The sequence below is a fragment of the Microcaecilia unicolor genome, chromosome 3, assembly GCF_901765095.1.
Source record: "Microcaecilia unicolor chromosome 3, aMicUni1.1, whole genome shotgun sequence".
NCBI lineage: Eukaryota > Metazoa > Chordata > Amphibia > Gymnophiona > Siphonopidae > Microcaecilia > Microcaecilia unicolor.
Window position 1 is genome coordinate 255,722,482 of NC_044033.1, and position 117,466 is coordinate 255,839,947.

Genomic DNA, 117,466 nt, shown 5'->3' on the forward strand with positions numbered 1-117,466 from the left:
CCCAGAAAGCTATTTATGCAATGCGGGGCCACAGTCCTAACAGTCCAGGAGTGCCAGAGAAGCCCCCGGTGTCCTCCGGTTGCTCGTTCTCTTCCCCTTTCTATCTTGCTTGGTACTCAGGGAAGTCGCTCTCTTTAAGTTACCAACTATCACTGCGCAACCAATTCTACGGATCAAGGCACCGACCTCCCAAGGCCCCGTCCGCCCAGCAATCATTTACCACCACTCCGGCCTTCAGTTCTTTACCCGCCCTGGGTGGATCCCGCTGTTCTTTGGATTGCTCTTCTCTTGTTCCTGCAAGTGCCCGGGACTTAACTCTTTCTCACTGCGCTGTATCTTCCTCTAAATGTTACCTTCTCCACTCTGCTTATTGTCGCCATGCAGCATGCGATTCCCGCCTCAAGCCGCCATTTTGTTTGGTGGGGCGCGCCTTCCGTTTATATTTTAAATTTCTCGCCGTTACCATCGATTCCGGACGCTGTCCCATGTACATTAATTATCCCCCGGCCTTCCGCCAGCTTGCAGTGGGTCATTAGAACGGGTCGGGTCCGTCAGCTCGGGGCTTCAAACTGCGGTGCGACGGAGCTCACGGCAGCGCTGCCATTTTGCCGCCCGGCTCCACCGGAAGTCCTCAAGGCAACTTTTTATTAGCTAGCTGTCACAGTACTAAGTTCAGACTCAGGATACTGCGCCCCGAGCGTCACCTGACACTCATTCTTATACAAATTAGTGGTCATGCGCATAAAACACACCATACAACACACATACACATGTGCGGTACATGCACATGCGCAATACAGTTAGTAGTTCTGTAGTTCTCACAGAGAAAAGATACGTCAGTTTCATAGCTTTAATAGAAATTGTTACTTTGCAAGAAATGTTACTTATTGCAGTGTTTCAGCACATTCACATAATACAGCCTCTATACATGGATCACGAGACTGCATGGGCAGAGCCAGCTGTCTCCCTTACAAACCTAAATTGCTGACTACTACAACTTGTTATCTAGCTGCTGGTTAACAAATAGATGTTACTAGTAAAAGTCCAAACTGCACAGTTTTAGGTTGGTTAGGCTCATCATAGCGGAGCTGAGGTTTTGGTACAATGCAAAGGTGCAAGTGTGAATGCAAATTCCAGTTAGAAAATCCTGCTAGTGCAAAAGTCCACAAAAGTCCAAATAACGTGAACAGGATATATGAATATGGAATGAAGGGAGTGTGGGCATATATGATCTATGGGGGTGTGAGGGCGTGTAGGAAGAGGGTGTATATCTAAGACAGAGGCTTATGTGTTTGTGAGGGAATGAGGTGTATGTGTGCATAAAAGGGGTTGTCTGAGGAGGATGTGTGACGGGGTGTGAGGGAGGGGTGTTTGTATAAACTAGACGAGTTGTGTGTTTCTCCCTGGACAGATTTCTCTTGCAGCCACACAAGTGAAGTGACTCCCCCATGACGTCACGGACCCGGACCTATAGCAAAGCTTAAAGCTTTAATTCAAACGTAGCTTAATACGCCTGCGTGCAGCTTCCCGCTGTATCCCCCCCATAACCCCCCGGTAGTCACCGCCCCTTTCCAGTTTTATTCTTCCCGCTCTGGCGGTCAGACCCGTTGACTAATCGTTAGTGCAGCTCTCGCGTTTATTTTTTTTTTTTTCTTTTGTTATTTTTATAATCTTTCTTTCTCTCAACAATTACCAACAAATTTAATTTAGCAGCCCTCCTCTTCCCGACCATGTCGGCGAAGAAACATGGTTTTAAACGCTGCTCACGGTGTACCAACAAAATGTCCCTCACAGACCCGCATGACCTGTGTGTCCACTGCCTAGGCACGACGCACTTAGACTCCAGTTGCGATAAATGTGCAGCCATGCTCCCTCGGACGAGACAGATAAGACACTTAAAAATGAAAGCAGTAGTGGAGGACTTACCTCAGCAGCCTGGTAAGAAAGCAAAGAATAAAAAGCGGCACTGTGAGGAACCCCCGGAGAGTGCCTTGCCTAGCAAAAGGCAACAGTCTCTGCCACCACAACTCCAACTAGTTGTCGGTGCTCAGACTCAACCCCAGCAAACACCATCTGCTGAGAAAAACCAGCATGGTCGTTCTGGGCACCGCAGCACCTCTTCCCCACTGCATCCTCGGCACCGGGAGAGTGCCTCCGATCAGATTCGGCACCGGGAGAGCCTTTCCCCTGCACATCGGCACCGAAGCAGCTCCTCCTCTGCTCATCGGCACCGTCAGGACTCCTCCCACTCGCATCATAAAGCTGGCTCCTCCCACTCATCGCATCACACAGCTGGCTCCGCCCACCCTGTGCATCACAGCCACAGCTCCTCCCCTGCTTCACTCCATCAGGGTTACTCCTCCCCTCCTGAGTTGCAGACTGCTACAAAGCATTTTTCTGACACCTCTCCTCCTGCTCTGGCTCAGGCAATGCCTCTCTCTCCACAGGACAAGCAGGTGATACTCTCTCCTCACCACCATTCAGGAGTTCGGGCAGCAGTCTCTCCTGCGGACTTCTCCTCTATGCCACTGTCCCAATCAAACCAGGATATTCTCCATCTGCTGCGTGCTTTTTTGGCTAATCAAAATCTCTCAGCTCAACAGCACCCCACGACCAGTCAGCAACCACCACGCCCGGCGGCGGCAGGGGTTTCGCCCCCGGATCGGCCAGCCCCTCGGCAGCGCTCACGCTCCGAGTCCTTTTCAGACTCTCTGGCTGCGGACAATTTTTCAGACTCTGGCTCTTCCCCGCCCCCATCTCAGGGATGCTCCAGATCTTCCTCTCCTGATGCCCACTTCGATCTCCTCGCGGGCTCTCCAGGTCTACCTTCTGACCCCTCTCCCCCGCTACCATCTAAATCATCTCAACCAGAGGATACTTCCTATCCAAAATTTCTCCTCAAATTGGCATCAGCCTTGGATATTCCCTCCTCTTCTCAACCGGATCCCCGATCCAAAAAATTACAGGCTCTGCGCTATGAGGCACCGAAAGACATCATTGCGTTGCCTTTGCACGAAGTGCTGGCGGACCAGCACAAGTTGGTGTGGTCTACCCCATTCACATCACTCCCTACCAAGAAGAGTTTGGATACAAAATACAAAGTCCAAGATACTTGGGGCTTCGGTAAACCACAACTATCTCACCACTCCATAGTGGTCCAGTCCGCCATGCGTAAACACAAAAGCTCACGAGACCATTCTAATTTTCCACCAACGAAAGACATGAAACTCATGGATCTCATGGGTAAGAAGATGTATCAAAGCTCCATGCTCAATGCCCGCATAGGGCTTCACATCTTCCATTATACCGACTACCAATTCACCATACTAGACAACTTCTCACGAGCACTGGATTCCCTCCCTGCAGCACTGCAACCTCAATTCCGGCCACTGCTTCAAAATCTGGAAGAATGCGCCACCAATTTAATCAGAGCCGCCCACGACTCATATGACACGTCGGTTCGAGGGGCCGCGGTAGGCCTTTCCACATGCCGGTTAGCATGGCTAAAAGCATCCGGCCTACGGGAGGATGTTCATAACAGAGTGGCTGATGCTCCCTGCACAGGGGATAATCTGTTTGGTGACGGAGTTAAGGACATCATCGACATCATCAAGCAAGATTGCACCACTCTGGACACCTTGGAAGAGGACAACATCAATCAGCCCAGGTCGTCCTTTCATCGCTCGTCCTATGGCACGCCTAAAAGGAGGTATCAACCTCGGCGACAGTACCCCTTCAATAAATACAACACAAACTACAGGTTTAACAACAAGCAACATAGACCTCAGCAGTCTAAGAAAACATATCGTGAGCGGCGGACATCCAAGCCAGCGCCCTCGACGGCGCCCAAACCCTTATCCTCTTTTTGACAAGCAGATGGCTATGCAGCTACCGGTGGGAGGTCGTCTTCAGTTTTTTGCCCCTCAGTGGCCCCCTATAACATCAGACAAGTGGGTCCTCTCCATTGTCAACCAGGGGTACCTTCTTCACTTTACGACCCCCCCACCTCTCCCCCGCATAGTCACTTCACAAGTTCCTTCGTCTCACATCCACCTACTTCACGACAAGATTTCCCGCCTCCTGCGCATCAGGGCAATCGAACCGGTACCAGAATGTTCCCAGAATACAGGATTTTATTCCAGATTCTTTCTTATTCAGAAGAAGAACGGTGGTTTGCGTTCTATTCTGGACTTACGCTCCCTGAACAAATTTCTAAAAAAAGAAAAGTTCCGCATGACGACTCTCCAAATGATTCTTCCACTGCTCGATCAGAACGCATGGCTCGTGTCCCTGGACCTGCAGGACGCATATCTCCACATCCCGATCCACCCAGCGTCCAGGAGTTACCTGCGGTTTCAAGTCCACTCTCACCACTATCAATTCCGAGTCCTTCCCTTCGGCCTCTCCTCAGCACCACGAGTGTTCACAAAATGTGTCATCACCATCATCGCTCACCTTCGCCAGCAAAGGGTCACAATCTTCCCTTACCTCGACGACTGGCTCATCGCGTCGCCAACTGCTCAGGAGGCCCTCCACTCTCTAGCAAAGGTCACCTCACTTCTCCAGACTCTGGGATTCCTCATCAACTTGGACAAATCTCAACTCATTCCCACGCAACACATCGAGTTTATAGGAGCTGTCCTCCATACCCCGCAGATGTTAGCGTTTTTGCCCCTCAACAGGGCCACACGGATTTCCATCCTCATTGCCCACCTCACCCAGGTCTCAGTCACCACTGCCCGAACGTTACTCGTGCTTCTGGGTCATATGGCGGCTACCATTCCAGTACTCCCGCTAGCCAGGCTCCATATGAGACCGCTACAATGGCACCTCCGGGACAAGTGGATCCAAGCTCTTCAGCCGCTATCTGCAAAGGTACCTCTCTCTCACAGACTGAAGACCTCGCTGCAATGGTGGGCCCACGCCCCCCATCTCCTCCAGGGTATGCCCTTCCGTCCGTTTATCTAACAACCGACGCCTCCAAGCAGGGGTGGGGAGCGCATCTGGGCTCCTACATGACTCAAGGACATTGGACGCCCAAAGAAATGACATACAGTATCAACCTGCTAGAGTTGCGAGCCATCAGATTAGCGCTTCAAGCCTTTCACCCACACCTCTCGCACCAGCGAATTCATGTGCAGACAGACAATCAGGTGGCCATGTACTATGTGAACAAGCAAGGCGGCACCGGCTCCCGACAGCTGTGCTGGGAAGCTCTGCATCTTTGGCAGGTGGTCCTGAAGCTCCAGTCCACCATCTCGGCCTCCTACCTGCCCGGAGTGCAGAATACCTTGGCAGACTCACTCAGCAGGAAGCTACAACCGCACGAGTGGTCACTCAAGACCACTGTTACGCAAGATCTGTTCGACAAGTGGGGTCACCCTCTCGTCGACCTATTCGCGTCCCCTCTCAACGCCAAGTGTCGCAGATTCTGCTCCAAGTTTCCCAGTCCGCGCAGACTGGCAGAAGATGCCTTTCACATTCCGTGGACAGAAGGCCTCCTCTACGCTTTTCCTCCAATCCCTCTCATCTCCAAGACAATCCAAAAGGCCAAATCAGACGGAGCATCTCTGTTGTTAATAGCTCCGTACTGGCCGAGACAAGCCTGGTTCACAGCTCTCCTGAACCTCACGACATGCCCTCCACTTCCGCTGCCGCTGGAACCAGACCTTCTTACACAGCAGCAGGGCAGTCTCCTGCACCCAAACCTCGCATCCCTCCGCCTCATGGCGTGGCGGATCAGCCCCACTCCAGCCTGATTTTCTCACATGGGGTGCTGAGGGTCCTCCTCGCATCCAGGAAGGACTCTACTCTCAAGTCTTACCATGCCAAATGGCAGCGCTTCTCCAGCTGGTGTTCCTGCCATCACCTCCGCCCTGCCAACGCTCCTCTATCCCGTGTCTTGGATTACCTCCTCCATCTTTCAGAATCACAGCTCTCTTACTCCTCCATCCAGCTCCATCTCTCAGCTCTCTCGGTGTTCCATGACCCGGTGGATGACTTAACCCTCATGCAACACCCTGTGGTGAAACGCTTTCTCAAAGGACTCATGCATCTCTATCCTCCCATTCGCCCTCCAACTCAGGCATGGGACCTTAACCTGGTACTCAATGCACTCACAGCCTCTCCATTTGAGCCACTTCATTCAACGGACCTCAAATATCTCACTTGGAAAACACTGTTCTTGGTCACGTTGACTTCGGCACGGCGCATCGGCGAAATCCAGGCTCTCGTCCACTATCCACCATATACTCAATTACTACACGATAAGGCTGTGCTCCGCACTCATCCGAAGTTTCTACCGAAGGTGGTCTCACCTTCCCATCTGAATCAAACCATCATGCTGCCCACCTTCTTTCCTCCTCCACATGTTTCCGAGGACCATAAGAGATTTCATACGCTGGATTGCCTGAGAGCCCTTACCATCTACTTGGATAGAACTAAATGCACCAATAGACCTTCTCAATTATTCCTTTCACTCCGCTCTCCTCACCGCCCAAGGCCAGTAACCAAGGGGACTCTATCCCAATGGATTGCGAACTGTATCACCTTATGCTACCAGCTCGCCGCAGCCACTCCCTCACAGATTCCGCATATTACAGCTCATAATCTGAGGGCCATGGCGGCCACGAAAGCTCATCTGCAACGAACTTCCCTGCAGGATATTTGCAGAGCAGCTACGTGGTCCACTGTGCACACATTTGTGAAACATTACTGCATGGATACCGCTTCAGCTACTGATACGGCGTTTGGCCAGGCGGTCCTTTCTTCTGTGTCCTGAGGCGACAACTACCACCTCCTCCTCTCACAGGTACCAGTTTTACCTTTTTTCTTCTGTTCCTTTTACAGTACCATGTGTGCCTGCAGGGGCGTCTTGTTCACCTGTTACCTGTGGAGCTGGGGAATCTTCACTTGTGTGGCTGCAAGAGAAATCTGTCCAGGGAGAAATAGAAGTTGCTTACCTGTAACGGTAGTTCTCCTTGGACAGATGATCTTGCAGCCACACAATCCCTCCCAACCCTCCCTTAAGTTGCCGCTAGCTTTTTTACCAACCTGGAAAGGGGCGGTGACTACCGGGGGGTTATGGGGGGGATACGGCGGGAAGCTGCAAGCAGGCGTATTAAGCTACGCTTTAAGCTTTGCTATAGGTCCGGGTCCGTGACGTCATGGGGGAGTCACTTCACTTGTGTGGCTGCAAGATCATCTGTCCAAGGAGAACTACCGTTACAGGTAAGCAACTTCTATTTGTGAGGGAGTGCGAGGAGGAGGGGCCTACGGTGGGCGTGTCGCCTTGCACGTCCGCGCCGCCATCATGTGAATAGCCGGGCGCCCCACCTTAATCATGGCTATTTTCCGATGGGGAGAAAAGACGCTACCGCCTACGGCTCGACCTCGTCTAATATTCCCGCCTTTTCAGATCCCGTCGCCTTCCGTTGCTCAAATCCAAGATAGGTAGCCGCTGAGCGGAGTTGGGATGTCACGTGATTGGGCGTTGATGTCACGTGATTGGGCGCTGATGCCACCACGACCTGTGCGTGCCGTGCGTGCGAGCGCTCTAATCGGAACTAAAGCCTGACTGCGTCACGCCGGCGCCGCTGGTACCACCGTGGCCGCCGGAGCAAGGAATTTGGGATCTCGCGGAGGAGCGGGTGAGTGTGGGAGCTTCTCCTTTTCTGTGACAATGAGCCCGGGAGGGAAGAATCGAGTCCGGGCAGCGCGTTGCATTGTGGGAATGCGTCCCAGTACTACAGGGACCAGAATGCAACGGGCCGGAGAGTATCTCCACACCCCTCCCCAAATTTCCCATAGATACTTCTTCCTTATACTCCCCCACCCCACAAACACTCTCTACTCAATAACACCCCCACTCCTACTTTTACCCCTACTAGTTTACATCACCTTAATCACAACTATTACCCCCATATATACCTCCCCCCCAAATTTCCCTTATGCTCCCTCAGCTCACAAATACCCCCACCCCCACTCAATAACATAGTAACATAGTAGATGACGGCAGAAAAAGACCTGCACGGTCCACCCAGTCTGCCCAACAAGATAAACTCACATGTGCCATTTTTTGTGTATACCTTACCTTGATTTGTTGTACCTGTCTTTTTCAGGACACACCCTAACACCCCCTAACCCCACTTCTCCCTTATACACCCCCAGCTCACCTCCACCCCCTACTCAATAAAATCTAACCCCAACTTCACCCCCATAAACAACTCCTACTCAATTATATCACCTTAATCACAACTATTACCCCCATAAATACCTCCTCCCCAAATTTCCCTTATGCTCCCCCAGCTCACAAACACCCCCACTCAGTAGCATCCCCTAACCCCACTTCTCCCTTATACACCCCCAGCTCACCTCCACCCCTACTCAATAACATCTGACCCCAACTATAACCCCCACCTTCACCCCTATAAACAACTACAATTATATCACCTTAATCACAACTATTACCCTCATATGCACCCCCTCCTCAAATTTCCCATAGACACTTCTCCCTTACACACCCCAGCTGACAAACACCCCTACCACCACTCAATAACAATCCCTAAACCCAACCATAACCCCCAAATGTCCCATAGACCTTTCTCTCGTATACATCCCTAGCTTACTAACAACCCCACACCCTACTCCTAACCCCCACCTTCACTCCTATAAACAAATCCTACTCAATTACATCACCTTAATCACACTTATATCCCCCATATACACCCCCAATTCATATATCCCCTTAACTCCAACTATCACCTCCATATATACCCCCTTAACAACCCCCCCCCCCCCCGAGTATTACCCCCATATGATTCAGGTAGATTAATTGGGGCATGACAATTTTGCATGTTAACAAAATAGTACATGTAGGGGTTCATTTTCAAATCAAAAACGTCCAAAAAGCGGCACAAAGTGGCAGATGGATGTTTTTCTTTGCAGATGGTTCATTCTTTGTGGAATTCTGTTCCTTGGGGTTTAAGAACCGACTCAAGAATAGAACATTTTAAAAATAAGGTTTGAAGACTTCTTTCTTTAGATTAACATTTCAGGGATTATAGGATCTATCCCTAGTAGTACAGACTCAACTAGTGAGTTAGGATAGTAAGATAGACTGTCAGGCATATTTTCAAAGCACTTAGCCTTCCAAAGTTCCATAGATTTCTATGGAACTTTGGAAGGCTAAGTGCTTTGAAAATATGCCTCTGTGTGTTTTGTTTCAGATTGCTGTGTGTGTGACTGATATTCAGCAGTATCTAACTGGCCAGATATGGCTACTGACCAGTTAAATTGTGTTCCGGCATCTAACTGTTAATATTCGACACAAGGTAACCAGTTATCCTGGCTGTGTATGGCTGGTTAATGCCGAAAAGATAACTGGCTATATCGCGCGAATGACGGCAATATTTATTGTTGATTGGCTAAGTTTAGCGGCCAAATCAGACCGCTTAAGTAGCAGTCCTGTCTTTGGCTGCTAGAAACTTAACCAACTAATGCTGAATGTTGACACAGCCAGTAAGTTTGAGCCTGCCAACAAAAACCCCAGTGCCTTTTACTGGAAATAGCCCAGCATTGAATATCTGGGTTCAATATCAGCCTCCGTGACTTTTGGACAGTACCTTCGTCTCTGACCAAGGAATACATAGTGTTAATTTACAAAGAGTTACAACTGTGTTTGAAAGTCCTTATCTTTGTCATTTCCAGGTTGAGCTGTAGGGCCCAGGATTTGTGTCTCTGGTAGGTTTAGATTTTCTCTGAGGTGGGAGACAGAGCGACCAGATCACCTGAATATAGCAGGCATTTGATTTTTGTGTCTCTTCGGTTCTAGTCCTGGACCTCAGGATCTCCAGGACCGTGAGATCGCTGCTGGTTTCATCCCTGCCTGACGCTCTGTATGTTGCTTATTTTCACCTTACACTGACTTAATCATATCATAGGGTTTCCCTCCCATTCTAGGTTGAGGCCATGGTGCCATATACAGTGGAAGGGTGGGTGTGAAAAGATGGTCTGCAAAGTCTGATCATCTGTATCCGTTCACTCCTCAGCAGCTGCAGAACCTCTTCCCCACCCCCGGCAGAGATGGTGGTTTCGGCGCTGGATGCAGCTGGCCAAGGCGGCAGCACCATGGTGGCAGACGTGGTCTTTGTGATAGAGGGCACAGCTAACCTGGGGGCTTACTTTGAGTCTCTGCGGAAATATTACCTGCTACCTGCCATCGAGTGAGTACAGACTGGAGGGAGGGATGAGGTCTTCTCACTGGATCTGGCTGCAGAAAACTCCTCTGATGGTCTAAGTGGGCCTGTTTTATAAAAGCTGTGTAATGTAAGCAGTGGGGGGAATAACGCTGATCCTGTATGAAATAGATTCTCAGATTTCCCCTGCAGTGCACACAAATTACACCTGCTCCGAGAGAGATGCAATTATGTGCATTCGAATGTGTGCGTTCATTGCCCTTGTACCCAGATGCCAGCCTGAAGAGCACATACAGGTGAACCACAGAAACGTATCCATGATATTCTCCTACGTGTGCAGTGTTTTACAAGTGAAAAATGGCACGTTCCAGATGTGCCGTGAAAAACTCCTGAATCTGGGGCTCCTCTTGTGTTACAAAGCCTCCTTCCTTCCCCCACTTAATCGTTCTTATTCTCTCCCCCTGGCAGCAGTAGTATCACTAAGAACAGCCTTTACATGTGCAGGCTTATGTCAAATAACTTTTATTATATTCCAATACAGATAGACTATTATCCTATATAATATATCCTATATAATAATTTGCACCTCCGTCTGGATGCCTGGGTTCGTAACACAGTTCCCATTGGTCCGCCCTGGGGATGACGTCACAGGGCAGACCAATGGGAAGTGAGAGGGAAGGGAACCCAGCAGCAGCCACCGGAGGTGAGTAAACAATCGCCCCCCTTGACCCCTTACCTCCCTCCTTCCACTCTCATCCGTCCCAGTTCCACAGGCCCATTTCAGTCCGACGGCCCCACTCCAGTTTGATGGCCCCACTCCCATCCGAGTTCCACGCCCCCCCCCATCCTCTGATTTCCACCGCCCAGCGCCTCCCTCCCTCTCTCTGGCCTCCGAGTGCAAGGAGGACGTGTGCGGGTGCCCCAGCCCTTCGTAAGTGCCAGCTGTTGTTTAAAACGGTTTACCTCCTGTTCCGCCCTCATTTCCTGTTTGCAGGACCAGAGGAACAGCTGAAACAGAAGTGAAAGCAAAGGCAGTGTGAAGCGGCGTCCGTGCGTGCTGGACTTCACTGTTGCCGGCGGAGCAGGAGGTAAAACGTTTTAAACAACAGCTGGCACTTACAAAGGCCTCGGGGCACCCACACGTCCTCCTTGCACTCGGAGGCCACAGAGAGAGAGGGAGGGAGGCGCTGGGAGGCGGAAATCGGAGGAGAGGGGGGGTGGAACTCGGCCGGGAATGGGGCCATCGGACTGGAGTGGGGAGGGGGTCCTGAGACGAGAGAGGGGGAGGGGGTTTAAGGGGGGAGGGGGAGGGGCGGGTCCTGGAACTCGAAGGGAAGGGGTGCCTGGAACTCGGAGGAGAGGGAGGCAGGCAGGTGGGGGGCGTGGAACTTGGAGGGAGGGAGGCAGGTAGGGGGCATGGAACTCGGAGGACGGAGGGAGGGAGGTTTGGGAGGGGGCCCTGGAACCTTGCTAGCGCCCGTTTCTGTTGGAAACGGGCCTCTTTTACTAGTTGACAATAATAGTGAGAAATAATCTCTAGAACAAAGAGCTTTATTACAATAATAGTGAAACATTGCTAGAACAAAGAACTATATTCACAATAATAGTGAGAAATAATCTCTAGAACAAAGCTCTATTCACAATAATAGTGTGAAATGATCTGTAGAACAAAGAGCTTTATTCACAATAGTAGTGAGACAACATCTCTAGAACAAATAAAATTGTCTAGAAAGAGAAATGTAATCGATTAACAAATCAACATGAAAAGAGGAATATCGGTGACAAAATATAATAAGCGAATGTGCGTCCCCTGTGTTAAGCAGGTTCCTGGGTGGGCTACACACTAACATTCTAACCTGCTCTAAATGCATTGTGCTTATAGAGGAAGTAACCAGTAATGCAAGTAATAGGAATGATGGTCCAAGTTTACTAATATGCTGTGGAACGCATTGCCACTGGACCTGAAAACAATATACGACCTATTCAACTTTCGTAAATCACTAAAGACTTATTTCTTCAACAAGGCATACCACAATGATCCATAATTAAAAACTGTATCACATCACCACTCACCTGTTCTATATGTTTTCTCTTATACCTGATTGTTTAATTCTATTATATCATCTATGGTTTTATGTATTACCAATTGTATCTTTTACTCTGGAATAGCAAATGCCATGATGGAGCATTGTAAGCCACATTGAGCCTGCAAATAGGTGAGAAAATGTGGGATACAAATGCAATAAATAAATAAATAATATGTTTTATGTTTAATTATATCTAGCTCAGCTTTATCCAAGATGGGTAACAAAGACAAATGCAGCAAGATAGAAATATTGATGAAACTCGAGCAGATCGTGATAGCTCATAAATTTGGTTCAACAATTAACTTTTTAGCATCCATTTAAAAGATGCAGTATTCCGTTGTGACGTCAGTGCTAAAGGCAACTTGTTTCATTCTGCAGTGCTAGCTACCGGGAAGGTGCCGGTCTAGTAATACGCAGACGCTTTAAATCCAGTATGATCAGGTCACACGCACTCAATGAACACGGCACATATCGTAAATAATATGCATCGTGACCATCTGCCAGTAAGATTGCACATAAGGACAATCCTTCACCTCAAATATATGGAACTGCTTTTGGAGAAACAGTCATTGGAAGAGTTCTGGGCATCAGTTTGGGAATCTAACATTACATGCTCGACGTCCTTCTGTTTGGTTACTTAACGTGCAGTTTTCCACCAGGGGGTGGGAGCTGTGTCTTTTGGTGTTTCTGAGGGGGCTGCTGTCTCTTTTTCCTCTGCAGGTACTTTAACGGAGGACCTCCTGCTGAGACGGACTTTGGAGGGGATGTGAGTGTCTCCCTTTCTTTGGATTCAGACACGTGGGGAAGGGTGAGGGAGTTTTCCTCTCTCTAACAGCCTGTGTCTTTGCTCCCTCCACGGTTTGAGCAGTATGGTGGCACCCAGTACAGCCTAGTGGTTTTCAATACGGTGGATTGCGCTCCAGAATCCTACGTGCAGTGCCATGCCCCCACCAGCAGCGCCTACGAGTTTGTGATGTGGCTGGACAGTATACAGTAAGTGTTGTACCCCTTCCCCATCCCTGAGCCACTGTTATCAGGAGGGAGGTTGGGGAGCCGGGCCTCTCTGCTGTAACCTTTCACCTTTAACTGCGTGTCAACCACTGTTCACTTATTAAGCTGGTGTTAGCGCTCCAGTGGAAAGAATGCAATATAGGTTTACTTGTGTTTAAGAGGAAGGAGCAGGGGGCATCTTTTGCTTTCTGGATTTTCTCACAGGAGGCATTCAGAGGGAGGAGGAGGTGGATTCAGATGGGGCTAGGTGGGAAGCATGGATAGCAGTCGTGTGGCTCAATGAGAGTTAAAATCTTGGGGTGGATAACGAGCAGAGAGTCAGGGTTATATACAGTAATGTGCTCAGATGATGTGCTGCAGGAAGAGAGGGTGGGAGGGATGAAATCTTTGAGGTCATGGCAGGGGAAAGGGGAATGCCCCTTCAGGCCCCAGTGCTCAGCAGTACCTCCTCTTGGTCGGTCATCTGTTTCGCCTTGCTCTGCAGGGGGGATTTGGTGCCCCCCTCTGGACAGTGAGCTGTGTGCACACATTATTCTGCTCTATGGGAGATCACTCACTCATTCCCCCTGCTGGTCAGTGACCCATGTCCACACGTCATTCTGCCCTGCAGGAGATACTCATTCCCCCCTCCCCCAACTGGTTATTGACCTGTGTCCTGTGTCTCATTCCCCTGTGTAGGTTTATGGGTGGTGGAGGGGAGAGTTGCAGCCTTATCGCAGAGGGGCTCAGCACTGCACTGCAGCTTTTTGATGACTTCAAAAAAATGAGGGAACAAATGTGAGTCTGAAACATACAATATGCATCCATCTCTTAGTGTGTCTTACTGTCTGTCTCCATTTACTGACTGTTTCTTGTCTGTCTGTGTGTCTACTGACTGTGCCTATCTCTCCCCATTTACTAATTATCCCCTGACAGGCTGTCTATCTGTCTCTACATTTACTGACTGTCTCATGTCAGCCTGCCTACCTGTCTGCATTTACTGACTGTGTCTTGTTGGCCTGCCTGCCTCTCTGCATTTACTGGCTGTCTCGTGTCGGCCTGCCTTCCTCTCTGCATTTACTGACTGTCTCGTGTCAGTCTCTCCTGCTTTGGTTTGTAGCTGCCATCACTCGCTTCTCAGTAGTTACTGGTAACTCTTGTCAGCATTTGTATTTCAGCGGACAGACGCACAAAGTGTGTATCCTGATATGTAACTCGCCTCCCTACCTTCTGCCAGCAGTGGAGAGCACTGCCTACTCTGGCTACACCACCGAAAACCTGGTACAGAAGATTGGGGAGGTGGGTGCCAAGTTGCTGCCTCTGTGGGCCGGGTATCTTGCCCTCTCTCGCTGTTCTTATAGTTGAGCCTTGGGAAGAGCTTTTAGTAATCCTTGTCCACTATTTCTGGGATAAGCAGTATAAAATGTTTTGTACATTTTTGGGATCTTGCCGGGTATTTGTGACTTGGATTGGCCACTGTTGGAAACAGGATGTTGGGCTCAATGAACCTTTGGTCTTTCCCAGTATGGCAATACTTATGTACTTATGAGGTGTTCGGAGCAGGGGCTTTTCCCGAGTTCCCTGACAACATCTCTCGTCTCCCTCTAGTCAGAAAGCTTTTCATCAGAAACGTACGGCCCTGGGTCCTGGTGTTTATAAATGGACAGGAGCAGAGCTGTGTTCTCTGTTTTCGGTGCTCTGGGTGTGAGGAGGAGCCAGGGGTCACCCCTTCCCGACAAGGTCATTACTTCCTCCCTGGGATTCTCAGCCATGATCGTGGGAGGGGGTAGGGTGATGCTTTTCCCTCACTTTCCTCTCTGTCTGTCTCTCTGCCAGCGTGGGATACACTTCTCCATCATCTCACCCCGTAAGCTGCCAGCCCTGCGGATGCTGTATGAGAAGGCTTCTCCGGGGAGCATGATGGAAGCACAGCCGAAAGACTTCAGCCAGGATCCACGGCACATGATCCTGGTTAGGGGCATGGTCCTTCCAGGTAAGGGGTTTCCCTCCCTCCCACCCCCATCCTATCAGCGCATTACCTGTGGTACAGATAGATACAAGGCTGAGCCAGGGGGATTGTGAGTCTGAGTGCTGGGGATGGGACTCGATTGAGTTTCCTATTTCTAGTCCAGTCTCAGCCCTGCTGCTCTCAGATGTTTGTACCGGAGCTTGTAACTCTGGATGTCCTTTTTCTCTTCTGTCCCAAACAGTGGGGGGAGTAGCATCAGGGCCCGGCACGGTACAGCCCAAGCAAACTCCTCAGCAAGCAATGCAGAGCACCCCGACGCAGATCCCTCCAGCCCCTCCCGTTTCGCAGTCCTACCAGGTAGGTCGGTGCTGCACCACTGCTCCCCCGAGGTCCATTTTCAGGCCGGTACGGGCTTAACCTGTTTGGACCGTCCTGACCAGTGTGTTCCAAGCCAGAGCTCAATCTATGACTTTCCAGTGTCTTTGATGTCCGTTTGTTAATGATTTTTCTTTATGGCCACTGAGGTTGTGGGTCATTGCCCGGCAGTTGCTCTGTTGTGGTTTTGGTGCATTTTGATAAATTGCAAGACCACCTGGTCCTGGGATTTTCTGCACCCTGCTACAGGAACCCACATGTGACTGATTTTCCCTGGAGGACGATCGCTGTTCCTCCTGCCCCTGCACAGGACGTGGCTCTCTGCTGATGCTTATGTTAAAACCCAGCTCTGAATGGATTTGAGTTAATTCACTGCTCAGTATGTCTCTTCCGCCCCCAAAGCTGCTATTGGGACGTTGGGGTGTGTGGGGAGATGAGCTCATATTCAGGCTCAAGAAGCTGGGCTTGCAGACCACTTTGTGCTGCTCTGCTGTGGCTCTAAATCTATTGGTTCTGGCTCACAGGGTGCCCCCTCCAGGGGTGTATCTGCCTGTGAGAGACTTTACTGCAGCTTTGCATTTGTAGACAGACATTTTGTCGATGTTGATGCTTGACAGATGACCAGTGTCTGCTGAGCACTACTGAGGGATGCAGCCTTCCCCCATCTTTGCGGTCCTGCAGAGCCATCTCTGTCTGCTCTGTCCCTGATGGAAACAGTGCTGGGCCGCCTTCCTTTATTAAGTGTCGGTGCTCATTCTTCCGTCCTGTCTTGTCCACAGGTGTCTCAGGGTAGCACTCTGAATGCGGCACAGGCGGCAGCCCAGTCCGCCGTGGAGGCTGCGAAGAACCAGAAAAGCAGTATGGGGAACCGCTGTAAGTGTTGCGCCAGGCCGCCTGCACCACATCTGCTTCTGCTGGCCATTTAATGCTCACTCGATCCACTTGTCTTTCCTTTGGCAGTCCCTAATGTGGTTTCACTACCCAGCGCCCCTGGAGTGGGTGCACCCTTCAGTCAGGCATCCACGCAGCCCATCTCAGCCAGCTCCGTGACTGCCATGCCCCCCAAGCTACCCTCCATGATGCCACCCGTGCAGCCCAGCTTGGTGTCCACAGTAACCACAGGGCCCGGCTTATTACCTCAGCAGCAGGGGCTGCCGCAGCCTGGACCCCCAAACATGGTAAGTACAGGGTCTGTCTTCTAAGCAAACCGTGCACAGAAAAGTGAAAAATGTTTCATGTCTAGCAAGCGCTCTCCCTTCCCCCCCCCTTCCAGAGAGGAAACCCAGACTGCCCTGGAGGATAAACCTACATTTTCTCTTCAAGCTGCAGTGCCGCAGACTGTCTGATCTCATGCTTTAACACTGTTGCTCTCCCTTCCCCACACTTCCAGTTTCCTTCTGTTCTCACTCCCTATTTCATTCCCCTGCAGCCAACAGGAGGCAGCGTTCCCCAACCTTCAGGCTCACAGCTCCCTGCAACACAGCAGTCAATCACTAACAAGGTGCTGGCTTGGAGTGGTGTCCTGGAGTGGCAGGAGGTGAGCATCGTGTGGTAGAGAGGAGGGGAGGAGGCAGAGTTTTCATGTCATTCAGTGCTCTGGCACCACATACATGGGATCTCAGCCACTGGAGGTCTTGTCCTTCTGCTGTTGCGTGAAGAGTTTGCTGAAGGTTCGAGATCCTGGAACAGGAGGCATATTCTGTGGGCTCAAATATAAAGAGTGTTTCAGGGGGAAGTGAGAGTCCCTGGTGTGGGAGCAGTTTCAAGGGGGACTTGTTGTGATGTCTTGCTATCTCACTGTCTCTCTTCTCTTTCTGGCCCTGTGGAAGAAACCCAAGCCGGCATCTGTGGATACAAATGCCAAACTGACTCGGTCCTTACCATGCCAGGTCTACGTCAACGCGGGAGAGAACCTGTGAGTGTCTGTCTTTCTGTCCTAGCTGCGTATTAGGAAGGGGGTTTGAATGCCTTACTACAGAGAGATTTCTGGTAAAGGGTTGCTGTGTGCCTGGGAGGAAGGGGTGTGTGAATTTGTCATCAGCACAATAGACCTTGCTGTCTGTGTTTGGTGTCCCATTCTGTTTCTTCATGTGCCCACATGGGAAGCGTATGTCCTTGTGTGTGTGTGTATATATGTTTGTGCAGTTATTGTGTGTGTACATGAGAAGTGTGCCATATATCATATGCATCATTCTGCATGTACTCTATGTATATGTTTTGAGGGGCAGTATAGTGTGTGTGGACATACAGGTAAGTTTGTTTTCATGTGTTGCTGTACATTCATGAATTGTGTGTAGACATGTTGACTTCCTAACAGTGGGTTCTGATTTTTAGGAAAGCTGACCAGTGGCCCCAGAAGCTGATAATGCAGCTCATTCCACAGCAGTTACTGGTAAAAGTTTCCGTACCACTATATTTGGCAGAACGGCAGGGATACAGGCTGCTCCTACATGTGCCTAGGGTGGGGTGGGAGGGGGAGGGCAAGCAGAGCAGTTGATCTGGGCCTCTAGCACTCACAGGGATCCCTTGGCAAAACTGAGTGATGTCTCTGGTCACCTGACACTGGCTGAACCTAGTCTGCCCAGTACAGACTATTTCCTCACATGTCATGTGTGGGAGGAGCAGAGAGTCGGGTACAGGCTTGGTCTCACGTTGCTCTCTCCTCCCATTGCAGACGGCGCTGGGTCACTTATTTCGAAATTCACGGATGGTTCAGTTCAGCTTCACCAACAAGGACCTGGAGTCTCTGAAGGGGCTGTACAGGATCATGGGCACAGGATTCGTAAGTAGAGCTGCTTCCCCCCCCCCCCCCCCCTCCCACCACCACTCCCTGCACTAGGAGACGGGCATGCAGTATACTAGATCTGGGGGAGGGGAATACTGAAACCTTTATTATTTCCCAGCCTGGGGGCAGGGAGGAGCAGCGACGGACCAGCTGATGGCTTAGTTTTAGATACAACAGCTGTGTGCATTGTTTCAGATGTGCAGAGAAAGTGGCATAATTTCTGGGAACAAGATGAAAAATCTAGGCCAGTGTTAGCGGTGATATACATTCCTGTGGAATTTGCACAGGGTGGGGGCAGTTTTCATATTTCCCCTCCCCCTTCTCTTTCCATCTACCTCATATCTCTGTACATGTAACCCCGGTTTCTTGCTTCTGCCATAGGCAGGCTGTGTCCACTTTCCCCACACGGCGCCCTGCGAGGTACGTGTGCTGATGCTCTTGTACTCTTCCAAGAAACGGATCTTCATGGGGCTCATTCCCTACGACCAGCCAGGCTTTGTGAATGCCATACGACAAGTCATCACCACTCATAAGCAGGTTCAGCAGCAGAAACTGGACCAGCAGCGCAGTGTAAGAACCAGCTCTGACCCATGACCTTTCACCCTGACCTTTGCTTTTTAGCCTTTTTTTTTAACTGTTTATTAATTTTAAGAACATCTAACTTTCTAGCCTTTCTGTCACTGTTAATCTGCCCCCCCCTGTAAGTTGTCCTTCCATTTCCACTCTATATAGCATGCTGCATATTTATCTTCCCCCTCCCCCCTCTGCAGAGCCAACCAGAGCTTAAACTTCTTTCTACACCCATGCAGCTGGGATCTTCTCAGCCCTTGGCCACGGGATCGGTACCCAACAGCCAGACGTTCATGCAGAAGCAACCGGGGGCCCTGCCGGTAACACAGGGGGGGCAACAGGTGAGTGGAAGAAACTCAGAGGTGCATAATGTGTATGCTGCCATGGCACTCTAGATTCCATCTCCAGCATGTGCGGTCAGGGCCTGGGGTCCTATCAGCATTTCGTTTCATAATGTACGTACCGTTGTATTTATTTCCCTTACACCTGATGAATTGCCTTGCCCTGAGAAGGGCTCAAAGTGATGTCCAATAAAATAAAACAAAACATTTAACAAAATTACACACCAGTGATTCAGATCTCTTTCAAAATGGCAAAATTAAACAAAATCAAAGTGTATGTAATACAGCAGAAGTCAAGACAATGAAGGAAAAGTCAGGACAAAAAAATATGGTGTCAAGAAGATCTCAAAATAGGTCTCCAGGTAAAGAGGTTTAGGAATAGCTGTGAACAGAATGGCAGCTACGCAGGGGGAGGCCTGGGCTCTTGTCCTGGGAGGCTTGTATTGCTAGATCTCAACTGACAAATAGGGGACTATTTAAATAATCTTCCGCTTACATAACCTGGACCCATCTCGTTTTCAATTTAGCTCAGTACTGGAGCTTTGGGACTAATGCCAGAGTTGGTTAGTTGATAGCTAGGTAGCCAATGTTTTCAGTAGATCCACTGTACATAGTGTTAAGGTAGACGTCCCTTGTTAGGGTAGCACTATAGGTTTATTCACATAAGACCTCAGGGGGAGAATGCAGGACAGGACTAATCTGCTGATCCTTGAGATTTCCATCCCATGTAGAGAGATTAAGAATCTCTGTTGTAGAAGGGCTGAGATGACTTCAGGACAGCTATTAATAGTTGCTATAGAAAATCCATTCTTTTCCTATATTGAATAGTTGTTATTCCTCACCTTTATGTGGGCTCTTATATTGTAAACCTCCTGCTGGGACTACTACGGTCTGTAAGTCATGAATTCGATTAGATCAGATTAGAATTGGCTAACTTGTTTTCCTTATCTTCCACCAGTCCAGGACAAATGGGTTCTCCGAGGACAAGCAGGCTGCTTGTTCTCACGACTGGGTTGACGTCCACGGCAGCCCCCACCAACCGGAACAAAGCTTTGCGGGCGGTCCCGCAGGCAGGGCACGCCCACCGCGCATGCGCGGCCGTCTTCCCGCCCGTGCGCGACCGTTCCCGCTCAGTCTTTTCTTTTCCGCGCTGGAGAGAGCCGCGTTCGTCTCTCTCTCTGTCAGCCCCGGAAACCGGATCGCGCTTTCGCCGCGAATTTTCTCTTTTTCGTTGATTCTCTGTTTTCTTTGTTAGTTTCTTTCAAAAAAAAAAAAAAAAAAAACGCTAACTTTGTTTTCCCTCGTCTCTTAGCGGGGGCGTCGCGTTGCGGCCTTGTGGCCACGCGGTCAATTTATTTTCGAGGTGTGATTTTTACCGCCACCATCGACGACTTTGACTTCGCCGACGCGATTTTTCCGTCGATGTCCTCGAAGGTCCCGAGTGGATTTAAAAAGTGTGGTCGGTGCGGCCGGCATATCTCGCAGACCGACACTCACGCTTGGTGCCTCCAGTGCCTCGGGCCGGAGCACGATACCAAGACGTGTACTTTGTGTCTCGGTCTTCGGAAACGGACACAGGTAGCGAGGCAAGTTCTTCGGGACCGTCTTTTTGGAACTTGCGCCGGCCCCTCGACGTTGACTTTGACGGCATCGGTATCGATGTCCACGAAATCGGCACCGACGGCATCGACCCCAGGAGCACAGGTCCCGTCGGCCCACCGGTCCTCCGGTGAAGGCAGGGGTAAGAGGCCGCGTGGGCAATCGGCCCCGGTCACTCCCTCTACCCAGGGCCCTCAGGACCGAACCCTGTCGGACCCGATCCCTCGAGGCCGAGGGGGATCGACTTCCTCCTCGTCGGTTCCACCGAGCGCCGATGACTAGCACCGTCATCGGTCGCCCACGACGCATCCGGCTCCTGACGCCAGGGATGAGTCGACGCCGAGGAAGCGGCAGCGTCGAGAGGACAGGTCCCCCTCTGTAGTAGAAGTACCACCACGTCAGGGTGCCAGCACTTCGGTGCAGTCTCCTGGACCCAAACAGCTTCCGGCACCGACGCCTCTACCGGGCCCCTCGCCTTTCCCGACAGCAGGCCTGGACGAGTGCCTCCGAGCCATCCTTCCGGGGATCCTGGAAGGGCTGATGCGCCAGACTGTGCCGGCGCTGGGGGTGCTTGCGCCCTCGGCGCCGCCATCGTGCTCTAGCTCGGTGCCGAGGCCTTCGACACCGACGCCGCTTGCGGCGCCGGTCTCGACCGCCACGCAGGTGGAGTCGACGTCAATGGAGGGAGCTTCATCCCCGCCGGCGCGGGAGTCCACCGCTCGACGACGCCACCGAGGCCTCGGTGCCTCGACGTCGAGCCGGGCCCGGTTGAGGACTGAGCTGCAGGAGCTCATGTCTGACACCGAGGAAGAGGCCTCGTGGGGGGAGGAGGAGTCTGTGGGCCTTCCCTCCGACCCCACTCCTTCACCAGAGAGAAAGCTCTCGCCACCTGAGAGCCTCTCCTTTGCCTCCTTCGTCAGGGATATGTCTATTTGCATTCCCTTTCCTGTGGTCTCTGTGGATGAGCCGAGGGCTGAGATGCTCGAGGTCCTCGACTATCCATCACCACCTAGAGAGTCCTCCACGGTGCCATTGCACAATGTCCTCAAAGAGACACTGCTTCGGAACTGGTTGAGACCATTATCTAATCCCACCATCCCCAAGAAAGCAGAGTCCCAATACAGAATCCACTCGGACCCAGAGTTAATGCGGCCCCAATTGCCTCATGACTCGGCGGTCGTGGACTCTGCTCTCAAGAGAGCACGGAGTTCGAGGGATACCGCTTCGGCGCCCCCGGGGCGGGAGTCTCGCACTCTGGACTCGTTTGGGAGGAAGGCCTACCAATCTTCCATGCTCGTGACCCGCATCCAGTCTTACCAGCTCTACACGAGCATCCACATGCGGAATAATGTGAAGCAACTGGCGGACCTGGTTGACAAGCTCCCACCGGAGCAGTCCAGGCCTTTTCAGGAGGTGGTCAGGCAGCTGAAGGCGTGCAGAAAGTTCCTGTCCAGGGGTATATATGACACCTGTGACGTGGCATCTCGTGCTGCGGCCCAAGGTATAGTGATGCGCAGGCTCTCATGGCTGCATGCCTCTGACCTGGACAACCGCACCCAGCAGAGACTGGCAGACGTCCCTTGCCGGGGGGATAATATTTTTGGTGAGAAGGTCGAGCAGCTAGAGGACCAACTGCATCAGCGGGAAACCGCCCTCGACAAGCTCTCCCACCGGGCGCCTTCAGCATCCACCTCAGCAGGTGGACGTTTTTCCCGGGCCAGGCAGGCTGCGCCCTACGCCTATAACAAGCGTAGGTACACCCAGCCAGCCCGAAGGCCTCGTCAGGTACCGGGACAGTCCCAGCGCGCTCGTTCACGTCAACAGCGTGCACCTAAGCAGCCCCCTGCGCCTCCACAGCAAAAGCCAGGGACGGGCTTTTGACTGGATCCATGGGAACATAGCCGCCATCAAAGTGTCCGTACCGGACGATCTGCCGGTCGGGGGGAGGTTAAAATTTTTTCACCAAAGGTGGCCTCTCATAACCTCCGACCAGTGGGTTCTCCAAATAGTGCGGTGTGAATACGCCCTGAATTTGGCCTCCCTTCCACCAAATTGTCCTCCGGGAGCTCAATCCTTCAGCTCCCATCACAAGCAGGTACTTGCAGAGGAACTCTCTGCCCTTCTCAGCGCCAATGCGGTCGAGCCCGTACCACCCGGGCAGGAAGGGCAGGGATTCTATTCCAGGTACTTCCTTGTGGAAAAGAAAACAGGGGGGATGCGCCCCATCCTAGACCTGAGAGGCCTGAACAAATTCCTGGTCAAAGAAAAGTTCAGGATGCTTTCCTTGGGCACCCTTCTGCCAATGATTCAGAAAAACGATTGGCTATGTTCCCTGGATTTAAAGGATGCATACACTCACATCCCGATACTGCCAGCTCACAGACAGTATCTCAGATTCCGTCTGGGCACACGGCATTTTCAGTATTGTGTGCTGCCCTTTGGGCTCGCCTCTGCCCCACAGCTGTTCACCAAGTGCCTCGTGGTGGTTGCGGCGTACCTACGCAAGCTGGGAGTGCACGTGTTCCCATATCTCGACGATTGGCTGGTCAAGAACACCTCGGAGGCAGGAGCTCTCCGGTCCATGCAGTGCACTGTTCACCTCCTGGAGCTGCTGGGGTTTGTGATAAATTACCCAAAGTCCCATCTCCAGCCAGCCCAGTCTCTGGAATTCATAGGAGCTCTGCTGAATACTCAGACGGCTCAGGCCTTCCTTCCCGAAGCGAGGGCCAACAACCTCCTGTCCCTGGCTTCCCGGACCAGAGCGTCTCAGCAGATCACAGCTCGGCAGATGTTGAGACTTCTGGGTCATATGGCCTCCACAGTTCATGTGACTCCCATGGCTCGTCTTCACATGAGATCTGCTCAGTGGACCCTAGCTTCCCAGTGGTTTCAAGCCACTGGGAATCTAGAAGATGTCATCCGCCTCTCCACCAGTTGCCGCACTTCACTGCACTGGTGGACCATTCGGACCAATTTGACCCTGGGACGTCCATTTCAAATTCCACAGCCCACGAAAGTGCTAACGACGGATGCATCTCGCCTGGGGTGGGGAGCTCATGTCGATGGGCTTCACACCCAGGGACTGTGGTCCCTCCAGGAAACGGATCTTCAGATCAACCTCCTGGAGCTCCGAGCGGTCTGGAACGCACTGAAGGCTTTCAGAGATCGGCTGTCCTGTCAAATTATCCAAATTCGGACAGACAATCAGGTTGCAATGTATTACATCAACAAGCAAGGGGGCACCGGATCTCGCCCCCTGTGTCAGGAAGCCGTCGGGAGGTGGCGTTGGGCGTGCCAGTTCGGCATGCTCCTCCAAGCCACATACCTGGCAGGCGTAAACAACAGTCTGGCCGACAGACTGAGCAGAGTCATGCAACCGCACGAGTGGTCGCTCCATTTCAGAGTGGTACGCAAGATCTTCCGAGAGTGGGGCACTCCCTCGGTGGATCTTTTCGCCTCTCAGACCAACCACAAGCTGCCTCTGTTCTGTTCCAGACTACAGGCACAGGGCAGACTAGCGTCGGATGCCTTTCTCCTCCATTGGGGGACCGGCCTCCTGTATGCTTATCCTCCCATACCTTTGGTGGGGAAGACCTTACTGAAGCTCAAGCAAGACCACGGCACCATGATTCTGATAGCGCCCTTTTGGCCCCACCAGATCTGGTTCCCTCTTCTTCTGGAGTTGTCCTCCGAAGAACCGTGGAGTTTGGACTGTTTTCCGACTCTCATTTCGCAGAACGACGGAGCGCTTCTGCACCCCAACCTTCAGTCTCTGGCTCTCACGGCCTGGATGTTGAGGGCGTAGACTTCGCTTCGTTGAGTCTGTCTGAGGGTGTCTCCCGTGTCTTGCTTGCCTCTAGGAAGGATTCCACTAAAAAGAGTTACTTTTTCAAGTGGAGGAGGTTTGTCGTTTGGTGTGAGAGCAAGGCCCTAGAACCTCGTTCTTGCCCTGCACAGAACCTGCTTGAATACCTTCTGCACTTATCAGAGTCTGGCCTCAAGACCAACTCCGTAAGGAATCACCTTAGTGCGATTAGTGCTTACCATTATCGTGTGGAGGGTAAAGCCATCTCTGGAGAGCCTTTAGTCGTTCGATTCATGAGAGACTTGCTTTTGTCAAAGCCCCCTGTCAAGCCTCCTGCAGTGTCATTGGATCTCAACGTCATCCTCACCCAGCTGATGAAACCTCCTTTTGAGCCACTGAATTCCTGCCATCTGAAGTACTTGACCTGGAAGGTCATTTTCTTGGTGGCAGTTACTTCAGCTCGTAGGGTCAGTGAGCTTCAAGCCCTGGTAGCTCATGCTCCGTACACTAAGTTTCATCATAACAGAGTAGTGCTCCGCACTCACCCTAAGTTCCTGCCGAAGGTGGTGTCAGAGTTCCATCTTAACCAGTCAATTGTCTTGCCAACATTCTTTCCCAGACCGCATACCCGCCCTGCTGAACGTCAGTTGCACACATTGGACTGCAAGAGAGCATTGGCCTTCTATCTGGAGCGGACACAGCCCCACAGACAGTCCGCCCAATTGTTTATTTCTTTTGACCCCAATAGGAAAGGGGTCGCTGTCGGGAAACGCACCATCTCCAATTGGCTAGCAGATTGCATTCCCTTCACTTACGCCCAGGCTGGGCTGACTCTTGAGGGTCATGTCACGGCTCATAGTGTCAGAGCCATGGCAGCGTCGGTGGCTCACTTGAAGTCAGCCACTATTGAAGAGATTTGCAAGGCTGCGACGTGGTCTTCTGTCCACACATTCACATCACATTACTGTCTCCAGCAGGATACCCGACGCGACAGTCGGTTCGGGCAGTCAGTGCTGCAGAATCTGTTTGGGGTTTAAATCCAACTCCACCCTCCAGGACCCGAATTTATTCTGGTCAGGCTGCACTCTGTTAGTTGTTCTTCATAGGTCAATTTCTGTTATACCCTCGCCGTTGCGAGGTTCAATTGACCTGGGTTCTTGTTTTGAGTGAGCCTGAAAGCAAGGGATACCCCAGTCGTGAGAACAAGCAGCCTGCTTGTCCTCGGAGAAAGCGAATGATACATACCTGTAGCAGGTGTTCTCCGAGGACAGCAGGCTGATTGTTCTCACCTACCCTCCCTCCTCCCCTTTGGAGTTTCGTTTCATAATTTTTGCTTGTCATTCAACTGAGCGGGAACGGTTGCGCACGGGCGGGAAGACGGCCGCGCATGCGCGGTGGGCGTGCCCTGCGTGCGGGACTGCCTGCAAAGTTTTGTTCCGGTTGGTGGGGGCTGCCGTGGACGTCAACCCAGTCGTGAGAACAATCAGCCTGCTGTCCTCGGAGAACACCTGCTACAGGTATGTATCATTCGCTTTATGCCCCTCAGCCAGCAGATGGAGACAGAGATTAAGAACTGTAAGCCCTGTTCTGTAAAAGGCATCACGCAGGCACATGCTGTTCGGTATGCTGTTTCCAGCAGATGGTGACAGGCATTCAGTGCAGCAGAGGACTGCTCTAATGAGAGAGAGTTTTCAAGCTCCTGGGTCTACTTTCACTGGCAAGACACCTTAGAGGAAAGTAACCTGCCCATTGTGGAGGTGATGACCCATGGTAGTCTGTCTTTTTTCCAGAGGAAAGAGTTTTCAGATAATATCTCGGATACTCAAGGCTTTGAATATTTCTGAACCCACAGCACAGGGGGCAGGGTCTTCAGGCGATCCCATTTTGGAGAGTATCTGTAAACCCACCAAAGCCTTCTTAGTACATCAGGTGATAAGGTTTTTTTCTCAGCAGAGTGAGTTGTAGGAGAGGCTGGCCTTAAGGTTGGAAGAGCCATGGGTAAGCTTTACCCATTGGACCTAGAGGAAAAAGATCTAGTGGCCAAGATTACTCAGCTACGGGAAGGAACGCCAGTTGGCAGGAATAGGTACTCTGGTACAGTCATGGTCACAGTATGTTGTTTCTGCCATGGCCTTTGCTTGGAAGAGTCATCCAAAAAGTGGAGAGTCATGTGGGATTTGTCATTCTGGTAACTGCAGATTGGCTGAGGAGACCATGGTACAAGAACTTCATGAGATTAAAAGTAGGTGTGCTCTTGGTGTAGCCAAAGATGGCGGACTTTCCGGATCGGGGTCTGATTCGGATGTAGGATGTGTCTCCATACTGTCTTATGGCATGGCTCTTGAAAAGGTGTTTATTCCGGCTGTGTGATAATTTTAGGTTCCAGGAAAAGTTCGGCTTCCCTAGGTTATGTCGGGGTCTGGTGAATTTTTGAGGTGTGGTTCCTCGATAGATGAGTTGTCACACTGTGGTCTTCCATGGTAGAGATTTTGGAAATTTTCAGGACATTCTAGAGAAAAGTGTGGCCCTGACCTCCCTAAGAGTGCAGATAGCAGCCATGGCTTGCTAAAGGGGATTGGTGCAGGGTTACTCCTTGACAATTCATCTAGACATGTTTTTTTTTCTTAAAACGGGTGAAGCACTAGAGGCCTCTCAACATCCAGTGGTGTCAGCGTGGAATTTGAACCTAGTACTTTCAGTTTTGATTCAGATGCCCTTTGAGCCACTTAAGCAGGTGTCCCTGAAGAATTTTGTTGCTGAAGACACTTTCTCATGGCTATTCGCCCAGTCAGAATGATTTCAGAGCTACAGGCTGTTTCATGTTGGGAGTCCTTCGTAGTTATATCATGGAGAAAGGTTGTGATATGTCTGATCCTTCCTGTTTGCCCAAGGTTGTGTCTTCCTTTCCACATTTAACCAGTGAAATTTTTCTTCCACTGCTTTTGGAGGTGGGAGATACAGAAGATGAGGCGCCTTCATTGGTTGTATGTCCAATGGACTTTGCATCATTATCTGAAGAAGTTTCGGGATTTGCAGCATCTCTTCATGTTTGGAGAAACTAGGAAAGGGGAAACAGCCTCTAAGGCAATTGTGGTCCATTTTATTAAGGAGGTTATTGCATCAGCCTTGTATTCATTTGGGGGTGCCGGTGCCCACAGCCTTGAAAGCACACTACTAGAACCCAAGCTTCAATCTGGATGGAACATAGTCTGATTTCCTTGCAGGGTAGCCACTTGGACAGGCTCATCAGGAAGCTGTCTTTGGGGCTAGCATGTTGTGGGCAGGCTTGTCTGAGTCCCTTCCTCAGTAGTTACTGCTTTGGTACTTCCCATGTATCTGGACTGGAGCATGCAATTCTATAGAGAACACCAGAATTCCATGACTCAAAAGAAGATGAGGAAGGAGAAATTAGATCTTACCTGCTAATTTTCTTTCCTTGATTCCCTCCAGAGCAGTCCAGAACTTACCCATAATTGTGAAGGTATATTTAAAGAAGTAGGAGCTGGTGTTGTCTCACTAGTAGTTTTCTTCAGTATGCAGAATGACTGTAATAACTAACTAGTTTGTGTTGATTATCTGTTGTTGCTTGCCTCTTGATCACGAAGGGGATTTTTTGCTTCATTGCTTTTTTTTGGAAATAAATGGCTAGCTGTGGATTGGACGTGATCCTTTATAGGGTGAAGTCCTTAAGCCAGTGATTCTCAGTCTCCATCTGGTGGCAGGAGAATGTATACCCACACATTTGGACTGATCTGGAGGGACTGGAAAGAAAATTAGCAGGTAAGATCTAATTCCTCCACGACCCTCCAGACCGGTCAAGACGTGTGGGTTATGTCCTCCTACCAGCAGAGGGAGACTGAGAAACACTGAGCTTTTGAATACTGTATATATAACATGTGCAGTACATCCACTAGCCAGTATTTTCTCAGTCTCAGCAGAGGTAGAAGGACAGCCTGTGCAGTCTTCAATAGTCTGGTGAGGTAGTTTTGCTATTCGGTTAAGGGGATTTTACTCTTCTTTCCAATTTACTGGTGTTTGAATATACCCTGTACGTGTGCTGATAAAAAAAAGAAAAGTGCTTCGGGGCCCTGGGTCCGGTGGGGCCCAGTTTTTCCCCCTGGGGTGTCACACCTTATTTTGAGTCCCTCCCCCTGTACTGCTCTCTATTGAGATTTCTGGCAGCTTTGTGCCTCGGCTGCTTTCATTATATTGTAGCCTTGAGTGCCTCCCACTTCTCAGCTGCCAATTTGTGGTGATATCTCTTTAAAAGCTATCTGGGCCTTTATCTGACTAGGAACGGACGGCAGGTTCAGTTCCTGGTTGTAACGAGAGAGCAGTGAGAGTGTTTTGTGTGAGAGAGCGGTAAGTGAGATTTTTTGGCGCCGCTTCGCACAGCGTGTTGTGAGCTTCAGAGTTATGGCAGGCAAACTCATCCGGTGTCGCGCATGTTCGCGCCGAGGGGTAGAAACTCCGGGAGGACAGTGTCGGATGTGCGGCGAACCAAAGCAGGCCTCGGCGATGGCGGCTCCCCCTGTGTTAATTGCGGAGGGTCCAGCAAGTTCGGGGGTGTCTGGGGCAGCGGGAACTCCAGCAGGGACGGCGTCAGCGAGTTTAGTTTTGGCAGGAACGTCCGCCATTTTGGATGCCACGTGTCCCGCGGAATCTGCTGTTTTTGAGCCTGCTTGCCCCTGTGTTGGCTCCGAAAGTGGTGCCTGAGGGTCCAGGAGGCGTTGGTTTTCCTCCGGAGTTTGTTTGGACCCTCTATCAAGCCTGGAAGTCTGGACCCCCGCCTTTAGGGGAGGGGGCTAGTTCAGCACTGGCTAAGAGACCTCGGTTTGAGTGGGACGATGAGGAGGGATTCTCTCCTTTAGGGTCCGAAGGTGCTGTTAGTGATTTAGGGGATCCTGAGGGGTTTGAAGGCTCTCAGGATCCGGATTTTGTGGTTCCTGGAGAGGATCATTCTGTAGTGAGGATTTTTCATAGGGAGGAGCTTGCGGAGCTCATTGAGCAGGTCACGTCCACCCTTAAGTTTGAACAGCCAGAGGCGGCTTTGGGGGAGGCTAGACAGGTGGATCCCTTGGTTAAGGGGATTAAGTGGCAAGCAAGGTCCTTTCCCATGAATAAGGATCTCCGGGATATGGTGTTTCAAGAGTGGCATTCGCCGGACTCTCCCTGTAAAGTTTCTAAAGCGATGACGAGACTTTATCCACTTCCACAGGAAGATAGAGATTCCTTTCAGGCACCCACAGTAGATGCTGTGGTGACAGCAGTTACAAAAGCCACGGCTATTCCGGTAGACGGTGGGACCGCTCTCCATGATCCCCAGGATAGGAGGCTTGAGTCTTTTCTCAAGCGGAGTTTCGAGTTGTCGGCCCTCGCTCTGCAGACCTCGGTTTGTGGGGGTCTGGTTGTGCGGGCGTGTTTTCGTTGGGCCGAGAAACTTCTGGATGATTCGGTGGAGGTTGGGACCTCGGGGATGCAGGAGTTAGCCAAATTGGAGATGGGGTCGTCCTTTTTGTCGGATGCGCTTTATGATTTGCTCCGTGCCTCGGCCAAGAATATGGCTCTGCTGGTGGGGGCACGTAGGGCCCTTTGGTTGCGAGGTTGGGTCGCGGACGCGGCCTCTAAAGCTAAGCTGTGTTCGTTTCCCTTTAAGGGGTCCATGCTTTTTGGTGAGGATTTGATAAGTTGGTACGCAGTCTCAGCGATGCCAAGGCCCCTCGTCTTCCGGATTTTCGTCCCAAGGCGGCTACCAGGGGCACTTCCTCCCGAGGTCGGTTTAAGGAGGCTCGTCGGTATAGGCCCGGGAAGACTAGTGGGTCTTATAGAGGTCGGTTCTTCCAGTGCACCCAGTCCTTTCATGGGAATCGGCGCGGAGGGCGTGATATTTCCGCGGGAGGGCAGGTTTCGGGGCGTAATTCGCAATGAAGGTGTGTGGGCCCAGGCTCTGGTTCGGGTAGGGGCTCGGCTGAGTCTGTTTTACCAGAACTGGGTCCAAATCACATCGGATCAGTGGGTTCTCGAGGTGGTGCGAGACGGATATGCACTGGAGTTCGACAGCTCGCCTCCCAAAAGGTTCATGGAGTCCCCTTGTCATTCAAGGCTCAAGCGGGCAGCAGTGCAGGACACTTTGGCTGGCCTAATCAGTATGGGGGCGGTGGTACCTGTTCCCCCCGCTCAGCATCGCTTGGGCTGCTATTCGATCTATTTTGTGGTCCCAAAGAAGGAGGATGCCTTTCGGCCTATCTTAGATCAGAAGACGGTCAATGCAGCTCTCAAGGTTCCCTCTTTTCGCATGGAAACGTTGAGGTCGGTCATTGTCGCGGTGCAGGAAGGGGAGTTTCTCATATCTTTGTATTTGACGGAAGCTTATCTGCACATCCCCATTCGTGCTGCTCATCAGTGATTTCTTCACTTTGCAGTATTAGGGAAGCATTTTCAGTTTTGTGCTCTGCCTTTCAGATTAGCAACGGCTCCTCAAACATTTTCCAAGGTTATGGTTGTAGTGGCGGTGGCCTTGCGGAGGCAGGGTATTCTGGTGCACCCGTACCTGGACGATTGGCTGACTCGGGCCAAGTCCCAGTCGGAGAGCGAGGTGGCTACTGCTCGAGTGGTTCAGTTTCTTCAGTCTCTGGGCTGGGTAGTGAACTTCGGCAAGAGTCGCCTGGTGCCGTCGCAGTCGCTGGAGTATCTGGGGGTTCTTTTCGATACCAGGAACGGTCGAGTTTCCCTGCCGGGTCCCCGGATTCGCAAGTTGCAGGGTCAGATTCGTCGATTTCTGGCGGAATCGGCTCCGACGGCCCGGGAGTATCTGCAAGTCCCTGGGGTTGATGGCGGCCACCATAGAGGTAGTTCCGTGGGCCCGGGCACACATGCGGCAGTTACAGTCAGCTCTTCTCAGTCGTTGGTCACCTCTGTATCAGGAATTGGACATGCGCCTTCAGCTGTCGGTAATCCCGCGCCTCAGTCTCCAGTGGTGGCTAGACCCAGGCAATCTGGAAAAGGGAATGCCGTTGGAGGCCCCGCAGTGGGTGGTCCTCGTCACAGATGCCAGTTTCCAGGGCTGGGGAGCTCATTGTCTAGGGCAGGTAGCTCAAGGTCGCTGGTCTCTGATAGAAGCTCAGTGGTCCATCAATCGTTTGGAAACTCGGGCCATTCGGTTAGCGCTTCAGGCGTTTCAGAGTCTTCTGTTTCGAAAAGCAGTCCGGGTTTTCTGTGACAACGCCACCGCCGTGGCTTATGTCAACCGTCAGGGGGGCACAAAGAGTCAGGCGGTCGCGGAGGAGGCGGCACTGTTGTGCCAATGGGCGGAGATTCATCTTCTAGCGCTCTCCGCAGCACATGTGGCTGGAGTAGACAACGTGGAGGCAGATTACCTAAGCAGGCATTCTCTAGACCCCGGAGAGTGGTCTCTACATTTGTCGGTGTTCAATCACATTGTGTCGGTCTGGGGAATTCCCGTGATGGATCTCATGGCAACTGCCTTCAATGCTCAGGTTCAGAGGTTTTTCAGTCGACGGAGGGATCCTAGAAGCGGAAGGCATAGATGCGCTTCTGATACCTTGGCCTCAGGAGTTGCTGTATGTTTTTCCTCCATGGCCGTTAGTCTGTCGCGTGGTTCAGCGCATCGCTCGGCACCCCGGACAGGTGATTTTGATAGCCCCGAATTGGCTGCGTCGGCCGTGGTACGGGGATCTGGTTTGGCTGGCAGTAGCGGACCCTCTTCCGTTGTCAGATTCAGTGGTGTTGTGTCAGGGGCCGATAGTTATGCCAGATCCGGATCGGTTCTCGCTTACGGCCTGGCTCTTGAGAGGCACAGGTTAAGGAAGAAAGGTTTTTCATCCAGAGTTATCGATACGATGTTGAGTTCGCGTAGGCAGTCCACTTCGTTGGCGTGTATCTGGGTCTGGAGAGTCTTTGAGCATTGGTGCGCAGGTAGACAGGTTCTTCCTTTTCGCGCGTCGGTGACGGATGTATTGGAGTTTTTGCAGGATGGTATGGACAGGGGTCTGGCCTTGACTTCCTTGAAGGTACAGGTGGCGGCTTTGTCGTGTTTTCGTGGGAAGGTTCAGGGGAAGTCGTTAGCTTCTAGTCCTGATATTGTTCATTTTTTGAAGGGTGTTAAGTTGCTGCGACCGCCCCAGCGGCGGATGGTGCCTCCGTGGGATTTGAATCTTGTGTTGGATGCTTTGGTGAGGCCACCGTTTGAGCCCTTGGTTTCTGTTTCGGATAAGGATCTTTCCCTAAAGACGGTTTTCTTGGTGGCTATTACTTCAGTTCGGAGGGTTTTGGAGCTTCAGGCTTTGTCTTGTAGAGAACCCTTTTTCTCTTTTTCCAAGGAAAAGGTTTTGTTGCGCCCAGTGCCGTCCTTTTTGCCCAAGGTGGTTTCAGAGTTTCATGTGAATCAAGTCATTTCCTTGCCAGTTTTGGGTGACTTGGCGGGGGATGCAGAGCAGCGTCGACTGGCAAAGTTAGATGTACGAAGAGTCTTGCGCTGTTATATTTCCAGAACTCGGCAGTATAGACTTTCTGATCGTTTGTTCGTTCTTCATGGTGGTGCAAGAAAGGGCGCGGCAGCTTCCAAAGCAACGATAACAAGATGGTTGAAGGAGTCGATTGCTTCGGCTTATTTGCTGAAGGGCCACGTGGTGCCTAAGGCATTTTCGGCTCATTCTACCAGGGGAATGGCGGCCTCTTGGGCAAAGAGTAGTACGATTCCTCCATTAGATATTTGTTGAGCAGCGGTTTGGTCGTCATTGCATTCCTTTGTTAAGCATTATAGGATTGATGTGCATACCAAGGAAGAGGCAGGCTTTGGGGCTGCAGTGTTGACCTCCGGCCTTCGTGGATCCCGCCCTTAGGGTCTTTACTGCTTTGGTACGTCCCACGCATCTTGACCGGTCTGGAGGGTCTAGAGGAAAGAAAATTAGCAGGTAAGATCTAATTTCACCTTCCTCCACGACCCTCCAGACCGGTCAAGGCCCGCCATGTCTGTATTTTAGGCCAGGAGGTCTGCTTTGTCTGTTGTTATCTCTTGGCAGCTGTTGAGTGTGGTTTCTATGGTTTCAGACTCTGGTTTTACCAGGTTTGTTGGTATGAGTCTGGGCAGGTGTGACCGTGTTTGATAGTCCACCTGTGGAAGCACACACAATAAAGGGACACAGTGAGAGAAATGAAGAAAGTGTCCAGTTGGCAGTGACCACGTACAGGGTTGTTCGTTATAGTTAGTGTTATTGTTTCTCTGCTTTGTTAGGGTTATACTGGCTAGTGGATGTACTGCACAGGTTATATATACAGTATTCAAAAGCTCAGTGTTTCTCAGTCTCCCTCTGCTGGTAGGAGGACATAACCCACGCGTCTTGACCAGTCTGGAGGGTCTAGAGGAAAGAAAATTAGCAGGTAAGATCTAATTTCACCTTTTTCCATTCTTTTCACCTCAGCGAGGATCAGTTGCTAGTCTATACCTACGTCACTCCTGACTAGGTTTCTGCGTATGCAGCACGGTGAAAGCAAGCCTGTTGGGACCAACCTATGCAAAATGGCCATCTTGTAACATAGCTCTCTCTCTCTCCCCCCCCCCCCCCCCCCCCCAGCTCGCAGGGCAGCAGGTTACCCCAGGCATGCCCACGGTTGGTCAGGTGGCCATGATGGATGAACAGCAGAGGCAGCAGAATCTGGTGAGTTATGTAGATCAAGTAACACCAAAATTAGAGAAGAATACTAATCAATTAAAAAAAAAATCACTCTCCCCATAAATATTGATATGACAAATAAACTTACCAGTCATTGTCTAGCACAAAGAGGAAGGAAAAAGATCCACACCCCTACCATTAAATCAAGCATATGAGATTTAAAGGTGAACACCTCATCGGCATTAAAAAAAAACCTTCATTCTTATCATAAGTCCAGTGCTCTGTGCAATGCAAAAATGTTTAAATAAGCAAAAAATACCAGCGAGACTTATCTACATGTGGAGAAAAAGTCCCACCGACGGTGGCCAGTATGTCACTTTTAAGCTTCCTCGGGGTATATCCGGACCAAATGAACTACGCATTCTGTCTCGGATGAGTGCAAAAAGCACTTCTCTTATTGATATCTGAGACAGTGTCTGGTAAGGCATAAAGTTTACTTGTTATATCTATATTTATGGGGAGAGTGATATTTTTGAGTTATGTAGATCGGACAGTCTGGCGGGGCAGACTGCTGATTCTAATTTGGTTATGTTCTCAGTGTATTACTGAGAAGCTGGTAGGATGGGGTCTTTCATAGTGAATGGTATTAATTTTGGTGAGTTGTTTCGTGCTGGTGATGTTTGTGACGCTCCTTTTCATGTCTTCATTGCAGCTCCGAGTACAGCAGGCAGCACCAGCCCCACCTCAGCCCCAGCCAGCCACAGTACAGGCCCCAGGCCAGCCACAGCCCCCACAGGGAGGGCCTATGCTGAGACCCCAAAACCCAGGAGCAAACCCACAGCTGCGCAGCCTTCTGCTCAGCCAGCAGCCAGTAAGTATCGGCACTTTAAAGGGTTAAGCATCTCCAATCCTGGAACTAGGCTAACTAGGCCAAGAATTCTGCATATCCTGAAGACCAGGACTGGCCTCCAGGAGACAGTCCAGATGCCTAAGAGAGGGTGTAAGCTGCAGACAGACATGCTCTCTGTCTCTTGTATTCCCTTCTCCGTCTCTTTTCTTGTCTGTTTCACAGCCACAGGCTGGAGTCACACAGTCCCAGCAGGCCCTTCACCACATGCAGCAGGCAGTGCAGGGGATGCTGTCCCACCAGAGCCTGGGCCAGCAGATGACACATCAGCCCTCAGGCCAACCACAGCTGCAACTGTCAGGACCAGCACTCATGCACCAGGCCCCCGGCCAGCAGTGGGGAAGCCAGATGCAGCCTCGAGCACCACTGCCAGGTAGGGCTGGGGGATTATTAGTATGAAGGGAGGAGTGGCTTGCTCTTACCCTGTCTCCCATTCCACTCCTGACCCTGCTTCTTTCTCAATCGCCTTATACAGGTCAGATAATGATGAATCCAGGCCAGCGGGGCCCTGTCCCCCAGCCGGGTCTTCAGCAAGTTCAGGCCCCCAGTGTTATGGAGGAGGACATTCTGCGGGACCTCATCTGAGCTGGTCTGTGGCCTACTTCCCGAGGGCCCTGAAAAGAGGCCTCTGAGGGCACATTGGACTCCGTCTCGCAGTGCGCCGTCACTCTGCCTGCCCTGGTCTGTAGGGGCAGGGAGAGTGGGTAAGGTTTCTGCCACCAAGCACTATCTTTTTTTTTTGTTTCCCCACGAGAAGTGGTTGTATTTGTATGTTGGTAAATTAAAGAATTCTGTGGCTTTTTATAGCAAAGAAATAAACTTGTATTACCCATTCCCTGCCTGTGCTGGCAGTCATTAAACCTTGCACTGAGCTCATGGAGGCCTGCTTCACTCTTCTCTGACTGTTACACGATCTCACCCTCCTCTCACCCTCCTCGGATGCAGATGCTGCTCTGTCTTCATTAGCTCTTACACTCTTTCACTTCTCTGTGGCTGCTTGTTACTCTGTCTGAACATGAGTAAATTAAGCTGACCTATCATTGAAAGGCAGAGCCTGAGGCTGTAATCCAGATTACACTCGTGACACCGGTGTTCTCCCCCTCCCCCACTTTCAGGTCACACATGTAACGCACATGGAGGACAAAATCGTATAGACAAACAAGCCTTTAATTCATTCAGCTGTCATGTACAGACCAGACTTTTGCTAGATTCACTCGTGGCTAGTTGGTGGGTATTTTGAAGGTTTTTTGAATTTATTTATTACAATTTATTTACCGCCTTTTTGAAGGAATTCACTCAAGGGGGTGTACAGTTAGAATGTTTTAAGTTCATCATCACATTGTGGCTGAGCATTCTCAGCACTGTTTTATTGTCTACAGAAAAGCTCCAGGCCTTGACAGTAAAAGGAATTGATAAGTAGCGGAGGTGTGATTAAAAAAATGCTGGGGATGAGGGAGATACTTCCTTGCCTGCAGCAGCTGTGTGAAGGTGGAACATGTTGCCCCTCTGCAAGAGCAGAGAAGTAATGCCAAAGCTGCTCCATCCAGGGCTTACCCTGTGTGAACACACAGAACCCGATTCAGACCTGCAGAAGGGGCTGATTAATGTGTTCAGGAGATTCTCACCCCACCCTTTTAAAAACCCATCACTGGCTGCGTTGGGCCTCTGGCTTGGCTGGAACGCTTTGCAATGGTTACCGAGAGCTTTTGCTCCCATTTGCGCACATCACTACAATATCACCCATGTTCCCACAGCACAGCCACTCTAGTCTGAGACGAGCACCACATAGTTCGCTGGGTACAGCCCCACCTGGCCCTGCTTGGTGACCCCCTTACACCAGCCCTGCTCGTCTTCATCTTCAATTTTCATTAGCTCATCTCCTGAAAGAGAGCAGCAGGAAAGAGTTAGCACAAAAGATGTCTTCTCTTCCACCCCAGCCCCCACGACACAGGAATTCTGCTGTAGATCTGTCCTTTGTCTGGATCCACCCTCTTTTCCCCTGCATTTCTAGCAAAGCTGTCTTCAGATTTCTAGCTGTTAGCAATTGTGGCTCAGGGTTCTTGGCTCATTCTTGTGCAGAGAGAAGACCTGATCACTGCAAGATTACCAGTCAATCTCCCAAGAAGTACGGTAGAGGTTACGGGATACCAAAGAGGCAGAGAAAGGAAGCTAAACACATTGCCTTAGTTTTCTTTCCAGACCAGTTCAGAGCCACGGGTTATGCCCATCAGCCAGCAGATGATGCCATCTGCTGGCTGATGGGCAGAACCCACACATTCTGGACTGATGTGGTGGAACTAAGAGAAAATGAACAAGTAAGCATAATTTCAGCTTCCTTATCCCACACCACCAGTCCAGACTCACGGGGCAGTCCTTTTAAAACTGATAGGAAAGGCTCATCTGCTGCATCTTAAAAGAGGCCCAGTGAAGGACAGAGATTCCTCTCCTTTGTTGAGAAAATAGGGGTCAGCTGACCAACCATCTCAGGGAATGAGCCCAAATTAGAATGAACCATTGGGATCTTGATATTTTAAGAAGGGGGGGGGGGGGGATAAACGTGTTACCTGCTCTGAAGCTCAACTCGTCGGGCTCCTGTCCCAAGTAATCGTATATGGCTCGTACCCTCACCCCTGGAACATTTACCACTGACTTGCTGGCACTGTGAATAAGAGAGAGAGGTACAGGGGAGTGAGGGCCACTGCATGCATACCACCATTAGCCCCGCCCACATTTTGGCATGCATAGGTATTCTATACAGATGTACTTACGACTCTCAAAGAAGATATAGTGGAATTAGAAAAGGTACAGAGAAGGGTGACGAAAATGGTAAAGGAGATGGAATGATTCTCATACGAGGAAAGGCTAAAGAGGTCAGCTTGGAGAAGAGATGGCTGAGGGGAGATATGATGGAGGGTCTATAAAATCCTGAGGACAGTGGAACAATCAATGATTTATTCTATCAAAAAGTACAAAGACTAGGGGACACTCTATGAGGTTACGTAGCAGTGCATTTAAAACTAATTGGAAGAAATCATTTTCACCTGGGCGGACTGACCATTTCGGCAGCCGGGCAAGGCCCAGACACTCTTCCCCCCACCCCCGGTCCCACCTTGAAGGGCCCTGGTACTCTAGTAGCCTCTGCGGGGGCAGGAAAGAACAACACTCTCCAGCCCATTGCCACAATTCTGCCCAGTGCCTCTGTTTTAAAAATGGCTGCCGCAACTGTCAAGACCCACTAGACTACCGTGAGAAGTGTTTGATACCCATTTTGAAAACATGGCGGAACCAGGCAGAATAGTGGTAGTGGGCAGGAAAGAGGGGGGGGGGGGTTTCTTTCCTGCTGAAGAAGCCACTAGACCACCAGGGCTCTTCAAGGTAGGACCGGGAAGGGCCCACTGAGGCTCGAGCGACTGTAGTGTGTGTGTGGGGGGGGGGGGGGGGGGATGGTGGGGGAAGGGGTGGTGAGCAGCAGCTGGGGGACCCAATGACCTTTACTGCCCAGGAGCACAGATCACTGCCAGTCCGCCTCTGCTCGGCATATAGTTAAGCTCTGGAACTCATTGCCAGAGTAAGTGGTAAAAGCATTTACTGTAGCTGGATTTAAAAAAGGTTTGGACAATTTCCTGGAGGAAAACCCTTATTAAGATAGACCTGGGGAAAGCCACTGCTTGTCCTTGGGGGTAGAGATCCTGCTGGGGTGGAGGAGTAGCCTGATGGTTAGAGCACTGGGCTGGGAACCCGGCTGAAATCCCACTGTAGCTTCTTGTGATCTTGGGTGAGTCACTTCATCCTCTGTTCCTTCAGGTTCAAACACAGATTATAAATCTCTGGGGACAGGAAAATTACCTAGTGTACCTGAGTGTAACTCACTGTGTTCATTCAAAATCTGTAACAGGATAGTGGGCTTAATGGACCTTGGGTGCGACACAGTATGGCAGTTCTTACGACAAACACACATGTATCACCTGTGAAAGTTTTCCTCGGGTCAGGGATGATTGACAGCATAGCTGACATTAAACATTAGTAGGGACACTCATGCCGTGTCTGATTTCCTTGGACCCTTTCTGCTTCCCTGTTCACCCACGTTGCTCATGATTGAGGGATAACAGCGAGGCGGCGGCCCTGTCCCTCCCTCCATACCCGAGCCCTACTCACCTGCCTTCTGTGGGCTTGACGCTACACAGTTTCACCTTCTCCACTTCCTTCCCCGGCTTCTTCTTTGCAATCTGTCTCTCTTTCTCCGGATCCCACTCCTGGGGTAAAAAGGCAGTTATTCAGCAGTGACCCATTGCTGAAGGATACCTGCTGTCCCTTATGTATTTCAATAATTGACAGTCATTCCAGGAAATGGTGCAGAAGCAATAGTTGGTTCCTGAAGTCCCAGCCTCCCCTAGAAGGAGGCGCTATAGGGCATGGTGTAGGAGTAATGGCTGGGGGGGATGGTTTCTATGGTTCTGTAATCCCACCTTCTTTAACAGGCAGAAGGTACTATAAGGGATGGTGCAGGAACAATGGTTGGGGAGTCTCCATGGCTTCTGTTGTCCCAGGTTCTCCCAGCAGGCAGTGCTGCAGGGAAAGCTTACAGCTTTGTTCCCCCCCCCCCCCCCCCCTTCAGTTCCATGAGGTTCTGTCTGAATTCTAGGTTATGGTCTCTTATACACTGTACAATTAAATATGGCCTGGCCAGTCCTCCTCACGACCCGCAGAGCTTTGTTTATTCTTTCCGGGACAGGGTAATTGGTGTTATTTAGAATAGATGTCTCTTATGGTCTCACCTCAAATTGTGGCCAGTTCATCAGCATTCCTGGGCCGTGCTTGTTTCTCCACCACCTCAGGTCCTCCTGCTCATTGACAGCCTGGATAGCCTGCAGCAAGTCGCTGTACACTGCCAGGATCCTGCCAAAGAAAGATAGGGGTGTTCACAGTTCAGATTGTGTCCTTCCTCTTCATCGCTCTGGTCCATTATAGATGCATGAGTTTATGCTCTCCTGCCAGCGGTTGGCAACTAAGAACCATATACAGGGTCCTCAGCAGACTGAGGTTGTGCAGACCTGAGTAGCCAGAGACTGGCCTGGAGGATCCCTGAGGTTGGGGTTAGCAGGCTAGTTATCCCTTCTCAGACAAGGGCAGATGGGCTTGGAGCATCTGGAGATATTCAAGGGACTCTACCTGTTCTGCTCTCTCATTTCTTCCTGCTTTCCCCTCTACCTCTTCACCTTTCCTTCCTCTCCTGTTCATCACTCCCACCTTGTCCCTCGGTCTTTTTGTCACCCCTTAAATTCAGTTTCTTGCTTTTTCATATTGTGCGAGGACACACACACATTTATGTCCTCTCTAACAGGTGCACACAAGCTCATGGTCTCAGAGAGGGTGCTGCTGCTTCTTGGCTGTGACTACAAGGGAAGCTTTTCCATCTCTCTCCCCCCCCCCCCCCCACATCGTTCATTTACTTCTCATTGGTGCTGACGTCCAGGTGCTTGTGGATGGACTGGAAGACCTGCTTAAGGAAGAGGATTCGTTTTCGCTCAAACTGCTGACTCTGGTCAAACACCAGCTCCATCTCCTCCATGTACTTTGGGCTGTATCTGTTCAGCTCCTGAAGTGCCTTCTCATACCTCTGTCTCACCTGTACATGAGGGGGGAGGGAGCAGAGCGGAAGAAGAGATGCACGATAACAATCACAGTATCATGGTTACTAGAGCCAGAGCAGTAGCGATCTACCCAGGGACCAAGAGCAAAACATGGCAATGAAAAATGACAGCGTACCAACGTGACCCACGCACCTTCTGCATATCCTGGCTACACTTCTCCCTGTCCTCCTGCAGTTTCTTCTGCTTCTCCTGAGACAACGCTGGGCTTGTCCGGCTGCTGTTCTCACGCACAGTGGCTAGACGGACTTTCTTACATGCTTTGTGGTAGGCCACCTTGGTCTTCTCTAGCTGTGGAGAGAGGGAAGGGGATGAAGGGTCATACAAATCAGCTTTTCCTTCATCGGTGGAAGATTGGGATAGGGGACAGCCTCCGAGGAGAGGAGCCTAGGTTGACCTGGATTCCCTGCTGCTGTTACCATGCACACATTACACGCTACCTTCTTGAACTTCTTGGCCCACGGTTTCTGCGCCTTGCAGAAGCCACTCTCGATCTCGTAGGACTCCTTGAAGCCCCCAAAGATCTTCCGATGGTACATGTCCTTCTGCCAGTCATGGATCTTCTCCCCATCTTCTGTCACCAGTATTTTCTGGATCTCGGTGTGCAGGTGGCTCAAGCGCTCTGTGGCGGTCATGAAGGACTGCCATGCATGTAGGAGAGATCCATACATGGAGCCTGGCCACAGACAGAAGAAACAGCTGATGAAGCAGTTAACTCAGAGTAACCTCTCCTTTATTTATTTATTTATTTATTTATTGCATTTGTATCCCACATTTTCCCACCTCTTTGCGGGCTCAGTGTGGCTTTGCCCTTCTTCCAACCAAGCTCCTTTCATGAGGGTGGCTGTGTCCCTGGCCTCTAGCTAGTGCTTGAAATCTTTCACCCCCCCCCCCCCCCCCACAACCACCACTCCCACCTTATCAAGAACTCATGTGTTAAGTGCAAACCTGTGATCCCATCTGGGCCTGTGGACTAGGATATTTTGAGTAGATGTCACTTCAGATTTGTACTAAGGGGGATCCAGTGTCATAGAGAAATATCCAGTGTTTCCTTGTCATCAGCAGCAGATGAATCCATTAACTGATGGGTTGTATCCGCCTACCAGCAGGTGGAGATAGAGAACACTGAAAAACCATAGTGCCCTCTTGGATGGCTAGCTCCATCTGCCTTCGGTATTTCTCTATCTCCCAGCAGGTGTGGACGTAGCTTGATCAGCTCCTGGAAAAATTCTGCCTGGGGTGGCTCCTGTGCTTTGCCAGTTGAAGCTGGAGTGTTGTGGCTGGTGGTGCCCACTTTGAAGGCATATAGGTTCGCCCTTTCCCTGCCTTACCCATCCCCCTGCCTACTGGAGTACCTCTGTTGCTGCCTGCCTCCTACTTTCCTCACAGTGTTAAAAAAAAAAAAAAAAGGAGTACGCATTGATTCTGCATAATTATTCTGCGGCTACTTTCAGTGTGCAGCTTGACTGGAGCTCGTTTGACTCGGTCTTTTGAGGTGAGAGTGGTGCCCAGCTCCTCCAGGGAGGTCCCGCAGATGCCGTTCCGAACGGGGTACGTTTTGGCATGAAGCCGCCATTTTACTTATATAATTCCATCCGGTTGGGCGATGGCTGCTGAGGGAGTTAAACGCTGCTCCCGTTGTGGTAAACCCAGATCAGCAGCGGGGCTCTGTAAGACGTGCTCTTTAAACACTAGAGCTAGTACGAGCATGGCGAGTGATGATTCTTCCCGCTCAATGGAGCTGGCAGCGGGCACCATTTTGGAAGCGCCACATGTCTCGACCCTCGCTGTTGCGGAGGAGTCTGAGTGCAGGGGGATGCCTCGGTCAGAGGCTACCAGAGGAGCTCCTATTCCCGTTACTCCTAATTCGGAGGCGGAGGGTCAGGGTGAGTTTTTCTCCCCCGAGTTTGTGCTTTTAATGCATAAAGGCTTCATGCTGAAAAGAGCTCTGCCGCAGGTGTCTGACACTGCGCTGCTACCTGGTTTCCCCCCTGGGTGTTGATGGTCAGGGGCTGGCTACAGAAGTTATTTCTTCCCCTGAGCGTTGGAAGGGCGCTAAACATAGACGGGTAAATTCCCCGTCGAAGAGTGGCACACTTCCCTCCCCCCCCCCCCCCCCCCCCCCCCCCCCCCGGTCAGGCTGTGTGGATTCTGAGGGTTCTGGCAGGGCCTCATGGTCTGATGAGACAGAGGAAGGTGCCGGTTTGCCACCGGATCTGGATGATCCCAATGCAGTTCGGTTTTTCCACACCGACAAGCTGCCAGCGCTAATTTCTGTCGCCTTGCAGGCCCACTCGATTGATGATCCTGCCAAGGGCGATGCCTCCTCTAGTAATCCTAGGATGGTGAGTACTAAAAAGCCTGCTCGAGCCTTTCCTGTGCATGACTCCATCCAAGAGCTTATTTCAGTTCAATGGCCTGAACCCGATGGACCTTTGAAAGTGGCCAGGGCTATGAGTCAGCTTTACCCTCTGAGCGAGGAGCACTTGGCCCCTTTGGGGATGCCTAAAGTAGACGCCTTGGTCACGGCGGTGACTAAAAAGACCACCCTCCCTGTAGAGGGAGGGGTGGCCCTGAAAGACATGCAGGACCAGCAGCTTGAATCCGCTCTGAAACGGTCCTGTGAAATATCGGTCCTCGCCTTAAGGGCGTCTATTTGCAGTTCCTATGCTGCCCGGGCCTGCCCCTCCTGGTTACATCAGGCAGTGGAGCCTGCACTGCGGATGGAGTCGGCCCTGTCATTTTTGGCTCACGCCCTTTATGATCTGGTCAGAGCTTCGGCTAAACAGATGTCTGTGGCGGTTGCTGCCTGCTGCCTTCTATGGCTACGGCATTGGGCGGCTGACATGGCCTCTAAGCACAGGCTAGTGAGGTTACCCTTTTGGGGCCTCCTGTTATTTGGAGAGGAGCTGGAAAAAATTGTTAAAGACCTGGGGGACCCTAAGCCCCAGCGGATACCCAAGGATAGGCCGAGGTCTTCTTCCAAGGGTTCTGTGTGGCCCTCCTCTCCCAGACCTCGCTTCCATGAAGCTTGCAGGTATCACCTGGGGTGCTCTGCTGGGTTTTCTCAACGTGCCTGTTTTCAGCAGAGGAACTTCTTTCGCTCGGACAAGCGTTCCACAGCGGCCGGATCAAAGCCTGGAGTTCAGGGGCGGCCCCCCTCAATGATGGGGCGCCGGTCCATTCCTTGATTCCTGCAGTAGGAGGATGCCTTTCTCTCTTTCTCGAGGAATGGACCAAGATTACCTCAGATCAGTGGGTCCAGGACCTGATCAGATAAGGTTACCGATTGGAATTCAGCGCCCCGGTGAGAGACATGTTTTTGGAGTCCCGATGCGGTACTGCCGTCAAACGGGCGGCAGTAGAAGAGACCTTACAAGTCTTGTTGCACCTCGGAGCTGTGATCCCTGTGCCTCCCGCCGAGCACGGCTGTGGTCGCTACTCCATTTACTTTGTGGTGCCTCGAAAAGGCGGGTCTTTCCGACTGATCCTCGACTTAAGATCAGTCAATGAGGCACTAAGAGTGCGGCATTTTCGCATGGAAACCCTGCGCTCCTTCATTGTGACAGTACAGCCAGGAGAGTTTCTCACGTCTCTGGACCTAAAAGAAGTTTACTTGCACATTCCTATTTGGCCCCCGCATCAACAGTTTCTCCGGTTTGCGGTGTTGGGAAAACATTTCCAGTTTCAGGCCTTGCCTTTTAGTCTCGCCACAGCTCCCCGCACCTTTTCCAAGGTAATGGTGGTAGTAGCTGCCTTTCTCAGGCGAGAGGGTATCAGGGTTCACCTGTACCTCGACAACTGGCTCATCAGAGCGGATTCGGCAGATGAAAGTTGTCTGGCTACAGCCAGAGTGGTCACAGTACTGCAGTCTCTAGGCTGGGTCGTCAATATACCCAAAAGTCACCTGACCCCCCTCTCAGTCTCTCTAATATTTGGGGGTCCGGTTTGGCACTGCCTCAGGGTTTGTCTTTCTCCGTGACCAAAGGTGGTGCAAGCTTCAGAATCAGGTCCATCTGCTCCTGCGGATGCCTAGCCCACGAGCTTGGGACTTTGTCCAGCTGCTGGGGTCGACGACGGCCACTTTGGAGTTAGTGCCATGGGCGAGAGTGCACTTGAGACCACTGCAGAGTGCCCTGCTTCAACGACGGTCTCCAATGTCCCAGGATTATCAACGCAGACTAACATGGCTCCCTGCGGCCCGGCTCAGTATGGAGTGGTGGCTCTCCGACAGCATGCTGCGGCGAGGAATGCCTTCCCTCTTGGTGCCTGGTGATAACCGATGCCAGCCTGGTCGACTGGGGAGCACATTGCCAGGGAAGCTATGCCTAGGGTCTGTGGACACCCGCGGAAACAGGGTGGTCCATCAATCGTTTGGAAGTGAGAGCGATATTCCAGGCTCTTCTGGCCTTTCACAAGACTCTGGAGGGGCTGGGTGTCAGAGTTCTGTCGGACAACACGACAGCGCTTGCCTACATAAATCACCAGGGCGGCACTCAGTGCAGAGCACTGGCCGCGGAGGCCGCTCAGATTTGCCACTGGGCCGAGCTACACCTGCAGCTTCTTTCTGCAGCGCATATAGCAGGTCAGAGCAACGTGCAAGCCGATTTCCTAAGCAGGCATCAAATCGACCCAGCGGAGTGGGAACTGGCAGACAAAGTGTTATTTTCAGATCTGTGCCAAATGGGGAACACCCGTAGCGGATCTAATGGCGTCAAGCGCCAATGCCAAAGTCCTGTGCTTTTTCAGCAGACGGAGAGATTCTCGCTCGGCGGGGTTGGATGCTGGGGCTCAGCCCTGGCCCTCGGGCCTCCTGTATGTGTTCCCTTGGCCCTTGATTGGGCGAGTCCTCCTGCAAATTCGGCTACATCGAGGAGTGGTGATTCTCATTGTCCCGGATTGGCCCAGGCGTCCGTGGTACGTGGACCTCTAGTGGATGCTGGTGGGGGCCCCTCTTCCTTTGCCTCTGGTGCCGAACCTGTTGATGCAGGGACCGGTGACCATGGAGGATCCCTGCCACTTTGGTCTTACGGCATGGCTCTTGAGAGGGCACAATTGAGAGACAAGGGCTATTCTAACAAAGTAATCACTCTCTTGCAGGCCCGCAAGCGGTCCACCTCCGTTGCTTATGCTTGGATTTGGCACCGCTTTGAGACGTGGTCTGTTTCAAAGGCGATCACACCCATGCGGGCTACAGTCGCGTCGATTTTCTGAAATGCTACCTGTTCCACGCGCAGGGCCCAAGAGACAGGCAGAGCTCCGGAGTCTCAATGCGTGGATGAGACGATGGTGCAGGGAGGAGGGTTTTAGATTTGTTAGGAACTGGGCAACATTCTGGGGAAGGGGGAGCCTATTCCGAAAGGATGGGCTCCACCTTAACCAGGGTGGGACCAGGCTGCTGGCGTCGGCATTTAAAAAGGAGATAGAGCAGCTTTTAAACTAGAAATGGGGGGAAGGCCGACAGTCGCTCAAAAGCGCATGGTTCGGGAAAAGGTATCTTGCAAAGATACCTCACAAACAGGGAAGATAGGGTTTCTGGATAGTGAAGTTGCACAACAGACCGTGGTAGGCCAGGTGCCCTTAAATACAACTAAAGATCAGACAAAAGATGGCAAATCAATAGTGTCAGGTACTAAGCATCATGCAAATAGGAACAACAAACATACTCTGAAATGTCTATATGCAAATGCTAGGAGTCTAAGAAATAAGATGGGAGAGTTGGAATATATTGCACTAAATGAAAAATTGGATATAATAGGCCTGGTGGAAGGAGGATAACCAGTGGGACACTGTCATACCGGGGTAGAAAGTATATCGTAGTGATAGGGTGGACCGGACTGGTGGAGGGGTAGCATTGTATATTAACGAGAGCCTTGACTCAGATAGAGTACAAATTCAGCAGGACACAAATCACACCTTTGAATCATTGTGGGTTGAAATTCCATGTATAAAAGGGAAAAAAACGGTGATAGGAGTGTACTACCGTCCGCCTCGCCAGGATAAGCAGGTAGACGCAGAAATGATAGAAATCAGAGATGCGAACAAAATGGGCAATGTGATAATAATGGGTGACTTCAATTATCCAAATATAGACTGGGTAAATGTAACATCGGGACACGCTACAGAGGTACAAGTCCGTGATGAAATCAAGGACAGCTTTATTGAGCAGCTGGTGCAGGAGCCGACGAGAGAAGGAAAAATTCTAGACTTGGTCCTTAGTGGAGTGCATGATCTGGTGAGGAACGTTATGGTACTGGGGCCGCTTGATAACAGTGATCATAATATGATCAGTTTTGATACCGACCTTGAAGTAACTGTACACAGAAAGTCAAATACGTTAGCGTTTAACTTTAAAAAAGGAGACTATGATAAAATGAGAAGAACGGTAAAAAAAAAACTTAGGGGGGCAACTGAGAGAGTAAAAACTGTACAACAGGCGTGGACGCTGTTCAAAAATACCATCCTGGAGGTCCAGGCCATAAATATTCCGCGAATTAGAAAAGAAAGACGGAAGTCCAAAAGACAGCCGGCCTGGTTGAAAAGTGAGGTGAAGGAAGCTCTTAGGGCTAAAAGAAACGTCTTCAGAAAATGGAAGAAGGAACCGTCTGAAAATAACAAGAAGCAGCATAAGGAGTGTCAAAGCAAATGCAAGGTGCAGATAAAGAAGGCCAAGAGGGATTACGAAAAAAAGATAGCATCAGAGGCAAAAAAACATAGTAAAATTTTTTTTCGGTATATTAAAAGCAGGAAGCCGGCAAAAGAATCGGTTGGGCCGCTGGATGACCGAGGGGTAAAAGGGGCGATCAAGGAAGACAGAGACGTAGTGGAGAGACTGAATGAATTCTTTGCTTCGGTCTTCACCGAGGAAGATTTGGGTGGGATACCGGTGTCGGAAATGGTATTTCAAGCGGATGAGTCGGAGAAACTTACTGACTTCACGGTAAACCTGGAGGACGTAATGGGGCAGTTCAGCAAACTGAAGAGTAGCAAATCTCCTGGACCGGATGGTATTCATCCTAGAGTACTGATAGAACTGAAAAATGAGCTTGCGGAGCTACTGCTAGTAATATGCAACTTATCCTTAAAATCGAGCGTGGTACCGGAAGATTGGAGGGTGGCCAATGTAACGCCGGGAAATTATAGACCGGTGAGTCTGACGGTGCTGGGGAAAATGGTAGAGGCTATTATTAAAAACAAAAATACAGAGCACATCCAAGGACATGGATTACTGAGACCAAGTCAGCATGGCTTTTGTGTGGGGAAATCTTGCCTGACCAATTTACTTCAATTCTTTGAAGGAGTAAACAAACATGTGGACAAAGGGGAACCGGTTGATATTGTGTATCTGGATTTTCAAAAGGCGTTTGACAAGGTACCTCATGAAAGGCTACAGAGGAAATTGGAGGGTCATGGGATAGGAGGAAATGTCCTATTGTGGATTAAAAACTGGTTGAAGGATAGGAAACAGAGAGTGGGGTTAAATGGGCAGTATTCACAATGGAGAAGGGTAGTTAGTGGGGTTCCTCAGGGGTCTGTGCTAGGACCGCTGCTTTTTAATATATTTATAAATGATTTAGAGATGGGAGTAACTAGCGAGGTAATTAAATTTGCTGATGACACAAAGTTATTCAAAGTTGTTAAATCGCGACAGGATTGTGAAAAATTACAAGAGGACCTTACGAGACTGGGAGACTGGGCGGCTAAATGGCAGATGACGTTTAATGTGAGCAAGTGCAAGGTGATGCATGTGGGAAAAAAGAACCCGAATTATAGCTACGTCATGCAAGGTTCCACGTTAGGAGTTATGGACCAAGAAAAGGATCTGGGTGTCGTCGTCGATAATACGCTGAAACCTTCTGGTCAGTGTGCTGCTGCGACTAGGAAAGCGAATAGAATGTTGGATATTATTAGGAAAGGTATGGAAAACAGGTGTGAGGATGTTATAATGCCGTTGTATCGCTCCATGGTGCGTCCGCACCTTGAGTATTGTGTTCAATTCTGGTCGCCGCATCTCAAGAAAGATGTAGTAGAAATGGAAAAGGTGCAGCGAAGGGCGACTAAAATGATAGCGGGGATGGGATGACTTCCCTATGAAGAAAGATTAAGGAGGCTAGGGTTATTCAGCTTGGAGAAGAGACGGCTGAGGGGAGACATGATAGAGGTATATAAAATAATGAGTGGAATGGAACAGGTGGATGTGAAGCGTCTGTTCACGCTTTCCAAAAATACTAGGACTAGGGGGCATGCAATGAAACTACAGTGTAGTAAATTTAAAACAAATCGGAGAAAATTTTTCTTCACCCAACGTATAATTAAACTCTGGAATTCGTTGCCGGAGAAAGTGGTGAAGGCGGTTAGCTTAGCAGAGTTTAAAAAGGGGTTGGACGGTTTCCTAAAGGACAAGTCCATAAACCGCTACTAAATGGACTTGGGAAAAATCCACAATTCCAGGAATAACGTATAGAATGTTTGTACGTTTGGGAAGCTTGCCAGGTGCCCTTGGCCTGGATTGGCCACTGTCGTGGACAGGATGCTGGGCTCGATGGACCCTTGGTCTTTTCCCAGTATGGCATTACTTATGTACTTATTGTCGCGTTCTCGAGGGCCTTGGCATTCTATCAGGTCCTCAAGGTGGAACTGGAGTTCGTGAGCCCTTGGGCCACTGCCGAGGAGTGGCAGGCAAGACCACCCCGGGACGGGATACACGGAAGAGCAGTACTGGAACTCTGGACTGGAGTAGTACAAGGCAGGCAACTGGGACAGACGAACCAGGAACAGCTTCACCTGCACTTAGCCACCGTTCCTCCGGAGTTGAGCTCCGAAGTGCAGGTGGCCAGCAGGACTTGCAGGATACGCAGGAACTGAAGATCCCGAGGACCCACCCCGGGTCTGGGATACACGAGGAAGACTAGACTAGGAACTAAATTCAGACAGGGAGCTGCTGCACCGCCACTAGCAAGAACCAGAAGACAGACCAAGGAGACAAGACATACGAAAGCTAGCAGGAGCCAGGACTAGGGCAACATACAAGCAAGGCAGACTGGGGATCAGGGAATACCCAGTGGGTAAACCCACTAGCTAGGTAGCAGCAGGAAACAGGGACCACACCCTGGAAATACACACTAGCTAGACAGAGACAGGATTCAGGATATACAAGCAGGGTAGGCACACAGACTAGGCAAGGCAGGATTCAGGGTAAAGAGAGCAAACCAGGAATAACAGGCCAAGGGTCTTGGGCAGGCAGCAGAGCAAACAGAGTAACCAGGAATAACAGGCCAAGGGTCTTGGGCAGGCAGCAGAGCAAACAGAGTAACCAGGGATATCAGCCAAGGGTCTTGGGTAGGCAGCAGAGCAACAGAGTAACCCAGGAATATTAGCCAAGGGTCTTTGGGCAGACAGGAGAACAGACAGAGTAAACCAGGAAGAACAGGCCAAGGGTCTTGGGCAGGCAGCAGAGCAAACAGAGTAACCCAGGAATATCAGCCAAGGGTCTTTGGGCAGACAGGAGAACAGACAGAGTAAACCAGGAAGAACAGGCCAAGGGTCTGAAGCCACAGCCGTTCCACACACTGACTGGGGAACTCACAAAGGCTGAGGCTTCGCATACAGACAGAGAACAAACCCAGACAAAGGTTTCACCCCAACCCAGGGTAAGCCAGGAACAGCAGCTTCACCCCAAACACAGGATAAGCCTGGAGCAGAGGCTTCACCCCAAACACAGGGTAAGCCAGGAACAGAGGCTTCACCCCAAACACAGGGTAAGCCAGGAAGGACCCGCAGTCCACAGACATAGGCTTCACCCAACTCAGGGTAAGCCAGGAAGGACCGCAGTCCACAGACAGACAGTGGCAAGGAAGACCCCCCACGGAAAGACAACAGAGACACAGACACAGAAAGAAGCTGGGCTGGAACCCAGAGAGAGGCTAAGCAGTAGTGCAGCAGACACTTACTAACCTGACCTGGCCTAAGAGCATAACACTTATGCAAAGGCCCCGACTGCAAGCACAGCACTTCCTTATGAAGGCTCTCACTGATGAGTCACCAGCAGCAGGACATAAGCAGGAAGTACACTGACCCCAAAGAGAGGCTTGACACACATAGGAAGTGAGCCCACAGGAAAGACAGGCAGGAGCCATCTTGGAAGCTGGCACAGAGCCGGTGGCAGCCATCTTAGATGCTGGCTCCCTAGAGAGGCATAGCCCACACAGGTGAGGTCTAGTGAAGCAATCAGGTTCATGCTGGAAGCAGCCAGCACACCAGGACAGAGACAAGACTAACACAAACACAGACAGAAGCCAGCAGAGCTGCTGACCCATTACAAAAAGGCTTGGCCTACAATTCCCTGCGAGTGCAACTGGCAGCATTGGCATGCTTTCGAGGGAAGGTCTCTGGCTTTTCCCTGGCTGCTCATCCGGACGTTGCCCGATTTCTAAGAGGGGCACTCCGGCTCCGCCCACCAGTGCGGCTGCCATGTCCGGCTTAGAACCTGGGGCTGGTGTTGAAGGCTCTCCAGTGTTCGTCCTTCGAGCCGCTGAGGCGAGCTTTGGAGAAGGATGTGACTCTAAAGACAGTCTTTTTGGTGGCCATGACCTCGGCGAGACATGTGTCAGCTCCGGGCGCTGTCCTGTCGAGACCCCTTCTGCAATTCTCAGAGTCCGGAGTAACGGTATGTACTGTGCCTTCCTTCCTGCCTAAGGTGGTTTCAGTGTTTCACCTGAACCAGCCCATTTTTCTGCCCTCCTTTTCTAGAGAGGAGTTTCCAGAATGTTTTGGGCAGCTGCATCTTTTGGATGTCCGCAGGGCTGTGTTGCAATATCTGAAGATGTCAAATGCCTTCAGGTCTTCTGATCACCTTTTTGTGTTGTTATCAGGTCCTCGAAGAGGGTCTCCAGCGTCTAAGGCCACTATAGCCCGTTGCCTCAAGGAAGTAATTTTTTCTGCGTATCTGCTGTCAGGGTGGTCTCCGCCTGACGCGTTCAAGGTGCACTCCACGAGAGCAATTTCGTCCTTGTGGGCTGAAACGGGGGCACTCTGTCTTCAAGAGATCTGTAGTGTGGCTACTTGGGCTTCTAAGCTTTCTTTTGTCCGGCATTACAGGCTGGATGTTGCAGCGCAGCGGGACGCGCATTTTGGAGCACAGGTGCTTGCTCGCGGAGTTGCCTGTTCCCGCCCTAACTAGGGAGTGCTTTTGTACATCCCATCAGTTAATGGATTCATCTGTTGCTGATGACAAGGAAGGGAAAATTAGGTTCTTACCTTGGTAATTTTCTTTCCTTTAATCACAGCAGATGAATCCATGATCCCTCCTTGTCTGACTCTGTTTTTTGTTCAGTTCTCTCATGCAGATATGTTCCCTCATCGGGAGGAGTTGCAAAACAGTTTTCAGGATTTCTGTATACTGTTCTATTACAGGAGGTTGAGATTGTCCCTCCTTTGTATGGTTATTGCTCCTGTTCTGGGGCATTCGTTCGCTGTGAGGAAAGTTCATGTTATTCTACTTTGAGGATTCACTCTGCTTTGGAAGTTTCAAATACTGAAGGCAGATGGAGCTAGGGCACTATGGTTTTTCAGTGTTCTCTATCTCCACCTGCTGGTAGGCGGATACAACCCATCAGTTAATGGATTCATCTACTGTGACTAAAGGAAAGAAAATTACCAAGGTAAGAACTTAATTTTCCCACATGAATGTAACTCACCTTGAGCTACTACTGAAAAAGGTGTGCGCAAAATCTAAATAAATAAATAAATACAGCTTGATCCTGAATGGTTAGCTCTGATAAGAGAGAAAACTTACTGCCGTTCACCAGTGGCTTCCATTTCCGTGTCCACTCTTCCATTTGTACGGCATACTGCTTCTCGATCTTGGCCCTGTCTTGGAAGCAGGCAACAATCTCGTGGCACAAGCGGTGCCCATCGTCCACACGCTTCACTGTGCTCTTGTAGCAGTTTGGCTGCATAGGAGATGTAAAACAAAGGAAAACTTGTGAGACTCTTCCCCACCTGAAAGTGCAATGAGTGTGGCCTCGGGATCACGTTCCTGCTGTAGCAAGCCAGAGCAGGGTCCCTGTTCGTTGGGTTTTGGACAGAAAATCTCTTGAACAGTGGTTACCAAACCCATTCATGGCCAGCTGGATTTTCCAAATATGCAGAATGAACTAGATTTGCATATACTACGTCTCCACTGTGAATCTAGTGAACACCAGGAAGAGAGGTATGTAAAAATCAAGTGAATATGGATTATCTGGAGCTGTTTTTAAATGGATAGAAGGTTTTCTGCGAAATAGATCATACTGTGTTAAGCAATGCAGCATGGGAGGGTCAGCGTCGGCAGGAAAGACGTGGGATCTTTCCTGCCCTGAAGAATCCATTAGATCACCAGGGCAGCTGCCTTCAGGTATGTATTGGGACCCTGCAGCTTGTGGGGAGGAGAGGCAAACCGGCTCGCCCTATCTCAGCAACCGGCTCCAACACACCACTGCTTGGAGGTCAGATTTTGGTGTTCCACAGGGCTCGCCATTGTCTCCAATTCTTTTTAATGTGTTTGAGTTCTTTAGGTTCGGTTTTAGATGTATTTGGTCATTGTGGTTGTTCATATGCAGATGATATATTTGTATTTATTCCAGTAATGGCAGATTTTTCAGTATTACAATATTCTAATTTTGAGTGTATTGTTTTGATTCGTTCTTGGGCTAATTCTCATCTTTTGAAACTTAATGCAGCTAAGACTAAGTTGCTATATTTTTGTAATGTTGTTTCTTTAGCTCCTAGCAGTGTAACTGTAGCTTCTGGAGAGCCACTGAAATTTGAAAAATCTTCCAAGGATTGGGTGTTATTCTGGAAACTCAGTTGTCGATGGATTTACAGGTCCATTATCTGAGCAAGAAGTTATTTTAAACTATGTCAGTTAAGATCTGCTTTTCTTTATTTTTGTATACTGGTTCAGGCTATAATATCACCACACTTAGATTACTGTAGCACTTTAGATGGTGGAATGAATTCAGGACTAATTAATAAGTTGCAATTATTGCAAAATACCGCAGCTAAATTAATATATGGACATATAATAACTCTTCCTCTCTACGATTCCCTAATGTGTCTGTACACATGAACCTTATTCTACCACAACATTACTGTATTTGTTCATACTGGAATTGGCGAACCCCTTTACGGTACTATGTAAGCCACATTGAGCCTGCAAATAGGTGGGAAAATGTGGGATACAAATGTAACAAACAAATAAAATATATGACTATGTGACACTGCTGCTTAGACAGTTGCATTGGTTACCAGTCTCTGCTCAGATCATTTTAAGATTGCCTGTATTGCGTTTAACATATCGCAGGGGGACCTGTTCCTCTCTCCTTCTGCAGTTGATGGCTTATCCAGCATTGCGAAGGAGCTCTCGTTTGTGTACTGCTTGGTTGTTGGGGTTTCCACCTGTTAGGAAATTTTGTTAAAAAGAATAATTATGGATTCTTTTATCTTTTCAGGCTACTAAGTTGTGGGATTCTAAAGCTGTAGAACTTCATGTGATTTCTAGTTATTTACAGTTCCGCAAGGCACTGAAAACTTAACTTTTTGATAAATATTTGAATGATTCATTTTTGAGATCTTTCCAAACTCTCCAGTTTGTTTTATACTTAATGTAAGCCACTTGGACTGTCTATACCCTGAATAGAATGTCCAGTTTGAGATTGCTCCTGGTCTTTCTGGAATTCCCTTGTGGATGGGGGTTGAGCATCTTCCCAGGGACGATGCACTGGTAATAATGTAACAGCCACAGTTGGCAATAGCTTTCTGAATTTTTCAGATATTTTCACTGTAAATGTAAAAATAAAGGATTTTTCAAAGCATATCTTGAAATTTACAAGTTCCCATTTGTTTTTTGTGTTCTATAATGCTTTGAAATCAGTGTGATACTCTTCCTGATTTTATGTTGAATTGATGCATGAGACTCTGTTTAAGACCCTGTCTTCCCTTTGTTGTAATAGTGTGACTGGTTTCTTTGTGACACACCAAAGGGAGCAGGGCCAGGTCTAATACGATACCATCCTCCCCCCCCCCCCCCCCCAACTAAACAGCTACATGGCCTCGGAGGGACATGCCCATATCTATACACCCATGAGGAAAGGCTAAAGAGAGACAACTTGGAGAAGAGACAACTGAGGGCAAGTTTGATAGAGGTCTATAAATAAAATGTGGAGTGGAATGGTTAGAGGTGAATCACTGGTGGTTGGGAGGCGGGGAATAGTGCTGGGCAGACTTATACGGTCTGTGCCAGAGCCGGTGGTGGGAGGCGGGGCTGGTGGTTGGGAGGAGGGGATAGTGCTGGGCAGACTTATACGGTCTGTGCCCTGAAAAAGACAGGTACAAATCAAGGTAAGGTATACACATATGAGTTTATCTTGTTAGGCAGACTGGATGGACTGTGCAGGTCTTTTTCTGCCGTCATCTACTATGTTACTTATTTACTCTTTCCAAGAATACAAGGACTAGGGGGCACACATTGAAGCTACTAAGTAGTAAATTTTAAAACAAATTAGAGAAAATATTTCTTCACACAACGTGTAATTATACTCTGGAATTCGTTGCCCAAGAATGTGGTAAAAGCAGTTGCCTTAGCAGGGTTTAAAAAAGGTTTGGATAATTTCCTAAAAGAAAAGTCCATAAGCCATTATTAAGATGGAGTTGGGGAAATTCACTGCTTATTTCTAGGGTAAGCAACATAAACTCAGTTTTACTCTTTTTGGATCTTGCCAGGTACTTGTGACCTAGATTGGCCACTGTTGGAAATAGAATACTAGGCTTGATGAACCTTAAGTCTCTTCCAGTATGGCAGTGCTTATGTTCACCCCAAGATCCTTTTCCATTAGTAAGAACTTAGTCTTCTGTGCCACGGGGGGGGGGGGGGGGGGGGGTTCTGGTCCTACATACATATTTCCCCAGAGCTTGTAGTAAGGGGATCCAGTCCTGTTTTGCTGTATAGAAGTCATCCATTAGGAGAGATTGGATTCTGCATGGTGTGTAAATGTCACTCTAACCCTTAAGCATGGAGAGATTTCATTGTGCCTGGTAGCATCTCAGTGTTGGGAGGGGAGTATCCAGTCCTGCACTGGCAGGATGGGGAGGGGGAATCCAGTTCTGCATGATGAATAGACGTGACCCCAGTCCTATACTGGGGGGGAGGGGAATATCCAGTCCTATATGGTGAATAGATGTCACCTGTGTCCTGTAGGGGTTTCCTGCCCTACCTGGTGTTTATTCTCCCATGTGATGAGCTAGGAGTTAACCATGTGTCCATTTGTCCTTACCATCCAGAAGCTGTGGGTACAGACTTCATCTTCTGCCACCTCACTGTAGATGTCGGACATGGCAGTGGCTGAGAAGAGAGAGAAAAAATGTAATATTCTTTCCTCCTGCGTTCCCACGATCATCAGCAATGCTCACGTAGTAGTAACCAACATCAGTGCCCAGGATATACAGCCTGAAGCTAGAATCAGTACCAGGCAGCTACTGGGACACCTTAAACTAACATACAACCGGTCAGCGTGCAGTGGTGGTGAGCTGCACTTTGATCATAAGACACCCCTATTGTTCTGGGCGTGTGCACATGTCACGGCTTTGGGGAAATATCCCCTAACCTCATCCCGGGTGTGGGCATGTGTGACAGCTCGAGGGAATATCCCCCTGTGTTCCCCTGGATGGAGACTGCAGGTTTATCTCCTTGATTGCAGTTATACCTGTGTTAGATCATTTCACAACTCTTTGGGGTAATTCCAGAGTAGAAATGCCTATTGTATTATATTAATAAAATTGTAAGTTTTTACGTGAAGCTGTACCTCACAGCACCTTGGGTGAATCTCTTCATAAAGGCAGTTAATAAATCCCAATAAATAAATGTCCTATAGTGGATTGCAAACAGGTGAAAGCATAGAAAATGTTTAATAAGGATAAAGGGTCATTTTTCTCAGTGAAGGCAGATTGATAGTGGAGCACTCCTGGGATCTGTATTATCTTAAATAATATATCAATACAAAGGAGTGAGGGGGGGGGGTGGGCGGGCAGTGGCAAACTACTCCACTAATATTCTGCCAAGAAGCCCTCCTGCAAGTAGCAACCCCTAGAAGTCATTCACAGGGGTTACCATTACTATTTGCCTGACTTGAAGAAAAGGCCATTGGCTCAAAAGCTTAAGTTAGTCCTGTTGAAACAAAATTTTTCCCCTTATTTTCCTTTTGATTTATTTCTGTTTATAACGTGGAAGAATGTGGTTCCCATCCTAATGAATGTGCCATCAGACAGACTCGGGGGGAGGGGGGGCACTGGGGGTAAGCAGCAAGGAATGGATGTTCACTTTGGGATCCTGCCAGGTACTTGTGACCTCAGTTGGGCACTTGAAGACAGGGTACTGTGCTTGATGGACCTTGGGTCTCACCCAGTCTGCCATTGCCTCTGTTTTTAGAAGCTCTAAACTAAAGCATTACTGAGCTCTGATAGGCCTTTGTGTACAGTCTGGCATGGAGCCGAGCATACTGCCTCGTGCCTCCCCTCTCCTCTCAAAGCACTGCAGCTAATGAAGGGCATTCTCCTAGAGAGCTCAGTGCCTCAAATCTGTTCATCTAGAAACTTTCAGCAGCCCTGTGACTGTTGTTTGCTTTTTAACTACAGACCACCATGCCTATGCTTTTAAAATAGTAACGAATTGTAGAAGGCCTAGGAAGGGCACAGAGGATCCTCAGTGGAGGAGAAGTGGGTAAAGCCTGGGAGGGGTGCAGAGGATTCTCAGTGGAAGAGGAGTGAGGGGTAAAGCTTGGGAGGGATGCAGAGGATCTTCAGTGATGGGGGAGTGAGGGATAAAGCCTAGGGTGGGCACAGAGGATCAGTGGTGAGGGAGTGAGGAGTAAAGCTTGGGGTGAACACAGGATCGTCATAGGGGAGTGAGGGGTAACGCCTGGGCTGAGCCCAGAGGAGCCTCGGTGGTAAGGGAGTGAGGGATAAAGTTTGGGAGGGGCACAGAGGAGCCTCACTATTTGAAATCAGAGGTAAGATGGGGTGTGCCATGCTGGAAGGGATAATGGAGAGGAGTCATTCCAGGAGTGTCAGAGAAGATGAATGCAATCATTAGGAATCTAATTTCTTCCCCGCTCTGTCTGCATTTGCCTATAATGCCTGAGAGTACAGGCAGCCATGAGGTGCGATGGGAGACCTCAGGGCTTTTTGTTGCTCTTGAACCTGAGTTGATGGAGCTGCTGCTGTCTCATTTCGCTAACAGCAGCAGAGAAGGCCCTGGGATGAGAGCCAGACACTACATTATCAGCCCTCTCTCCCTGCGGTGGAGGCAGGTACTGAGTCTGTGACCCTTCCTCGGGATCTTGGGAGCTGACTGATGGACTTTGCAGATTCATTTTTTTGTCCTGCTTTTGGCAGGCTGTCTGTTTTCGTGTCATGTCAGGGAGTCTGCTGGCTTAAAAGGAGGGAAGGAATTGCAGCATGAAAGAGGCACTTCTGTTTATTCCCCCTTAGTGGAAAATCCAGCTGGCAAGAAGAATGCTTCCCATCCCAGCACAGAGGGGTAATAAGTCACGGAGAGGAGGCGGTGGTAGCTGCACACAAGGAACACTGGGGGGGGGGGGGGGGGGAGTGCCCTCTCCTGGCAGCCCCTGCCTCCCCAAATTCCTGATTTTGGCACAGGAGGAGCTGCCCACTGAGAACTCAGAGACTTGACACCCCCCCCCTCCCGCTTCCTGCTTTTCAGAGAAACAGACAGAGCTGAAGCCAGGCAGGAAAATGAGAACCAGTTGTGAGTGGGATTTAGATTTTACATAGCTCTGAACCCAACGGGCTTTGCTAACTTTGTGTACACACAGGACCTGGTACTGTTCTGCCCAGTCAAGCTATTAAGTTAAGCATCAGCGCCATGAGAGCGCTGAATTTACGTGTTCAGTGGTGATTGTGCCAGTGCTGCCCCTCAGAATCCTTCGGAAATTAAAGAGTCATGGGATAGGACGGAGACCGTGCCCTTTTCTGGATCAGAAGTTGGTTAAAAGACAGGAAATCCAGAGAGTAGGATGAAACGGTCCTTTATCTGCCTGTTAAAGGGCCACCAGTCTGTACTGGGACCAGTGCAATTTAACATATTCATAAGTGATCTGTAGGTAGGAGAGAGAAGCCAGGTGATCAGTTTTACAAATGACACCAAAATTATTCAACGTTGTCAAATTGGCTGAGAATTGTGAGCAAATTGTAGAAGCATCTTGTGAGAATAGGGAACAGGCCACCAAACTGACCAGTGAAATTCAATGCAAACAAACAAGCAGATGGGGAAAAGTTAATCCCAGTGACAGGTGCTGACTGCTGGGTTCTGAGTTAGTTAGGAGTCGACACTGAAGAAGTCACTGTGGACAATTCGTTCACATTTTCAGGCCAGCAGCAGAAGAAAACACAGAATCTCAGGATGCCTCTGTTTAGGTCCCTGGTCATGTGAGCTGTTCTTGTCACCCCGTCTCAAAATGGAGATGGCGCAACTAGAAAACGGTCAGAGAAGAGCGACAAAAATGATAAAGGGGACGGAGCCCCTTCCTTATGCAGAGAGGCTAAAGAGATTAGTCTAACAGCAGGAGAGAAGTTCATAAAATCATTGGGGAGGGGTAGTGGGTAAATAGGAAGCAGCTGTGTCAAACAGTACGAAAACAAGAGGACATTCCATGAAACGTAAGAATCATCAAATCAAAAACAAACCTTAGAAAGTGTTCTTAAAGTACTGCATATTTAAACTGTGGGGTGTGTTGCAGGAGGATGTGGGATTCAAAAGAGGATTGGTCATGTTCCCAGAGGAAAAGTTCATTAAAAATGATTAGCCAGGTAGATTTGGGAGACCCATTTCTCATCCCTGGAAATGAACTGTGGAAAATGGTTCTACTGTTTGGGATCTGTCAGGTGCTTGTGACCCAGACTGGTCACTGTTATAAAGAGGATGATGGGCTCGATAGACCTTGGTCTGGCTATTCTGTTCTTATGTGCTCACTCTTTTTTTTTAATTGAAATATTTAATCAACTCTTGTCATCTTAATTGTGCTAATTTTGATTATAAATGAAGGAATGTGCTTGGGGTGGGTAGGAGAAAAGACACAAATAGTTTGTTTTTCAAAGACAATAAATGTTGAAATAACTCCTCCTTCTTTTAAGGCAATTAAAACCAAAATAGTCTAATTTGAGAGCTTTTGACTAAACCACATTACGAACTAGCCTACGCTTAATCCAGGAAAAAAGGATGGGCGCAAACTGCGTTAATACACTGTGCAAATTGCTTTTCAGCACGCTCTTTAATTTACATTTTTTTCTCTCTTTTACCCCCCCCCCCCCAATGTGCGTTTATGTTTATTAAATTTTTTTATACCACCTGTAAATGGCAATTCATATCTAGGCGCTGTACATTCTACAGAAACCCACATGAACAAGAAAGGAGCTCCGTTAAAAGACAGGAAAGACAACATCATTCAAACAAGAGGACATTTCCTTTCCCTGGTGAGCTGCTGTCCTGGCTGTGGGTGGCACAGAGGATGGGCATGGCCTGCTACACCCTGCCCAGCTGACGTGATCAGCACAGACTTAGGGGTGGGGGCTCAGTTACACCCCTGTTCCCACAGCTCCCTCCTAGTCCCGCACCCAACATAATTAGGGGTGAGAGGGGAGAACCTCCCCTACCACATCCACTTGTTCCAAGTGCCCACCCAGTCCTTCCTCCCTTCTTTTGCTATGATGCAAAACACCAGCCATATATCATAGTGGCCCTCTCCAGACTGTCCTGCTCTGCCCTTCTCTCTATCCCTGTCTAAATTGCTTTGTCCACTCTTTTATTTTGGTTTTGTGAGTCCCAGCTGTGCTCAAGTATCCTGAAACCAGATCTGTCTGCTCCTTTTTGGCATTTTTGAAGGAGTTAATGCCCTGTCCCGGGAGAAAGGAGGGAGGGCTGGGGAAAGTGCCACGCAGCAACAGCTGCTCTCCTGCAGCCAGAAGTCATTCAGGGAGGTCCACGGATCCCTCACTTTAGCAGTCCTTAAAGTTGGTCATGCTCTAAGGGACATTTCCCAGCGGTATCTTGTGTGACTGGACCGCAGTGGTGCCAGTGGCTGGCAGATACCCCTCTGCCTATCTCTGCAAAGCTCCTTACCCCCTGCCAGTTCCTCCATGGTTGGGAGAAGGGAGAGTGGGTGGCTTACCTAAGGAGGCTGTGTTCCCAGTCCGACTGACCGTCTCTCTCAGTCCCTGTCTTCTTTGATGACTTCAGGCCAGCTGGCAGAAGTTAGGGATGGCTTTGGGCACTAGTGGTGTTGGAGGGGAAATATGGGAGGAGTAACAGTACTGGCACAGTCCCGGCCTCTTGCTTTGCTGCTGACAGCCTAAGAGAATCTTTCAGTAGCTCTGTGTCTCCTCCTCTCCCCTGTCTCCCCCCACCCCCCACACTAGCTGGAGTGGGGTTGGGAAATTCATAAGAGGCAGCATAGAGGGGCACGTGCAGCTCAACCCTGCCCAGCTTAAGAGTCTGCAGTTATACCACAAATGAATGCCTACCCAGCCTTTAGATAGGCAGGGCTGCTGCCCAAGGCATGGCTGACCCCAGCAAGGTCTCTGTCGGATCTTCACCTTGCCCCCTTTGCTGTAAGATTGGAGGGTGGGTGGCATGGTAGTTAAGCATTCGGGAAAGGGAGAGCAGATTTGGACACGGGCTTCAGATTTAACTACTCCACAAGACAAGTTGTACCCTGAAAAGGACAGGTACAAATCAAGGCGAGGTATGCACAGAAAGTAGCACATGTGGGTTTGTCTTGTTGGGCAGACTGGATGGACTGTGCAGGTCTTTTTCTGCCGTCATCTACTATGTTACTATGTAAGTTATAATTCAAGGCCTGGAGGTACCTCCCTGCCTCAAAGGGCTTACAATCTAAGGGGTCCTTTTACAAAGGCATGCTGGAAAATGGCTTGTGCTAGTATAGGCGTGGGTTTTGGGTGCACGCCGATCCATCTTTCAGCGCGTCTGTGAAAAAGGCCTTTTTAAAAACTTTTGCCAAAAATGGACGTGTGGCAAAATGAAAATTGCCGCACGTCCATTTTGGGTCTGAGACCTTACCGCCAGCCATTAGCGGTAAAGACTCGTGGTAACCGGGCGGTAATGACCTATGCACGCCAAATGCCACTTGGAGCTCATCTGTTACGTGTGCCTGAAAATAAAAAATATTTTCCAGACGTGCGTTTTGGACGCATGCCAAAAATGAAATTACCGCAAGAGCCACGCGGTAGTCGGGCAGTAACTCCATTTTGGCACATGTTGGACGTGCGTAGACGCATACGAGGCTTTGTAAAAAGACCCCCTACTGTTGTACACAAGGTGGAGGCTTTGGTGATTTGTTCAAGATTACAACAACTGTTAGTGGAAGAGGCAGGATTTCAACACATTGTCCTAATTCTCTACTCACCCAGCCCTTACTGGGAGAAGTGTTGGGGTAAGTGAGAACAGAATATGGGGCTGGAGTGGGGGAGCAAATGATGAATTCCTTTCCCACAACACATGCGCCAAATAATATTCTGGAAATGCAGCACTGACTCACACTGGTAGAACAAAGTCAGTGCTGAATGCAGTGGCACATTCTTTCCACAGTCTCCAAAGAAACCCTGTATACCCCCTGCTTAATTGGGGAGGACCCCTCAATGTTATGCAGTGCCTGGTAACTCCAGGGGTCTCTTACCAGTGGGAAGAGAAATACATAAGTAGAATGAAGTCTCACTGACTCCTGTCTGGAAGCATTTTGGTGATCTGCAGCCTCTGTGTCCCTGCTCCATTCCAGCCGACAGCTGGGAGCACTAAAAATAGGGATAAAAGTACTCCACCCTGGCTCTGCTGCACCCTCCTGTGCTCCTTCCCCACCCCAGCACTGCTGCACCCTCCCCGCTACCCTCCTCATCCCAGCACTGCTGCACCCTCCTGCATTTCTCTTCCCATTCCTCATTTACAGCCTCCTCAGTTCTTTCCCCACACTGACTCTGCTGGTTTCTCTCCTTTGGGTAGCCCGTCTCCATTCTCTTTCCATTTCACTCTGCTGCACCATCCTTGGTTCCCCTCCCCATCCCGATCCCCTGCTTTCCCTCAGCTCCCCTGGCTCACCAGTGCCCCTGCATTGCATTCTTCTAGCACCTCCTACTTTCCACCAGACATGAGAAGCCACTGAATTGTAAAAGTTTAATTTTGGACAGAGGCTAAGCTGAGTGTCAGCTTTCAACAGCTTGGGAGCCTTGGATCTAAAGTGTGTGTAAACTGTCACAGAAAGAAGGGCAGAACATCTTCCTGAAATATCCCTCGTGCGTCCAGAGTGATCAGGCAGCTTTGTCTTTGCACAGCACACTGCAGAGGACTGGACAAGTTCCTGGAGCAAAAGTCCATGAACATTATTAGGCAGATTGAGCTGTTCATTGCTGGAAGCAAACCATGGGACATGGCTGCATTTTTTGGGATCTGGACTACTGGGGTCAATGCACCTGGCTTTTCAAGTTTCATGGTTCATAATTATTTGATATGAACACATACAGTGTTATGCTAGTTACTCTTCAAAAGTAATTAATTACAGTTACTACTCAGCTTAAAGCAATTAGTTACAGTACTTACATTACTCCATTTAGGAAAGTAATTGATTACTGATTATAGTTACCTGCTTAAAGTAAATGATTGCTTTTCCAACAGCCACCTAATGTGGAAACACAAATTAGTGAAAAGCAAGCTCCCAATACAAGCTCAAAAAGAAGAGACTGGCAATCGTCCCTGCAATATAACAAAGCTGCAAACTGAGTCATCACGTTTCACAGGATCTCCCACACTGGCTCACATGGGAAAAACATTCAGCATAAGGGGATCCTTTACATACTCATCTTCAAATGTGGCATATATTCAATGTAAAAAAGTATAAAGAAGGGTGCTATACTGGAGAAACAAGCCATATGCAAAAAAAAAAAAAAATCAATTTACATAGACATCATATTAAACATCAGCAATTCCAACAGGGATGTTAGCTTTGTGGGACAGCACTTTTACAAAACCAGAACAACACTGCATCAATGATTTTATGGTGAGAACACTAAAAGTGGTGTACTAAGGGCAGGGCGGTGGAGGCAGTCTGGGTGCATGCTGCAAGGGGATGCAGGGAGCAACCGCGCGGCTGTCGGTTCTGCCGGTTCCCTGCTCCCTGTCATGTTACTTCCTGTTCCGGGGTAGGTACCCGGTGGAGCCGACAGCTGTGCGACTGCTCCCTGCATCCCCAGGTGATGCGTGGGGGGGGGGGGGTGCGCAGCAGTGATCTGCCCTGGGTGGCAGCTGACATAGGAATGTCACTGACTAAAAGGATATTTTAATGAAATCCAGGAACATAAGACCTTGAAGTCAAAATTATTAACTATTTTGACACCCACCAGACAGGACTTAACAAAGATCTGGGTTTTCTATCACATTAGCGTCTGTTTACGCTTTCCAAAAATATTAGGACTAGGGGGCATGCGATGAAGCTACAAAGTAGTAAATCTAAAATGAATCAGAGAAAACCTTTCTTCACTCAACGTGTAATTAAACTCTGGAGTTTGTTGCCGAAGAATGTGGTAAAGGTGGTTAGCTTAGCAGAGTTTTAAAAAGGTTTGGACGGCTTCCTAAATGAAAAGTCAATAGACAATTATTAAATTGGACTTGGGGAAAATCCACTATTTCTGGATAAGCAGTATAAAATGTATTGTTCCTTTTTTGGGATCTTGCCAGGTATTTGTGACCTGGATTGGCCACTGTTGGAAACAGGATGCTGGGCTTGATGGACTTTTGGTCTTTCCCAGTATAACAATACTTATGTACAAACCGTAAAATTATACTGCTTTGTCACCCTCATATCACACATCCATCTCGCCCTGTCTTTCACCTAAGGCATCCTAATCTCTTCCTGTGAGACAATGCTTTTACATTGTACAGAAGCAGATAAAATACCCATCTTGTATACAACCCCAATGTGAATATTGCAACTTCTTCTCTTGATGCTTATTTCAAGGAGATTTGACCACCTGATGTCAACCACATCCTCTGTCATGTCATCATTTTATGCAACTCTTCAAAAGTAATTAATTACAGTTATTGGGATAGTAAATAAGTAGTTAACTACTTAATTGATTACTGCAAGAAGTAACTATAGTAACTCAATATTGCGCAACACTGCCCATATCTAGGAATAGAGCTGGGTTTCAGCTGCTACTAAGCCTGTGCACTAAATCCCTTCTGGGCTGCCCCTATGTCCGGTCTTTCCTGCACCTCAAGAGCTGATTGAGCGCAGGTGCAAGATTAGAACCTGGAGCCTTAGGGCTGGAACTGGAACGCAGGGACCACACAGCGCGCATGCGTACAGAAAGCTGCCAATCCACTGCCGCCCCTGTCACGCGGAGGCGGGGCCAGATACTGTTCGAGTCAGAGTCCGATTCAATAACTTTATTGGCATGAAAACGTTACAGAAACACATTCAGCAGTTAATAAATGTCCTGCGTAGGAGAACAAGAAGGGCGGGTCCAGATTATTCCGGCTGGGCTCAGCCAATGGCAGACGCCCTGAAGGTGTTTGCGTTGGCCAGAGCGAGGCTTGAAACGCAAAAGGGGCCTAGATAGATTTGGGAGCGGGATGGGAGGCTGGCTCTGGTTGCCTGCAATAAAGCCGTGTCTCTAGAGTACGTACCGGCAGCATGAGAGGAGGAAACTGGACAAAGGTGAAAATATTTATTCTACTCTCCGGCATCATTACTTCACTTCCCCCCATACAGCACACTTACACAATACTCACACAGATATACACGGACGCAGGCGGCACTGGGACAGCCCGAGAGGGGGCCTGGGGAACTATAAGAAGCCCAGACACGGGACTCTCGCTCTCTAACACGCGCACGCGGCCGTGGAGGAGGGAGAAGGCTGTATGGTGGTAAGGTGGAGGGAACAGCGAGAAGTTCGTGTGGTTATAGGGGGAGGGGATGGATAGAGAGGGCAGTGTGGTTAGCTGGGTGGGAGGGAGGGTGATGTAGTTCTAGGGTGGAGGGGAGGACGGTATGGTTATAGGTTTGGGGGGGAGGAGAGGATGAGATGGTATGGTTATAATGGGGAGAAGAGGTTGTTTAGTTATTAGGGGGGAGGAGAAGTTGCTTGGATTGGTGTTATATGGCTCAGATGTGTTGCCCTTGTGGGGAGCTGGTAGTTACTGCCTCTGATCTTTGTCTATTGCAGGCTCCTCTGTTGAAATTTTTGTGGGGGGGGGGGGGGGGGCTTGGTGAGTGCCATATTGAACACCTCTTATTTTAGCGGGTGAGGGAGGGAGGAGAGTTCCCCTATGATGTGAGCACTGGGCTCTGAATACACCATGTAGATGTCTGTGCATCCCTGTGACTTGACACACAAGGAGACTGAGGGGACAGTGGTGACAAGGGGGCCCTAGTAGGGTACAGGTGAGACATGTAATATTTGGGGCTGGGTGGTCTCGTGGGAGGAGCAGGTGAGGAAGAGGATCATCAGCTGTCCAGGCATTGCAAACTGTGGAAACTGATGTATGTGTGTTTCTTCCTAGCTCCTGTAGGTGTCTTCTGACTGTCTGCTGTCTTGCAGGTATGTACGTGTACACAGCCTTGTCCAGCCCACCTTTCCCGGGGAAGGGGTGTCCTTGTCCCAGTGATGTGAGCACTGGGCTCCTACATAACCCTGGGGATGACTGTGCCTCTCTGTGACTTGACATGCAGAGAGACTGAGGGACAGGGACCAGTGATCTGCTTGAGAGTTGGAGGGGGGTGAATTGGGGTTTACTCAACTGCTCTTGGTACTCTTCTTTTTCAGGTGAGTGGGTGCTGCCTGAAACTTTGGACAAGTGGACTGGATCAACTTTCAATATATTTCATGTGAAAGTACAGAAAACTGCACTAATAATGAAACAAACGGCATTAAGCAAAAGTTCAAATGATTCTGTGTAAGTGCAGAAGATTCTGTCTGTTGGACTCCCTGGTGCTGAATCTGATGGTAGGGGCTGTTTTGACCCGGACTTATTTTCATATACACAATACTCCCCTTCTCTCCCCCTCCCCTGGTCTGGCTGTGGGCATAGTTGATGAGAGCTGGGGCCAGCAGCCTGGTGCTTCAGACATAGAGTGCCTTCCCTTGGCAACCTCTCTGCTCTACCACCCAGCCCTCCCTCCATACAGGGGCTGATGCCCAGGGGTTTGATGGTGAAATAGCTGCAAGCGCATATCTCAAGCTGATATGCCGTATGATAGAGGCCAGGTCCTTCCTCTCACACAGCCTGAACCTTTCTCCTCCACATCCAGTATAGTACAGTGAGGACTAAGAGTGTTGCCCCGAGTATCCCGACAGCCACTGCCAGGGCTGCGACAGCCGCTCCTGCAGAGAGATCAGAGCATAAGTGTTAGCGAACAGCTCGGTGTCTATTACCCAGCCAGAGTTAAAATCGCTTCCACTGAGAAACCATTTTGCATACTTATAAGCTAAGCACTGTCCCCAGTTTCTATTTATGGCATTGAGATGTGTGCACAGATCAAAGATCCACATTCAAATTCATTAACTTACAAGACAATTAACTGCAGTTGTTAATTATTGCAGTTTGTTGGCAGTAATTGAAATTTGCGTGTGCATTTCTGTACCCTATTCTGTAACCCCATCACCTAAATCCCCTAGCGTGCAACTCAAAAGGATGTGGCATGGGCGTTTGCACGCACGGTAATAAATTAGCTCCATTTCCATGCTAGAATGCCTGGAGTTGGGTGTCAACATTTACTACTAATCATTTCTATAGCGCTACTGGATGTGTGCAGTGCTGTACACATTATATACAGGTACTTTCTCAGTCCCTAGAGGGCTCACAATCTTATGTTGGGTTTTTTGGGGTTTTTTTGTACCTGGGGCAATGGAGGGTTAGGTGACTTGCCTGAGGCCACAAGGAGCTGCAGTGGGAATTGAACCCAGGTTGCCAGGATCAAAGCCTGCTGCACTAACCATTAGGCTACTTTAATTTATTTTTATAGGTCCTGGCACTGTCCCACGTGGGCTCACAGCCAAAGTAGTATATTGTACCTGGGGCAATGGATGGCAAACTGACTTGCCCAGGGTAACACGGAGCTGCAGAGGGCATTGAACCCGGGTCGCCAGGATCTCAATCCACTGCCAACCCTTGGGCAGTAGCAGGAATCGAACCCAGGTCCACAACCCACTACAGTAACCATTAGGCCAGTCCTCCATACTGGTGCCTGGGTTCTGGTGCGGAAATGGACTCTATAAACAGCGGCCAACCTGAAGTGCCATTTATAGAATATGTACATTAGCAGGGTCGGTGTTAAATGAGGATCTGATAGAGAGCGTAGAAGAAACCTAAAGTCAGTAAAAGGAGGTATAAGGGGAACCTTTCTCTATGGACTGTTGCTGGCACAGATTTAGAAGAGGATATTTCACCTGATGTTAGTAAAACAGTTGTAGTGTGCTGCCACTAAATGTAACATAAAGTGAGAATAATTGAATTATTGTTGTGCTGTAAAATGAGAGCTGTTTTTGAACAGAAAATTTAAAAAAAAAACATTTTTAACATAAGCAATAAAGTAATAAATTGAACTAAAGTATCAAGGTTTTTTTGTTTTAAACCAACAGTAAATGATACAACCGCAGCAGAAGACTGCGAAATATCAGTAAGCGTTTGGGTGTTTTGAGATCTTTGTCCCTCATGTTTTATTTTTCAACAGTGACCATATATATTTTTGTCATTACTTGCCTCTTCTTTATATTTGCATTGGTGACACCATGTCTAAAAAATGTGTGCTACTTATTCTATGTCTACACTGGCCTTATGTTTCAACGTTTTTTATTGATGACAAGTCAAAAGGTACAAAACAAACTCAGCACATTGACATTAGTGCAGGATCATCATACGTAAGATAACCACAGTCATCAAATTTTAAACATTTTTGCCCCCTCCCCCCCCCCCCCCCCTTTTGTACCCTTACTTTATCTTGTTCATCATATATTACAACAGTTTTAGTGGTGCTGCAAAAGAATTAGCGTACAATACTCCCAGTAGATACCCCGTAAAACAATACCAACGAAGTGCAAAGTAAGGAGCGATCGCATTTCCAAACAGTTAACCTTGTCGCTCCCCCTCCCTGCAGGGCTTATATTTATGTTCCATCATATTTTTATTGATGACAAGTCAATAACAATTTACAACCTAGCAGTCGATACTACAAAAAAAAAATAGTAATAATAGAAAACACACAGTAAGCCAAATAACCAAATCGTCGTCCAAGCAATTTTATTTTCCCCCCTCCTAAGAAAACTTTCTATGCCCAGTAAAATCTACTCACCCTGTCCCCCCATAATACCCAATATAAATTTAAAAAAAAAAAAATATATATATATATAATTCCCTCGTTCCATTTCTCTTCCTTTCTCTTTTTCGTACACATATGTATAAACCTCAAAGTTTATTCAGTATTAAACTGCGGGTCTTATGCGACAGTGATTGTATGTACGGTTCCCAGATTCTCAAAAAAGCATTTTTCCCCCCTTAAAGAGGTCCCCACCATCCGCCGTTCCTGCAATAAAAGTTCATGCAGCCGGTTTCGCCAATGCCAAAAATCCGGCGGGTCTTCACTCATCCACGCACCCAAGATAAGCTTCTTCCCCAAGAGACTAGCCTTGTGAATGAGCTGCTGAGCCCCTTTATCCTGAAGCACAAACACTTCATATTTATCCAGCAAAGCTCCCAAAGGAGAAAAAGGGATCCTGGAACCCACCAATGACTCCAGATACCGAAATATCTGCTGCCAAAAAGCCCATATCAGACAGCAATCCCATAAGGCATGAAATAATGTGCCCTCCCTCTGCTTACACTTAGAGCAAAGATTAAATACTTGAGCCTTAGACATGTATGCTCTGTGTAAGATTCTATACTGACACTCACGCAAATTAGCATTCACCGTTAATGCTGGGATACGGGAAGTCAATTTCCTAAAATCCAGCTGCAACTTTGGTCGTTTCAGGTCTTGCGCCCAACGCTGTTGAATATTCCCTGTATCCTTCCCCTCCCCCCCCCCCTAACTCTCAAAGTGCCCCATGCAACCCTGATACTGACAGCCTGTCCCTGGGTATGGAGCCAGAGAATCCTCTAATGCGACGCCCATGTCCACTACCCAACTTTCCCGGGTCTAAAGTCTTAATATAATGCACTAGCTGCTGATATGCAAAAGAATGACTATGGGTTATGCCTACCCCCAAGGCTCCCAATTCCATTAGTCTCCCCCCAAAGCCCAAGACATGATCCTTGTTATCCCCATTTTTGCCCAAGAACGATACACCATATTTTCTGACCCGGGGGTAAACAATGGGTTATCCTGCAAAGGCAGTTGATCCCAGACATCTGCCGCCAATCCCCACAACCGAGTTAAATCCTGCCAAGTCTCTCGAAGTGGATTCAGCAAGATACTCCCCCTAGCATGTTCAGGTAGCGCAGCCAACACTGGGGCAATGTAACAAATAAGAGAAATGAGTGAGCTTAAAATAATCTTGCTCCATCTGACGGGGTGTAAAGTCCTGTCTATCAATCAACCAATCTCCCAAGTGACGAAGCAAGCAGGCTTGATTGTACCGCCGGATGTCTGGAATCCCCATCCCCCCCATTCTCCAGGGCCCCAATAAAAACTTCAAGGGAAGTTTTGCTTTAGCATCCTTCCATACAAATTTCCGCAGATGCCTATAAATTTGATTTGAGTCTTTATTCTTTAGTCTCAGAGGTAGTACCTGAAAGGTATAGAGCCACCGTGGGAATTTTACCATGCGAAATAAATGTATCCTCCCATGCATATTAAGTGGTAACATCCTCCATGCATCTAACTGACTCTTCATCTTAGTTAACAATCTGGTGAGGTTGATGGAGTATAAGGCTGATGTCTGCATTGAAACTCTAACTCCCAAATACAAGAGTGAATCAGCGGCCCACCTTAACGGAAACGTAGTCCCCCCACTCCCTTCTGACACTCGTATGTGCTGTCAGCGCCAAGGATTTAGAATAGTTAAGTTTGAAACCTGCAAAGTCTCCGTATTCCTGCATCGGCTCCAATAACGCTTCTAAAGACCTCTTAGGCCGGATAAGATGCACCAGAATATCATCTGCAAAAGCAGAGATTTTAAAAGACGACAACCCCAAAAATTTCAGGGTAGGCAACTATGTCTACACTGGCCTTAGAGTGTATTGGTACTCTGGAGAACTCAGGACCCCCCCCCCCCCCCCCCTCACTCACTCACACACACACACACACACACATCTTACTAACAAAACTTGATATATGCTGCATTGAAATGGCATAGTCAGTACTAAAAATCTTCAAAAATGAACCACCATCAAAAAAAATATTTGGCTCGCCTTACTACATAGAGTGTAGAAGTGATTGTTAAATATTTACTGCACTGGGGTTTCGTAGCTAAGAGCTCCTGATATTGGAGCAATGATTTCCGTATGCTTTTGGAAAATGTTTTCAACGTAGTTTAACATAAGAAAGTACATAGAAAAATGTGGCCTATTAGGTTTCAGTTTGCTGTTTTCTTGTTGGACAGACTGGATGAACCGTTCAGGTCTTTATCTGCCGTCATCTACTATGTAATAATTTCTATAGCGCTACTGGACTATGTAATCCTTGGTCCTGGGGAGTATTAGTGGGAGTTTCTGCTCTGGTGAAATGGGGTCAAATCACCTTTAGGGGTGAACTGTGTGGTTTGTTCAGTGAGAGGGATGGGAGTTGGCTGGGGGGAGGTATTATGTAATGGGAAAAGTTGGAAATTGAAAACAGCTTTCCTTTTCTGTGGTTGATGTATTGCACTTATAAAACAGCACTGTGCCATGCCTGGAGTTAACGATCAAAATGTTCTGTTATTTGACAGTGCTATGCTGTTTTGTGTTTGTTGCTGAACAAAGAGATTATTAAAAACATGATGTCCCCTGTCCTGCTGTGTACTGATTTAAACTCGTTTAGATTTTCAGTGGTGGCACGGGTGTCTCAGCCTGGTCTTTTACCTGCAGTTTGGGTTGCAGACTCCGGCCTGTGACATTCTTTATCCCAGTTCTGCGGGATGACTGCAGCTGTCAGCTTGATGAATTGAGAGAGCGGGCAGGGCGAGGTACAGCCAGGCAGAATCAGCTCGTACGGCTCCTGGTGAGAATCGTTGCGGTAAAACATGGCCACACTGTAAGTGCTGTGGAGACAGGAGCGAGAGTGAGCGGCAGAACCGAACCACATCTTCACTGCTGGATTCAGAGGCATAGGGGTACTTCCGAAAAGGTTGCTGAAATTTAGGCGTTAGACCGCTGCAAGCTAAGCATGAATTCTGTAGGCGTGGCCACTTACTGGTGTAAAATACCACCATTAAATGTCGGTTACATGTGTAAGTTCTAGACACACCCTGACCCACCCAGGCCCTCCCACTTGCACGCTCTTCTGTGCAGTTCCTAGTGACTGGGTGCAGTTGTGCGTGTAGCTGCAAATGAGCCCCAATTAACTCCAATTGTTGCTGCTTATGGGTTGTTAGTGCCAATTAGAACCTACTCTAGAACCTATGTGCTAAATGTAAAATTAGGAGGTTTTAGTGTTGCAAAACATGCGCGAGTCTGAAGGTTTTGTTTATCTGCTCGTCCTATCTTGTGGGACCTGTCCCACCAGCACCTGTTTCAAATACAGCTGACTGCTGGCCTGTTGTGGCTGCTATTCTTTCTCTCCATCTCCATTCCCCCTCCCTTCCCCAAAGGTCACTGCTTCACCGCCTACCTGTCTAGTTCACGGTAGAACTCGAAGATGTGGCAGGCTGCATAGGGGGGGTGTTTCTCGTTGTAGATCTTGAGTGCACCGTGCAAGGCGATGATTGTAGTGTCATGCTAGGAGGAGAGAATCGCCTGCCATCAGTCTCTGAGGGACTCAACATGCAGCCACCTGTCCATCCATCAGGTTCACCACATACACTACCCTGGTAGGAGTTGTAAATCCAGGCAGGATCTGAAGTGTTAGGGGTGCTGACTGGTACGGGGGTGGGGATTACTTAGTTGCACATGCTATGGGTCATGAGTGAAATATCATGATGTGTGCTTCACAAGGAATCCTGGTGATGGTAGCCCATCTTTCTAGGAGCCCTAAGTGGTTCAGCTTCTCTGCTGCAGACAACAGAGGACATGGAGACATTTCTGGGATAAGCAGCATATAATGTTTTGTACTCTTTGGGGATCTTGCCAGGTATTTGTGACCTGGATTGGCCACTGTTGGAAACAGGATATGGGCTTGGACCTTTGGTCTGTCCCAGTGTGGCAATACGTATGATCCAACGTACCAGTTGGTATGCTTGCATCCCCTGCTGTCTATAGAGTGTGGCCGTGACAGGTAAGCGACTTTGCTTCCCGTGCATCCGGCGGGGGCAGTGGAAAAGCTGGTCACAAATACAAAAACTTTGGGAAGTAAAAGGCTATGAACTGTGACTTTTTAAAAAGCAGGCCTGTAAGCTAAGGCTCTCTATCGGTGGGATCTTGCACCATAAAACACTCTGCATCTCGTCTGGCACAGGATTCCACTACTGCACTCGGTCCTTAGCTGGAGGACACAGCTGAGGCCCTGAAGCTGACAAGGAGAGCCACTTACCGCAGAGTACATAATCATCTTGAGCGGCAGAGACCGTTTCAACACCTCTGTAAAGTTCCTGAGGACTGCATCCACTAGGATCCCTGCAAAAGAAGGAAAGCTGAGACTTGGTTTGGGAGTAGAATCTAGAAATCAAAACTCGGCAATGGTTTGAACTGCTCAGTACATTGACAAAGCATTGATTTTTTTTGTTAGCAAGGGATAGCTTCGAAGCTGCCCACTGGGATGGATGCAGTTCCTCTGCCGTCACCCAGGTAGTGCTGGGTTCCTGTTCCACTCTGCTGCATTTCAGAGGAATTGGCTTGTGTGATGGGAGAGAGACAGGGAAGGGTGGGGCTGCTTTACCTCCTGTCAGCCGGGCCTTTTCATCGACTTTGTGCAGATTCACATGAGACCTGATCTCAAAGGTGGAGATGTCTTCCAGCGTGCGGAGTGTATCTGGCGTGGCCCACTCTGGCAGACTCAGGTTGTGCTTCCTCTGCAGATAAGATGGATGCGGAGAAGCCTATTAGGCTGTTCGCTAAGGTTCAATTTTACACTTTCTGGCAACAGTGAGCCTTACCTGGCAATACAGCGTGTCATACACCTTCCAGATCTTCCGAAGTGCCCCCCCTTCTACGCTGTATCCCGTGTGGTTTGCTGTCTGATTGATGAAATCCTGAGGGCACAAAGAGATGGGACAGGTGATCACCCCTTCTGGGTAAATTTTGGCCCCACCTTGTGTACTACCCAAGTCAAGAGAGTTTCCACTTAGCTTAAGAGGTTAGAGATCCATCACCCTGGCTCTTTGATCTATTCCCTGGCGTGCTGGCAGTGTTTACTGAAACTTCTCTCCCAGCCCCCCTGTCCTCGTCCCCTGCCTGCTCTGAGGACCCAAATATGATATTATCCATGGCACTTAAATCTGTTCCAGACAAGAGATGTGCCTTTTCCTCTCCTCGCTTCTCCCAATGATCTCTTTCTGATCCATGCTTGTCCTCACCCTCCATTTGTTCATTTTGTCCTGGTATTCTGGTAATTGCGTTGTTTCCTCCATCAGCTCATGGTAGCGGGGGCAATCCTTGACGGGGAATTTCAGGAGCTGAAAAAGAGAAGTATAAGAGTGGGTCTGTTAATGCCTGGTGAGAGATGTCAGCTGAAAAGCTTTTCTTTAGTTTCCAAGAAAGATCTGAGGATCGTTGGTGTTTACTCACCCGGTCCTGGGACACAGGCATTGTGTGGATGGGAACAGGCTGCCATCGGATCTCGGGATTCCAATGCTGGGAGCCATTTGGTGGGTAAAGCCCTGCCAGGTTCACCTGGGCACTCATCAGTGTGCGGTCGTAGTCTGTGCTCCGTACATAGATCTGAAAAGGAAAGGAGAAGAGAGAGGTAAAGGGAGCTGATCACCAGTCCCCTATCTGCCCAGGCCCAGTGATGATCAGTAACTTTCCGCAAGCACTAGTCAGAACCGCACTGGCAGCCAGCCACATTAATGAAGATTTTCTCTGTGTCCCACCTCACCAACCTGCTGCCAGCATAAGAAATGTTAGCTCATGGGAAAAAAAGAAGAAAAAACTCCACAGATCTGTGTACTTTAGATGGAAAGGTAGCATTGAGAATCTGCCGTTACCTCTTGTTTCTGGTACGAAGGGCTGAGGAAGTGTGAATATCTCCTCCTCAGGTATTGTCCCAGCTCATACTGCTGCCGCATCCCTTCCTGTGTGCAATAACCGTGGAAGATGAAGACATCATTCCAGTTTGGGTACATTTGCATGATTTAGGGTGAATTCGCCCACACCTCAGTACATCAATTCTGTTTGTACTATATGTAACGTTTGGTAGAGATAACTCATCCCCCAGTGCATATAATCTGCTCACATCATGTAAACATACAATACATATAACATTCCACAGTGCATACGATCTATTCACACTATAACATATGGTAGATATAACATCCCACAGTGCAAGCAGCAGAGATAACTCATCTCACCGTGCATAAGATCTTTTCACACTACATACTGTACATAAAACAAACAAACCATCTTATGGTGCATATTGCAGATACATCATCCCACAGTGCATAAACTTTGCTTACACTGTATAATGTACACAGTCCGGATAAATCATCTCTCAGTGCATAAGGGCTGATTATATTGTGTATATAGTAGATCATACAGAAAATCTATCCCATGCTGCATAAAGTATAAATCTGACCACATGGTACAAATAATATGCATTGGAAGCAGAAGAGCAGGAAGCTCACCTGGGTAAGCTGTTGCAGGCCATTGGGCCAGGACCTGTCCTTGTGGGGGTCCTGGGGGTATGTATCAATGGGGGCTCGGTCTCCATGGCGGAATAACTGAGGAGAAAGGGAAGAGATGACCAGAAAGTTTATATTTCCTTGTTCCAGGGTTCTTCATCCCTGCTCTCCTGTACTGTTCCAGGATCCTGCAGCATGGACCCTTCTGCACACACGTGCTCTGCTTGACAGAGATATTTATGCTGTTACATCCAGAGGGTGTATATTATAGAGCATTTTTATATAAACTCCAACCTGATAATGCAAACACACCCTGGCTGAAGTAATGGCAACCCTGGACTTACATAATTCTGTAGCTGGCTGTTGGAATGGCCCCTGATATTTTAAGAGCTGAGTGGGCTAGGACATAGAAAATCTTACCACAGTGACAAAACTCAGTGTTCTGGCTTGGGTGATTTGCAGCTGGATTAGAAAGCTTGACCACAGCAGTATGAGCAGCTGGCACGGACGCATGTTGATAGCTGGTGAGGGGATGGAGCTCTGGCCTGTGAAGAGACAAATGCCCCACTTATAGTTGCTAGTGCCTCACCTGCCCGAGGAGGAGCTTGGCACTCATGGGTGCTGACTGGTCTGAACTTATGTTTGTTTTCTTCTGCGCTCAACCGCATGCTCAAGCTGCTAATTGAAAGGTATCAAGGTTGTTTGTCTGTGGGCATGTGTGTTTCACCTGCTACGGCAGAGTCTGAGGCAAATGCTCCTTGTTTTGCTCTGGGAAGTCTTGAACAGGGAGGCTGGGCACTTCCTCAATCTGAAAGGAAAGAAAGGGAAGTGCCAACGGTGGGGTAGACTTTCTCCTGATAAAGAAACTAGTTTTATAAACCTTAAAACAAAAAAAAAAGGAACAGAGTTGAAAAGGCAAAAGGAGATGCTGAGAGGGGCTCTATGATCCTCCCTGTATCTCAGAGCACTAGAGGAAGAAAAATTGCTTTAATGAAGCACTGGGGGAAGAAAGAGGACCTTAGGTTTTCCAGGATTAAGCTAAGGATGTCATGGTTGGTAAAAGAATCTTGGTGTTGCATCAGAGTGACCGCTGTGCTGGGGTCCGAGTCCGAAGGGACAGTAGCTTTTTCTGGATGGATTTTGATGGCATTCCCTGGTTCTCCTGGACTTAGGACAGCTGAGTTAGGGAAGGGGGATATGTGAGGAATGAATTTGGGTTCAGTTGATAATTACTGGTTGGGTTTCAAAGCTCTTCTCTGGATTCTCTCAGGTCTTGGACAGCTGAAGCTGGGGTGGGCGAGGGCCAGTTCTTCACTGTGGTTTTTCAGATGATAACATCCCACCTGGCTCTTTTTGTTTTTTTTCAGACAGGTTGAGTCCTGTCTCAGCTGTTTGTTTCTTACTTGTTATTATCAATAGAGCACAAATTTAGGGCAGAAATGATAGGGAAGGCAGGGGCTGAGGATTACAGAGCTATTAATGCCTCAGTCACTGCTTCTAGTGACATCAGAAAAGAAAAACAGAAGGATCAAAGAACCATGGCAGACATATTGGGATAATTTCAGGTAAATTGTATTGGACTTGGAAAAAAAAAATGTTTGTGGCATTCACAAATTCACAGGCAGCAGAAGAGAGGAGACAGGATTTGGGAGCCCTGTGGCTCATTACAACCTAATGGCCGTGATATTAAGTCACCCCCCAAATCATATGAAGAGGAGGGGATGGGGTGCCCCAGATCCACAGGAGCTGAAAGATGCCGAGAGAAAGTTACATACAAGGAATGGGTGTTTCTAATACAAAATGGGTCCCTGCACACATACGTGGATGTGTATTTGGGAGTGTGTTTGCCCAGGAGATATATGCTATGTTAACACACTGGAATAGCACATGTGTCTGGGAGAGAAATATGCATATGCAGGTATGATATTTCTGTGACAGTACATGTATGTAAGTGTGAGGGTACATGTGTGTGAAAGTATACCTGTGTGGGAACAATGGGTGGGTAGTATGGTAGAATTTCATCACAAAGTTTGATACTGTCATGCCTAGGAAGCTCATTCATAAACTGAGCAGTCTGGAGGTGGGGGAAAGGGTTAGAAATTGTCTGAATGACAGAAGACAGAGGATGGTGGTAAATGGGATTCACTCTGAGGGAAGAGTGGTGATCAGTGGAGTGCCTCAGGGTCCGTTTGATATCCCTATAACAGAGAGGACACTCCTGAAGAAATAGACTGAATGAGAGGAAATCTAAAAACGCTAGTGGAGGCTGTGTGTTGTAAGGAGGTTGTGTATTGGTACTGTATATTGGGGTTGTGTTGTAAGGAGGTTGATGTATTGGGGTGTGTTGTAAGGAGGTTGTATATTGGTGCTGTATATTGGGGTATGTTTTAAAGATGTTGGTATATTGGGGGGGGGTGTTATAAGCAGGTTGTGTATTGGAGGTGTATATTGTGGGTGTATTGTAAGGAAATTGTGTATTGGTGCTGTATATTGGGAGCATGTTGTAAGGAGGTTGTGTATTGCAGGTGTGCTATAAGGAGGTTGTGTATTGGAGGAGGGGCGGTATATTAGAGGTTTGTTGTGTATTGGTGGTGGTTGGCGATTCTCTTCTTAGAGATACTGAGGCACCCATCTGCTGACCAGACATGATGTCCAGGGAAGTGTGCTGTCTGCCTGGTGCCAAGATTATAAATGACAGGAGGAAGTTCCATATTACTACTACTTATCACTTCTATAGCGCTACAAGGCATATGCAGCGCTGTACACCATACATGAAAAGACAGTCCCTGCTCAAAGAGCTCACAATCTAAATAGAACAGGCAAACAGACAGAACAACTAAGAGGTAAGGGAATTAAAGAGGTGGGGTAAAAGGGTACAAGGCAAGTGAGTAGTGGTTAGGAATCAAAAGCAGGTGGGCTTTTAGCCTGGATTTGAAAATGGCCAAAGACAATATTATAATTGTGAAGCACAAAGTTGAGGGGGAGGAATATGTAGAAGCTGATAAGGATAATACTGAACTGCTTAACAATTATTTCTGTTCTGTGTTCTCAGGGGTAGGACTGCAGAAAACAAATGCTAATGGGGATGGTTATGTGGCAGACGAGACCAATTCTCAAGAGATTGTGTTCATGAGAAGCTATTTAAACTAAAAGTAGACAAAGCAATGGGGCCTGATGGGGTGCATCCAATGGTACTGCAGGACCTGAGGCAGCATGCCTTCACTAGAGGCAGGTCATGTCAGACAAACTGATTGATTTATTTGACTGGGTGACCAAACAGTTGGACTCAGGAGGTGCGCTAGATGTGGTGTACTTGGATTTTAGCAAAGCCTTTGGCACGGTTCTGCACAGGCAACTGATATATAAACTGAGTGCCCTTGGTATGGGACCTAAAGTGACTGGGTTAAAAATTGGTTAAATGGAAGGAAACAGAGGGTAGTGGTAAATGGAGCTTGCTACTACTACTACTACTTATCACTTCTATAGCGCTACAAGGCATATGTAGTGCTGTACATCATACACGAAAAGACAGTCCCTGCTCAAAGAGCTCACAATCTAAATAGGAAGACAAATAGACAGAACAACTAAGAGGTAAGAGAAAAAGGGTACAGGGCAAGTGAGTAGTGGTTAGGAGTCAAAAGCAGCGTCAAAGAGGTGGGCTTTCAGCCTGGATTTGAAAACAGCCAAAGACGGGGCTAGACATACAAGCTTGGGAAGTCTATTCCAGGTGTGAAGTGCAGCAAGATAAAAGGAACGGAGTCTGGAATTAGCAGTAGAGGAGAAGGGGACAGACAGGAGAGATTTATCCACAGAACGGAGTACCCGAGGGGGGGGGCGTAGGGAGAGACAAGAGCGGAGAGATAATGGGGAGCGGTAGAGTGAATGCAATGCACTTGTAGGTCAGTAAGAGAAGTTTGAATTGAAAGCGGAAATGGATAGGGAGCCAGTGAAGTGACTTGAGGAGAGGGCTAATGTGAGCATAGCGACTCTGGCGGAAAATGAGTTGCACAGCAGACGTTTGGACTGATTGAAGAGGAGAGAGATGGCTAAGTGGGAGGCCAGTGAGAAGAAGGTTGCAATAATCTAGGCGAGAGGTGATAAGAGTTTGGATGAAGGTTCTGGTAGAGTGCTCAGAGAGGAAGGGATGGATTTTGCTGATGTTACAGAGAAAGAAACGACAGGTTTTGGCAATCTGCTGAATGTGGGCAGAGAAGGAGAGAGAGGAGTCGAAGATGACCCCAAGGTTACGAGCTGATGGGACGGGGAGAATGAGAGTGCCATCCATAGAAATAGAGAAAGGGGGAAGAGGAGAGGTGGGTTTAGGGGGAAAGATGAGAAGCTCAGTTTGGGCCATGTTAAGTTTCAGATGATGTTGAGACATCCAGGTAGCGATATCAGAAAGGCAGGCAGAAACTTTGGTCTGGATGTTAGTTGAGATTTCGGGGGTACAGAGGTAGATCTGGGAGTCATTAGCGTAGAGATGGTAATGAAAGCCATGGGACGATATCAGAGAGCCAAGGGAAGAAGAGTAGATGGAGAATAGGAGAGGACCGAGAACAGAACCCTGAGGTACACAGATTGGTAGTGGGATAGAAGTGGAAGAGGATCCACACTAAAGGTGTGAAGCAAGAGGTAGGAGGAGAACCAGGAAAGAACAGAGCCCTGAAATCCAAGTGAAGACAACGTATCAAGGAGTAAGCTGTGATCAATAGTGTCAAAAGCAGCGGACGGATCGAGAAGGATGAGGATAGAATAGAGACCTTTGGATTTGGCCAGTAACAGGTCGTTGGAAACTTTTGTAAGTGCAGTTTCAGTAGAATGAAGAGGGCAAAAGCCAGATTGGAGTGGGTCAAGAACAGAGTGATATGAAATAAAGTCAAGACAGTGGCGGTGAATGGCACGTGGTTCAAGTATCTTGGAGAGGAAGGGGAGGAGGGAGATGGGTTGATAGTTGGAAGGACAGGTAGGGTCAAGTGAATGCTTCTTAAGGAGTGGTGTGACCACAGCTTGTTTGAAGGCATCAGGAACAATCGCAGTGGAAAGTGAAAGATTGAGGATATGACAGATAAAAGGGATGAGAGTAGGAGAGATGGTGTTAAGAAGGTGGGTAGGAATGGGATCAGAGGAACAGGTAGTTCGTTTTGAGGAGGAGAGAAGATGTGTTGTTTCCTCATCAGTGATTTCAGGAAAGGAGGAAAAGGACGGAGGGGTTGGGGAGTTAGGGGAACGGACAAGAGGAGGGAGAGGTGGGGGTGGCTTGGTTGAGAATTCGAGGTTTATTTTCTGAACCTTGTCGTGGAAGAATTCAGCTAGGGTCTGGGGAGATAGTGAGGGGGGATTTGGAGATGGAGGCACCTTGAGGAGAGAGTTCAGTGTGGCGAAGAGAAGTCGAGGGTTTGAGCCGAGAGAGTCAGCTGGATGTAATAGTCCTGTTTGGCAATCAAAAGAGTAGATTGGAAGGAGGTTAGCATGAAGTTGAAGTGTATAAAGTCAGCAAGGGCACGAGATTTTAGCCAGAGGTGTTCGGCGGAGCAGGCACAGGAACATAGGTAGTGGATTTTAGAAGTCAGCCAAGGCTGGGGTTTGGGACGCCGTATAGGATGGGGCATGAGAGGTGCAAGAGTGTCTAAAGCAGAGGAAAAATTGCACTGGCTTCCTATCAAAGAATGCATCTCTTTCAAAATCTGCACCTTAGTCCATTAGATTATCTATGGAGTAGTCCCAGATTACATGATTGACCTAATCAGTCTCCCAATCAGAAATAGTACCAGTTCATCACGGTCTTACCTGAATCTCCATTACCCAAATTGCAAAGGACTAAAATACAAGACAACCCACGTGTCCAACTTCTCTTACATAGGCACGCGCCTGTGGAACGCATTGCCACAAGTGGTGAAAACAACTTATGATTACCTAAAATTCAGAAAGTCATTAAAGGCTCACCTATTCGGAAGGGCATATCCGAATGACTCAACTTAAATGACTGAACCCTGCAACACTCCACTATTAAAGATCGTATTGGACATTGATGAACTCTTTTACCTCAACCCAACTTGATTGAATCTTATCTTCCCTATCCCAATACAAAATTTTGTAACTATCCCGTACCAGGGGCGTAGCCAGCCTTCCGTGGGAGAGGGGTCCAGAGCCCGGGGGGAGGGGGCACATTTTAGCCCTCCCCCTGGCGCCGCCCCCCCACCGCCGACATTGCCGCCCCCCCCTCCCGCCGCGAACCCGCCGCCGCTGCCGCCTACCTTTACTTTTGCTGGCGGGGGATCCCACTCCCCGCCAGCCGACGTCTTCTTCTTAGTCGCTTCCCGCTCTTCAATTTGTTTGCTGACGTCCTGCACGTTGTACGTGCAGGACGTCAGACTCAGAGAACAGAACTTCTCTGAGTCTGACGTCCTGCATGTACAATTACGTGCAGGACGTCAGCAAACAAATTGAAGAGCAGGAAGTACTGAGAAGACGTCGGCTGGCGGGGAGTGGGATCCCCCGCCAGCAAAAGTAAAGGTAGGCAGCGGCGGGGGCGGGTTCGCCGGGAGGGGGGTCCTGGGGTGAATCTGCGGGGGCCCTGGCCCCCTCAGGCCCCACGTAGCTACGCCACTGTCCCGTACCGGATTTGGCGAATGCCTTCACAATATTATGTAAGCCACATTGAGCCTGCAAATATGTGGGAAAATGTGGGATACAAATAAATAAGTATTCTATGAAGAGATGGCTTCATTGACAGATTTGGATGGTGGAGTGGTAGAGAAGAGGTTCGAGACACTGGAGGATAGGGTAGTAGGGTCGATAGCCTGAAGATTCCTAGATAAATTGGTTAAGATTGGACAGGGTTGGGCAGGAGGACGTTTGAGTGTGAAGGTTATTAGGTGATGGTCAGAGAGGGGAAGATCTGAGGCAAAGAAACTAGAGGAAGAGCAATTATAGGCGAAGACAAGATCAAGACAGTGACATTTTGGTGAGTGGGGGAAGTGGAGCATAGTTGGAGATTGAAGGAGGATGTTAAGGCGAGGAACTGGGAAACGTAAGAGTTGGAGGGATCATTAGCATGAATATTAAAGTCACCAAGGATGAGGGAGGGGGAAGAAGGATCATGAAAGAAGGAAAGCCAAGCGTCAAAGTCGCTGAGAAAGGATGAAAGGGACTTATCAGGGGGACGATAAATAACTGCTAATCGAAGAGGCGAAGGAGTGAATAGGCAGATGGAGTGGACTTCAAAGGAAGAAAAGCAGAGAGACTGCAGTGGCAGAAGAGATTGAAATTTGGAAGAGGGTGAGAGTAATAGTCCAACACCACCACCGTGGCCAGCAGGGCGAGGAGTATGGGAGAAGAGATAACCACCATGGCAGAGGGCTGCGATTGAAGCAGAGTCATCAGGGCACAGCCAAGTTTCAGTTATGGCGAGCAGATGGAGGCTACGAGAGATAAAAAGGTCATGGATAAAGGAAAGTTTGTTGCAGATGGAGCGGGCATTCCATAGGGTGCAGGAAAAGGGCAGAGAAGAGGGGGGGAGGAGAGGAATAGAGATGAGATTGGAGAGGTCATGGTGCGACCTGCACAAATAGGATGAGGGTTGGTGAGGGGGGCCAGGATTGGGTGTCACGGTGGTGACTGTTTCCTTGTCTGTGCTCACCTCGCCCTCTGGTGGCCTGAACCGGTGGCTGCTATGAACTGTCACACGTTCCAGACTTCAGCCCAGTCCGGTTCGGATCTTCCAGGCTGCCAGACTTGCTTTTCTTGTTTGTGCCTGAACAGCACCCGTAGCTGCCTTGTGATTCCTGCAGCTGAACTTCAGCTGCTGATGGGCTTTATTAGCCACCTGGAAACTTCTGTGTTTGCCTTTGCATCGTCTAAGGTCCCTGGTATGTGGGTATACTCGGTGCACTTCTGCTTAGTCCAGTTCTAGTCTGAGTTTCTTGCCTGGTTCTAGTTTGTTTGTGTGTAGTTAGCTTTGGTTTTATTGCTTAGTACCTAGTCTTGTTTCTGGTCTGCATTTCCTTGTCTTGTGTCTGTGTTCCTTCTTAGTGGCTGCCTGGCAGCTTTTAGTCCTGACTCTGTTGTGTGTTTCCTGTTGGTATCCAGTTCCTGCCCTGTGCTGTAAGTCCTGTCAGCCGCCTGCACCCTGGGGGATGGCGGTCAAGCGCAGGTGAAGTCTAGCTGTTCCTGTTCTGCCTGTCCCAGCTTGTTTGCCACTGCTGCAACTCCAGTCCGGGGTTCCAGTCCTGTTCTGCCTTGCCTCTGGTTTGGGGGTGGTTTTGCCTGCCACTTCCGCTCCACAGCAGTGGTCCAAGGGCTCACAAACCCTGTGCTTCCATGAGAAGCCTGGCATTGGGATTGATGTCCCCAGCAGAGAGAAGTAGTAGTAAGAGAGTGCGGAGGAGAGTAGGAGAGGAGTGGCGACGAAGGCGAGAAGAACTCAGATAGAATGGGGAAGGTACAATGGAAGGAATGAAATGTTGAAGGCAGAAAGCAAGGAGGGAAGAAGAGGACAAGAGAGATGGTGAGGTAATAAAATCAACAAGAGGGCAATGTATAACTGTAGTACAAAGTGGCTTTGGGTGGAGAAATAGATTGGGAAGGGACAGTACTAGGAGGAGAATGTGAAATGGAGCCATATGTAGTGACTCAGGCAGTCCAAAGCGCTAGGTAACAGTCACGAACAAAGGTGAGGCAGTAGGCTGGAGCTGAGGTTGAAGGCTGGAACAGTGTGGCATGCAACACTGGGGCAAAGAGACTGGAACAGTAGGACAGGAGCCGAAGCTAGGTAACAGTCACGAACAAAGGTGAGGCAGTAGGCTGGAGCTGAGGTTGAAGGCTGGAACAGTGTGGCATGCAACACTGCGGTGAAGAGACTGGAACAGAAGGACAGGCAAGACTGGAACAGCATGCAACACTGAAGCCTTGGCATGCAACACTGGGGCGAAGAAGGCCGGAATAGCAGGATTGGAGCTGGAGCAGCAGGTAAGCAGGACTGGAGCTGAAGCAGCAGGCAGGCAAGTGGGCAGGTAGGCAGGACGAGCTGGAGCCGCAGGCAGGTAGGCAGGAACAGCCGGACTGGGGCTAAAGCTGGTTTCACTGAGACCTCTCTTTAGATAAATGAACCCCTTCACCGGTGGTGTTGGTGGTTCCGTGCTGCTTGGACCAGCCACGTGAGTACCAGTGACCGTTATCTCACTTGTCCGCAATACCCGGCTCAACAACTGTGCATCCGGACTTTGCAGTGACGCTATCCGTGCCCCGTTGCTCCACTATCTCATCAAGCGCCCGATCGTCTGGCAGCTCCTCGAAGGGTTGGTCCAGTTTGCTGCAATGGTCCGCTCAGCAAGTGTGGCTGTTGTTCACAATACTCTGCGGTGGCCAGGTCGCATGCGGATGCCTGCGGCCCAGTGCAAGATGGGAGCCAGGCACGGCACAGTGTTCGGCGACGGCGGCAATGTTCAACCACGACTGGATGCTTGTAGGATATCTGCGGGAGACCCTGCCCCCTGTTTGCTCCAAATCAGTCACGGGTAAGTCTGACCTGTGTGGACCGATTTTAAGCACAGGTTTCTGATCAATTTCTCACCCTGGCCTACAAAGGTTTCTGACCGATTTCAGCCCAGTTAACCGGAGCAAGCTGTTTGCGTGATCTTTAGTTGGTGGCCATCTTGAGCTGGAGCTTGCTCTGAGGAAAGGGATGTTATCAGTGGTGTACCGCAGGGATAGGACCTAGGGCCTGCTCTTTTTAACATCTTTGTGAGTGATATTGCGGAAGGGCTGTCTTGTAAGGTTTGTCTCTTGCAGATGATACCAAATTCTGTAATAGGGTGGACACCCCGGAGGGTGTGGATGACATAAGGAAGGATCTGGCGAAGCTTGATGACTGGCCTGAAAATTGGCAACTAAGATTTAATGTTAAGAAATGCAGGGTCATTCACTTGGGTTACAAGAATCCAGGGAAGCGGTTACAATATAGGGGTGCTTCTGTGTATGAAAGAACAGCAGGATTTGAGGTCCCACTTGAGAGTACTGTGTGCAGTTCTGGAGACCGCACCTACAGGATATAAAGAGGATGGAGTTGGTCCAGAGGGCAGCTACAAAATTGGTAAGCGGTCTTGGTCATAAAACATATAGGGACAGGCTTAGGAACCTCAACATGTATACCCTGGAAGAGAGGCGGGCGAGAGGAGATATAATAGAGACGTTTAAGTACCTCAGTGGAGGTGAGCCTTTTTCAAATGAAGGAAAACTCGGGTATGAGGGGGCACACAATGAAGTTGAAATAGGCTTAGGAGGAATCTAAGAAAGTGTGGAACAGACGTGGGATCCCTTAGGAAAGGAAAAGTTGGTGGCTACTGAAGATGGGCAGACTGGATTGGCCACTTGGCCCTTATCTGCCGTCATATTTCTCTGTTTGTTGTAAGGAGGTTGTGGATTGGAGGTGATAGCACCCCAACCAGTCAGGTTTGCAGGATATCCACAGTTAATGGATGCAATGGAAGCAGTGCATGCAAATCTCTCTCATGAATATTCCTTGTGGATATCCTGAAAACCTGACTGGCTGTAGTGCCGCCAGCAGGACCAGGTTTGGGAATCACTCACTGTATTAGGGGCTTCTTGTAAACTAAACTCAAGCTTGAACCGCTGTCAATATCTATTTATAGCCCCGCCTGCTGCTCCCTGATTGGATGACCTAGTGTCTCACCTTGTGAAAAAGCTGTCGTCATGAGGTCAATGCCCTGCTATTTTCCTATTGGTGGCCAGGTTGGTGGGCGTATCCTTGTACGGGGATTGGCTGCGTGGGACGGAGGATCGGCCGGCGCTTGCTTCCGACGGAAGTTGTTGCTACATTTCCCGGAAGTGGTGCGAAGGTACTGGGCCCCGGGCCCCGGCACGGGGTGGCAGGTAACGAGAGCGGAGCGGGGGGAGGGGCGAGAGAATGGGTAACAGACCGGCGGGGATGACCGAGGACCACTGACGGCAGAGTGAGGGGCACTGGGTCGGGAGGTTCTGCTCTGATCCGGGAGTGTGGAGTTAGGGGACGGGGGATTGTGGGTTTATGGGTTAGGGAACTCTTGGCCCATTTGAGAGGGGAATGGGGGGGTTTGAGAGGTTCTGGTGTATTGGGAGTGGAATGGAGGATTATGGATTTAATGGGTTGGGGAGGTTCTGATCATTGGAAGTGGATGTGGGATTGTGGATTTATGGTTTAGGGAAGTCTTGGCCCATTCGAGGGGAAAATGGGGGGTTTGGGAGGTTCTGGTCTATTGAGGTGAAGGTTCTGGTGCATTGGGGGTGGAATGGAGGATTTGGGATTTATGGGTTATGGAGGTTCTGGTCTATTGCGGATGGAATGGGGGATTATGGATTTAATGGGATGGGGAGGTTCTGATCATTGGAAGTGGATGTGGGATTGTGGATTTATGGTTTAGGGAAGTCTTGGTGCGTTTGAGGGGAGAATGGGGGTGTTGGGGAGATTGTGGTCTATTGAGGTGGAGGTTCTGGTGCATTGGGGGTGGAATTGAGGTTTTGGGATTTATGAGTTAGGGAAGTTCTGGTCTATTGCGGATGGAATGGGGGATTGTGGATTTAATGGGTTGGGGAGGATCTTGTGCTTTGGGGCTGGACTGTGGATTTAATGGTTGGGGATGTTCTGATCATTGGGAGTGGATGTGGGATTGTGGATTTATGGTTCAGGGACCTCTTGGCGCATTTGAGAGGGGAATGGGGGGTTTGGGAGGTTCTGGTGGAATGGGAGATTGTGGATTTCTGGGTGAGGGAGGTTCTGGTGCATTGCGGGTGGATTTAATGGGTTGGGGAGGTTCTGATCTTTGGAAGTGGATGTGGGATTGTGGATTTATGGTTTAGGGAAGTCTTGGCCCATTTGAGGGGAGAATAGGAGGTTGTGGTCTATTGAGGTGGAGGTTCTGGTGCATTGGGGGTGGAATGGAGGATTTGGGATTTATGGGTTAGGGAAGTTCTGGTCTATTGCGGATGGAATGGGGGATTGTGGATTTAATGGGTTGGGGAGGTTCTTGTGCTTTGGGGCTGGACTGTGGATTTAATGGTTGGGGGTGTTCTGATCATTGGGAGTGAATGTGGGATTGTGGATTTATGGTTTAGGGAAGTCCTGGCCCATTGAGGGGACAATGGGGGGGGTTTGGAGTTTCTGGTCTATTGGGGTGGATTTATGGTTTGGGGAGGTTCTGGTCTATTGTAGGTGGAATGGGGGATTTTGGATTTAATGCGGTGGGGAGGTTCTGATCATTGGGAGTGGATTGTGGATTTATGGTTTAGGGGAGCGTGAGGGGTTGGGGAGGATCTGGTCTTTGAGGTGGTTCTGGTACTGCAATGAATTGTGCTTTCCTGGGTTGGAGGTGGCTGTGCTGTGCTGTGAATCTCTGGGCTGCAGCGGTTCTGGTCCAGGGTTTGGGATTGGAGAGAGTTATTTCAGGATCTCAGATGTAGGGGGTATTCGTGCTGGGATTTTCTTTACTGGTCCTGTCAGTGTCTCTGTGAGCTGCAGGCTGCATTTACTCTCTGTTAATCACTGGTGCCGCCCGGACAGCTCACCATTCTCGTAATGTGCAGTGGTGTTGTGGCTCTGGCTCGCGGCCTGGTGAGGGAGAGCACTGTGTTTAGAACTGGCTCTCTGATTACAGATGGACCACGCTAGGGGTTGGAGCCTTCGAGAGTTGAGCTGGAAACTCTGCTGTTTCTCTGACACTGGACTTTGATCACGCTCTCTGTTTGAAAGTTCAGAGCTCCCTGGGGGGAGGAGGAGGCAGCCCTGGAGACAGTACAGGGATAGTGAGTGCAGAGAGAAAGAATGGAAGGCTTTAAGGGGTGCACCGACATGGCGAGCTGTCAGTATGCATAGTACTGCAAAGGATGGGACCCCGAGAAATTCCAGTGAGTTGCAGACTTCTTTCTACTGGTGGAGAGCTGGAGTCAGGCAGGTGACCGGGGAATGATCGTCTTTCTGTAGTGTGGGCTACCTGCTTTTTTTGAGGGCTAGCACACTTTAAAGCAGAGGAGAGAGGCTGTGGGATCGGCTTCCAGCTGCAGACCCTGGTGCTGGGCTCAGACTCGTGTTGGACCAACCTTGAAAGAGGATTAGGCAGGACAACTTCATGGGCTTACGGCACTGATTAATTCTTTACTGTAAGATAGAACATGAAGACTGGGGTGTCAGTCCAAAAGGAGTTTGGTCCCAGAGTGATTCAAAGTGGCTGAGATTTGGGGTGATTCATTGGCAGGTCCTGAGTGCACAGAACCCATGGGATGGATGTGTTGGGTGCAGAGCACTGCTGATGGGTATGTGGCTGAAAGACCCTTCACATTCACTCTTTTCTTCCTCTTCCTATAGTGTCTGGGCCAGAGAATGTGGGAAGACGTGTGACCCCAATATGTCAGTCACGACCGCCGATAGCTCTGATGTCTCACTTGGTAAGTGACTCATCTGAGAGCCTTGCTGGTTGAACAGAGGTGCATTGGCAGAGTTGTGTGTGGGGATCTCGGTACTGGAATAGCTGAGGGTGCTTCAGGGCAGGAGTGAGGTGCATTGACAGAGCTGTGTGTGGGGATCTCGGTACTGGAATAGTTGGGGGGGGGTTCTTCAGGGCAGGCGTGAGGTGCATTGACAGAGCAGTGTGTGGGGATCTCGGTACTGGCATAGCAGGGGGTACTGTAGGGTCGGAGTGAGGTGCATTGGCAGAGCTGTTCTTGGCTTGATTCTTTAGATTTCTCTGGAGCAGAAGTCCTTTGCCACAGCCCCCTCTCCCCCTTTTGTCCCCTGTGATTAGCAGATGAGCTGATGCACACAGATCTCATGTGACTGATTCAGAGTCTCGGTTTCTCTGCTAGAGCAGGACTGACTGTTGGAACACAAGACTACTTCCGTGACAGTTTGTCACAAGCTTCTTGTCATCCTTCTTCATTCTAATACAAGCAGGGCTGGTTTAAGGTTAGGAATGGGAGGTGGTGTCCAGGCTTCCAAAAGTGCACCCTAAGCTTGGGGGGGGGGGGGGGGGGGGGCTTTTTCAGGTTTTATTAGTGATGCCCATGTAATATCTCATGTCTTCCATCTCTGCTCCACAGACGGTGATTGCTTTCAACCCATTGGCACCCAACTTCTCGACGCTGCCGATGCCGCAAGGCTTCAAATAAAGAAGGAAAGGGCAGAGACCAGGGAAGCTTTGCTGCCAGCCAAGGAGAGTGAAGTGCTGGGGACTGATGGCGAGGGGTCTATTCATAGTGCAGGTGAGCAGCCAATGAAGGGAAAATGCTGGCAGCGTAGTCCCCGGCGAGGGTTTATTCTATTATTTGGGCTCTGGGTTGGTGGCAGCGACACTGATCTATGTGTCCCTGCAGCAGAGGAGCCTGAGCGGAAGCGGAAGAAGGGGCCAGCCCCCAAGATGCTGGGCAATGAGGTCTGCAGCGTGTGCGGGGACAAAGCATCCGGCTTCCACTACAACGTGCTGAGCTGCGAGGGCTGCAAAGGCTTTTTCCGTCGCAGTGTGATGAAGAGCGCCCAGTACACCTGTAAGAACAGCGGCAAGTGCGAGATGGACATGTACATGCGGAGAAAATGCCAGGAGTGCCGACTGCAGAAGTGCCGGGAGGCAGGCATGCGTGAACACTGTGAGTACACGGGGCCTGGGCTCTAGCTGCTGCTGCAGCCCCAGCTGTGGAGTAACCCCTCCTCTTTTTCTCACCCCCCCCCCCCCCCCCCTTCAGGTGTTCTGTCTGAGGAGCAGATCCGGAACAAAAAAATCAAGAAGCAGCAGGAGGAAGAGGTGGTGCGGACAGCCAGCACTGTGGCCACGACCAATCCCATGGTCCTGGAGCTTGACGTGGTACAGCTAACGCCACAGCAGGAGGAGATGATTCAGCAGCTGGTGTCTGCGCAGCAGCAGTGCAACAAGCGTTCCTTCAGTGACCAGCCCAAAGTCACGGTGAGTGACAGTAGCCATCAAATCGGCTATAAACATTGGGGGAGCAGCAGCAGCTACGTATCGCATTCCTCTTTAATCAAAGGCTACCATGAAGCAAGTGGTCTGCATTTACGGTGAAGGCACAGGGTCACTGTGGTTGGCCCAACTTGTTTTTCAGGGGGTGGGGTAGGGTTTTTCTTTTTTTTTTTTGTCTTATGTTTGATTTCTGCACCAGTAGAGGCCTGTTGGAAATTAAATGGGGGCTGCTTGACGCAGCAGCTTTCTCCCTGCATGTGCCGTGACTTCCCTCTGGGTTCTGCTTAGTGTGTGTTTTACAGCGGGATCCTGTGATAAGCTTGCTCTGTGCATAAATGAACCATTGCTGATCCGGTGGTACGTGCTGGTGTCTTGAGACAGAGGTTTGTAGCTTGACCCTTGCTCTTTCTTGCAGCCGTGGCCCCTGGGCAGTGACCCCAATAGCCGAGAGGCACGTCAGCAGCGCTTTGCCCACTTCACAGAACTCGCCATCATATCTGTGCAAGAGATTGTCGACTTTGCCAAGCAGGTGCCTGGTTTCATGGAGCTCTCACGGGAAGATCAGATTGCGCTGCTGAAGGCCTCCACCATTGAGGTGTGTGGGATGAGAGAGAGGGGGCAGGGCCTGTGAAGGATGAGAGGAGAAGGACCTGCGTGTGAGAGGAGGTGGCGGCGGTCCTGGGTGGGAGAATAGGGCAAGCAGTGCAACATTGCGATGCTGCTCAACTGTGATGTGCTGTGGGTTCACAAACACCTGCTGGGTGTTGGTGCTTAAAGGGGGAGTTCTGCGTGCGTTCATTCTCCCTTACTGGCTGTTAAACTTTCCTAGGGTACTTTTTCAAGCTGTCATGGTTCTGCGGCCTGTGGCGCATATATCTAACCCCCCCCCCCCCCCCCCCCCAAGGCCTTTCTCCCTCTCTGGGGTGCATATACGTGACCTCCCCCTATCCCCCCCCCCCCCCCCCAGGGTTTTCTCTCTCTTTGGGGCACATTATACCTGACCTTTCCCCCCCAGGCCTTTCTCCCTCTCTGGGGTGCATATATTTGACCTCCCCCCCCCCCCCCCCCCAAACAGGCCTTTCCTCCTCAACCCTCCAGACCGGCCAAGACGCTTGGGTTATGCTCGCCTACCAGCAGAGGGAGACTGAGAACACTAACTTCAAACTATCAAACATATAAATGGCAAGTGACCGACTCACCTGCAAATGCGCAGTACAGCCCGAACGTTGAGACGTCAAAAGTCCAAGCCCCGCCTCCAACAGCTCCAGAACCAGAAAGGAGGAGGAGTCAGAGGCGGGGCGAGGGGCGGAGAGTACACTAAACAGCCCCAAAGGTACGTGGAGAGGACGGGGTGTGGGAATCGGAGGGGGCGTGGAAATCAGAGGGGGAAGGAGGAACGAATGAAGGCCCCCCTCCCCGACGTTGCCGATGCCGCTGCTCCTGCCTCCCTGTCACAGTAACACCTATACAACACGGCCGAGACCACAATCAAGTCAAGTGCAACGGGATAACAATTACGCTGCGCGCGACACAAATGCGAGAGGTTCGCCAACCCACGCGACTCTTCCATTCATACTTCCACAGCCGGCCAGCGCCCTGCCTTCCTCTCCTCTGATTGGCGGAGCCCCGAGGGGAGGAGCCATGGCGGCGGTGACGTTTCACCCCAAGAGGCGTGGCCCCGGACGCAGACATCGAGTGCTGCGGTTTCGGGGGGAGGAGCCATGGCGGCGGTGATGACGTTTCACCCCGAGAGGCGTGGCCCCGGACGCGGACATCGAGTGCTGTGGTTTCGCGTGGGGGTAGGGGGGGAGGCCAAGGGAAAGAGGAGGGTTGCTAGACATGGGGGGAGGGCAGGGGAGAGAGGAGGGTTGGTGGACGGGGGGAGGCCTGGGGAGAGAGGGCTGCTGGACATGGGGGGAGGGCAGGGGAGAGAACAGGGTTGCTGGACATGGGGGGAGGCCAGGGGAGAGAGGGCTGCAGGACATGGGGGGAGGGCAGGGGAGAGAACACGGTTGATGGATGGGGGGGAGCCCATAGAAAAAAAAACTCGCCTGTTTTAACAGGCTTAACGGCTAGTATACATATAACCTGTGCCTAGCCTTCTGTCGTCAGTATTTTCTCAGTCTCAGCAGAGGGTAGACAGGCAACCTGTGCAGCTTGTCCGGTCTGGTAGGATTCAGAGATTTTGTTAGAAGTTTCTTGGATCTGTTTTTAGATTTCATCCCTGTGCCTGGAAGACTTAGTGTGCTGGGGGTTGGTGGGTCCGGTGGGGCCTGCCATTGTCCCCTTTGGGGTGTCAAACCCGGGTGGCCGGGTCCCTCCCCCTAACTGGCTCTCCCGTTTGGGCAGCTTGTGCCTCGGCTGCAGTTCTGTGCTGCAGCCTTGAGTGCCGTATAGTTTAGCAGCAGCAGGGCTCAATTTCTGCAATAAAGTTTGAAAAAAAAAAAAAAGAAACTAAGTTCTTTCAGAGCAAAGGCCCAGACGGTGTTGAGAGCTGAGTGAGCTGCACTCCGGGGTTCCGGAGTTGTTCAGCTGTTTTGGGGCGCTGCTACTGAAGGCTCCGGGTGATTGAGGGTTCGGGCTGTCAGCTGTTAGTTTGGCGCGCGATGTCGGGAAAGCCGCTCCGATGCAGATCTTGTGCGCGCCGGGGGGTTGACGTGGTTGGCGGTTCCTGCCGTTATTGTGGCGAACCGAAGTCTTCTTCCTCCGCTCCGCCGGTGCTAGCGGCGGAGGTACCCGCGTCTGGCCCTCCAGAGCCGGCAGCGTCTCAGTGTGGCAGTGTGGCGGCGGTCCCGATTTTGGCGGGAACCGCCGCCATTTTGGAATCGGCATCGCAAGGCCCGGAGTTGGTCGGAGGACCTATGGGCAGTCAATTGTCAGGTTTTCCTGGGGGGGACGTTCCTGGTCGGATGGGTTTCCTGCCGGATTTCATCTGGAGTTTATTCCAGGCCTGGCAGGCAGGGCCGACGCGAGCGGAGCCCCCTAGTCTGGGAACGGGGGGGGCTAGTGTGAAGAGACCACGTGTAGAGTGGTCGGAGGACTTGGACAGTTTTTCCCCTCCGGAGTCAGAGGGCGATTTTAGTCCCCTGGAGGAGGATGAGGGGCCGTTGGCTGGTTGTGAGAAGGAGATTGCTGTGCCTGGGGAGGACCCTTCGGTAGTCCGCATTTTTCACCGGGATGAGTTGACGGAACTGATTGAACAGGTGTCGTCGACTCTCAAGTTTGAGGCGTCAGCTCCAGTGACAGCCGGGACGCAGGATCCATTGGTTAAGGGGATCCGGCAGGTTTCACGTACTTTTCCTATGAACGCGGATCTGAGGGAAATGATTACCCAGGAGTGGCGTTCGCCAGATGATCAGTGTAAGGTGGCTCGAGCCATGGCTAAGTTGTACCCGCTCCCTCAGGAGGATAGAGAATCTCTCCGGCCTCCGACCGTGGATGCCGTGGTGACGGCTGTGACTAAGGCTACGGCTATTCCTGTGGATTGGGGGGGCCGCGTTGCGGGACCCGCAGGACAGGAAATTGGAGACGTTTCTGAAGCGGAGTTTTGATTTGTCCGCCTTGGCGCTGCAGGCGTCGGTTTGTGGAGGTCTGGTGGCCCGGGCGTGTTTTCGCTGGGCGGAGCGGCTGCTGGATAGCCCACCGGCGGATAGGGCTTCTTTAGTTCAGGATTTGGCAAAGTTGGAGATGGGGTCGTCCTTCATGGCTGATGCGCTGTACGATTTGTTACGGGCTTCGGCTAAGAACATGACCCTGGCGGTGGCTGCTCGTCGGGCCCTGTGGTTGCGGGGCTGGATGGCTGATGCTGCTTCTAAGGCAAAGCTGTGTTCGCTGCCGTTTAAAGGTTCTTTGCTTTTTGGGGAAGAGTTGGATAAGTTGGTGAGGGGTCTTGGTGATGCTAAGGTTCCTCGTCTTCCGGAGCTTCGCCCTAAGGCTGCTAGGGGGTCCGCGGTGCGTGGTCGGTTTCAGGAAGCTCGTCGTTATCGGCCTGGCAGGTCCTCTGGGGGGACTAGGGGTCGGTTTTTCCAAAGAACTCAGTCCTTTCGAGGTGGTCGCCGTGGAGGGCGCGGGTCCGCTTCGGGAGCGACTGGAGTGTCCCGTCCTTCGCAATGATGGTTTGGGGACCCAACCTCTGGTTTGCGTGGGGGCGCGTTTGCGCTTGTTTTACCAGAGGTGGGTCCAGATCACCTCAGATCAATGGGTGCTGCAGATTGTGCGAGACGGCTACGCGTTAGAGTTCGACAGTCCTCTGCCCGATTTCTTTCTCATGTCTCCTTGTCATTCCAGGCGCAAGGCGAGAGCAGTGCGGGAGACTCTGGCGCGTCTGGTCGATTTAGGAGCAGTGGTTCCGGTTCCTTCAAAAGAGCGAGGAACGGGTTGTTACTCCATTTATTTTGTGGTCCCCAAAAAGGAGGATTCCTTTCGGCCCATTTTGGACCTCAAGAGGGTCAATGCAGCTCTGAAGATTCCTTCCTTTCGAATGGAGACGTTACGCTCGGTCATTGTAGCGGTTCAGGAAGGAGAGTTTCTAACGTCTTTAGACCTGACGGAGGCGTATTTGCACATTCCCATCTTAGAGGCACACCAGCGGTTTCTTCGTTTTGTGGTGTTGGGGAGGCATTTTCAGTTTTGTGCTCTTCCGTTCGGCCTGGCAACGGCGCCCCGCACTTTTTCCAAGGTCATGATAGTGGTGGCGGCTGCGCTGCGTTTGCAGGGCATTTTGGTCCATCCGTATCTCGACGACTGGTTGATCCGAGCCAAATCAAAGTCAGAGAGCGAGGACGTCACCGGCCGGGTGGTGTCCTTTCTGAAGTCGCTCGGATGGGTTGTCAATCTGGCCAAGAGTCACCTCGTTCCGTCGCAGTCTCTAGAATATTTGGGAGTACGTTTCGACACGAAGAAAGGCCGAGTGTTTTTGACAGCTCCCCGCATTTCCAAGCTGCAGTCTCAGATTCGGCACCTCCGAGCTCAGAGGGCGCCAGTGGCGCGGGAGTATCTCCAGGTGCTGGATCTGATGGCGGCATCAATAGAGGTGGTGCCCTGGGCCAGGGCCCACATGAGACCATTGCAGGTAGCGTTGTTGTCTCGTTGGTCTCCTCAGTTTCAGAGTTTGGAGGAGAGGCTCTCACTGCCGGAGGTGGCTCGGTGCAGTCTTCGCTGGTGGCTCCACTCTCCGAATCTAGTGAAGGGCATGCCGTTGGACACTCCAGATTGGGTGGTGCTGACCACGGATGCGAGTCTGTCAGGATGGGGGACTCATTGTCTGGGTCAGGTGGCCCAAGGGCGTTGGACGTTGGAGGAGGCGAGTTGGTCCATCAATCGCCTGGAGACGCGAGCTATTCGGTTGGCTCTTCGGGCCTTTCAGAGTCTTCTGGACGGCAAGGCAGTCAGGGTTCTGTCAGACAATGCCACGGCCGTCGCCTATGTAAATCGTCAGGGGGGAACGAAGAGTCCCGGGTTAGCCGTAGAGGCGGCGGAGTTGCTGTCCTGGGCAGAAGTTCATCTGCAGAGTCTATCGGCGGGACACGTGGCAGGGGTGGACAACGTGAGTGCGGATTATCTGAGCAGACACACGTTGGATCCCGGAGAGTGGGCTCTCCATCCCTCCGTGTTCGAGCGGATAGTGTTGCAGTGGGGTCGGCCAGTGTTGGATCTTATGGTGTCGGCCGACAATGCGCAGGTCTCTCGGTTTTTCAGTCGTCGAAGGGACGCTCGAGCCGAGGGCATCGACGTGTTGGTGCTTCCGTGGCCAACTCAGCAGTTGCTCTACGTGTTTCCGCCGTGGCCGCTGGTGGGTCGCGTGGTGCAGCGGATCGGTCGGCACTCGGGGTTAGTGGTTCTGATAGCGCCCAATTGGCCCCGGCGTCCGTGGTACAGAGATCTGATGCGGTTGCTGGTGCAGGATCCGATTCCCTTGGGGCCTCGGGTGCGACTGGTTCAGGGGCCGATAGAGATGGCAGATCCCTCTCCGTTCTTGCTTACGGCTTGGCTCTTGAGAGGCACCGGTTGAGGAAGAAAGGTTTTTTGCCCAGGGTGGTTGATACGATGTTGAGGTCTCGCAAGAGGTCTACTTCTTTGGCGTATGTGCGGGTGTGGCGCATCTTCGAGAATTGGTGTCAAGAGCGGGATTATGTTCCTTTGCGTGCTTCGGTGGTGGAAGTTTTGGATTTTCTGCAGGATGGTTTGGAGAGGGGGCTGTCGCTCTCTTCCCTGAAAGTGCAGGTTTCGGCCTTGTCTTGTTTTAGAGGTAAGATTCGGGGAGTTTCCTTGGCGGCTTCTCCTGATGTGGGGCGGTTCCTGAAGGCAGTGAAGTTGATTCGGCCGCCTCGTCGTCCGTTGGTCCCGCCTTGGGATTTCAATTTGGTCCTGGGGGCGTTGGTGGCACCTCCGTTTGAACCCTTGGCATCCATTACATGTAAGGATCTTACTTTGAAGGCGGTTTTTCTGGTGGCCATTTCTTCGGCGCGTAGGATTTCAGAGCTTCAGGCTCTGTCTTGCAGGGAGCCTTTTCTGTCTTTTGCTAAGGAGAAAGTGACTTTACGGACGGTTCCTTCCTTTGTGCCTAAGGTGGTGTCTGCTTTTCATGTCAACCAGGTGATTTCTTTGCCTGTGTTGGGGGATCGCGCTGGGGATCTTACGCAATGTCGGCTGGCTAAGTTGGATGTACGGCGCGTGTTACGGTCTTATTTGCGCAGAACGCAGGATTTTCGAGCATCGGATAGGTTCGTGTTGTTTGGAGGTCCCAAAAAAGGGGCAGCAGCTTCCAAGACTACTCTGTCTAGGTGGTTGAAGGAGACTATTGCGGCAGCGTACTTGTTGAAACGCCGGGCCGTGCCCTCGGTGCTTAAGGCGCATTCTACTCGGGGGGGTAGCTGCTTCTTGGGCGGAGAGTAGTTTTATTCCTCCGCAGGATATTTGTAAGGCAGCGGCGTGGTCTTCCATCCATTCCTTTGTGAAGCATTACAGACTTGATGTTCAGGCAAAGGAGGATGCTCGGTTTGGAGCGGCGGTGTTGTCTTCTGCTTTTCGAGGATCCCACCCTTAAGTTTCTACTGCTTTGGTACTTCCCAAGCGTCTTGACCGGTCTGGAGGGTTGAGGAGGAAGGTGAAATTAGGCCTTACCTGCTAATTTTCTTTCCTCTAGACTCTCCAGACCGGTCAAGAGCCAGCCCTGTGGATTATCAGAAGTCTGTGGATTATCAGAAGTGATTTTGAGCCGTGTTCTGCTATGACTATTCTTTCAAGTTTAGGATGTCGGAGAGAATTTCTTTGACTATATGACTCTACAGAGCGGGACGTTTTGACGTTCCGTCTGTGGAGGCACACTGTTGGTGTTTGACTAGGGGTTTTCCAGGTACAGGGGTTGTTTTTATTGTTTTCAGGTTTTTGGTTTCTGCTTTGCTAAGTGTATACTGACGACAGAAGGCTAGGCACAGGTTATATGTATATAGTTTGAAGTTAGTGTTCTCAGTCTCCCTCTGCTGGTAGGCGAGCATAACCCAAGCGTCTTGACCGGTCTGGAGGGTCTAGAGGAAAGAAAATTAGCAGGTAAGGCCTAATTTCACCTTCTCCCTTTGTGGGGTGCATATAGTGACCTCCCCCCTACCCCCAGGCTTTTCTCCCTCTCTGGGGCACATATACCTGACCTTCCCCCCCCCCCCCTCCCCCCAAGGCCTTTCTCCCTCTCTGGGGTGCATATATCTGATCTCTCCTCTTCTCCCCCCAGCCTTTCTCCCTCTGTTGGGCCTGAGTGAGTGTAGGGGGGGAGGGGAATATACACCCGGGGTGGGGTCAGGTATATCCGCCCCAGAGAAGGGCACATATACCTGCTCCCCCGGGCTTTCTTCCTCTCTAGGGCGTATATACCTGACCCCCTAGGCCTTTTTCCCTGGTCTTACAGATAATGCTACTGGAGACGGCCCGGCGGTACAATCACGAGACAGAATGCATCACCTTCCTAAAGGACTTCACATACAGCAAGGACGACTTCCACAGGGCAGGTAGGCCAGGCATTGCTTGAAAGAGTGTCCCTCATTCCGCTTTCCCAAGGAAGATACCTCTGTCTCACGCTCTGTGTCCTTCAGGCCTACAGGTGGAGTTCATAAACCCCATCTTCGAGTTCTCACGGGGGATGCGTGAGATGCAGTTGGATGACGCAGAATACGCTCTGCTTATTGCCATCAACATCTTCTCCGCGGACAGACCGAACGTACAGGATCACCAGCTGGTGGAGAACCTACAGCAGCCCTATGTGGAGGCATTACATTCGTACACGCGCATTAAGAGACCGCAGGTACCGAGTCCCCCCTCCCCTTCGTCTGTAGCCACATGGGTACGCACACCTCCTGCCATGCTGATACACTCCACCCCTCAACCAGTGTTCTACGCCAATATCCACTCTTCTTTTACTTCTCTTGAACTCATTCTGATACTGTGTAAAGTGAAAAAGCTCTTGCTGGGGGGGGGGGGGGGGGGGGGTGTAAGGGCTGCGCCTGTGGTGGTGTAGAGTGGCCGGAACTTGTGAGAGCAGAAACCATGCTGAAATGTCTTTCTTCATCTGCAGGATCACCTCATGTTCCCCCGCATGCTGATGAAATTGGTCAGTCTACGCACACTTAGCAGCGTCCACTCCGAGCAGGTCTTTGCACTGCGCCTGCAGGACAAGAAGCTGCCGCCGCTGCTGTCCGAGATCTGGGACGTGCACGAGTAGCGAGGAACGCCGGAGCCCAGCGCACAATGCACATTGATTATACATGTCTGTTGCACTTTCAGTGACTCTTCGGCGTGGTGGGACACGGCCGCGTTTCTCCTGCAAAGGCCTCTTGGACCCGACACCTGCTGTAAGGGAGTAGAACACTTTTTTTTATTACCAGACTGGCTGAAAAGGGAGAGGGCCAGGGATCCTCATCCATCCATTCTGCCTTAAAATGGCAGCAGAAGAGCTGCAAGTGAAGCCTTTCCCAGGGCTGCTGGACCACGATGGGACATGTGGTCGGATGCAGGCTGTGTGAAGGCCCTGTGAGGCTCTGCTAGTGGAGAGGGCGGAGGAGTGGAAAAAGCACCTTACCTTGATTTGAGAACCCCCCCCCTTCCACCCGCTCGTGGCCCCAGCACTATAAAGTCTGCATTTGCTGCTCCTTTGGAGTGGTCAGTGGGTGGGCGGAAGATACACTGTATTTATTGGTTGGAAGGGGGGGGGAGAAGAAAGGCAGCTGTGGAGGGGTGGGTGGAAGGGAGGAGAGGCATGAAAGGGAATAGATTTCTCTCCAGCCACCCTCTCCACAGTCACTCTGTGCCCTCTTCCTCTGGATGTTGCTACAGCTCAGGGAGGGGGAATCCTCCATGCAAAGAAGTGATTGGCAATCCTTTCAAGGGTACCTGGGCTGTCCAGGGAGAGGCCGGTTGCTCTTCACGGTGTCCCCGTCTAGACAAATAAAAATGATACCTTTTAACTTGGCACTTGAAACTAACTCCCTGCTGCTGTGCCTTTTCTTTCTTGTAAAAGCTTCATAATGGGGGGTTTAGTGGAAAGGGCGCTTTGGAAAAGTGGTGAGCGCTCACTGTGTTTCGATGAAGTGTGTTCTGAAAACGCTGTTTACGGTCTGGACCTCACTGTGGGGTTTAGTTTAATACCCCTTCCTTTTCATCAAGCAGATCAATCCATAGACTGGTGGGTTGTGTCCACCTACCAGCAGGTGGAGATAGAGAGCAATCTTTTGCCTCCCTATATGTGGTCATGTGCTGCCGGAAACTCCTCAGTATGTTCTCTATCTCAGCAGGTGTGTGGTCGCACAGCAGCAGCTCTGGCTAGGTCTCCAAGCCTAATTGTTTAGGTTTTGTTGAGTACCTGGGGTTGAGGGCTCTTCGTGAGCAAGGGCAAACCTGGTGGTGCCAGGTCCCTACTTTTCTCTCCCCTCCCGCTGGCTCCGTTGAGAAAAAAAAAACATTTTTTTTTTTTAAACGTTCAAAAAGGACGTCCATTTGCAGCTGCTCACTGGAACAAGTCGTCGCAGCTCGGAGCAAGAAGCAGGTAATTTTTACCTTTTACTAGCGGGCAGGGGGTTCCCCGAACGGTCTCCACGTGGCTATGGCCTCGGATGGCAAGGGCGCGAAAAGACGCTCCCCGGAACGCGTTCGCACGCCTAGCAGGGAAGCGGGGGGCTCGAAGGTAGAGTCGCCCTTTCGGAGCCGGGAGAGTTCACCGGTTTTTCCCCCGGCGCAGCGGCCTTTCCCGCCTTAGGCGCCCATCCCCCGCTGGCCGCCCTCCCGGTTGTGACCGGCCACGCGGCTCGGTCGGCTTCTTCTTGGGCCGCCCTCGAGATAGGAGACGTTACCAGCTTGGTCGCCCTTGAATCGGGCGACAAGAAGTCAGTGAAATTAAAACGCCCTTCTTCCGGCGCGGCTCCTTCTCGGAGTTTCGCGCCGGACGCCGTTTTGGATGCACATCGCGCCTCTCTGATCTTGGGATCGCAGGTTGAGAGCGCCTCAAGGGCCGCGGCGCAAGCTGCAGAAATGCACAGGCTAGGGGGTTTCTCCCCTGAGTTCATTTTGCTGCTGCATCAGGCTTTTCTTATGCAAAACGCGGCCCCCGCTCCCTTGTCTGATAAGAGTGAAGAGGCCTCTGTGCTCAAACGCCCTCGGGTGGATTTTCAGCCACTAGGGGACTCGGTCTCCTCGGATGTGGATGACGGCAGCGTATCTGAGTTCTCCCAGAGATCCTTTGCGGACTCTATGGAAGAGACTGACCCTCGCTCGGATGGAGTGGATGACCCCTCCGCGGCACGCCTTTTTCGCTTGGAGGATTTGCCTAACCTGCTAGGGCAGGCCTTGAGCATTTTGAAGATTGCCTCTCCAGAGGAAGGCCCACTCTCAGCCTCGGCTGGCTCCGCCATTATGCTGGGAACGAAGCGCCCGCCTAGAACCTTCCACGTGCATGAAGCCATGCAGGCCTTAATTTCGGCACAATGGGATGCCCCGGAAGCAAGCCTGAAAGTAGCCAGGGCTATGTCCCGTCTGTACCCCCTGCCAGAGGGGGAACGGGAAGACTTTATCTGGCCCACGGTAGATTCCTTAGTCACTGCCGTGACTAAGAAAACGGCACTGCCGGTGGAAGGTGGCACTGCCCTGAAAGACGCTCAGGACAGGAGAATGGAGGCGGCCTTAAAGTCGTCCTTTGAGGCAGCCGCCCTGAGTCTGCAAGCATCGGTTTGCAGCTCCTATGTGGTCAGGGCGTGCCTGACTGTTTTGCAGCGGGCTTCCCCCTCGGACCCTTCCTGGAGGGCGGAATGGCCGACCATGGAGTCGGGCTTGGCCTACTTGGCAGACTTACTGTATGATGTTTTGAGAGCCTCGGCCAAAGGAATGGCCCAGACGGTCTCTGCGCAGCGGTGGCTGTGGCTTAAGCATTGATCGGCTGACCATGCCTTTAAATCTCGCCTAGCCAAGTTGCCTTTTAAAGGTAAGCTGCTCTTTGGGGACGAGCTGGACAAGATCGTGACGGAGCTCAGCACATCCAAGGGCAAGAGGTTGCCGGAGGTCAGGACTCGGGCCGGCAGTGCTCGCCCTGGTTCCTCCAAGGGCCGGTTCCAGGAAACCCGTCGGTACCACCCGGGCAAGTCGGGCTCCTCTGCCTCTGCTTCCTTCAAACGGAACTTCTCCCCCAAGCAGCATTCCTTTCACAGGGACCGCCGACCCGGAGGTTAGTCTTCCGGCCCTCCCCCAGGGTTGCGTACCCAATGACGGGGACCTGGTCCGTGGCCCAGTGCAGATAGGAGGAAGGTTGTCCTCATTCCTGGGCGAGTGGACCAGGGTAACATCAGACGCTTGGGTTCTGGAAGTCATCAGAGACGGCTACAAGCTGGAGTTCTGCCGGCCCTTGAGAGACGGGTTTGTAAACTCTCCCTGCAAGTCCCAGGTCAAAGCAGCTGCCGTACAGCAGACTTTGAACAACCTGATCTGCCTGGGTGCGGTGGTCCCGATGCCAGTAGATCAACTTGGCAAGGGGCGTTACTCCATTTACTTTGTGGTGCCAAAGAAAGAAGGTTCTGTTCGACCTATTCTCGACCTCAAGGGAGTCAATCGGGCCTTGAAGGTCCGGCACTTCCGGATGGAGACTATCCGCTCCGTAATAGCTGCGGTGAAGAAAGGGGAATTCCTGGCATCCTTGGACATCAAGGAAGCTTACTTACATATTCCCATCTGGCCTCCTCATCAGCGATTCCTGCGCTTCGCAGTCCTGGGCCGACACTTCCAGTTCAGAGCCCTCCCTTTCGGGTTGGCCACTGCCCCGCGGACCTTCTCCAAAGTGATGGTGGTCATCGCGGCTTACCTCCGCAAGGAAGGAGTACAAGTCCATCCCTATCTGGACGACTGGTTGATCCGGGCCCCCTCTTATGCAGTGTGGGAAGGCTACGGACAAGGTGATTGCCCTTCTGAGCTCCCTGGGATGGGTCATCAACTGGGAGAAAAGTCAGCTGCACCCGACTCAGTCCCTGGAGTACTTGGGAGTCTGATTCGACACCCTAGCGGGCAGAGTGTTCCTGCCGGACAACCGGAGCGGCAAGCTTCGGGCCCAGGTGGACCAGTTCCTATCAGCCTCCACTCTTCGAGCTTGGGACTATGTGCAGCTCCTGGGCTCCATGACGGCCACGATGGAAGTAGTGCCCTGGGCCAGGGCCCATATGAGACCCTTACAGCACTCCCTACTGCGGCGGTGGACTCCAGTATCAGAGGATTACGCTGTACGCCTTCCTTTGGATCCAACGGTGCGCAAGGCGCTGGATTGGTGGCTGAAGCCAGACATACTGTCCGCAGGAATTCCCCTCACAATCCCGGAGTGGGTGGTCGTCACGATGGACGCCTGCTTGACGGGCTGGGGAGCCCACTGCCTTGGGAGGACAGCGCAGGGCCTCTGGTCGCCTGCAGAGGCAAAACAGACTATCAACCTCCTGGAACTCCGAGCCATTCAGTTGGCGCTTTGGGAGTTTCTCCCGGTCCTGGTGCTGAGGCCAGTACGGGTCCTGTCCGACAATGCCACGGCACTGGCATATGTCAATCGCCAGGGAGGTACCAGGAGCGCTCCTCTAGCCAAGGAGGCCATGAAGCTATGCCTGTGGGCGGAAGCGAATCTGGAACAGCTGTCGGCGGCCCACATTGCGGGAGTCATGAATGTCAAGGCGGACTTTCTGAGTCGCCATACTCTGGATCCAGGAGAGTGGCAGCTGTCGGCTCGGGCGTTCTTGGACATCACAAGGCGCTGGGGCCCGCTGAGCCTGGATCTGATGGTGTCCTCGGCCAACTGTCAAGTGCCGCGGTTCTTCAGCAGTGGCCAACACAGGAGCTCCTCTACGTGTTCCCGCCCTGGCCCATGATGGGCAGAGTGCTAGGCCAGGTGGCAAAGCATCCGGGCCGGGTAATCCTGGTGGGTCCGAATTGGCCCAGACGTCCCTGGTATGCGGACTTAATCAGGCTCGCAGTGGACGGCCCTCTGAGGCTGCCGGCGGAGCGGGGCCTCTTGCATCAGGGTCCCGTGGTGATGGAGGATCCCTCCCCCTTTGGTCTTACGGCCTGGCTCTTGAGCGGAAACAGCTGAGGAAGAAGGGCTTCTCATACAAGGTCATCGCCACTATGCTGAGAGCGAGGAAGCGCTCTACTTCTACTACTTACGCCAGGATTTGGCGTACCTTTACATCATGGTGCAAGGCAGGCTCTCTATCACCCTCCACTGCTCCAATATCGGCAGTGTTGGCGTTCCTGCAAGAGGGTCTGGAGAAGGGCCTGTCACTCAGTTCCCTGAAAGTCCAAGTGGCGGCTTTAGCTTGCTTCAGGAGCCACCTGAAGCATAGGAGCCGACTCTGTGGGTGCTGTTGGGTGCTTGAGCACCCCCAATATTTAGAAAATTCCTTGTATGTGTCCAGGGAGGGATTATTTCCATTGGGTTTAGCACCCCAAATAATTTTGAAAAGTTGGCTCCTATGACCTGAAGGGTGCTTCCCTGGCGTCACAGCCAGATGTGGTGCGCTTTCTCAAAGGAGTTAATCACCTGCGCCCTCCTCTGCACTCGATAGTGCCTATGTGGAATCTCAATCTGGTTCTTCGGGCCTTGCAGAAGCTGCCCGTTGAGCCCTTGTCGAGGGCATTGCTGAAGGACCTGATGTTCAAAGCGGTCTTTTTGGTAGCCATCGCGTCAGCCAGAAGAGTCTCTGAGATCCAGGCACTCTCGTGTCGAGAGCCGTTCCTGCGGTTCACTGAGGTAGGAGTGTCAATTCGCCCAGTGCCTTCCTTTCTGCCCAAGATTGTTTCTCACTTCCATGTGAGTCAGCAGCTCTGCCTACCCTCCTTTCGCAGGGAGGATTACCCAGAGGAGTACCCTGCTCTGAAATGTCTGGATGTGAGACGAGTCATCATCAGATACTTGGAAGTGACCAATGACTTCCGGAAGTCGGATCACCTGTTCGTGCTGTTCGCAGGCCCTCATAAGGGTATGCAGGCATCTAAACCTACTGTGGCACAGTGGGTCAAGGAGACGATTGCAGCAGCTTATGTGACTGCAGGGAAGATGCCGCCTATTCAGCTGAAGGCCCACTCTACTAGAGCACAAGCGGCATCGATGGCGGAGTCCAGATGCGTCTCCTTGGAAGAGATTTGTAAAGCGGCAACTTGGGCGTCGGCTCATACTTTCTCGCGGCATTACCGCTTGGATGTGGCTGCTCGGGCCGAGGCCCGGTTTGGAGCTTCCGTGTTGCGTTCAGGGATTTCCATGTCCCGCCCTGGGTGAGTACTGCTTCGGTACATCCCACCAGTCTATGGATTGATCTGCTTGATGAAATGGAAGGTAAAATTATGTATCATACCTGATAATTTTCTTTCCATTAATCATAGCAGATCAATCCATAGTCCCCCCCCAGATATCTGTATTGTTTGTTGTTCTGGTTATATTGCAGGTTCCAGTGTATTCTTCAGTTCCTGTTCAGGAGAACTTCGTGTTCAGGTTCTTCCAATTGGTTTTTCCTCGAGTTGAAACGATTCTGTGTTACAGTGAGCTGCTGCATTCCTCTCTCCCCGTTTCGGTGGTGGCTGTATTGGTAACTAAATTATGCCGGCGCTCCCTCCCGCTTCGTGTGGCAGTAGGGTAGCTTTGTATCCCTCCCGCTTCGGCGGTGTAGGGTAAGCCAGCTCCTCCCGCGGTTGCGGTAGCAGGATAAGCCAGATCCCCCCGCATTGGCGGGTGTGGTGTCCCTCCCCCGCTCCGCGGGGATGAGCTAGACGGATTCCCCTCCCCCGCTTCGGCGGTGGTGAGCTGGGCAGAGTGTCCCTTTGTGGGTGTAATTCTCTAAGTGCTGAGTCCTGCGGATGGAGCTTTGATATCGACATACTGAGGAGTTTCCGGCAGCACATGACCACATATAGGGAGGCAAAAGATTGCTCTCTATCTCCACCTGCTGGTAGATGGACATAACCCACCAGTCTATGGATTGATCTGCTATGATTAATGGAGAGAAAATTATCAGGTATGATACATAATTTTACCATCTTTCTGAACTCCTGCGCACACACCTTAAAAACATAAGTATTGCCATACTGGGACAGACCAAATGTCCATCAAACCCAGCATCCTGTTTCCAACAGTGGCCAATCCAGGTCACAAATACCTGGCACGATCCCAAAAAAGAACAAAACATTTCATTCTGCTTATCCCAGAAATATGCAGTGGATTTTCCCCAAGTTCATTTCAACAATGGACTTTTCTTTTAGGAAGCTATCCAAACCTTTTTTAAACCCCGCTAAGCTAACTGCTTTTACTACATTCTCTGGCAAAGAATTCAGAGTTTAATTACATGTTGAGTGAAGAAATATTTTCTCCGATTTGTTTTAAATTTACTACTTTGTAGCTTCATTGCATGCCCCCTAGACCTAGTATTTCTGGAAAGAGTAAACAAGCGATTCACGTCTACCCGTTCCACTCCACTCATTATTCTATAGGGCTGTATCATATCTCCGCTCAGCCGTCTTTTCTCCAAGCTAAAGAGCCCTAAGGCGCTTTAGCCTTTCTTCATAGGGAAGTCGTCCCATCCCCTTTATCATTTTCATCGCCTTTCTCTGGGCAAGTCATTTAATCCTCCATTGCCCATGTACAACAAACACATTAGATTGTGAACCCACTAGGGGCAGAGAAAATACCTGCACATAACTGTGTACAGCAGTGTGTACGTCTAGTAGCGCTACAGAAATGATAAGTAGCAGTAGTAGTTTGTCCCGGTCCAGCTCTTAAATAAAGGTTGTGGCCAGTAGAGGGTGCTGCAGACCTGCCTCTGGCTTGGGCACGGCGGGGATTTCCCATCGCAGATGATTCCACTGCCTCCAGCTCTCTTAAGAAAGGGAAATTTTCACCGTCACGTGAAGATGACTTGGACAAGGGCCTCATTTGTTCAATAGTAACCAGCTGGGTGTTGAGAAATGGCAGAGGAAGGGAAGGGGGAATTTGCCAATCGTTCTTTCCACGCCCCTTTTTCAAGGAAAAGGTGCAACTAGAAGGGAGTCCACATTTGGGAAAGAGTGGGAGAGGTGAATGTAGAAAAGACCCTCTCTCCAAAAGATGGGGTTCCTTTGCCCAGGAGATGGGTAGGCGAATTGTTAAGGCTTCTTTCGCTCAGTGTAGGGGGAGGAATGAATCCACCCCTATTGAGGGAAGGATGGGGGGAGTATATAGATCTCCTCCCTTGAAGACACGATAACAGGGAGTGGAAACTATAGGAAGGACCTACATGCAGAGAGATGGGGGTCGGAGAATCATAGGAAGGGAGGGGTGAGGTTGCAGTACTGACCTGGGGGGGAGGGGGGTAGATTGCATTCCATGAGCAGGGGGGGACAGTGGGATCACATGGGGGGGGGGTAGGTTGCATTCTGTGAATGGGGAGGGATGGTGGGTTCATAAGGAGGGGTAGGGTTGTATTCCAATGAGCAGGAGGGGGACGGGGATGCACATGGAGGGGGCAGGGTTGCATTCTGTGAGCAGGAGGGGGGACAAGGATGCATTTCGTGAACGGGGAGGGATGGTGGGTGCATATGGGGGGGGGGGGTTGCATTCCATGAGCAGGAGGGGGACGGGGATGCACATGGAGGGGGCGGGGTTGCATTCCATGTGAAGGAATGGTGGATGTACACCAAGGGGGTGAGTTTTTGTATTTAGTGAGCAGGGTAGGGATGGCTGGTGTAGACTGAGAGGTGATGTTGCATTTTGTGAACAGGCAGGGAGGGATGAGGTTGGATTCCTTGAGCAGGCATCCTTTTCTGAATCCCTTCCCACTTCTGCTGTGTGTGTGCTCAGGGGCATAAGTTAGGGCTGGTTTTGCAGGAGTGCTGTTCTGCAGGGATGCAGAAATTGCAAGGACTAATATTAGCTGGGGAGGGAGGGAAATATACCGTCGCCCTGAGGTTCTGCTGATGTCCTATGCACCAGGCTGTGTTGCATATTCTGTTCAGCGTTTCTTATTCTTTCACTTTGTTCCTTCCTTCTCCTGTTGCCTTTTGGCACGTGCCTCTGGAAGGAAATCACCCAGCCATGGTGTGGGCAGTGATGAGAGGAGAATTTTCCCCACCCCCAGAACCAGGGAGCTCCTGGGAATTCTAGGAGGGGAAGTTCTGCCTTGTCGCCTGCCTCTGCCCCCGCCCCTATGCTGGAAAGGATTGGGTGGCAGGCAAGCTCAAACTCTTCCCAGTGTTTAATATAGCAACCCTTGCAATCAGGTTTTGGGTGGTAGGTTGATTTACACGAGCAGCGGTATACTACTCGTTAAGCACCTCCTAAATCTGATTATTTCATTCTCAGCCAACTGAGGGGGCTTCAGGGGCTTCAGCCGTGTTGATCATTATCAGAGCACCTCTTCATCTTCATGCAGGTATCATAAAGCATTAATACAGCACAGACAGCTGAAGAGCAGATTATCAGCCCCCATTCAGGTGTTGCACTAATACATATAAAGTATGAATACTGAAGAGCAGATTATCAACCCCCATGCAGGTGTCGCACTGATACACATCAAGCATGAATACAGCACAGACAGCTGAAGAGCAGATTATCAGCCCCCATGCAGGTATCACGCTAATACACATGAAGCATGAATACTGCACAGACAGCAGACTCAGACTATCAGCCCCCATGCAGGTGTCACACATACACATAAAGCATGAATACAGCACAGACAGCTGAAGAGCAGATCATCAGAGCCCTTAAGTGTGACTAATGCATAGACAGCTGACTTGTTCTGTGCTTTCTTCAGCCAGTGCCTGTAGGAGGCAGTGCTCCGTCTCCCCTAGTCATAGGCTAGTTTAACTCCTGCATTCCTTGACTTAATTTTTCACCCAGCCCCCCTCTCTTATACTTGCAGCCACTGTTCTGGCAGTGTCTCCTGGGGATTTTGGCCTCTCTGGCAAAGGTCCAGGGCAGCATCTGAGTCACTATCTTAGACTCGCCCTTCTTGGCTTTTTGCCTAGGATTACGATATGGAGGTTGGTTTAACACTTTGCCTTCCAAACCTCATTGCAGAGCTGAAAGCCTGAAATACCCCTGGACAAAGCCAGAGGATAAACCTTATGTTTAAAGACAAAGGTGTATTTGTAGGGGTGATCTGAGGGGTGGGGAAGGCAGAGGCTGTGGGTGCTGCCACTTAGACTTTTGCTCATTACAACTTTTATTCTCCATTCTTTCTCTATGCAAAAAGACCTTGATAGTAACTTAGTAAATGATAGCAGATAAAGACCAATATGGCCCATCCTGTCTGCCCACTAAGGTTGTAGAGGTTGTACCTGCCCCTCTCTGCCTTTGTTTAGGTTTGTAAGAACATAAGAATAGCCATACTGGGTCAGACCAAGGGTCCATCTAGTCCAGTATCCTGTTTCCAACAGTGGCCAATCCAGGTCACAAGTACCTGGCAGAAACCTAAATCGTGGCAAATCCCAGAGCAAGCAGTTGCTTCCCATGTCTGTCTCAACAGCAGACTATGGACTTTTCCTCCAGGAACTTGTCCAAACCTTTTTTTAAACCCAGATAACGCTAACCGCTGTTCCTACTACATCCTCTGGCAGCGAGTTCCAGAGCTTAACTATTTGAGTGAAAAAAAATATTTCCTCCTATTTGTTTTAAAGTATTTCCGTGTAATTTCATTGAGTGTCCCCTGGTCTTTGCACTTTTTGAAAGCGTGAAAATTCAATTCAGTTGTACTAGTTTTACAGCAGTCAGGATTTTGTAGACCTCGATCGTCTCGTTTCCAAGCTGAAGAGCCCTAACCTCTTTAGCCTTTCCTTATATAATCCTTTTATAAGAGAAGTGCCATCGTACCATGGAGTGATACAGAGGCATTTTAGTATTCTTGGTCTTACCCCCACATTTTGACTGGAACCTTTTGCTGCATGTTCTGACCTGTGCTATTTGACTGTGAGCCTTTCTTCCTGGGTGTCCAGTTTACTGGACTGCAAAGGTGCAGGAACTATCGGTGTTAACCCCTGGAGCAAATGGTGCAGCACATGACAGGGTAAAGGGAGAGCAGAAGGAGTCATTGCTGAGCCAAAGTTGAGCACAGGGAATCTTTTTACATTGTCAGATATTTAGAAAGAGACAGGGAAATCTCCAGGGAATACACAGATGCAGACTGGGACAGTACAGGGCTTGACCCCTGTAACATCCTTATAGAGAGGGGAATAGGAGAGAGAAGGAAATCTGCAGGGAACACACACGGGGTTGGGACAGTGCAGGACAGAACGGGACCCTTGTAACATAGAAAGAGGAGTTGAGAGGTACAGAAAGGGAAATCCTCCAGGGAACACACACATGGGGCTGGGACAGTGCAGGACAGAACAGGACCCTTGTAACATAGGAAGAGGGGTTGAGAGGTGCAGAAAGGGAAATCTCCAAGGAATACATGTGGGGGGGGGGGGGGGGTGCGGGACAGGATGGGAATCCGTGTAACATCCTTATAGAGAGAGGCTGAGAGACAGGGAAATTTCCAGGGAACACACATGGGGTCTGGGATAAGACAGGATGGGACCCCTGTAACATCCATATTGAGAGAGGGGCTGAGAGATACAGAAAGGAAATTTTATTTATTAGGATTTATTTACCACCCTTCTGAAAGAATTCACTCAAGGTGGTGTACAGTAAGAATAAATAGCGTAGGGTATAAGCAAAGATGGAACATATAGATAGGTAAGAAAGTAAGAGGAGTTAGAAAATAAGGTGAGTAAAGGGAGAAAGGATGGTCCAAGACAGAACCACCCTCTAGTCAAGTTTTGTAGGTATTACTGTCTGGAGAGGTAGAGGCAAGGCCTGACTTTGGTATGAAGTGGCACTGCTGAGCCATATGTCCCATGTGCCTATATTAAAACTGGTCATTATGTGTGTGACACAGGTTCTTGGTGGCAGCGGTGCTTCCAGACACTCTACTGTACAAATTTAGTTTTGATGATGATGGGTTCTTATAGCCTGCCACTCTCCCTAAATTTAGGTTCAGAGCGGGTTAACAAAATGGAAATGCAAATACAAGATTACATATACCAAAAAGGAAATGGAATGGGACTTGACATATCACCTTTCTGTGATTTTTGCAACTACATTCAAAGCGGTTTACATAGTATATACAGGTCCTTATTTGTACTTGGGGCAATAGAGGGTTAAGTGACTTGCCCAGTGACACAAGGAGCTGCGGTAGGGATTGAACCCCAGGATCAAAGTCCGCTGCACTAACCACTAGGCTACTCCTCCACTCCAGTTTATATTAGTATTCTGAAAATACATAAGTTTTCAGACATTTCCAGACAAGAGTATAAGATCCAATTATCCTAATTTCTACTGGAAGTAGACTCCAACTTCTCACCATCTGGACCACAATAGACCTTTCCTGAAGACTTTTAAGGCTAATCCCTTTACACTGAACATTCGAAGGGTACAGGCTCGTTCTCTTCCTGTGCCTAACAAGTTAACTAAGGTAGTCAGATCAGTCGGACAATAACCATCTGATATTTTAAAAACAAAACATTTTAAAATCCATTCTTGCCTTTACAGGTAGCCAGTGCAACTCGATTAGCACAGGGGACACATGTTCATCTTTCCGATATATAAGCCTAACTGCTGTGTTTTGAAGAAATTGAAGTCTCAGCAGCCACTTCTTTGTAATCCCAACATAAATAGAGTTGCAATAGTCTAATTGTGATATCACCATTAACTGTACAAGAACCCGAAAATGTTCAGGGATGAAACAAGATCGAAATAACCGCAGTTGTCTTAGTTTAAAAAATACCTTCTGAGAAACATGTTTAATTTGAGCACTCGTATTCATGGAAGAATCATTATGACACCCAAGATTCTTGACAGTTTATCAATAGTTAGCAATGAACTATCTGAACAGAAGGCACGACTAGGTATATTTGACTCATTTGTATAAAACCTTTGTTGTTTCTGCATAGGACAAAATTTTCATACCATCCTCCAGTTTCACATACCTAAGTGAACTGATATATACTGTATATATTACACAGTAATGGAGATAATAGATAACCACATGGTGGTTGCCACAAGTTAGAAGACTTTCCATCCTTCAATACTGAATAATATCTATCAAAAAAGAATGAAACCACTGAAGAACAGATGAAGTAAACCCTAGTTTAGATCATGTATCAATTAGATTACTGTGATTAACAGTGTCAAATGTGGCCGAAATATCAAATTGAAGCAGTGCAATATCTCTTCCTCTGCTCAATGCTTTATTTACTTCTGATATTTATAATAGTAACTGCCTCGATGCTATGATACATCGTAAAACCATGCTGAGAGGTAGCTCAGGAAAGGGAATAGGAGACAGTGCTGAGTGCATTTTGTGCCCTACAGCTAAGAGATGCCCTACCTGCTGCCTGTTAATTACCATGCTGGATCTAGGAAGGAGAGGGGAGTATGTGATTACATGTGTGCTCAGACAGAAAGGAGCCCCTGCAGGTTTCACAGCCACTGCTCCTGAGAGCTGAGCTCATAATTTGGTTTGGACCTGAGCATTGGGCAGTAAATACAGACCTGATCAGGTCTGATGGCACATGAATTGGGACAGGAGTAATGGACGGAGAGAGGAGCCAACCCAACTCAACCCCCCCCTTGCCTGTCCTGCCTTCTCTTCCCCCACCACTTCCTCTCTTTCTCTCCCTCCCTTTCCCCTCTCCCAGTCATCTCCCATCCACTGTCCCCACACGCCCTCACACTTCTCCCATTCATTGCTTGCCCTGGGGTCTGTTCCAGCTTGTTCCAGTCCATCTATTCCAGCTTGTTCCCGTCCGTCTGCTCCAGCTTGCTCCAATCCATCTGTTCCAGCTTGTTCCAGTCCTACTGCTCCAGTCCATCCGTCCTGTTCCAGCTTGTTCCAGTCTGTCCGTTCCAGCTTGTTCCAGTCACATCGCATCTGCCTGCCTGCTATCAACCAACCTGCCTGCTTGCCAGCCCATCAACTTGCATGCTTGTCTGCCCATCAACTTGCATGCTTGTTAGCTCACCAACCACCTGCCTGCCTTCAAGCCTGCACAACTACCTAACTGCCTCCCCGCCTGCCAGCCCATTCACCTACCTGCCTGCCAGCTAACCTACCACCCCTGCCCACCCATCAACCGACCTACCCACCTGCCAGCCCCTCTACCTACCTCTCCACCTGCCATTCTCCTCAGTCACTACATTTGCACCTCAGTCACTACTTATGGCCCCTATACACATTCTCCTCATCACCCTATCCCTTCCTAATCTTTTCCCCCTCCCCCTACCGCTACCACAGGGATTCACTGCCCATCCTTGTCCTCTCCCGTCCTGCTCACTACTACAACACACTACCCACCCCCGCCCATCCCTTCACCATCTCTCCTTTCTCCCTCCTAGCTCTCAACCTTCATCACTTCCTTCCTGCCATTAACCCATCCCCATTCCTCCTAAGCGCACCCCGTCTTTGTCGCCTTCGTTGCCCTACCTCCCCCACCCTCCTCCGCACTCTTTTGCTCCTTCTCTTGCTATCTGCCGGAGACATCAATCCCAATCCAGGTCCCCCACACCCGTCCTCGTCTTATCCATGCAAACGTTTCCGGGATGTCTCCAATCTCATCTCTATTCCCCTCCTCCCTCCCCTTCTCGTGTGCCCTGTGGAATGCCCGCTATGTGTGCAACAAACTTGCCTTCACCCATGATCTTTTCATCTCCCGTTCCCTTCAACTGCTCGCCCTAACTGAAACCTGGCTCTCCTCTGACGACTCTGCCTCAGTCGCGGCCCTATGCCATGGAGGTTATCTTTTCTCCCATTCTCCCCGCCCAGTTGGCCGCGGTGGCGGCGTCGGGTTACTACTTTCGCCCTCCTGCAGCTTTCAACCTCTCCTCATACCGCAGTCTCACTGCTTCTTATCCTTTGAAGTTCACTCCATCCGTCTATTCTACCCGATGCCACTCAGAGTTGCAGTCATTTACTGCCCCCCTGACAAGTCCCTTCCCTCCTTCCTTACCTACTTCGATGCATGGCTCTCCGTTTTTCTTGAGCCCTCATCCCCATCCCTCATTCTTGGAGACCTTAACATACACACTGATAACCCATCCGACTCATACGCTTCTCAGTTCCTCACTCTGACATCCTCCTTCAACCTCCAGCTGAGCTCCACCACCCCTACTCACCAATCTGGCCACTGTCTTGATCTCGTCCTCTCCTCTACCTGCTCACCCTCCAATTTCTGCGCCTCAGCTCTTCCTCTCTCTGACCATCACCTGATCACCTTCACACTCCATCACCCTCCCCCTCAGCCCCGCCCGACACTTACCACTACTTCCAGGAATCTCCAGGCTGTCGACCCTCCCACCTTATCCTCTAGTATCTCTGATCTCCTCCCTTCCATCTTGTCCTCCGAGTCTGTTGACAAGGCTGTCTCCACTTACAATGCCACTCTCTCCTCTGCTCCGGACGCCCTTGCACCATCCATCTCCCGTCCCACAAGGCGTACTAATCCCCAGCCCTGGCTGACCCCTTGCACCCGATACCTTTGCTCCTGCGCCCAATCGGCTGAACGTCTCTGGAGGAAATCTCGCACCCATACTGATTTCATTCATACAAATTCATGCTATCCTCCTTCCAGTCCTCCCTATTCCTCGCCAAACAGGTCTATTACACCCAATTGACTAACTCCTTCAGCTCTAACCCTCGTCGTCTCTTTGCCACCCTTAACTCCCTCCTCAAAGTGCCCTCTGCTCCCCCCCCCCCCCCTCACTCTCTCCTCAATCACTGGCTGACTACTTCTGCGACAAGGTGCAGAAGATCAACCTCGAATTCACCACCAAACCATCTCCTCCTCTTCACCCTATAGCCCACTCCCTCAACCAACCAACCCTTGCCTCCTTCTCCTCTTTTCCTGATATCACCGAGGAGGAAACTGCCCATCTTCTTTCCTCCTCGAAATGCACCACCTGTTCCTCTGACCCCATCCCCACCAACTTACTTAACACCATCTCTCCTACTGTCACCCCCGCCCCCATCTGTCATATCCTCAACCTCTCTCTCTCCACTGCAACTGTCCCTGACACCTTGAAGCATGCTGTAGTCACAACTCTGCTCAAAAAACCATCACTTGACACTGCCTGTCCCTCCAACTACCGCCCCATTTCCCTCCTACCCTTCCTCTCCAAGATACTTGAACGTGCCGTTCACAGCCGTTGCATTGATTTTCTCTCCTCTCATGCCATCCTCGATCCGCTTCAATCCGGCTTTCGCCCCCTACGCTCGACAGAAACTGCACTATCTAAAGTCTGCAATGACCTGTTCCTTGCCAAATCCAAAGGTCACTACTCCATCCTCATCCTCCTCGACCTATCTGCCGCTTTTGACACTGTCAATCACAATTTACTTCTTGCCACACTGTCCTCATATAGTTTCCAGGGCTCTGTCTTCTCCTGGTTCTCCTCTTATCTCTCCCACCGTACCTTCAGAGTACATTCTCATGGCTCTTCCTCCACCCCCATCCCGCTCTCTGTTGGAGTTCCTCAAGGATCTGTCCTTGGACCCCTTCTTTTTTCAATCTACACCTCTTCCCTGGGCTCCTTGATCTCATCTCATGGTTTCCAGTATCATCTTTATGCTGACGACACCCAGCTTTATTTCTCCACACCAGACATCACTACGGAAACCCAGGCCAAAGTATCGGCCTGCTTGTCCGACATTGCTGCCTGGATGTCCAACCGCCACCTGAAGCTGAACATGGCCAAGACCGAGCTTATTGTCTTCCCACCCAAACCCACTTCTCCTCTCCCTCCACTCTCTATCACAGTTGACAACACCCTCATCGTCCCTGTCTCATCTGCCCGCAACCTCGGAGTCATCTTCGACTCCTCCCTCTCCTTCTCTGCGCATATCCAGCAGATAGCCAAGACCTGTCGCTTCTTCCTCTACAACATTAGCAAAATTCGCCCTTTCCTCTCTGAGCACACCACCCGAACTCTCATCTACTCACTCATTACCTCTCACCTTGACTACTGCAACCTACTCCTCACTGGCCTCCCACTTTGCCACCTATCCCCCTTCAGTCCATTCAGAATTCTGCTGCACGTCTTATCTTCCGCCTGGACCGATATACTCACATCACCCCTCTCCTCGCATCACTTCACTGGCTTCCGATCAGGTACCGCATACAGTTCAAGCTTCTCTTACTAACCTACAAATGCACTTGATCTGCAGCCCCTACTTACCTCTCTAGCCTCATCTCCCCTTACGTTCCTACCCGTAACCTCCGCTCTCAAGACAAATCCCTCCTTTCAGTGCCCTTCTCCACCACCGCCAACTCCAGGCTCCGCCCTTTCTGCCTCGCCTCACCCCATGCTTCGAATAAACTCCCTGAGCCCATACGCCAGGCCCCCTCCCTGCCCATCTTCAAATCCTTGCTCAAAGCCCACCTCTTCAATGTTGCCTTTGGCACCTAACCACTCTACCTCTATTCAAGAAATCTAGACTGCACCAACTTGTCATTTCATCCTTTAGATTGTAAGCTCCTTTGAGCAGGGACTGTCCTTTTTGTTAAACTGTACAGCGCTGCGTAACCCTAGTAGTGCTTTAGAAATGTCAAGTAGTAGTAGTAGTACGGTCAGTAGGTTGGAATCTTGCTACTATTTGGGATTCTGCCAGGTACTTGTGACCTGGATTGGGCACTGTTGGAAACAGGATACTGGGTTAGATGGACCATCAGTCTGCCCCCAGTATGGCTATTCTTATTGGATATGATATACCCACATGACATATCATTAAGATGCAACAATACACATGTCAGGTATTGTCATTGAGATGTGACATACCCGTGAAAGGGGTCATCATATAACATACCCATGTGATGTGTTGTCATTGAGATGTGACATACCCATATGATGTGTCATGATTGAGATGCAACATCCTTACGTGACCTGTCGCCAATGAGATGTGCCTGGGCTTCGCTTTGTTTCAGTCTGTCCCTTTATGCCACCAGGTAAACTGTTTGACTGTGCTTGCAATTTGTGTCTAGTGTTTATCCTACCGATGTTTGAATTCCAGTACCGTTTTCTTCACCACCACCTCCTGCAGGAGGGCATTCCAGGCATCCACCACCCTGTTTGTGAAAAAGTACTTC

The 117,466-nt window shown here is 50.1% G+C and overlaps 4 protein-coding genes and 2 non-coding genes across 12 annotated transcripts; 4 read left to right on the forward strand and 2 right to left on the reverse strand.

Moving 5' to 3' along the window:
• The first annotated feature begins 7,320 nt into the window (after positions 1–7,320).
• Positions 7,321–36,090, forward strand: MED25 (mediator complex subunit 25). 2 transcript variants are annotated; one of them, XM_030197956.1, is made up of 20 exons: positions 7,321–7,649; positions 10,050–10,223; positions 13,004–13,049; positions 13,152–13,276; positions 13,973–14,071; positions 14,452–14,572; positions 15,110–15,266; positions 15,484–15,599; positions 16,397–16,490; positions 16,578–16,795; positions 17,047–17,154; positions 17,447–17,532; positions 17,952–18,009; positions 18,292–18,399; positions 18,784–18,972; positions 19,173–19,313; positions 34,311–34,394; positions 35,062–35,220; positions 35,422–35,629; positions 35,732–36,090. In XM_030197956.1, exons 2-20 carry the CDS (start codon positions 10,084–10,086, stop codon positions 35,839–35,841), a joined length of 2,367 nt encoding a protein of 788 aa, XP_030053816.1. In that variant the 5' UTR covers positions 7,321–7,649; positions 10,050–10,083; the 3' UTR covers positions 35,842–36,090. The 2 variants fall into 2 exon arrangements, with proteins under 2 accessions (XP_030053816.1, XP_030053817.1); XM_030197957.1 differs by having other exon boundaries at positions 7,322–7,649; positions 19,212–19,313.
• Positions 36,091–36,405: 315 nt separating this feature from the next.
• Positions 36,406–62,756, reverse strand: LOC115466610 (protein kinase C and casein kinase substrate in neurons protein 1-like). 2 transcript variants are annotated; one of them, XM_030197958.1, is made up of 10 exons: positions 62,648–62,756; positions 56,216–56,283; positions 52,699–52,855; positions 41,345–41,580; positions 41,040–41,195; positions 40,707–40,882; positions 40,032–40,152; positions 39,412–39,509; positions 37,821–37,915; positions 36,406–37,136 (listed from the first exon to the last, which is right to left on the reverse strand). In XM_030197958.1, exons 1-10 carry the CDS (start codon positions 62,739–62,741, stop codon positions 37,021–37,023), a joined length of 1,317 nt encoding a protein of 438 aa, XP_030053818.1. In that variant the 5' UTR covers positions 62,742–62,756; the 3' UTR covers positions 36,406–37,020. The 2 variants fall into 2 exon arrangements, with proteins under 2 accessions (XP_030053818.1, XP_030053819.1); XM_030197959.1 differs by lacking the exon at positions 62,648–62,756 and adding an exon at positions 61,124–61,330.
• A 3,524-nt stretch (positions 62,757–66,280) lies between these two features.
• On the forward strand, positions 66,281–66,372 carry LOC115467454. Its single transcript, XR_003941744.1, has one exon. It is a non-coding gene; the product is annotated as a small nucleolar RNA SNORD88 (small nucleolar RNA).
• Positions 66,373–66,615: 243 nt separating this feature from the next.
• LOC115467455 lies at positions 66,616–66,707 on the forward strand. The gene has a single exon (XR_003941745.1). It is a non-coding gene; the product is annotated as a small nucleolar RNA SNORD88 (small nucleolar RNA).
• Positions 66,708–66,785: 78 nt separating this feature from the next.
• On the reverse strand, positions 66,786–76,379 carry LOC115464610 (testicular acid phosphatase homolog). The gene is made up of 13 exons (XM_030194970.1): positions 76,287–76,379; positions 75,870–75,965; positions 75,234–75,320; positions 74,815–74,967; positions 74,604–74,702; positions 74,184–74,279; positions 73,967–74,099; positions 73,622–73,704; positions 72,764–72,870; positions 72,016–72,194; positions 70,981–71,114; positions 69,613–69,766; positions 66,786–67,367 (listed from the first exon to the last, which is right to left on the reverse strand). The coding sequence occupies exons 1-13, from the start codon at positions 76,377–76,379 to the stop codon at positions 67,237–67,239; spliced, it is 1,545 nt and encodes a 514-aa protein (XP_030050830.1). The 3' UTR covers positions 66,786–67,236.
• A 10,298-nt stretch (positions 76,380–86,677) lies between these two features.
• On the forward strand, positions 86,678–100,293 carry LOC115466612 (oxysterols receptor LXR-beta-like). Of its 5 annotated transcripts, none has more exons than XM_030197962.1 (9): positions 86,678–86,756; positions 89,221–89,300; positions 89,952–90,113; positions 90,225–90,494; positions 90,591–90,808; positions 91,239–91,418; positions 98,724–98,823; positions 98,908–99,116; positions 99,387–100,293. In XM_030197962.1, exons 2-9 carry the CDS (start codon positions 89,261–89,263, stop codon positions 99,531–99,533), a joined length of 1,326 nt encoding a protein of 441 aa, XP_030053822.1. In that variant the 5' UTR covers positions 86,678–86,756; positions 89,221–89,260; the 3' UTR covers positions 99,534–100,293. The 5 variants fall into 5 exon arrangements, with proteins under 5 accessions (XP_030053822.1, XP_030053825.1, XP_030053821.1 ...); XM_030197965.1 differs by lacking the exon at positions 86,678–86,756 and adding an exon at positions 86,775–86,831; XM_030197961.1 differs by lacking the exon at positions 86,678–86,756 and adding an exon at positions 88,649–88,806 and having other exon boundaries at positions 90,228–90,494.
• The last annotated feature ends 17,173 nt before the right edge of the window (positions 100,294–117,466 follow it).

Bases quoted from the DNA above. Each gene is read 5' to 3' on its own strand.
- MED25 (XM_030197956.1), top strand. From the start codon at position 10,084: ATGGTGGTTTCGGCGCTGGATGCAGCTGGCCAAGGCGGCAGCACCATG. The intron at 34,395-35,061 runs GTGAGTTATGTA...TCTTCATTGCAG, and splicing joins AGCAGAGGCAGCAGAATCTG to CTCCGAGTACAGCAGGCAGC. The intron at 35,630-35,731 runs GTAGGGCTGGGG...CGCCTTATACAG, and splicing joins GCCTCGAGCACCACTGCCAG to GTCAGATAATGATGAATCCA.
- LOC115466610 (XM_030197958.1), bottom strand. From the start codon at position 62,741: ATGGAGCAGGGACACAGAGGCTGCAGATCACCAAAATGCTTCCAGACA. The intron at 56,284-62,647 runs GTAAGAGACCCC...CTCTCTTCTCAG, and splicing joins ATGTATTTCTCTTCCCACTG to CCACTGCCATGTCCGACATC. The intron at 41,196-41,344 runs GTAGCGTGTAAT...CTCTCTCCACAG, and splicing joins GGGCCAAGAAGTTCAAGAAG to CTAGAGAAGACCAAGGTGGC.
- LOC115464610 (XM_030194970.1), bottom strand. From the start codon at position 76,379: ATGCGTCCGTGCCAGCTGCTCATACTGCTGTGGTCAAGCTTTCTAATC. The intron at 74,968-75,233 runs GTAACGGCAGAT...TTTCCTTTTCAG, and splicing joins CTTCGTACCAGAAACAAGAG to ATCTATGTACGGAGCACAGA. The intron at 74,703-74,814 runs GTGAGTAAACAC...TCTCTTTTTCAG, and splicing joins TGCCTGTGTCCCAGGACCGG to CTCCTGAAATTCCCCGTCAA.
- LOC115466612 (XM_030197960.1), top strand. From the start codon at position 88,724: ATGCATAGTACTGCAAAGGATGGGACCCCGAGAAATTCCAGTGAGTTG. The intron at 91,419-98,723 runs GTGTGTGGGATG...CTGGTCTTACAG, and splicing joins TGAAGGCCTCCACCATTGAG to ATAATGCTACTGGAGACGGC. The intron at 98,824-98,907 runs GTAGGCCAGGCA...TGTGTCCTTCAG, and splicing joins GGACGACTTCCACAGGGCAG to GCCTACAGGTGGAGTTCATA.